The sequence below is a fragment of the Rattus norvegicus genome, chromosome 4, assembly GCF_036323735.1.
Source record: "Rattus norvegicus strain BN/NHsdMcwi chromosome 4, GRCr8, whole genome shotgun sequence".
Classification (NCBI taxonomy): domain Eukaryota; kingdom Metazoa; phylum Chordata; class Mammalia; order Rodentia; family Muridae; genus Rattus; species Rattus norvegicus.
The window spans coordinates 142597224-142719119 of NC_086022.1; the positions used below are offsets into that span (position 1 = coordinate 142597224).

Below are 121896 nucleotides of genomic sequence, written 5' to 3' on the forward strand. Positions count from 1 at the left end.
GAAAGCACGCTAAGGCTCTTTCTGGACAAGAATCCTGAACTGTAAGGGTTCCCCTCGAAGCATCTGTTGAAATCATCTTATGAGCAGTCATAAATATGGGCTTACGCGTTTCATGGGTTTCTATATAGCTAGGACTAAATTAACTTCAATAAACATGCACCTTCATTTTGAAATCTATGTGGAGAAGTGGCTGGCCGTGCACTTTACACTAGACCAGAAGATTCCATTAAATGTTGACAGGCCCTTTCGAAAAACAAGTTCTATTTGTATATCATAACGTCTGAGATATTATGAAAACATTTACTATCTAGAACATGAAGTGAAAATAAAAATATGTAAGCATAACTTCAAGCCACACTTTTCAAGGTCAAGCTGTAAAAAGAGCAACTCCACTCTGAGAGCCTGAATGCTTGAATTCACCAAATACTGAATGTATTCATGTTTATCATGAGTGAAACTAATTGTTTTTTGATGATACTTCAGGTTAAGTAAATTCATAATTTCCTTTACCTCTCCACTCCATGATAGTATGCCATTATTACACACTATCTAGCTTTCGATCCCAAATATTACAGCTAATGTGCTCGCTACAATTAATCTTTATGGGGTTTTGTTGTTTTACCAACAAAAGAATTAATGTATTTCATTAAACCAAATTGAAAGGATAAAGTGAGACAATATATAAGATGTTTTGCTTTTCTGAAAACATTTAATACCTTTGTAACCACAAGCACAAAAAAAAACCTTCATAATTTTGTAAAATTACAATTCTCAAGTTATTTTTAATTACCTGCTGTATTTTTCTTTGTAACCCATATGCCATACATTATAACATAAAATTTTAATTGATAAAAGAGATGGTTATCTGTCTAATCTATATTACTCTTTCTTTTAACCTTTTTGTTGCTATTGTTTTTGTTTGTTTTACAATTGAGTTTTACATTGTAGACCAGATTGGCCTCAAAACTTGGGGCTAACCTCCCCAAGTCTTAAAAGTCATCTCGGGCTGGAGAGATGGCTCAGTGGTTAAGAGCACTGACTGCTCTTCCAGAGATCCTGAGTTCAATTTCCAGCAACCACATGGTGGCTCACAACCATCTGTAATGGGATCCTAAGCCCTCTTCTGGTGTATCAGAAGATAGCTAGAGTGTACTCATATAAATATAATAAATATTTTTTTAAAAAAAGACATCTTGATCTTATTAACAAAAACCCTGTTCTTACATTTGAGCCATCCTCTAAAACAATGAAAAAAAAACCATCACAGACAACTCTGTGACTTACTGAAGGGATAGCTACAAGCCCTGTCCCCATAGGAAAAGGTATAGCTACAAGCCCTGTTTCCATAGGATAAAGCATATGTGGTATCTCTGTTAGTGGCTATGGCCCCTATCCTATACATTACTTTGAGCCCGATGTCAAGTGTGGCCAGTGATTGTACTGTGAGCCTGAATACTTAGATGACTCTAAAAAATCTAAAACCCATGATGGGTATTCCGATGACCATGCTGTGGCTACAATGTAAAACCTAATTATAAAATTCTAGGGTCTCATTTCTTCCCTGGTCTATTAAAGTCGGTTTTTTTTAAAAACTATGATATTCCCTGTACCCCCAATCATTCTTCCTGTCATTGCTACAGTTTGAAGATAGGTTTCTAATCACTTTTATTGCTGCTTAAAACTAGAACTAAGTATGAGGTAATGAAAATGATAGAACCATGACTTGCTCACAACTAACTCCTCATTATGCAGGATTAGGGAATGTGGGGGATGTAAGGACCCTCTTCTGCTTGCTGCTTGGATGCTCTGTTAGATTATCTGTAAAACAAAGCTTACAGAAGAGAAAATCAGTTCCAGTCATTTCAAGCTATAAATCAGAAACTAAAAGCATCCTATATTCATAACTGAAGTAGAGAAGAAACTAAGGGCTGGTGACTGTAATCCCAGTCCTTTATATCTGAAATCATACTGGCAGGGGGAGGTCACACATCTGTCCTGGCTACCCCGAAGACCAAAGCAGGAAGATCCATTAAATTTACACATTGAGGGCTAGCCTTGGCAAAAAATCAAGATCCTATCTCAAAATAATTATAATTTCTGGATCCAGGTTGTCCAGTTAACATTTCTGTTGCTGCAACAAAATTCCCTGACTCAAAGGCGAGTTGGGGAAGAAAGTGTTCATTTGGCTTACACGTCCATGTTGCTGTTCATCATGCAAGTCAGGACAGGAACTGAAATAGGGCAGGAAGCTGGAGGGCAGAGCTGATGTAGAAGCCATGCAGGGGTGCCACTTCTTGCTTCCCATGGCTTGCTCAACCTGCTTTCTTACAGAACCCAGGACTCCAGCCCAAGGACGGCACCACCCACAATTGGCTGGGTTCTCCCCAGTCAATCAGTAATAAGAAAATGTCTTACAGTCAGATTTTATCAAGGCATTTTCTCAATTTTAGTTTCCTCTTTTCAGATAACTCTAGTTTGTGTGTTAAGTTGACACAGGACTAGCCACAAAACCAGGGAAGTTGGGAAAAGGTGAGAGAGAGAGAAAAAAAAAACATACAGAATCCTGAACGGGGGCTGGAGAGATGGCTCTGCGGTTAAGAGCACTGACTGCTCTTTCAAAGGTCCTGAGTTCAATTCCCAGCAACCACACGGTGGCCCATAACCCTCTGTAATGGGAGCCAGTGCCCTCTTCTGGTGTATCTGAAGACAGCTACAGCATATTCATCATATATGTAAAATAAATAAATAAATAAATAAATAAATAAATAAATAAATAAATCTTAAAAAAGGAATCCTGAATGATCCCCACATTTTAGAGATTGGGGCCATAGAATGAAAAGACGTACATTGTTAAATGCACATTATAGGAGGCTAAGTGACTAGGGAGAATGGTCAGTGGATAAAGCACTTGCTGCACAGCGTGAGGACAAATGTTCAAAGCCCAGTAAAAAACCAGCAGGTGTGGTGCTGCCTGCCATCCCAGCATGCCAGGAGCAGAGGAGGGTGTTCCCACCTCCACCGCAGAAGCTGGGTAGCTTGATTTCCCTGGAATCCAGAGCTCCGGATTCAGCAAAGAATCCTGCCTCAGCGAGTAAAGTGGTGATCCAGGAAACACCCAATGTCAACTTTGGTCTTCCACATACAGCCTTCACACATGGCACATGTGTACACATATGCACATGCACATATGCACACATGTATGGCCACAAATGTGTAAATACACACACACACACACACACACACACACACACAGCTTTGTGCTACATTTCTACACTAGACCACAATAGAACAGACAATAAATCAAGAAAGAGCCACTTGTCACCAAGCTGAAGCTAACCTGTTTATCTAACCTTTTGCAGAAATAAAGAATTAAAGAGATAACAGACAAATATCCCAGGATAATAAAATTCCTCTGCTTTAATCTTAGCACACAAACTTTACTCTGGTGCTCAGCAATCATTTATTTTCCTGCTGGTCTGTATTCCTGCCCATGCCTTACAGGGATAGCGTAACTCTGAAAGGACCATTCTTCTTTTGTTTATTCGTTCTGCTTTTCCCTGCTCTTCCTATACAATCTTTGCCATGTTCAGAAAATCAGAATGCTAATTCTATTTTACAGGATGAAATGTTGCCTAATTCTAGAATTGAAAATAAAGCCAATTAAGATATTTAGATGCAATGGCTCATGCAGGTAGTCCTCATATTCAGGAGATGGAGAGTTCAAGACCACACTGGGTTACATACTAATAACCTGTCTCAAAACAAATCTAGCTAGATACACACACACACACACACACACACACACACACACACACACACACGGAGCTAAGCATATATTTCTTTACACACACATATGTATTTGTAATTTTTCTCTAAAACATGAAGATAAAAAAACCTAAGACCATGCATTTCATAAAGCTCCTCTGTTTGCATGGAACTGTGACAATTCCATAAACTACAGCAATTTAGTGACTTTCATTGTTAACTCAGGAATAGCCTACCTGCAAGCACATATTATGAGCTACTCATCCCTTCTTCCTCTGAAACCTATAAGAAGAAATGCCCACTCTGCCATGTAGGCCCTTTGTCTGCCTGTGGCATCAATGTCTCTTCGAATAAATCTCTTATAAGGACAATCCATTTCATTGTTCTCCTTGAGCTTCCAACCTTTCAGTCCACAAGATTGGAGACCATGTGGCACCTGTTATCACAGAAAGCCGTGGGGATAGGACATAGAAGAGGAGGAAGAGATAAAGGTGATAGAAGAGATGGGGGAAGAAGAAGGAAAAAGCAAGGCAAGCAAAATGGGGATATTTGGCAATGTTAACATATTCTACCAGATACAGAAACTCTGGGGTGATCATTGACTCTACTCAGGACAGGTTTTTGTTCTTTTCTGTTGTGTTGTGTTTTGTTTTGTTCTGTTCTGTTCTGTTTTGTTTTGTATGACTGGACAAAAAGGTGAGCTTACAAGGAGAGAACCCTCTCAAAAAATAATTCTGCTACCAGTCATCCAACTTCTCCACGGGTTCTAGATCTTTATATACTCTGGACTGTATTTTCTCCCTCTGCTTAGGCGGTACATTTTCAAACACCTACTAAGCCCTCAAAAAGCTTAACAACCAACCATGCTTCTCAAGGATCCCCAGGAAAACTAAAACTTCAAGTTCTCCAAATCTTGTACCTTTTGTGGTTCTGTAACTATCAGCTATGTATCTAGCTTAAAACAGTGGGATCCAGAGGAAAAGCACCCCAAAGATGCTGAACTGAGGAAGGTATCTCCCCTGTCGCCAGTGAGAAGAGAAAACTACAACTCCCATGAGGAAGTGGGGCCGTGGAAACCACAACTCCCAGCATCCTCCTGGAGGCCCAAGATGGTCAGGCAAGTAGGCGAGGTGAGACCATAAATGTCTGCGGAAGCTGTGAAAAAGCTTTCTTTCGAGATAGCACCATCTGAGGAGGAATCTGAGGCCACGATAGAACAACAAGATGTAGCGTGCGGCCTGGAGAACTTGCCCGTGAGCCTGTGGCCCTTGGGGGCGGGGCCCAGGCCTAAACCTTTCCAGGTAGCGGAGGGATTAAGTGGCTGAAAGGGCTGGGGGTGGTGCCCTTTCCTTTAGGGGCGGTGCTAGAGGGTTGTTCCTATTTCCTCGGAGGCGGAGCCAGTGCCCTTCCTATGGAGGCGGAGCTAGGAGGCGGCTCACAGGTATTAGGGGCGGTACTAAAGGGCTGCTCTAGTTCCCTCCAGGCGGGCCAGCACTGTTCGGACAGGGCTGGAGAGCTGTCCGTAGCCCCACAGGGTTGGCTACAGGGCTCCTCTTAAGCGGAGCCTGCACCCTTCCATGTTGGGGCGGAGATAGAGGCCGCCCACAGCCTCCATGGAAGGAACCAGAGAGCTGCTCATATATTGAATAGCTGAGGCCAACGCCCTTGTAGGAGCGGATCTAAAGGGTTGCTCACAACCACTGGGAGTGAGGGTGGGAGATGGGCGGGGGAGGGGTTTGCACACTTCGCTGTAGAGCAGAACTCCAGACCTGCTCACTGCCCAAGGGGGCGCTAGGGCTCCTTTCCTAGAAGCCGAGAAAGATAGACACATAGCTCCCCCACGTGGTAGGAATTGTCAAATTGGCTGTAACGACAGGCTTTTCCCCTACCTGATATTTTTATATTTTAAATATTAGCACACGGGGTATCTAGTTTTACTATAGCGTTTTTAAAATGTTCACTAGCGAATGTTAATTATACATAATATTGGGTTTCGTGATGACATTTTTTTCCACACATGCACAGAATGTGTTTTGATCATATGTGTTTTGATCATATACACCACCACCACCTTCTCTGGTCCTACCTCTCCCAGTATTCTTTCATCCTCCTGGCTAGTGCCCCTTTTATCTTTCATAGAGAGAGAGAGAGACAGACAGACAGAATGAATGAATGAATGAATATGAATATGAATATGAATATGAATGAATGCCGATGAGTTTCATCAAGGTTGTTTACTGGAACTGCAGTCTTCATGACTTTTTGTTTATTATTTATTCTTTGAGACTCCCATACAATATGTTTGTCATCCTTTTTCCCTCCCCAGTTCCTCACAGATCCTTGCCTACCTCACAGTCCACCCAGTTTCATGTTCTTTCTCTCTCTAGGGAAAAAAAAAGATGTTGGCCTGAAAAGAAAGTTCTTAAATGGACAAAATTTGATATTTTTCTATGAACCTGTAATAAGACCTTAACAAAGATTTTACCTTATACTGTCTGTAAAATGACAGTTCCCTATCCCACCCTCTGGCTTGTACTCAGAACTTAGAGAGGGATCAGAGCAAACCAGTTTCCCAGTCTGTTTCGCAGCTATCTGACATGTAGGAAAGGCCCTGGTTCTGAATCTCAGCCCCTGGAGTCAAACTTAGCTGTGGTCTCCTCCATGCTGAGAGGTTTTGGGCACATATAAATTAATTTCTTCAAATCCTTAGAAGCCATAGAGTTTAAGTCATAGTTCCTCGCTTCACAGCTGCTTTGGGAATTACTGTTTCTAGTTCTCTGTGAGAACTCAATCAATGCCCACAACTGCTGCTACCTCAAATCCCTGCTCCAACTTTCTACCCCTCAGACTGTGGCCCAAGTTGCTATGGAATAGGGAAAGACCAAAGATGCTGGCAGAAGAACATCCCCTTGGATGTCGGACTTAGAGGATGACTTCAGCACAGGGCCTTGAGCTTGTTGTTTACAAGGTGAAAATAATTTAAAATTGTATCACTTTCCCCCACCCAGTATGAGTACAAATTATGGCTGCTCTTCCTTCCTTCTAGGGTTTTGTGAGCAGCCAATAGGTAATAATTCTATAGCAGATTTCAAAAGACAAAGCAGGATTTTAATGGGAGAAATAGTTAGTGCCCTCTCATCTAGGATTCGTGACCAGCAATACACATCTGCATTTGCATTGACAGTTTATTGTTAATAACACAAGTAGATAATGCTCTGTGTACCGATGAGCCATTAAGGCTTGGTCAAGATCAAACATTGCAGGAGATCTGCTAAGACCACCTATGTTTTTTCTTTATTCATCAAACAATTGAGTGGCTATAATATACCAGGCACTGTATTAGGCAGGGCCTAGAAGATGACATCATTTGGTTGAAGAAGACAGCATTTGGTTGCTTTTGTTTTAAGCTGGAAGTATCTAACATGAAAGAAAAATATTGCTACAGTCTTAAGTAACTTCAGTAAATACTCATTAAGAACTAAAAGTATACCAAGTGATGAGTTGGGCTGAAGAGAACAGGAAACATGCTCCCTGCCCTCAATGCACTAACTGTGATGAACCTACACTCGATTTTAGCTCTTTGTGCTACTGAATGAAATGTGCATGCGTGTGTGTTGAACTCTAAATAAATTTTCAGTCTTAAATTATATTTTTTTTCTTTACCATCTTCTCTAAGGACTATCTATAAAAACAGTCAGCCTAATGAAATCTCCTAAGTTAGCCTACTTTATTTTATGTACGAAAATAACTAAGAATAACTTAATTAGCCAGACATTTGCCTGTAATCTCAGCACTCTGGGTGTGAAAACAGGAAAATCATGAATGGAAGGGTTAACCTAGACTATCTAGCAAGACCGTGTCTCCAAAGCTAATGCCAGGAAAGTGGCTCAAGGACAAAGTGCTTTATGCTCGACTTCCTGGATTTACTCTCCTGCACCATCAAGATGTTAAAAGATTCTATATAAGTATCTTCTTTAGAATCTTTACAGTCATTAGTGCCCATAAACTCAAAGGATTTGATATACTAATCATATTTTCCAAATTAAAGTAAGCCCTTGTCTATTTTTAAAAGGAAGGGGGAGGGGAGAAGAGCCATATGATTCTTAGGCCAACCATTGAGGCCATACATGAAAGTCAGGACAGCAACCATTGGAAAATGATATTCCTGGTGTCATAAAACAAGATACTAAACAAAATAGAGGTAACTCAGCCAGGCAGTTTTACTTTTGCAAAAGAGTACATGTTGGCCCATACCAGCAGAGCAAACACACCAGGCTGAGAGTTCAATTAGCAAAGTCTTGCTCCATTGATGGTGGCTAAGCCTTATAGTCTGACATGATTGGCTAATTCATAATGGGTGGGCAGGGGAAGACCGCTATGGAGAGTTGAGTTCCAAGAACCTCTACCATCTGAGGTTTGACAAAATGGACAAATTTACAAGAGTTTCACAACAGGGAGGAGTTTACAGAGTATTGACACTTTGGGAGGCTAGCTATCTCTGATAGAAAAGACTGCTTCTTAGAAAAGATAATCCGCATGCTTAAAGACAGACAAGCCACAAAGTTGCCCGGGCTGTCTAGTGGTACCAGTGCCGTAGGATGTGTGTTATGGATACTAGGGATGCACTGTAGAATTATGCATGTGCTACACAAATGTTCCATCACTGACCTACATTCCCGACTCACCTTCAGCTCATTTTTTCCCCATTGCAGTCCATATACATAAGAGGAATCTTACAAAAAGTCAAACTAGCTTAACTTGCTGCAAACCCTGGCCTCACAGGCTCCCACAACCATGGAGGCATGAAAAACTCATAGTCTGCTTTGCTCTGGGGCGCCATATAAAGAGAAAGGGGCACATTGAAATGCGCAGGTTAGAAGCCAGCGTATCATAACATCCTCCGGGTTGAAAGCCAAGGAGAAAATAAACTAATTGGTTTCCTTGAGCTAAGTCAGGTCTAATCATTTGTTAGGTCCCTCAGATCAACTTCAAACATTATTTTTAAGATCTCAGTTGGACCTTGACCAGAATTATCTGGCTCCCGGTCTCCTAATAGCTGCTAGGAGCAAAAATTTACAACACAAGAGGGCAAGTCCAAAGATTCTTGTGGCTGGGTTTTGAATGCACCCAGAAAAGGAAAGAAGGAAGGGAGGGAGGGAGGGAGGGAAGGAGGGAGGGAGGGAGGGAGGGAGGGAGGGAGGGAGGGAGGGAGGGAGGGAGGGAGGGAGAGAGGGAGGGAGGAAGGAAGGAAGATAGATTGGTTGGTTTTCACAGTACTTCCTTAAATATTCGTAGGGTTCAGCAAACTTCCTTAAGATTCATGTTCGTGTTTAAAGTCCTAGTACTATACAAACTTACACTTGAGTTTCTGGGGCTTTGATACAGGATGTTAATCAGAACAGTCCCGACTTGCAGTTGAAGGTTATCAGGAGCCGTAGGGAAGCAGTCAGAAGCAACTGGATGTCTGCTGTGTGTCTATAACTAAAGATTAGAAGGAGACTTCACGACATACCCCAGAACTCACGCTTTTCCTTCAGACACATTCCTCTGAAAGATGACACCTACCCGTTCAACACAATCCAACATTAAGGCCAGCTCATGCTAACCGAGTTCAGAGAAGGAGGAAATCATCATGACCAAGAGGAGTGAAGATCGTGTTTATTTTTCAACACGCTATGTGCTATTTCTACTTCAGCTTCCGAGAGAGACAACCACTACTTAGAAATTCTTTCTTAAGTTTTCTGTGGTAAAAAAGATTGAACTCTCTACCCAGGCTGTGGTTTATTAGGCATATTTCCCACTGATCAGGTTGCATTCATTTCTAACTCTTGGCACATGGCAAGGCAAGACCGGTAAAAGTCCCATTTTTTTTTTTGTCCTTCATGTTTTCCTGCTGATGCTGAATCCCATTATATGCATACGACTGTTAGTAAGGCAGTGTAAATGAAGGAAGCTGGGCAAGGTCAGCTCTCATTCTCTCCACTCAGATGACTAAGTCGCCCAGGGTAGGAAAGGAATTCATAGAAAGGGTTTTGTTTGGATGTGTTTGCAGTGAGAAAGTTTAGCTCCAGTACCTATTTTTTTTCACCATCTACTATAATCCCTGTTTAATTTTTCTTAAATTTACATGCCAGCCCCATTGTAATTATATAGATTCTTTCTTATATTTCCTTTATGGGTGAAATAGCTTCAGTAGATAGGTAGTAAAGTCAAGGTAATATTTTTAAAGCAAGTGCCACACCCTGAGTAGCATTATCTCTCTAGGAGTTTGTGAAGACCACCCCCATTATGAGTATTTTCCCTGTCACAATTGTTCATCCAAAACTTACCAAATCCTTTGCAAGAGTCACAGTGCTAATGTGAGCCTGGTTTTTTTGTATCTCCAGAACAATCCATGCTCTGCACTCAGAAGCCCACGTGCCTTGGCCCTGTGCTCCTGGCCACAGTGGGGAGTTTTTCTGCCTGAACTGCTGCATAGTTTGTTCCAGTGTCTTAATCTCAGTTGGAAACCTGGTAGCTCCTTGTTCGTTTACATTCTGACTACATTTTCTAGCTGATTCCCACTACCATTCCCAGCTTTCGCCCTACTTTTACTAGCCAGGACTCCCTTGATAACATAAAATATCCCTCAAACTGGCTTAAGCAAAGGAGGAAGGGAAAATACCTCACATAATAGAAATGTCCAGAAGTAGCTGCAACAGGCCTGTCTAGACCAAGATTCTAACAGTATCTAGTAATGTCTCATCACTACACTCCCTGTTTGGAGGATAATAGGTTCGAGCCCACTTTAGGGTTTCAAAACCCACCAATCCCTGAGCTCAAAAACTTACCAGTCTCTGAGCTCAGAAACCCACCAGTCCCCGAGCTTGAAAACCCTCCAATTCCCGAGATTGAACACCCACTAATCCCTGAGCTCAAAATCCCTGCACTTGCCTTCAAATCCCACCAGTCCCCATCCTGGAGAATGCTACCCTGCAAGAAGCACTATATAGAGCCTGACTTCTGCCCAGTTCCCTGCTGCTTCTCACCAAGAAGAGGTAGCCACTCTTTTATGTCTTTCCCAATAAATCTCTTGTATGAAATTTATTGTTTGGTGTGACTTTGGCTCCTGACTGCCAAGATACCTTTCTCCTCAGAACCATAACATATGGATAGGAGACACCTTCCCCCTCAGTGCTGAACATACACTGCTCAAGCATCTACTTCCCTTTCCGGTGCTTTTCTCGGTAGGAGGTCTTGTCTAAGCCATAAACTTGATACTGAGCATCCCATGGAGAGGTCCTTCTACCTTCTGAGGGATCCTTCTACCTTCTGAGAGGTCCTTCTACCTTCTGAGAGGTCCTTCTACCTTCTTTGTATCAGTAACCCTAGATTTGTATTCCTTCACCCTAGCTTAAGTGGTGTGTTGTTCACAAACCAGATACTTCCTGGCCTCTTCAGTTCTTCTTTTCAGTGTTGTTGGTTTTGAGGTGGGGGTCTCTTATAGCCTAGGTTAGTCAGAAATTGTCTGAGGCCAAGGACAACTTTGAATTTCTATTCCTCTTGCTTCCATATGTGGAATTCTGGGGACAACAAACCTGGGTGCCTCCACCATGGTTTATGTGGTACTGGGGCCTCCTGCACGCTTAGCTAGCAATCTGCCAACTGAGCTGCACCCCCAGTCCAAACACAAACACTTGAAAGAGTTAGTGATAGTCTATTTAGTCTGGTCAGCTTCTGTAACCATCTAGAACCCTCATCCAACCCCTGAGTCAAGAGTGAAGAGACTTCTGGGAGGAGCTGGGAGGGGAAGCAAGTATACTATGATCAAAGACCTGGTCTTTCCTTGGCGTCCTGTAGGCACAAGCAGCCTTCAGGCTTAAGAATCCTTGTGGATAAACTTAGTCCACAGGTTTGTATCAGGAAGTAGGGTACAGATAGACTTTGGAAAGTGATACCAACTGCATACATTTCAGTTAAGAGCAGGTGTCTCCTCCTAGTTTGTAACTCACTTCCCAGAATCACTGTTTAACAGTTTCTGAACATGAACATTTGAATAAAATGTCTGATGATCAATGACCTCAAATTATCTCTGAAAAAATGAAGTATGTTTCCATTATAAAGCTAAGTCTCTGAAAAATGGATAATCACATAACAATATATTAAATTAGGTGTGTTTTTTTAAAAGTTTGGGGGTTTGGTTTTTAGTTGTGGTGATAGGAAAGCTTCAACCTAGAGCCTTTTGCATGTACTGAATTACCTCCCTACCTCAAAAGATCATTCTTCATTGTTGTTACTTTTTAAATCAGAAAAATACTTTTCTTAGTATTTTTAATAACCTTTCATGGAAGAGAAATGTGAGAAAATATGAAGATTAAAGGTTAATAATTTATAATCATCACTGGTATTAATGTCAACGATTACATCTACTTAAACATGTATTCATTTATTCTGGACTGGTAAAATTGCTCAATGGGTAGAGACACTTGCTGCCAAACTGAAAAATTACCTAGGAGTCTGTATTGTCTTTTGAAAGATACATGAAGCTCATTTAGAATTTGCTGTCATTTGTAACACAAGTGTAAAGGATTTCAAACTGTCAGCGAATTCTCTCTCTCTCTCTCTCTCTCTCTCTCTCTCTCTCTCTCTCCCTCTCTCTCTCTCTCTCTCAAACACACACACACACACACACACACACACACACACACACACACGCACACACACACACAAGGATCAAACCCAGTACATTCCTTGCACATAGTAGGAAAATATATAAAAGCATATACAGAATGTTTCATGGTAAACTATAAACTGGGGATATGGCTCAGCAGTAGAGCTCTTACCTAGTATGTGTGAGGCCCTAGGTGAAATGTTCAGGAACAGCAAAATGAGTAAAATTAACAAAAGAGTCTTGAAAATACTTTCCTTAAATTTCTAAGTAGAAATGAACAACTAATTTTTAGGAAAAAAAAATAAAGATACTCTTCAGGTTATAAAACTACAGTAGGTCAGACTTGGTTTTAAAAGAAATCATCTGTGTCGGGCGGGGGGGGGGGGCAGGGAGGGAGTCATTTTATGGTTCAGTGACTTGATACTGTACTTTAAAAGGATGTGCTCCTTGAGGAACAAATCAGTTTAAAAATACTCTTCATGAAAGGTTTCACAAGGAGATCATAAAATCTTCATTTTACAGCTACTTCTCAAAATGCCCTGATAACCATTTACATTTCAATGCTGAATTGTTAAAAAGCCAAAAGTGGGTTCTGAGTAAGACAGCACATGGTGCATTTGATGGACAGAAGCATCTCTTTCGTCCCTGTAGGACATCCCTGCTCAGCTAAAGTGGTAAGACACAATGCAGGAGGAATCTCTTTAACTCCCCACTCCCAAATCACTGTCTAAGCAGAAGGCTGGCCTGCCCCCAACCCCAGACTCCCACTCTTCACCTTCTTAATCTTTTACCAGGAATGCCAATCCTCCCCCAGTTCTGTGCTTTTTAAAGTATAGGCTTCTGCACTCAACCGCACAGCTCCACCAAGCCTCCACAGGAAGTGTCACTACATTCTGTTCAATGGTTTTCTAAAGATGGGCCAGGAGACATCCTGTTAACAAGGGACCGAGATGGGCAATTCCAACATTCCTCAGGATCCTGTAAAATCCTTACCCCCAAATGAAAAGCCAAGCAGTTGGTGCCTTGCAGAACTACTCTTATCCAGCTCTGTGGACACATTGGCAGGCCACTTTACTAGGGATCAGAATAAAAACAGTCCCCATGAACTGTCTCTTACAAAAGAATGGTTTGGAAGGACACTGGTGAAATTTCTTTCTTGTATTTGTACTAGAAACGTCAGCGTTGCTTCTGATGGTAAGCCTGTTCCTTACAGTTAAAGACTTGCATCTAATAATGTACCCTCTTTGAACTGACTGCTTCCAGGTGAAGACAAGTATCCAGGCTCTTTCTGCTGCACACTTTCTGAGTCTCAGCTCACTGGACAAGTTGATTTCACCTGGGTTAGTCTGCTTTCAGCTACTGTAACAAAATGCCTGAGATTATCAGCTTAAAATATTGAAAGGTTGTTGGGCACGGCGGCTCACTTCTGTAATCTAAGCACATTAGAGGCTGAGGTGGAAGCATTAGCAGATGTTTCACGGCAGCTGAGCACTGTCTTACCCCACCACCACCGTCCTCACCTGCTCTCCACCTTCTCCTTTTGAGCCAGGGTCTCTTACTGAACTGGAAACTCACTGATAGGCTATGCTGCTTAGCCAGTGAGTCCTGGGGATCCTGCTGCCTCCACTCTCCAGTGTTAGAATGACAGGTGCATGCTGCCATGACAGACTCCTTTTTACATGGCTGCCTGTGGAATCAGAGCCAGGTCCCTGTGCTTGTGTGGCAAGAGTCTACCAACTGAGCCATCTCCCCAGCCCTAAGAGACACTTTAAGCTTCAGGGTTTGAAATTAGGCTTGTTAACCACGATAAGGAAATAATTACAGCAGCAGGCTTTCCAAGAGAATTTAGATTTGGGACTTTAATCTTCATATTTTATAAATGTGATGTTTTGAAAATTCAGGTGCATCCAAAACACCAAGAAATGTTTCCAAACATTTGTCCCTGTCCCTTTGTCATTTAATAAGAACAGAATTTCTTTACATGTATCGGATACATCTATAATTTATATATTGATACCTATTTAATAAATTGCATCTTATAAGTATTACTGTGATCGATTTAACATTTATGACTTTCTAACCCAGAATTGCTCGTAATGAACATATGCGTGTACATACATTATCAAATAAAGCTAAAAAGAGAAATAAGCTAAGGATAAAATACTGAATTTCATACAGACATCAAATTCTGTCATTTTTGGTCATAGTGCTTGAGAATAAACGATTATGAGTGCTCAGCCCTAAATGGAACATCTTTATCAATCCTCCCACCCGTGCCAAGGCTCAGGGAACATCACAGAGAAGAAAACTGGAGGATGCGGAGGAGCTCAGTGAAATGCCATCCTGTGGTCATGGTGTGGCTGCTCCACTCACAAACTCACAGCAGCTCTGGTCACCTAGGAAGACTAAAATCCCAGCATGGGTGGGGAGGTGACTCATGACGCGTCACCTCCCCTAACTTATGGGCTCTGGGCAGACGACAGCTACTGAAAGAAGGAAAATCATCCCCTGGGGTGTGGCCCGTGTGCCAGGGGACAGCCCCACAGCTTGCACACCTGGGCAGCACTCAATGGACTTAGTAAAGATATTTAAGAAGAAAAATAGAGAGCGTGAAGATGGGAGGTGGGTGGAGTAGGGGCTTTATGATGCTATTCCCTCATAAACATATGCAATTCCCAAAGAACAAAAAATACTGATACTTAGAACTATGAGGGAAACAAAACAAGCTTCAAAGATTTCAATTCCTGATTATAGAAAAAAAAACTCCTATTGTTCTTTTTATTCTTGTAAGACCACAAAACTTTGAATTTTGGAAGAGAATTTGTGGGACTGGAGAGAGGTCTCTGTGGTCCAGAGGCCTTGCTATTTCCAGCTCTCTTGTCAGGCAGCTCATAGCCTCCTGTGACTTCAGCTCCAGAGGATCAAATGTCCTCTTCCAATCTCCATGGGTACCTGCACACATGTAACATACACAGACACATTCACATAAGTAAAAATCAAAACAAATCTTTAAAACTTAATTTCTTTAAGTAGGAGAGGATCTTCTAGGGTAATGTTTCGGTGTGTTGTGTTCTTGCAGGCTTGTCTTGTCATATTTCATATATGTTGGAATTCGAAAGTATCCCCACTTAAAGCTGCACATACATTACCTCCATATGAAATACGTGAATACCACCCTAACCAGCGTTTCTAACTTTTGCAGTATACTCCTGATCATGTAGCTGGGCCTGGAGCAGACATGGACCCCACACAAATAACCTTCCCTGGTTGTGCTTGCATCAAAACTCCATGTGTCCCTGGTACTTGCTCCTGTCTTCGTCATGAGAGTAACTACAATGACAATTTATGCCTTAGGGATGTGGGATCAGAAGCAAAGTACGCCAAGCCAGTCTTTGAATGCAATGTTCTGTGCCAGTGTGGCGAGCACTGCAGAAACAGGGTGGTCCAGAGTGGTCTCCAGTTCCTTCTCCAGGTATTCCAGACAGAAAAAAAAGGCTGGGGACTTCGGACCTTGGAATATATACCCAAGGGAAGATTCGTCTGTGAGTATGCTGGGGAGGTATTAGGATTCTCTGAAGTACAAAGAAGAATTCACCTACAAACAGCACATGACCCAAATTACATCATCGCCCTCAGGGAGCACACATACAATGGCCAGGTCATGGAAACATTTGTCGACCCTACCTACATAGGAAATATTGGGAGATTCCTCAATCATTCTTGTGAACCAAATCTGTTGATGATTCCTGTCCGAATTGACTCAATGGTGCCCAAGCTCGCACTTTTTGCAGCCAAAGATATTTTGCCAGGAGAAGAACTCTCTTACGACTATTCAGGAAGATTCCTTAATCAAATAAGCAGTAAAGACAAAGAAAGGATAGACTGTGGACAACCAAGGAAGCCTTGTTACTGCGGTGCCCAATCATGTGCCACTTTCCTGCCCTATGACAGTTCACTATATGGCCCCTTAGAAAATCCAGGCACCAGTTAGGAAAGGAGGTCCTACCTGCCTGCCCCTTTGTGGACAGAAATCAGAGGGAGCCAAGCAAGCAACCTACACTCAAGGGAAGGCTACCTTGTAGTCTGCATCTTGCTCATCCCTGTAAGACAAGGGGTTGTGCAGACCTGTCTCTGCCAGGGTCCCTATGTTCAACTCAGCAATATGGCCCACACTGAAGAATGTCCAACAATACACTTTCTCCCAGAACACTTGTATTTGTAGCTAAATGTGGGTATGTTGAAACTATCAGGATGCATGCGATGGATGACTCCTTGGGTATCGTCCTTGTGTTTCTTCTTCAAAACCAGAAACCATACTTGATGGCTAGACTTGGGGACAGCCATCCTAAAGCCAGGACGACCCTGGCAAAGGATCATTCAGAGCTAATCATCAAAGTATCTGGCACTGGAGAAAATCCTGCTAGTCCTGAGCTGATGCCTCTGCACTTGTAGGTGGGGAGCCTACAATGTTAAGCCACTGTTGCCTCACATTTGAGCAAACCTTATTCAACCGGACCTTAGCCTCGCTTTTCGGCTAGTTTTGCCAGCAATAAAACTGTCTTCTATCTGACTCCTGATCTATTACTCGTTTGTTTCTAAACATGAATTATGGAGGAAGGTTGTTAAATTTACCTGCTAAAACTTAAAAATCACCAAGAATAATGCAACACAACCAATGATTTCCATTTCTGATCAGGTCAAAAGAAGCCTTGTAAAGGCTTTGCTATACTCTTGGCTGTGTCGCAGAGCTTGTGAAGTTAGGTTTCAAAACCTCCAACAGCCCCACTCCTTCATGTATTAGCAACACAAAAATAACCCTGGCAACACCATAGAAGCAAGTGGGTGTTTTGTAACTGTAACTTGTGGAATGACAAAGGCTTCTAACTGCCCTTGTTTTTTTGTTTTGTTTTGTTTTGTTTTTTTCTTTTTTTCAGAGCTGGGGACGAGCCCAGGGCCTTGCGTTTACTAGGCAAGCGCTCTACCGCTGAGCTAAATCCCCAACCCCTAACTGCCCTTGTTAAAAGAAGGATAATAGAAAAACATAGTCAACTGCAGTCTGGAGAGTATAGCTGGATTGTGGAGCACCTGCCTAGTATGCAGAAGCTTCGGGTTCCAGCATGTGTACCACAAGATGAATAAATGATCAGACAGCACTTTGAAATATCAGGTTCATTCTACATAAGTTCTGTGGAAGTGAAATATCTTAAAAGGCAATTATTCAGTCATGTATATTATTAGTAAAAAGAAATTGACTTCTGAAGTACATATAAACCATTCTACAAAGAGACTCTGTGCTTTAAAAAGAGATATTATATATTATAGCACCCTATTCCAGTGTAATAACCTATTAGTTGTCCATCAGAAAAAAAGGGGAGGGGGCGCGCTGGAGAGATGGCTCAGTGGTTAAGAGCACTGACTGCTCTTCCAGAGGTCCTGAGTTCAATTCCCAGCAACCACATGGTGGCTCACAACCATCTGTAATGGGATCTGATGCCCTCTTAGTGTGTCTGAAGACAGTGGCAATGTACACACATAAAATAAATCTCTTAAAAAGAAAAAAAGAAAAGTATGTGAATTGTCTCAGTAAAGGTGCTGTGATTATATCAGAATTTGTGTTCTCACAACTTCAGAAATAATTCCCTGGGAACAAGATAGTAGATTTTACATAAAATGTCCCTAGTTACAAGGGTACAACCTCAAAATTTGCCTCCAAACTAAGTATTTCTCCCTGCCAATCTTTCTGGTACTTTCTCAGGGGGTAGGGGGAGGGTATCCTACTTTTCATAAGTCAGCTTGTATCCCTCACTCCAAAATGACTCTTTTTGTTATACTGTTACTAAAGGACCTAAACTACATAAGAAGCAAGAAGGGAAATCTCTGGGGGAAAGTTTTTGGCTCACTATCTGGTTAAGCAATCCTTTGCTGCTTTTCATCTGCACTCTACTGAACGTCTCCATCTTGACTCAGGAATAGTCACAAAGAACAATCTGCTCAGACACATCAGTACCCAGCCCTGTGGTACTTCAGCCAAGAATACAAGAAATTTGAGGGGTGTGTGTGTGTGTGTGTGTCCTTTGTCTTGTTACTTTCTGTTGCTCTGGTAAAACACCATGACCAAGGCAACTTGGAAAAGAAAGTTGGGCTTATGGTTCCAATGAGAGTCCATGATGGCAAAGGTGTGGCAGCAGGAAGAGCTGAGCAGTCACATCTTGATCCACAAGCACAAGACAGAGAAAACTGAGAATAGCACGAGTCTTCGAAGCCTCAGCACCCATCTTCAGTGACACTCCTCCTCTAACAAAGCCATACCTCCTAGTCCTTCCCTCACTGGTCCATCAACTGGAAACAAAGTATTCAAATGTAGGAGCCCACTGGGGTCATTGTTAACTTAAACTGCCCCATCCTCGTGTACTTTCTTGCTCTTCAATAAAACAAACGCCTGAAAACCATAGCCCTGAGGTTAAGGCTGAAGCCTATCCTAAGTGCCAAGTTAACTGTATTTGCTTTGTTTCCCTAATGCTACCATAGGAACTGCGAAGATTAAAGCACTGGCTGCTCTTGCAAAGGACCTAGGTTCTGTCCCCAGAACACACATGGCAGCTCACAGCCATTTGGAACTCCAGTTGCAGGGGATTTGATGCACCTTCTGGCCTCCCTGGGCACCGGCAACCCAGGTATGTGTGGTAACATCCATACATGCACACAAAAAGTAAAAGTGATATTAAAAAGTTGATACACTTTTCAGAGAAAAAAATATTTTCTAAATATTTAAAAGATTTTTAAAAGATTTAAAAATCCTGCTTGATTTCTAAAAATGTATTTGTATGATTCACTTGATATGATGAAGATGGCACTTCACTTCTGTCATCTTCCCAAATCCCATCACCTTGCTCTGGTCCTGAGTGGGGAAAAGTAAGATAAACACAATGAAGAAGCATTTATACAAAAGTTTTGACCACAACTCCTCAAAAACTGCCAAGGTCATCAAAGACAAGGAAAGTCAGAGGGGAAGACATGGCTCAGGAATTTAAAAAGCTCTGACTGTTCTTCCAAAAGACCTGGGTTCGATCCAGCATGCAGCTGAACTCCAGTTCCAGAGTATCCAGTACCCTCTTTTGGCCTCCTTTGGCACTGTACAAATGTGGTACACTTACACACAGGCCAAACCCCCAAAATAAACTTTTTTCTTTAATTACCAAAACAAAAAACAAAAAACAAAAAAAAAGGGTAAGTAAAAAACAGCCACAGCCAAGAAGAGGCAAAGGAGAGATGACATCTAGACGTGACGAGATTTCTGGGAGCAGATGAAAACAGGTAAAACTTCAGTATCAACGCCAGGCTTCAATTTTTTTTTTTATTGAGTATTTCTTATATACATTTCGAGTGTTATTCCCTTTCCCGGTTTCCGGGCAAACAACCCCCTCCCCCCTCCCTTTCCTTATGGGTGTTCCCCTCCCATCCTCCCCCCATTGCCACCCTCCCCCCATAGACTAGTTCACTGGGGGTTCAGTCTTAGCAGGACCCAGGGCTTCCCCTTCCACTGGTGCTCTTACTAGGATATTCATTGCTACCTATGAGGTCAGAGTCCAGAGTCAGTCCATGTACAGTCTTTAGGTAGTGGCTTAGTCCCTGGAAGCTCTGGTTGCTTGGCATTGTTGTACATATGGGGTCTCGAGCCCCTTCAAGCTCTTCGAGTTCTTTCTCTGAACTCAACGGGGGTCCTTTTCTCAATTCAGTGGTTTGCTGCTGGCATACGCCCCTGTGTTTGCTGTATTCTGGCTGTGTCTCTCGGGAGAGATCTACATCCGGCTGCCAGGCTTCAATTAAGAGTGACATGTCAGTGTTGATTCAGTAGCTGTAACAAATGAAGCCTGTGAAGATGTGATGTAAGGTAAATGTGCTATCCATAAATTTGAAACTGTTCCATAAAAGGCTCTACAAAAGTAAATGCAAACTACTTGAAAAACTATTCTTCTGATACATACATATAAACATACATACATGTATACATACACATATACACAGCAAGTAAGAAAATGAAAAGATGCTTACTTACGGTCATTAGTAATTAGAGATATATAAATCAAAGTCACAGATTTACTATGACAGCTAAAGTCAGAATGGCCATGGGATCAAAGTTGACAAGGATATAGAGATATTGGAACATCATATATGATTAGTGGGGTTAAAAAATTATACAGGTATTTTGCAAGGCAGTTTAGCATTTCCTCACTTGATGTAACTAGGTAGAACCCCAAGAAACTTCGAACAGCTATGACAGATTAGTGGTTGCTAAAGGTTGGACACAGGCAGCATCAGGGGGTGGTGATGAAGATTCTTGACTATCAACTTGACTACATCTATATTTTACTTAAACGCTAATGGTCGGGCACACCTGTAAGGGATTGTTTATTAATCAAACCACTTGATGTAATTTATAGATTTAATTAAAATGTCTAATTCTGAAGAAATAATTCTTCAGGATCCAGCATATACTGAAGACCAGCTAAGACATCCAGTCTTTTGAACTAAACAACTACTGGATTCTCAGACCTGCGGTTGGTAGACAGCTGTTGTTGGACTAGAGGGAGCACAACGTGTAAGCCATTCTAGTAAGTCCCCTTTATATAGATAGATGATAGGTAGATAGTAGATGGATAGATAGATAGACAGACAGACAGACAGACAGATGATAATGGATCGAAACTTTCTCTAAGTTCTGTTCCTCTAGAGAAGCCTGACTAATACAGGGCTGCTGACTGCCAGAGATACATTAGCACATTTGGGAAGGATAATAAAATATTCCAGAGTTATTCAGAACTGTTGTATAATTTGTTATGCTTTTTTAAAGGGAAGAGTTTTCTGAATTATAGCTCCGCTAAGATTCTGTCAGAAAAAGAGGGAGAAGGAGGCAGAGGAACCTGAAACCTGAAACCCTGAATATCCAGGTCTGGGATAATATCCTTAGGCCCTAGGAAGATGCTTGTCCACTTGTTTGGGGTTGGTTTGTCTGTTTGTTTCTGTTTAGATTTGTTTATTTTCTGTATATAAGTGTTTTGTTTACATGTATGTCTGTGCAGCACTATGTATTCATAGTGCCCAAGGAGGTCAGAAGAGAGCACTGGATCTCCTGGTACTGGAGGTTTGTGAGCCACAGTGTTGACAGCGAGACTCGACTCTGGTCCTCTGCAAGATCAGGTGCTTATAGCCCACTTCCAGTCATCGCCCCTCCCCCCAGGTTACTTTTTGTTTGCAGAATAAGGCATGGCTTAGCTTACTGCTGTAAGATGCTTGTGGCTAGAGCCGTTATCACCACTGTAGATGCTGCTGCTGTGGGATGCAGGCCCAGGAATGTGAGCTGCAAAAGTGTTTGGGTTGGAAAGCAAAGAATCAAGCTCATTAACTCACTAAATCCTTCCCTTCAGCACAAACACAACTAATTCTTCAATAGCAGTGTATTGTTTCCCAAGAGTGTGTGTCTCTCTCCTCCTGTTCCCATTCAGAGGTCAAGAGGTGTTCACAAACTACACAGTGTTTACTAGGGTTGCCTGGAAACAGATCTTTCAAACCATTGTATAGCGCATGTTACTTTACATTTGTTTATGTGTGATTCTAAAAGTTTCATATTGATTCTTGTCAATATCATATTTAAGAGATAGTGAAGATGACCCCAAAAAGTAATAGTTTATATGATAAGTATGTTTGTTTTCTACAGTAATGATAATTTATCGTACATGACCCCATTAGATTTGAGCATGATAAATAAATTTCATGGTTTGTTTTCAATGCCAACTCAACAGAATGAAGGTCTGATTTTAAACACTAACACAGAACTACAATGTCTCAAAAGGTTTCTCTTATTTGATGTTAACAGGACAACTTTATGAAAATTGCATTTGCTATAACACAATTTATGGTTTTTACTGAAAGATGAGAAAAATGAATTTATAGAAACTACATAGTAATTTATGAGCCCAAGAAGGTCATTATTTTATTACCCATTCAAATATCATCACCTCAGTGAATGCCAAGGCATGAGCAAAGATGATGGAATTTAGAAACATTCAGTGTTTCTGCCCACTTTCACTCAGATTACAACCAGCCTTGAATGTGGTTTCGCTCATCTGGTTGTGAGGCTACTTTTATCCAGAGTTCTCTCACAAGCTGTCCTTGTCTTGATGCTTATGAAGGAGACAAGGGAATAACTTCTCTGGCCAGGCTAATTCAGTTCTCAAAGTATCAAAGTAATTATTAGAGACCCTAACCTCCTTTCCACCTTACACCATGCTTCTTTCTGGCCTCAGCTCCTTGGCCACCAGCTTTGCATTCCTCCCATCTCTCCCACAAGAATTCCTCTGCCTTTAACGTTCAGTGTCTTACCATTTTCAAGATGGTTGCCAGATTTCTAAACATAGCATTAGAGCAGGTCACTGAGAAGCTCTTTCTCTTGCCTTTAGCCATTATAACAGTATTCTCTAATAGAGGATCTTACAGGACCAGATTGACCTCCAAAGGGCAATACTGTGTGTGTGCCTGCGTGTGTGTGTGTGTGTGTGTACACATATGTAAGTACTTGTTACTTTAGATTACACTTTCCCCTCTTCATTCTGGTGATCTTTTCAGATATTGCTGTAATTTCTTGCTCTCTGTGCCTTGTGCTTATTTTTCACATGACTTCTAGACACCTAAAAATAACAAGACAGCAAGTAGTATATTCTAGTCCACCATTTCTCCCTCCCTTCCTCTGTCCCTCTCTTTCTTTCCATTTCTTTCCACATCTTGTTTGCGTCTGATACTGCCCAGTGTGTACCACTTCCATCAGTCTGCAGTCATCTTGTCAACACCTTTATCAGCCACATGCCCAAGCCTTATGACACACCACCGTGGTTAAATGGGAAAATACAAATGACGTGATCTACCCTGTATCCATCTGTGCTATGCCATACCTGGCTAACCTGATAATCCTCTGGTACAGGTATGTTGAATCTGCATACTAATTGACAAAGACAACCAATTACTGAGCAATGATGTCACTCATTCCAACTCCACACCCAGTGATGTCTTCCCTCTGTGCCTGCTCTCCCCACCTCCCTCCATCATTTGATTGGTCCCATCTCTCCCTAAGCTGCCACTACAAATCATTTAAATATTTAAACAGAGCATGGGGGAGGGTGGTAAGATATAAATCTAGGCTATCTTTAATCAAGTCTGAGCCATTTTCTTGATTGATGATTGATGTATGAAGGTCCCATGCACTCAGGGAAGTGCCAGCCCTGAGCAGGTGGTCCTGAGTTATACAAGAAAGCAAAGAGAGCAAGTCAAGAGGAGCCAAGCAACATTCCTCTGTGGCCTCTACTTCAGATTCTACCTCAGCTGCCCTCAAGAGGTTGTAATCTGAGACACATAAACCAAATAAACTTTTTCCTCCCCCAGTTGCCTTGGTCATGGTGTTTTATCACAGCAACAGAAACCACACGAAGACAAACTACACCTCCTAGATTATATCTGAACATAATTGAATCCTTGCTACTTGAGTTTTGGGGTTTTATAAAAATTGTTTGCTTGCCACTGTATATCCCTTATCTACCCAACTCCTGCAAACAGCATAAGATCCACTTCCTCATCTCCTTCCCAGCTCTAGCCATAGAGACCTTTGATGTTCAAGCGCAGCTCAAAAATGTAGATCCTTAACAAACACCAGCATCCAGTCCATCCGAATGTGCTTTGCTAAAACTATTCTCAAAGTTTTGGCTTTTTCAAAATAAAATGGATATTAGCAGTCATATTGTGGACCCTTTCCTTTAGATCTTCAAGATAAATAAATCAATCATTAAAAGTAATAAAAAGGGCTGGAGAGGTGGCTCAGCGGTTAACAGCACCCGACTACTCTTCCAGAGGTCCTGAGTTCAATTCCCAGCAACCACATGGTGGCTCACAACCATCTGTAAAGAGATCCGATGCCCTCTTCTGGTGTATCTGAAGACAGCTACAGTGTACTTATATATAATAAATGAATAAATCTATAAAAAAATAAAAGTAATAAAAATAAATTTTTAAAAATTGTTACTTATTCAGTCAGTCAATTAATGCACAAATGTTTGTTAATTATTCTCATACATTCAAGATTTATAAAGTTAGGCCCCTGAGCACATAATTTATTCTACAAAGGCTTTTAAGCCCCTAATCTACTACATCCTGGAGAAGTCAAAATCAAAAAGTACTCTTCATTCTCAAAGCACTTAGTTTCCCCTAATAGAAAATCTACGGACATTCTCAATGAGTACTCTATGCATAGTTTTCATATGGTCTTTGGGTGCCTATATAGTACAGGTTCTGTGTATGCAAACTTGGCACCTTGCACAAATGAGTGGCCAGCAGTGCGGAGCTGTCAGAGCAGACTCAAGAAGACTGGGTACAAGACTGCTTATGGCAGGCCATGAGGTCTGTATGTAGCTGCCAGAACTAGTAAAGATGTGAATAGAAACGAGATATCGGACAAGATGGAGGATGAAAGGTTACACAAGCAGAGAAATGGCACTGTCCTGTCCACTAACACAAGATGCATTAACATTAAGAAGCACTGAAATGTCTTTTGCAAGCACTGGAAGAGAAAGAGCTGGGAGAACACGACAGCCTCAGATACAGAGTTTGTCCAACATGTTTGGGTTTTTTTTAGTCACAAAATTCAAGTGTTAACAGTAAAAAGGGGGGTGGGAGGACAAAACCACAACAAAAAATACCCTTTACTGTGATGCTGGGTAGAGGGCTCCATGGGCAAAGGGCATGCCATGAGTTCAGATCCCAGAGCCTAAGAGCCGAGCATGGTTTCCCATAGTGCCAAAGTGGCAGAAACAAAAAGAGGCCTCCTGGTCAATGGCTAGCCAGACTAGTCAATCACTGAGCTCCAGGTTCAGTGAGAATCTGTCTCAAAAACAGGTTGGAGAGCAATGGAAGGAGATGCAGATGTGCTCTCACACATGTGTATATGCCACCCTCCCCAACTTCAACCTGAAGCATGCAGATGTGTCTACACACATGTGCATACACTACCCTCCACACACAGTAAAATAAAATGGTCTGATTTTTCCCCCACAAACACTGATTTTTCACCCCAACCCTGTAGTTCTAGTAAAAAGATGTATGCACCATAGCTTTCATATCCGGAGACTGCCTCTTTGAATATTTGACCATCAAAACTGATTTAAAGTTTCACAAGAGCACATCTTGTTCTGAACTGGCTGTACCCAAAAAAGAAGTGACAAAGAACATCGCACAGGCTGGCATTGTTGCCAGAAAGCACATCTGCCAAATTTGTTCTCGTCAAACACAAGTCCTGGCCATTAGAACAGCATTAAAAAAGAGACAAACAGGAGAGGAGACAAAAAGAAAAACTGTGATCAAACAGGGACTTGGGCAAGCTTTTCTCCCCACAGGAAGCAGAGGGGCCTGGAATGATGAGACCCAGGGAGATCAGGGCGAGTTCTGGTATTTTGAAGGGGAGGTGGAGCCCTAGTTTTTATTTATAAGGTTTAGGCATCTTTTTCCTAAATACAATGTGTTTATTTATATATACATACTCCTTTCCTTTTGTAAAACTTTCTAAACAGATAAAACTGTGTTCTTTTACTCAGAACTGCTAAAGGAAATACAGAGACAAAGGAAAGGGAGAGGCAGAGACTGAAGGAAAGGGCCTCCAGAGACTCCCTCATCTGGGGATCCATCCCATATACAGACACCAAACCCAAACACTATTGCTGATGCCAAGAAGTGCATGCTGACAGGAGCCTGATACAGCTGCCTCCTGAGAGGCTCTCCCAGAGCCTGACAAATACAGAGGCGCATGCTCGCAGCCAACCATTGGACTGAGCATGGGGATCTCAATGGAGGAGTTAGAGAAAGGACTGAAGGAGCTGAAGGGGTTTGCAACCCCATAGGAAGAACAACAATATCAACCAACCAGACCCCCCAGAGCTCCCAGTGACTAAAGCATCAAGAAAAGAGTACACATGGAGGGGCCGTGGCTCCAGCCAAATATGTAACAGAGGAGAGGCCCTTGGTCCTGTGAATGCTTGATGCCCCAGCGTAGGGGAATGCCAGGTTGTGGAGGCAGGAATGGGTAGGTGGGTGCGTAGGGGAACACCCTCATAGAATCGGGAGGAGGGATGGGATAGGAGGTTTGCAGAGGGAAAACCAGGAAAGGGGATAACATTTAAAATGTAAATAAATAAAATTCCAATTAAAAAATAAATAAATAATTGTTTTACATTATTTTGGGGGGGTGCTGGGGACAGGTGAACCTTAGGCATAAATCTTGGGTTTTCTGGGATAAATGTTACTTTTACTTTTTTCTTTTTTATCTACCTAGAAAGTCATTTGAAATACTTTGATCCCAGTTTCAGTTCATAAAGAATGCTGCTCTGGGGACACAGAGTAAGAATTCACTTCTTTGGGGCTGGAGAGATGACTCAGAGGTTAGGAGCACTGACTGCTCTTCCAGAGGTCCTGAGTTCGATTCTCAGCAACCACATGGTGGCTCACAACCATCTGTAATGAGATCTGATGCTCTCTTCTGGTGTGTCTGAAGACAGGGACAGTGTGCTCACATAAATAAAGTAAATTTAAAAAAAAATAATTCACTTCTTCTCACAGTGCCAACCTGACTATAAGAGTCTTGCAGAAATCATGAGACATTGAAATTTGGAAACCATGGTGATGGTGCAAACCCTCCAGTTTCCAACAACAACAATAAAGCAAATGGTTACACAGCATCAGGAGATGCTAGAAGATGTGCTTTGTCCTCAATCACACAAATGTCAAAACCTTTGGTCATTTAGCAATATTTAGTAAGCAGCCACTGTGTAGGCACCACCGTAGAGGAGTTTTGATCTATACTAGGGTATAGATAGTAGGTATGGTAACTACTGGTGCTTAAAGCATTATAAAACCTTGGTTTCAGGGACTGGAGGGAAGACAACACATCCTGCTCAGTTCCTAGCGCCCCTTGAGGTAGCTCACAACCACTTGTAACTTCAGCTGCAGGAAATCTAATTGTAGAGGGCCGCAATAACATTCGCCACCACTAGATGGCGCTGGCTTCCACTGCGCCCCACGTGGAAGGCCAGGATAGCCTCCGCCATTACAAGATAGCGCTAGCCTTCGCCGCGCCAGCCGACTCCCTTTCAGGAAGTTATCTGTGTGCGCATGTGCAAGAGTGCCTTCGTGCCAGGTCTTTGCCCAGTCCGGGGCGTGCCTTATGAGATCATGGGTAAACAACCAATCAGGTGTGGATGCACCGCGCTAGGGTGTATATAAGCGCACCATATTGGCGCGCCAAGGCTTCTCCTTAAGATTAAAATAAAAGTTTGGTCACAGCAAGGATTTCTATGTACCCGCGTGTTTCTTGCCGGCGAGAGGTCGTGTGTGGGACATCTAATACCATTTTCTGGTCTCCACATACCGCCTGCAGTAAAGTATGATGCTAGAACACATACATGTACACACACACACACACACACACACACACACACACACACATAAAATAGCCTACTTACATCAGGTTTTCTTTGGCTGGCATTGCCTCTGCACTAACTCCCAGGGGGTCTACAAAATGTCTGTGCCAAGGGCAATGATCCTTCCCAACTGTTTTTGTTTTGTTACTCAAAAAGAAGGTAAGAAATACAGACTAAAGAAGTCCTCCAAAACAGGGACACCAAGATGACACAGGAAGAACTCAATCTAATGTCTCTAAAAAGAATTTACCAGGAAGCCCTCCCTTCCATTTCTCTGTAAGAGAGAGGGTTCGATATAATTCAAATCCACTTTCCACATATACTACAACCTAATCTCCCAAGAGGCATGAGGTCCCACAGCTAAGAACGTAAGAACAGAGACTTAAGGTTTATAATCCCAGGACTCATTTTGATCCAACACACTAGTCCTCCCAAAGAACATTCAGGAAAATGTATTTTGAACAGTCTCTTGACAAATGCTACAACATGCTGGGCCTGGTCCAGCGACCAATCCTGTGGATCATTAAGACAGAATCAAGAGATGAGGTGTTTGGCTGTGAAGAGACTAGGTAGCCTGCCAGGTCTCGCTGGCTCTTAGACCATGCTTGTCAACTCTCAGAGGCACATGGGGTCAGAGCCAGTCCGAATGAGCCATATGTAAGAAAGGTCAGATTTATTAACTCAGCCAGGGACCCAGCTTACCAAACCGCAGGCCGAGAAGCAGCATCAGAGCTGTGGGCACTTAGGAGGTCACAAGTACAGCAGAGTCCCTGTGTAGGGCATTTGACATGGGTACACCCTTTCCTGTGCTGGAAACTGCTACAGAGGGCTGACAATATCCATCACTATTTAAATAGTTGTGTGTTTTAATACAGCATATGGACTCCAGGGATTTCTCCTACGAACATACTGCCACAAATCGGCAAAGATAAATAAGTAAGAACTGGTCTGCTGAAACACTTTTCTAAAAGTAAAGATTAAAAAATAATAATAATAACCCAGATACTTAGGGTAAAGGAATGTTTAAATCAAATCAATTATTTTAAAATGAACTATCCCTGCCTGGAGAGATGACTCAGAAGTGTTTTTTTTTTCCCCAAAAAAGTTCCAGTTGAAAAGATAAAGAATCGTTTTGAGCCTCTCTTCCTGTCCTTTACAAAGCTGGAGCAGGGGAGATGATGACTCAGCAGGTAAGAGTACTGGTTGCTCCTAAAGTGGACCAGGGTCCAGTTCCCAGCACCCTCAAAATGTTCACAACTGTCTTGGAGCTCCAGTCCAACGGGATCTGATACCCTCTTCTGACCTTGGTGGGCACCAGACACACTTGTGATGCACAGACATACGTGTAGGCAAATCACTCACACACATAAACTGAAAACAAATAAAAACGAACACCTGAACATTGACTCAAGAGAAGAAATGATGTACCTCATCTTGTTTACCTCCTTCCTCTTAGCAACCCTAAGTCCACAGCACCCCAAAATGAAAAGGTTCTCCAAATTTACAGAAGATTTGCTCAAAAACAGTAAGAAAACAATAAAATAAATAACTACAAAGCCCGTCTAGCCACTAGAGGGAGAACATTACACAGAAAAGCACCTTCAGCGGCTGCCTTTCAGTGAATGTGGCCACAGGAGGAGGTGCAATTGTTGGCAGCCACAAACACTGCTCAAACCTCAGAGGCTACAAACAGTAACCACTGTGTTCCAGTCTTTGCCTGCCCTAATATGTCGTGAAGCAAAGCCCTCCGCTAATCCGATTATACACATGATAGCGATTGCTGTGATGGTGGGTTTAAACCACTCCACTACCACCGAACTATTTACAACTGTTCTGGAACAGAAGCAAAGGGAGCTGGAAGCTGCCCCCAAACTATTTCTTAAGGAACAATGCTCCATTTTGAGCACAGCAGTGGAGGTAAGAGAGCAGGAAATGCTTTAGCTTTGTTTCACAAAGACCAGGGGACTTAATCATACACTTCTGCAGACTTTGACTGAGTAAGCACGGTGAACACATTGTTCTTCCCCTTGTTCTGAATGGATCTCAGGTTCCTCTCTTCACTTCATTCATTTTATACACTTGAGCCTGGCACAGATGAGCTGACAATGTATTCGGTGGTCGCCTTACTTCCAGCAAGATGACCCTTTCCCGTATAGCCACCCTTCTTCTACTTCACCTCTAAGACAAATTCACGTCTTTCTTGAGAGTCATCTAATCATTTGTAAAATAAATAAATAAATAAATAAATAAATAAATAAATAAATAAATAAATAAATAAAACCTAAGTGGTAAATTCGGCAGGAAGGGGAAAGATGGGCGCAAAACTGTGTCTTTCCAAAAATGCCGTGGTCTTAAACTTGGATGTCTCATTAACCCATTGGAGGAACTGAGATGAGGCAAAGCAGAGATATTCTGAGTTGGGACTGGACTTAAGGCAAGTCAAGGGTCTTTGCATAAATCACCCTGCACTACTTTAACAGCCCTGCCTGGCTTCTATGTCGGCTACAAATACATTCACTTAATTTTCAAACCTTAAATGGGCTGGTGAGCTCAGTCAAAAGTCAGATCTAACAAGTGGTGGGACCAGATTAAAATTATTGAATTGGACAGCCAGAAGCTCATGTTCTCAACCACAAATCCATTCACCCACCTCCCACCTGGCTGTTTCTCCCTTTAGGGCTTATGCTTGACCTCAAAAATCTCTCAGACTCCATCCATAATTCCTGTCACCAAATGCACAATAAAATCACAGATCCAATACTACAGTAGCGACAAAAAACAATAAAGCCCTGATCCTACCTCATCCCACAGCCGCCCCAGGGTGCCTTGCAGACACTTACAGTTTCTTTTATGCCTCTTGGGAATAATGACCCAAAACAACTAGTTCCTCCCACCACTGTGCTCCAGATCAAACTAGATCATGGGCATTAAGCACTCAGTACAATGCTGAGCACCTAGGAAGCGCCTGAAATTGCTGGCTGGGAAGCAAACTTGAGGAGGTGGAGTAATCACAAGCCAGAGCACCGAGAAGTCAAACCTCAGCAGGGACGAACAAAGTGGGTGCTTCAGACAGCAATGGCCTGGCCCCTCTCACTGGCTTTGTAATACAGCCATCTCCTAAAGAGAAGACATAAAGGACACACAAGGTCCCAGACCACTGTCCCCTCGAATGAAGGCTTCCATATTGAGGATTCTCGTTTGACATGCACGAATACATGGGGAACACTATCGAAGTCTGACATTAGACTGATTCCCAGCCATTAGACTTGTCCACACACCAAAGTATTTTTCAAAGGCTATGTGGAAAACATGACATCCCATGGCAATTTAAACCATTCTTAGAGTAATCTGAGCTCAGTTCTTGCAGGTTGTCCTCAGAGGGGCTGGAGAAGGGAGGGCCATGCTCTTCAAAGACAAAGACAGTTAGTTACTCTGGGACCTTGCTTTTCTCCTAGATAATTCACTCTCAAAGTTCTCACTCCTAGACATGACAGAGTACTCAAAAGAAGTTATATAACACGAAGTCTCTCGAAAATTCTACAGTACATTCATGTGATACTAGGAATTAATAATAATAATAATAATAATAATAATAATTTAATAATGCTGGAAACAGTGCTGACTCACTGACCCCCGATGATGCTGGAGATCCTCAGAGCCCCACAGTACATGCTGAGCTAGAAAGAACTGTACCCTGTGAGTCCTTTCTGCCAACCCCTAATTGTTCCCTTGGAAATCATCTTAATCTTTAAATGTGGGAGTTGATGAAGTTAGAACGGAGATCCTGGACCTGTAATCACAGAGAAAAGGATGAGTTTAAATCATGATCCTGAACTAAACCAAAATCAAATCAGCTCACAGAAAGTTTCACCGGCTGACCAAGATCTCGCCAACCAGCGCGCTGCCTTCCCTTTTCTGCTCTTTGCTAAATTGCTATGCTCATGAGTAACTTCTCTTTTAATTGAGATGCTGAGGAGCAAACTAAGGGCCTTGGACATGCCAGGTTAGCACTCTGCCGGTGAATTACAAGGCCAGCCTCCCAAGAGGCACTTTGATCGTGAGGTAGGTTAAATAGGATGAGCTTCGGAATTACAGACAACAGCAAAGACCAGATGCAACTTTCCTTTCGTATATACACTTTGTGGAGCAGACAGACCATGTAGTACAGAAGGGATATTTGCAAAGTCAGAGGTCTGGAATACAAGTTGTTAATTAATGGGGATCTGAGTCGCATTTTCATGTAGCCTTAGTTCATTTTTCTCTTCGTCTATAAATATAACTATAGCTGACCAGTCCTACCTGATGGTATCTATCTCTTCCTCTGCTTTATTTTTTAATGTGTGTGTATGTGGAGGGAGTGTGTGTTTGTGTGTGTGTGTAGTATACATGTATGAGCACACATAGGCCACAGCATACCTGTGGAAGTCAGAAAACACTTTGCAGGAGTCAGTTCCCTTCTTCCACAATATGGATCCCCAGTCAAACTTCGGTCATCATGCTTGGCAGCAAGTGACCTTACTTACTGAGCCCCTCCTCTGCTTTTAATAACACATTCATAACAGAACTGAGGACCTAGGAAACCATGATGAGCTTGACACTCCCTCTCCATAATTCCCATAGGTAGGCATTATCACCAAATATATTTTACCTTAAGGAATGTTACCTGCCTAAAGGTGGCTCAGGGAAGTAGATAGGAACAGAGGGACATGACCCCCAATGAACTCCTTCAACATGATGCTGAAGACAATTACTGAAGGATAGAGACTCAAGACAAATTTTCCTGTGTCACTTAAAGATAGATAAGATTTTATTTGGCAAGTGTTTAAAGGAAACAGACTTGTAGACTGAGAAAACAAACATCAGGCATGAACAAAATGCAGGCAAACCTTATCAGCTCCTGAGGACGGCCTCATCTCTCTTCCTCTGGCAGCCGTTTAACTGGTTTCACTTTTCTCCTAGGTTGATTCTGAGCTTCGAATAGCACTTTGCCGAGATGCCAAACTGACATGCTAGAAGTCACACTGATAGCTTCCATTCCCCTCAGCAGATAAAGCACAGTTTGTCAAGCAGGGTCTAGATTCAGGCCAGGAGAGCAATTCTATCTGACCTTCAATTATTCTGAAATTCCAAAGACCCAATGAACCAGCCTTCTCGTGATGAAGGCTTTGGGGTCAATGACCATTTGGGGACAGGTTAGAATCTGAAGGTGGCCATTTCTATCCCTTGCTGTTAATCCCTTGGACTTTCTGAACTCAAGTAGGGCAAGTTTCAAAATCCAGCATTTCTTACTTCATAGCCTACCTAAATATCATCTGTAATGATTTTGCTTAATCAAAAAAATTAATTAAACTCTGGCTCTGATGCTCTAAACAGTGGGGGAAAGGAGCTCTGGCTAGCTGCCAAGGTTTCATCCCAGGCTCTCAGAGTTAATAATTTCCATGGTGTTTTAAGCATGAGAACACCAAAGGCCAGATTCTGACAAACCTGTGGAACTAACGTCTGTTCTGAGGACTTTGTATTGCAAGAAGCAAGTTTCAACCAATAAAAATGAAGCCATCAGTCAGGAACCTGACATTTGTGGCCCTACCTGGTATTAGCCGGAAAACTTAGTGATGAGGGCTGAAGGGAATGAAAATGTGTTGTCAGTGTGCCTAGCAATCACACAATTCTGGGAAATCACCCTAGGCGTGATGGGGTGGGGATGGAGTTATGGAACTTTCCAAGGGACTTCTGGGTAAAATGAGGTCCCTAGGAAGCTGCAGCTCCTTTCTCTCATACACACTCCTTGTGTACTTCTGCAGGATCATTCTTCCTCCCATGTATACTGCACTCCATCAAGTAAATTTTTCACTGTGTGCATTTTAACCATTTTTTAGATTTACTTGGTTTTGTAATGTGTAGAGTTTTACCTTCCTGTGTGTCTGCATCACAAGAATGCCTAGCCTCCACAGGTACCAGAAGATGTCAGATCCTCTGGAACTGGAGTTACAGGTGACTGTGAGCGGCCATGCCAGTGCCAGGAACCAAACACAGATCCTCTGCAAGAGCATGGCACAGACCTATAACCTTAGGACTCAGGGCCAGAGGATATAGAATTGTAGGTCATCTTAGGCCACGCATCAGGCGGGAAGCGAAGGTATCAGCAGGTACAGGTGCTTGCTGCCAACCATTACTACCTGAGTTTGAGCACCAGGACACACAGCAGAAGATTCCCACACATGACCTCCATGTGTGTTGTGGCACATAAACACACACAAGCATAAAACGTAATAAGAAATGTTATTTTAAATGCAAATATCGACTTCTTCCCTAGCACTGTACAATTTAGCAGTTCCAGAATGATCTTTCACCCTCTTTAGAATGGACCTCACTTACACAAAGTCTGCTCCACCTGTGACATTTTGGGTTTGCTATTGTTTTGGGTGCCTCCCCCACTCCTACTCCCACTATACTTCCTTTTCCGGATAGCTAGCCTATAGGTGAGTCCTTCTGTGTTAAGATAAAGGCCCACGGAAAGGAGGAAGAAGGAAACATCTACATATAACATAATTTCAAAATAAAAAAAATTAAATAAGAATCCCTCTACAGTGCCTCATAAAATTCCTGCCATTTTGGAACAGAAAGCAAACGATGATTGTTTCCAAAATATCCCCTGTCCTACATCAGCTATAGATTTAACTGCATGGAAAAATTTCTAAGTGCAACTGGAGAACTGAAGATAAAGATGATTTCTTTAGTAAAGCTGATCACCAGAGAGTGAGAACACTGGGATTCCCATGATTGGAGAAAATATTTTACGTCAGCATTCAGTTATCAGGGAGGCCACGGAAACAGAAGCGGCCACTCTGACGCTATTTTGAACCCACCATTTCACCACACCCATGCCCTAATCAACACCTCTTGAAAGAAATAGTACCTTTTATTTCACATTTTTTTTTCCTGAAGAGCAATGGACAACTGAAATGTTTTATCCAAGAGAAGTGGGAGCCTGGAGGGGAAAAAAGAAATCTGCATTGCTACTGAGTTGTGCTCCATTTTAAATTATAGGCTTCGCCTGTGAGTTTGCAACCAATTTGCAATTCAATATGCTACAAGAAGGAAGTGTCACTCTTGGTTGCCACCCTCATCTCCCAACACCTCTGGTTCCCTTCTAATCATGTTTTCTAAGGCCTTGGGAAAGATGAAATGCCCCCTTCCCACTCAACAAGTATATACAACACACCCTTAAAATAAAGCATCATTATCAGGAATTCGTGGCCAAAACTGACTGAAAAACACACCCCAAAATCCTTCTACGCATCAGTGGAGACAAGGGACAAAAACTGTTAGAAAGCAACCCAAAATAAGGGCGACTGAAGGGGAAAATAGATAAACAAACTAGTTTTCCATGCTGGAACTGCTCCCCCAGACAATCTGTCTGCCCCAGTATTTATTTAATGCAAACATGACCAAGTGATCAAAAAGCAGAAGTATAGGGTGGGAAGTTGAATTGGGCTCTGTAGGAGTTGCAATAAAATCTGAAATAAGCAGGCATGAACTTCCTTTCAATACAAGAGAAAAACCTTATCAATCAATTTAGGAAGGCCTTCAGAAAATAAAAATAAAACAACTAAAAGTCCTTTGGAAGTGCCCTTCCTTAATGCAATGAGTGGTTTAGTTAGAAGCTTAGGAAACTGTTATGTTCCCTACTATGTTAAGCTCTCCTGGGAGCAGAAAATGCAGCTAAGAAACTATAAGGACACTGCTTCATAAACAACTGAGGAGGAGTCCAGTCTCCGGATCCAAGTTTGACTTTTGATGGAAATGGTCTCCACTAGAAGCACAAGTCTTTAAGGTCTCACATCCTAAAGGGAGAGAGATGTCAGGGGGTAAAGGGACAAGAGACTGAAGAGTCCTGGTTTCCTGAAGACGCCTATTTTTACAAGTGCTGCTGTGAGAGTTTCCTAAGTAATCTGCCTCTATGTGCGATGTGTGTGTGTGTATGTGTGTGTGTGTATGTGTGTGTCTATGTGCCTGTGTATGTCTGTGTGCATGCTTATATGTATGTGTTTGTGTGTGTATACATGTGGTTTTGTCAGAGATAAAGCCCTTCAGTCTGAATCCCAGGCACAAGTGTTGAACTACTAACCTCACAGCTGGTAGCTCTATTTGTGAAAAATTGCAGAAATTTTTGAAGGTAGGACTTAGCTGAGGAATTAGGTCAGAAGGGGTGTTTCTGCAAAGGTTATACCTGGGGTCTCATCTCTTTCTGCTTCCTGTCCTCCATAATGTAAGCAGCCTCCTCTTCCACATGCTTCTGCCGCCATGATGTACCTCAACCCAAGCCCCAGCCTCAGCAGGAAGGTCCAAGGACAAGACAAGCAAGTCACATACGCGGAGGACATTTACGGTACGGGAATACAAAGCTGTTACTGTTACAGCCTGCCTTCTCACATGTCAGTCTGTAATATTAGGAGAGTATGTTGTAGTAACCTACATATGTGGTTCTTAAATCCTTGAACATGCCTAAAAATGAAGTTCGAAGGACTGCCCAAAACCACTCAAGAATGTTTATGATTCATAACATTAATTAACAGGGAAAGAGACCAAAATATATGCGCTATAATGTAATGCTGTAAAACACATACAGGTGGTATGCGCACTCTCACACAGGTGTGCGCTAATAAGTAAAAACAAAAACTGCATAGGAGTGATGGTGACGTTAAAAATAAAAACCTTATTTCCGACAGAAGCCTTGTTTGTTTGTTATTTTTGAGTGGGATTAATCATCACATAGAAGTTTTTAGAGAAATGGTTTATATTCACAAAGTGATCATAAATGTGTCTATATGTACAAGCAACATGACTATAAAGAGATTGGACACAGCCACAGCTACTGTCAGACATGGTGGGACATGACCATAACCCCAGTACTTAGAGGACTGAGGTTGGACAAAAAGTTCAAGGTCAACCTAGTGAATTTCAGACCAAGCTAGGCAATAAGACCCCTCAAAAACAAAATGAGGGTTGGTAAGATGAATCTGAGACTAAAGGTGCTTGCCACCAAACCTGAGGACTTGAATTTAATTCCTAGGACCCACGGAGGTAGAAGATGACAGACTCCCATGAATTGTCTGTCTTTCAACCTTTGTGCATTCACAAGTACACATGTGCTCACACACAAATAGTTTTAAGTAAAATGGTAACAGTAGCAACCCAGTGTTGACTTGTCACTTCCGGATGTTACTTGACTGACATTGTGAGCTAAAAAATGGCTCAGGGACTCAGGACTCTGGAAACCTGAGTGGATGCTATCAATCACCATCTTGGGTTGAAAAGCCTTCACTCTGAACAAAGTGCTTTCCTGGCATAGGAAGCATCTGTTCACCAAGGCAATGCCCTTGACTTTGTATCATGTATTGTGGCAAGAAGTAGCAAGGCAATAACAGGGTTCCTAGCAGAATGGCCTTGCTTTAGAGAATAAAAACTGCTACACACTACCCATATATCAAAGTTACCAACTAGCTTCTTTCTGGAGAACAAAACACAGGAGCATCACAAAATGATGTTTTTGAAGAAAAACACAAAGAGCGAATTAGAAAGAGCGTCCCAGTAAGGAATGAAGAAATGAAGTCTGACTTGAGAGGTATTAGTTTATTTGACATAGTGCATGATTCAAAGCATCTGATATCACAAAATGAACACAATTTCTCATCTCTCTGGTATAATATACTAGATACCCTGAACGTAGTCTATTCAAGGCTTACAAATAAATGAGACTCAGACTATGGTTATTTTGCGTGGCTTTGACCATTACTGGGGGTTAATCCCTAATCTACTTTTCTAACTGCTGGCCTGGCTACCTCTGCAGTACTGTGCCCAGATACTGATGTTTCTCCTGGCCACATGTCCATTTCCCTCATGGCAGCTCCTCCAGCGCTTTCCTTCTTCCTCTTGCTCTCCTCTCTCTCCTCTCTCTCTCTACCCCCAGGTAACTCAAACCTACCTACTAATCCCTCCAATAATTGGCTGTAGACAATTTTCTTTTTTTTAACCAATAGTTCTAAATTAAGGAACAAGGTTTGCACAACAAAAGCTTGTAAATGTAAGAATTCACTCACAGGCCTAAACCTTCATATACAGATTTAGCATTACAATACACAACATCAAACCCTTGTACCTAGAATTTAAGGGTTTCCCTAATTAGTACACATTTCACATTCTTTGAAGGCTTGTGGGGCAAATGGGAAACAAGGCTTCAAACTGTCCCTCTGAGCCAAAGGCACTTAATGTCAAAAGAAAAAGGACAGTAGAGTCACTCCACAGGCATTCCTGTGTGCTCAGAACTCGGAATTTGAGTGTCCCCTCACTGTCCCAATGAGATTTGTCACAACAATGTAAAAGACACTGATTTCCTTGAAAGAACAAAGTGCAGTATGAATATAAAAGACTCAAACCCCACCCTCTTCTGAAAATAACACGTAAGAGAACTCTCACCTTATATGATTAGCATTACTCAAGATTCACACATGGCAAAAAAATAGCTAAAAATAATCTGTCATAAATTCTTACTATGCAATCACAATACACTCCACTAGTGCGAATAGAATCTGTAAGGTGGAGAGCGCCTCATGTCGTCCAGTCCATCCCTCATTCCATGAGGGGATAGAGGCCCAGGCAGACAAGGTGCTGAACCCCAGGGTTTGACCCTGTGGCAGAGTCTGGCTAGGACTTCATGGTTCTCAGCTCTCTCCTCTTCAAAAGGCTCTCAAAGTAAAACACGGTGATGATCCCCAACGATGCACCACACGATAAAGCACAAGCACTGACAGACGTCAGCAATTTGGTCACACGACACAGTTCCTTTGGCCACGGGGTGGACATGTAACTCTCCTCAGGTGTGGGAATACTTTACATAAGATCTGTTCAGATGTCCAGCGGGAGGCCAGCTGCAAGTGAGCAACTTCTTGGATTTGGAAAAGCTCCTCTGTCAGTTTGCAGTGGGCAGGTGATCTGCTGCACAACGGAATCCCAGGTTGGATGCAGAGCTATCTGGTGTGTTCTGGCTTCGAGCTGCACAGCGATACCTGTAGCAATAGGACTATAAGAGATAACACGCCGTAAGAGATCCTGGAACCCTTGGGTTAAGGCTTCAATTAGATACAGCTTCACAACATACCTGGAACAGAGAACTCACTCGGAGCTCCTTGAAGGCAGAGCTGCCCCTGAACTGCCTTCTTAAGATATTCAGCATGGCAAAAGGCAAAACATTCAAGAGTCAGCCAGCCAGAGTCTTACCTTACAAATACCAGCTGCATATGGGAGAAAGGCCATCACCACTTTTAACACCCCCAAAAGCAAACAGTAACTTCCCATGGTTATCCATGTGACTGTGTAGTCGGCAGGCTACTACCAATTAAGAATCGTGTGTTCGTGTGTTCGTGTGTGTGTGTGTGTGTGTGTGTGTGTGTGTGTGTGTGCAGTATGATATAACCTACATAATCATATGATAAAAAAAACTAAAGACCCATGAGATTATAACATGTATGCACTCACAATCATCTGTAAAAGCAAAGCTTCTAATTTTGGCTATATTATATCAAGTTTTGACATTATAACAATAGATATAAATGACAACAAAAAGATTAACAACAGTATCAAATATCATGGAATATATTAAACACACTGACGAAAATTTAAGAATCAACATAGGAACTTAAACTTTCTTCCCAATACCTCAGGATTCTATATCATAGTAATAATAAAACTATATCTGTTGTGGTTTGGTTTATTTTATTCTATCTAATTGTGAAAGAGCATAGAATAAATGCTCACGCAAACATGGGCATTGGTTTCCCAGGACATATTCAGCATGGTAGCAGGCATTTTTGTCTGTTATTTCTTTGATTGTAAACCCCAGGCAAATCAAACAAGTTACAGAAGATGACACAGTTGTTAAAGGAAGCAGGATTCTACTCTGGACAAACTGTAGTGTGCTTCCTTTCTTAGCAAGAGTCTAGACTCCTGGTGCGAAGGGTACCATCCATCTCATATCTTCTTTCCTACCCCCAATACACAGCCTACTCATACACACACACACACACACACACACACACACACACACACACACACACACACACACAAATTCGGGACATGTATCTGTGGCCCTGGACTATTTGACACAGCATTTTGAAAGCTGCCAGATTCCAAAATAAGCATGCATGGAGCTCTTGTGAGGTTCATTCTCCAATCCAAAATAGCATGAAATACAAACAAACTAGTCATTCTGGGAACCATGAGCATAAGTCAGGAGTTGGCCATTGAGCCCATTGCTACCAGCTGGTAAAAGACACTTCAAAAAGAATTATGTAGAAGAAGTTAGGAACTCACACAGAAGAGATAATTTGTGGGAAGGGAAAAAAATAGGTCAGCATACAAGACACTTTTTTATTCCTATTATTTCTTTTCTCTCACAAAAAGCCAGATGCTTCTAATCTCCTTAAAAATTATCTGTGAGGCTGACATGGAAATTCTCTGGTGCATTTTCCCCATTTTAAAAAAGAGGAAGACATAATGTGCTATCTTCTATAGATAACAAAACAATAGCAACCAATTTTCCTCGTGGGGAGTGAGGAACAGAATGTATCACCAACACTCAGGAAGACAGACAGAAGATGAATTCTGAGTGTGCTTGAAACACAGAGGTGATGCCTCTGCATCTGTGTGATTGGCATGAACAGAAGCTTTCAAATGTCTGGCAAGAAGTGTGTGAGGAGACACAGCAGAATCATCAAACAGGCACTAGACTGCTGAGAAATGACAGAACGCTGATATTTCTAGATCAAACTCTGATAACTCAGAGCCTCTATGAAAGCTACACACATTCAGTGACTTCCACCTCAGCAAAGGTCAAGCTCAGGGCCAGGCACACTGAAGACTCGGCAGTCTGATCCCATGAAGGAGCTATACAGGATGAAAACGGCCAAGCATTTCCTTCCCTAACTGCAGACGCCAGGAGAACATGGCCCAGGTCTAGGCGTGGTCCTGGCCTGGCTTGTTGCAGGCCACAGGCAGATGTGAATACAATGAATACGCAACAAAAACGTACGAAGGGCCTTGAGCTGAGCTACTCATTTGGGTCTCTTGCAGAATGTCACTGTCTCTAGGAAGGCCTAAGTGACACATCCGTGCTTATGGTAATGGTTCTCAGAATGCACTTGTGATGATTAATGCCATCAATTTAATAGAACCTAGAATCACCAGAGAATAATATTTGCCCAGGCCTGTGAGGGATTATTTTGATGAGGTTAATTAATGTGGGAAGACCCAACCTAAATATAGGCAACATCATTCCCTCTGTTACAGTTCTAGACTATGGAAAAAGATGAAAGCTACTGAACACCAGGAATCGTCCCTCTGTTTCTTGACTGTGGACACAATGTGACCAGCTACCTCAAGCTATAAGCACTATGACTTCCATGTCATGATAGACTACCGTGACACTGTTAGCCAAAATAAACCTTTTCTTCCATAAGTTGCTTTTAAATTGTTTATTCTGTTTGTGTGCTGCATACTCCAGTGATCCAGTAACAGTCACCAGTCCTGCAATGTACTTCCTCCCACCCACCGAGTCTTCTCACTGGCACTTAGATTGCCTTAGTCAAGATATTTAATCACAGCAACAAGAGTAGTAACTAATGCACAGTGGATGGACAGACAGTCAGACAGACAGAAGTGGCTGTTCAGATACACATCCTAGGCTATCCACGCAGACATCCAAACATGCTGCTTTCATGGTTTTCACGTGGTCCTCAAGGTACATGTCTAACAAGCTTTCAGTCGCTGCTTAAGCCCTGGGGTGCGCTTTGAATAGCAGCAGCTTATGAAGCAGGCAGATGAGGTGGCTAAAGAGTGGTTTCAGAAGCACAAAAAAAAAAGCAAAAAGTGGGCAGAACAGCAGCCAGACTACACAGAGCCTGACACAGCAAGGTTAGACTAAATACATGAGAGCGCAGCGCACCAGCGCAATCTCAGACATGAGGGGTGCAGTCAGAGCAGACAGACAAGGAACCTGTTATCAGAGAGCTGGCATTCAAAGAGGGCAGTCAGACAGCAAACAGACTGAAGCATTCAACGCTGCTCCCAGCAGTGGTCAGCTCTGAAGACAGGAAAAGTGGGGAGACATGACCGGAAGCAATAGAGGCTGCTTTTTAGAGGGGATTTTGGAAAAGACTCTCTGAGAGAGAGCTGAGATGCCCAAAGAACTGGAAAACCGGAATTCCAGAGAAAATTAGCCAATGATGATTAATGTAAAAAGCATGCTATGTGCGCAGATAAATAAACAGAATCACTATGTCCACATTCTGAAGACTCAATACAAGTGAAAACTGTGATAAGCATTTTGCTAATTTTTTGACCAGCAAAGAAAAAAATCCCAATCTCAGTGGCTACTTAACCTTAGGCAGAGCCTTCCAGAATCTGTCCTCACTGATAAAATAAAGCCATTCGAACGTACACTCATCGTGGCTTGGAGACCGAGTGCCTCGTTAGACACGTGCCTAGTGTGAGAAAGCAATCCCCAGCACCAAAAAAATGAAAACTGACCAGAACAGAGCCCTGCGTAAGAGACAAACAAAGCAAGCCCTGGAGAGAGCACTGCTAATGCTTTGCTTTGGGGACACACACCCTGTCACTGACCCTCGGCTTGGCTGACCTTGTCCTCATGGAAACAAGAGCAGCACTGCCCAGCTTAGATCAGGCCTCTGAGATTCTGGGTTGTTCGGGTTGGGGAGTGGGGATGACACCTCTTCCAGCCTCCAGCTGTGGGTGCACTTGTGCCACCGGGATGGGAAGGAACGGGTTACGTGCCACATAAACCAGCAAGCTGAAGGGCAGATCTGGGGATAAGGCACAGGACTGCAGCTCTCCTTGGATGGATTAGTCTATATGCTACAAAAACCAGGCTGCAACAGCTCTGATGAACTTTTAATGCCTGCTCAGAGCAGTGTTGAAAAGGATTCCAAATCAATGACATAAAAGACTAGAAAAAGATTGGTGGTAGACAAAATTGTTATCATGACTATAATTGAAAACCTTGAGAATAATACAAAATAATTCAATTTTGAAAATATAGATATTAAATAAAACTCACAGCAGAATACCATCTAATAGTTTTCTCTAAGACATAAGATATCTGATTTTCATTGCCACCTTTCTCATTTTATTTCTTTTCTAAATTTTATGCAATGAAATTGTTTTGTTTGTATACGAAACACTTTCAAAACAGTCAGCAACCACATTTACTACTGGGTCACAGCAGTTCTCGAGGCTTCCATGAACCAAACAACTATGAACATCTGAATCCAAAAGAGAAAGCCTCCTCGTGCATGTGGTGAGGGGAGGGGGACATCACTTGGCTGTAGAGCACTTCCCCAGTGTGTGCAGTCCATGGTTCTGATCCTTAAACACATGCACACACGCACACGAGTATGGAGAGCTCAGGCCCAGCACTTGCAAAGAGTCAATTCATACTACTATCATTCTACTTACACACATCCATTCACTCAGAAAATACGTATTAATAAGTAGTTCTCCTAAACTTCAGTAACGGCTCACTAATGAGACACAGTTAAAGAGCAAATGTCCTGGTTATGAATGTTCCGGTTCTTTATATTTTCCTACCTCTATTTTCAGCATCAAGAGTGGTTCTTAAAGGAAGTTAGGTCTTTGGGTGGCTGGAAAATGGGTCATTCTATTAATTAAGAACAGAGGTAGTAGGAGGGACCTGTTTCAGCCTGATTTCATCAAAATGGCTAATTACTTTGTAAAAGTTCTCAGTTTCTGTGCTAAGGATGTGCTCTTGGCTCAGGAAACAATCCATTTCAGATAATGGCCTACAACCCTGGAGGCCTTCAACTCAAGTGGGACAGAAATATGGTTTTTGAGAGTAAAAGTTTTCTCAGACAAAGGCTATTTTTAAGGCAACTGTATCTCCCACTGAATCATTCTAGGGAAAGCTGTGCCAGAACCCAGGACTTACCATTGCTCTTTCAAACGGCACTAGACCAATGCCTTTGTCATCCTGGTAGAATGGTAGCACTGATGTGGGTATGGAATGAAGACCCCACATTGGAATGTTAGGTATCAATCTAACAACACCGAGAACCAAAGTCTGTATTTGAGTACTTATTATGTGAACTGCTCCATCAACTTAACATATACTGACTCTGTGCATTCTTCCAATAACCCTACAAGAAAGATATAAATAGCATGGACATTACACACGTGAGAAAAAACTGAGGCTGAGAGATGTTAATAGTGTGCCTTAGGCCATTCTGTGTAAGCAGCAGATCAGGGAATGATAGACTATATTCTTAACCGGTTGCTGTGCTACCTCAGAGCCTCTCTTTCTGTGTCCTTATCTTCTTCCTGAAGCTGTAACTTAGACTGTTAAAAATTGTGAATGAGGGGCCTAGAGAGATGGCTCAGCAGTTAAGAGCACTTACTCCCAGAGGACACAGGTTTGATTCCAAGAACCCACATAGTGGCTCACAACTACTAGTAACTCTAGTCTAAGGGAGTTCCGTGATCTCTTCTAGCCTCCACCAGCACTGAGAATACAAGTGGTATGCAGACATACATTCAGGCACAACACCCATACCACACACACACACACACACACACACACACACACACACACACACACACATGATTTTCTTAATTAATCTTGTTTTAAAAACTAGACATGATTATAGGAGTTTACTTAAACAACGCAAAGTGACCTTGGTTTATGTGGCTCAGTGGTTAAGGACACTAGGTGCTTTTCTAAGAGACCTGAATTCAATTCCCAGAACCCACATGGTAGCTCATAACTCTCTATAACTCTGAGGGTGTTCGACACACAAGTTGTGCAAAGACATAAATGCTGATAAATTACTCATACATACAAAATAAAAATGAATATTTTAAAAATTAACATTTTTTATATTTTAAAAATTAATTATAACATTCTTTCTTTTTATTTATTTCTGGAATTGCCATTTTTCTCTGGAAAATTCTAATTCCATACGGTTTTGTCATCCTGTTGTTCACAGATGTATTCTACAGGTTGACTCGGAAAAGTTAATCATTAACTTGACTCTACATCAGCCATTCATTTTAAAACAGTCATAGATTACAAGTCTAAGGAGAGAAAAATGAAGTCAGATAAACACCTTAATCCAACAAAGACAAAGATTAAAAAAGAACAAAGAACAGATAAGGCAAAGGAAAAAACCAAAATCTTAAGATACCCAATTCAAACCCAATAATATTAATAGTTTCATTAAATATAATTGGTTTCAATAATGAATGAAAACAAAGAGATTGAAATAATAAATTTAAAAATTCATATAAAAGATTTGATTCCTTAAAGACAGAATTCTCAGCGTGTACTCAGTAGAGACGGATAATGTACAATGCCAAATGTCTATTAAAGAAGAAAGTTGTGTTTCGATTTGGTTTCAGTGTATTCCTTTAGGTCATGAGAGGGGGAAGGCCTACCTGATGCTGACTAGAGCTAAGGACTCTGGGGGAGAAGAGTAGGATTCCATAAAGTCATTTGGGTCAAGTCACTATGTTTGACTCTTATTGACTTTATAGGAAGAGGAAGAATCATAATGAATGTGCACACACGAAATAAAACACACACACACACACACACACACACACACACACACACACACACACACACCATCACTTCCCATGTGATGCCTTAGAAACTTTCTGGGCCCAGCATGAATATAAGCACCATATGATGCTCCTTAACTTTGGATCCCTAAAAACATAAGCCAAAGTAAGCCTCTTTTCTTGAAAAATTTAATCGTTTTTGGGTTTTCATTATAGTAATGAAAAAAGGGCTAAATGCACAAGTCTAGGTCCAAATGCCTTTAAGAGGGAATTCTACCAAGCATTTCAGAAAGAAATGGTATTAATTTTACATGAACTCTTCTTAAAAATTGATTAAAAAAAAAAACCTTGAGAGGCTGGAGAGATGGCTCAGCGGTTAAGAGCACTGACTGCTCTTCCAGAGGTCCTGAGTTCAATTCCCAGCAACCACATGGTGGCTCACAACCAGGTGCATCTGAAAACAGCTACAGTGTACTCATATAAATAAAATAAATAAATCTTTAAGAAAAAAACCTTGATTCAAGACTACTTTACCATTAAATTTATGAATACAAAAATTACTAGGAACAACGAAAAAGGTTCTACTCAGCATTAATTATATGCAGATGTTCTCAACATTTTAGAAAACTGATTTCAAAATATATCAAACAGACACCACATCAAGAGTAAATGCAATGCTCATGGATTGGCAGGATTAATATAGAAAAAATGGCCATTTTACCAAAAGCGATCTACAGATTCAATGCAATCCCCATCAAAATACCAATCCAATTCTTCAAAGAGTTAGACAGAACAATTTGCAAATTCATCTGGAATAACAAAAAACCCAGGATAGCTAAAACTATTCTCAACAATAAAAGGACTTCAGGGGGAATCACTATCCCTGAACTCAAGCAATATTACAGAGCAATAGTGATAAAAACTGCATGGTGTTGGTACAGAGACAGACAGATAGACCAATGGAACAGAATTGAAGACCCAGAAATGAACCCACACACCTATGGGCACTTGATTTTTGACAAAGGAACCAAAACCATTCAATGGAAAAAAGATAGCATTTTCAGCAAATGGTGCTGGTTCAACTGGAGGTCAACATGTAGAAGAATGCAGATCGATCCATGCTTATCACCCTGTACAAAGCTTAAGTCCAAGTGGACCAAGGACCTCCACATCAAACCAGATACACTCAAACTAATAGAAGAAAAACTAGGGAAGCATCTCGAACACATGGGCACTGGAAAAAATTTCCTGAACAAAACACCAATGGCTTATGCTCTAAGATCAAGAATCGACAAATGGGATCTCATAAAACTGCAAAGCTTCTGTAAGGCAAAGGACACTGTGGTTAGGACAAAACGGCAACCAACAGATTGGGAAAAATCTTTACCAATCCTACAACAGATAGAGGCCTTATATCCAAAATATACAAAGAACTCAAGAAGTTAGACCGCAGGGAGACAAATAACCCTATTAAAAAATGGGGGTCAGAGCTAAACAAACAATTCACAACTGAGAAATGCCGAATGGCTGAGAAACACCTAAAGAAATGTTCAACATCTTTAGTCATAAGGGAAATGCAAATCAAAACAACCCTGAGATTTCACCTCACACCAGTGAGAATGGCTAAGATCAAAAACTCAGGTGACAGCAGATGCTGGCGAGGATGTGGAGAAAGAGGAACACTCCTCCATTGTTGGTGGGATTGCAGACTGGTACAACCATTCTGGAAATCAGTCTGGAGGTTCCTCAGAAAATTGGACATTGAACTGCCTGAGGATCCAACTATACCTCTCTTGGGCATATACCCACAAGATGCCCCAACATATAAAAGAGACATGTGCTCCACTATGTTCATAGCAGCCTTATTTATAATAGCCAGAAGCTGGAAAGAACCCAGATGCCCTTCAACAGAGGAATGGATACAGAAAATGTGGTACATCTACACAATGGAATATTACTCAGCTATCAAAAACAATGCCTTTATGAAATTCATAGACAAATGGTTGGAACTGGAAAATATCATCCTGAGAGAGGTAACCCAATCACAGAAAAACACACATGGTATTGATAAGTGGTTATTAGCCCAAATGCTTGAATTACCCTAGATGCATAGAACACATGAAACTCAAGACAGAGGATCAAAATGTGAATGCCTCACTCCTTCTTTAAAAGGGGAACAAGAATACCCTTGGCAGGGAATAGAGGGGCAAAGATTAAAACAGAGGCAGAAGGAACACCCATTCAGGGCCTGCCCCACATGTGGCCCATACATATACAGCCACCCAATTAGACAAGATGGATGAAGGAAAGAAGTGCAGGCAGACAGGAGCCGGATGTAGATCGCTCCTGAGAGACACAGCCAGAATACAGCAAATACAGAGGCGAATGCCAGCAGCAAACCACTGAACTGAGAATAGGACCCCCGTTGAAGGAATCAGAGAAAGAACTGGAAAGCTTGAAGGGGCTCGAGACTCCATATGAACAACAATGCCAAGCAACCAGAGCTTCCAGGGACTAAGCCACTACCTAAAGACTATACATGGACTGACCCTGGACTCTGACCTCATAGGTAGCAATGAATATCCTAGTAAGAGCACCAGTGGAAGGGGAAGCCCTTGGTCCTGCTAAGAGTGAACCCCCAGTGAACGTGATTGTTGGGAGTAGGGCAGCCTTCGGGGGAGGATGGGGAGGGGAACACACATAGAGAAGGGGAGGGGGAGGGGTTAGGGGGATGTTGGCCCGTAAACCGGGAAAGGGAATAACATTAGACATGTAAATAAGAAATACTCAAGTTAATTAAAAAAAAAAAAAAAAGAAAAGAGCAGCCCCCTTACTTAGCAGTAGATGGTCAACACAAAAATAATACAAAGGTGTTTTTGTAGGGTTTTTTTTCTTTGCTTCATATTGCTCCTTTTTTGCTCTTTTTAGGCAGAAAACAAACCAAGAAAAACAATTAAAACCTTACTGGTATTTTGCTGGTTAAAAAAAAAAAAAGAGTAAATGCAAGAGGCAGCAACAGCACAGTGACGGCTACGACGGGAGACTGTGCTGGACACGGTCAGGTGCAATGTGAGAGTCTGGGTGCCATAGGGACACTAGCTTAGTCTTGGCTACATAGGGAGACGCTGACTCAAAAATAAGTAAACAAAGAAACAAAAAACCCAAGAAAATGAAAATCTATCACTGCATGTCATCATATTATACTGAATTAACTGACTAAAAAGGAAAAGTAAGTCGTTTCAATGGATATACAAAAACCATCTAGCAAAATCTACTTCATTGATGATTCAAAACTTTGAATATCCTCAGTCTGGTATGAAATATAACAACTCCAGGAGCATAACACTTAATTTCAAAAAATCTTAGCACTTGGAAAGAGGGCAGAGGCATGTGGATCTTTGTGGATTCAAGGACAGCCTGATCTATGTTGGATGTTCCAGGCCAGTGAGAGATACATAGTAGGACTCTGTCTCAAACAGAACGAAAGGGAGGGAGGGAGGGAGGGAGAGAGAGAGAGAGAGAGAGAGAGAGAGAGAGAGAGAGAGAGAGAGAGAGGAGAAGGAGGAGAAGGAGAGAGGGAGGGAAGGAGGAAGGGGGGAGGGAGGGAGGGAGGGAGAGAGAGAGAGAGAGAGAGGAGAGAGAGGAGAAGGAGAAGGAGAGAAGGAGGGAAGGAGGAAGGGGGAGGGAGGGAGGGAGGGAGAGAGAGAGAGAGGAGAGAGAGGAGAAGGAGAAGGAGAGAGGGAGGGAAGGAGGAAGGGGGGAGGGAGGGAGGGAGGGAGGGAGGGAGAGAGAGAGGAGAGAGAGGAGAAGGAGAAGGAGAGAGGGAGGGAAGGAGGAAGGGGGGAGGGAGGGAGGGAGGGAGGGAGAGAGAGAGGAGAGAGAGGAGAAGGAGAAGGAGAGAAGGAGGGAAGGAGGAAGGGGGGAGGGAGGGAGGGAGAGAGAGAGAGGAGAGAGAGGAGAAGGAGAAGGAGAGAGGGAGGGAAGGAGGAAGGGGGAGGGAGGGAGGGAGAGAGAGAGGAAAGAGAGGAGAAGGAGAAGGAGAGAGGGAGGGAAGGAGGAAGGGGGGAGGGAGGGAGGGAGGGAAGGAGAGAGAGAGAGAGGAGAGAGAGGAGAAGGAGAAGGAGAGAGGGAGGGAAGGAGGAAGGGGGGAGGGAGGGAGGGAGGGAGGGAAGGAGGAAGGGGGGAGGGAGGGAAGGAGAGAGGGAGGGAAGGAGGAAGGGGGAGGGAGGGAGGGAGGCAGGCAGACAGACAGACGGACAGAATGAGAAATGAGCCCCGCAAGGTAGAACATGTCCATGCTCGCATTTATTGGGGCTTTGAGGCAGAAAGAATGCTTTATTTTGGGAGATAGAGACTAGCTTGGCTAGCGTACTGAGCCCCTGACTCAAAATTTTAATTAATTAACTAGTTAATTAATTGTGACTCCATAAAGTTAAATTTATCTACATCTTATTATTAATGTGGATATGTTGTCCTTTTTTAAGACAGGGTCTCACAGCTGGCTAGCCCTGGCCGACCTCAAACTCATGGAACGCCATATGCCTTTGCCTCCTGAATGATGAAATTAAAGTGGTGTGCCACCATGCCCAGTTTAATGTAGGTCTGAAACAAGAATTGAGTTGAAGTGAATGAACTTCCTTCCTGAGTCACATGGCCAAGGTAGGAAATACGCCTACAAACTCACCCGTGTATGTGCACTAGAGCTGCCTGAGGCTATTACCCAACTTTGCTGTGTGTTCTCAACGCTTGCAGAGCTTCAAACCATCCTGAGGTCCAGGCTACACAGCAGGAAAGCCTAACCAGATGGTGGCAGAAGCGAAAAGCCAGGCTTTATCTGATATGTATGATGATTCTGAAGTAAGTTTGAGGGCTACTGGTTTAGGACCAAGTTAAAGTTTGACAATGTCTCTATTATAAATCAGTAACTTAATTATAGTAACCACTATAGATGACTTTAAATCTCTAGGACTGAGTCAGTTACCACGCAGATTCTTGGTAATAATAAACTGCAAAATGCCTCAGTACAGAGCCTAAAGACAGACCCTGAGTGCTCAAGGCACGAAAAATTCATGACTCAAAGAGAAAAAAAAAGTCAGGTTCTATTTCCAAATTCCTTATGAAGGTTCCTTGAGAGGCGCTGATCATTTAGCCTAACCAAGAATTGCCAGTTTGGACACTGAAATCACAACACACGAAGCAAAAGTGCACGTTTACACCCGACACACTTGAATGCTTCCATTTTGGTAAACCACAAGCCACCCTGCATTTATAACTGTAGCTTGAAGCTCAACAGAGAACTCAGAAACTAAGAGTGCAGTCCTAGACCTGCATGGGAAGAGGCAGAGGGCCCAACCTATTTCCCAGGCCAACAGAAAGAAGCCCCTCAGTGGTGCAAGAGATAGCAGCTGATCCAGTTGTCAGGATGCGGCCCACAAGCTGCTTCTCCTGCTCCTATCGCCTGTCCTCTTAGTAAGGTGAAGACTCTCCTGTCTTTTCTCATTTGGATGTGAAGAAGTTTGCATCAGCACAAACAGGTGGGGCAATGAACATGTGGCCCACAGGAACAGCTCAGCAGCAGAGTTATAACTGACCTTATGGCACATGTAGGATCCACCCTTCTTCACTCGGTCTTTCCCAGAAGTGGGGCCTTTCTAGGGATGAAGAGAAAAGTCATTTGTTAGTCTGGACAACATACATGCTCCTCACAGAATGGAGGACTTCTGTCCATTTTGGCAGAAGAAGTCATTCCGTGGCTACCCAGACTCTCCATGTGTTTCTGTCCTGACACTGTATATGTTCTCACTCTTCGGAATACCCATGACCCCAAATGTCCACCTACCAATTTTCTACAATCCACCTCAAGTCCCTGCCTCTGCATGAAGACAGTGATGACAGAAAGCTATCTAACCCTAATCTCCCAATTTCATTTTTTGCCTCAGTGCCTATAAACTGCTTGGCAGCCTCTCCTGCTCATCACTCTGATATTCCAATTTACCCTTATTACTCATTCAGATAGCAAGGGTGAGTTATGTTGTTGCTGGCTAATAACTGCTTTGTGCTTTACCCAGGATTCTCTTACAACTTCAGAAACATGTAACTGTCAATGTAATTCAGAAATAGAACACTGTTTTCTTTAAAAATAAAACAAAATGCTTTAGAGACAGTGCCGTTCTGAACAAGGCACTGTGTAAGTATTTTGTATTGATTCTTATACCATCAATAACCCCTTTGGAGGAAGGAAAATGAAGAAAGAAGATTTACACCCAGGCTTTGCTCCAGGTTCAGTGCTCTGAAGCACTCTGCCTTAGTTCTCCTTAGAAACCAGAAAGGCAGGAAGTTGGAGAGAGCTTAATGCTGGCAAGAAGGAACTGCAAAGAGAACAAAGACCCAGACAGAGCAGCCAAAAGGTATGTCTGCTTCTTCCAGAAAGAAGTTCTGATAAAAGGGCAACAGACATGAAATCCTGGCGCTTCAGCTGCCAAGATAAAAGCCTCTCCATCAAGAATGTCCTCCAGAGGTACATAGGAAGTGCCAAGAAACTCCCAGAAGCCAGAGCCGGAGTGCGGGTGGGAACGGTTTGTTTTTCCTTTGTTGTTCAAAAAGACAACTAATCACACAGCCATCTGCTCTGTTTACTGAAAATAAGAGAAGCCCTGCACAATCCTCCTCCTGGCTTTGTTTTCCCATTTCTAGCTAAAACATATTTGTTAAATACTATTGATTAAAAGACAAAAGGTAAAAGGACTATGCTCAACCCACCCTCAAAGAAGGCAGCACACTATCATGCCAGTGTTGTCCAGGTGGAGAGAAGGGCAGGTTTCTTCCAAAGTATTTTATACACTGTCACTCAATCCCATACTCTATATAATTCCTTTGCAAGTTCGGGGTATATCTACTGCCTTAAAACACTTAGATACATTAATACTATTACGATTATAATTGGCAAGCTGAAAATGTAAAAGCTACCAGTGAAAATAAAGGCTCGAACCACAGCTTTCTCTTACATCAGAATTTCTGGGTGAGTTTATCAATGTAGAAAAGGAAGGCACTTGGGGCTGGAGAGACAGCCCAGCTGTTGAAAGCACTGGTTACTCTTCCAGAGGACCCAGGTTCAATTCACAGCACCCACAAGGCAACTCACAGCTATCTGTAACCTCAGTCTCCGGGGACTAGAGGCCTTCTTCTGGCCTCTGTGGGCACTGCATGCACATGGTACACTAACATATGCAAGCAAAAACATCCACACATAAAAGAAGATGGGAAGGGTAAGGCATCAATCAAGAATTCGCTTGAAGCATGTATAATTGCATAGCTGCCCACTATGATGACCACATAGCTTAAGACTGGTTTTTGCTTGAAAAATCCCTGCATTTGCTGCTTTGGGAGGTTCTCCACATTGTGTCAGACCAGAGGTTAATGCCAATTTGGTTCTCAAACAGCTATCATAGTATGTGCTAGAATATAAGATTAATTTTGTTCTGTTAAAATACATGTAAGACGTAGGTCATTCACCAACGGGAAGATGTGAAAACTAAAGTCCCTTCTCTGCTACTCCAATGACCTAAAGTTGCAGCTGAAAAATATGTCACTCTTTCTGGTGGTGCAGCACTAACAAGAACCACTGCAGGCTAAGCCAACTGCACCAGCCAACACATTCCTGAACCTAGACACTGCTCGGCTACTTGCTCTATATGAGACTATTTTTGCTATGCGGCAAGATATAGGATTAGGCGCAACTGTTTGAAATGCTTACCGCTTTGCCAATAAGGCTGGGAAATCACTAAGAGGATGCCACATCTAAAATAGTGACCCTAAACACTCAAGCTCAACAGAGCCTTAAAGGCACTATTGATTTGAGTGGATGAGATGACTCAGGAGTTCTGGGGTTTGTCACAAAATTTTTATGATCTAATTTCAATCCATAAGACTTATATGAAGGAAGGAGAGAACTGACTCATGCAAGTTGACGTCTGACTTCCTGATACATACTGGGACACAGATGTGTCCACACATATACACACAAACAAAAGAAATAAGTGGGTTAGTGATGGAGACACCACTCATTTTGGGTGCAGTACATAGAGAAATCAACCTCAGACTGACCAATAAACTCTCTCCTGGAGAGTTTACTGCACAGTAACAGGTGCTTATCAAGTCTGCATTTAGTGCAGAACCCTAAATGCTACAATACTGACAAGTTGGTAAGATGCACACAACAGTGGAATGATGGTTATAGGAGTAACCAACTGCTTCCCGGTTGGATATGACCACAACTCCACAGGAAGAATTTTATACCTGGTCAAAAGTCCATTGCTGTGAAGACCATAGGCTTAAGGGAAGCCTAAGGATTTTGTTTTGCTAAGTGGCCACACTGTCACACTGCTTTTCTAAATATTTATGTTTACACATATGGATTTATATTGCTCTCATCTTTGGTCAGAGAAGATTCTTATAAGACTCATAACTGGACAGTAAGCAACCCTAATGAAACTCACTGGGACAGATAGATGTGGACACACACACACACACACACACACACACACACACACACACGGGGTGGCAGACGACTAGTTATGGAGAGGATGTGGATCAGAATGATTCGAATCAGGATAAAATGGCAATGAGGTAAAAATTATAACTCTGTATGTGTATGAAAATATTATAATGAAAACTACTATTGTGTATAATTGATACATCCTAATAAAAACAATTTAAAACAAAGTACAAATACTTTTAAAAAATAAATGAGATAGCTGCTCCTCCCCGCCAGCCAGCTTCTGTAGCGCAACGGCTTTCGCTTTACTTCATGAGACCATGGGGGGCTCTCCAGAGTGGTGGCCAGGATGGCCCCGAGCCCGCGAAAACCCAGCCTCCAGCACCTCAGGGTCCGCAGCAGACTCAGCCAGAATCTGGCCCGTGGGGGCCACTGGACGATGTGCGCTTTCTAATCGCCTGCACGTCCTGGTACTGACCCGGCTACCCCTGGCCCTCGTGCCCTCCTGGGCCTGACCTAGCTTTTATCTCCTCACCCTGTGATTTCCTGTCTCACTCCCTCTGGGCAGAGAGAGATTCAAGATAGATCATGGAGACTAAAAGGCCCACAGGGCCACTTCAGGGGATTGCACCACAACTTCAGACTTGTTCCCTTCCTCGACGGCCCCCAACCAGCTCAAGCCCCCTTTATCTCTGACCATGGGCAGCCTTCCTGAAGCAGAAGAGCTAGGACCAGATGAGGCCTCCTAGAAGGATCATGACGCTGTTGAATTCTGGTTTCTCCCTCACTAGAACTGAGCTGTTGCAGGTGTCCCAGGCCATGGCCGCATGTGCTGGTCTCCAGAGAACCTTACCACTGTGACCCTCCCACACTCCTGAGGTTCCTGGGGGCGGGGGTAGGGACATTGATTGCTAGTTAGAAGATGAATGAGGCAACCCCAGAACTACATTCCCAAGCCTCCCTTTTTCTCCTGAAGCTTCTTTAGGGCACACATATGTCCTGGTCTTTGTTCCTACACCCCAGGGAAAAGACACTGTATTTCTGTTTTATTTAGAAATGATTTAAAAAAAACATTGTACACAGGCTGATCAGTGTAAAATGTAACCAACACTGAAATGCTGTGATGTCACCCAGGCTGAGGGGAAACTGAGCTCTGGGGGGCGGGGCACGGGAGGGGCTCCAGTACTTTGCCTCTCTGACTGCTCTTACCTGGGCTGATGGACAGACAGATGACCACACGCAGAAGAATCCAAGATTGGAAGCTTCTAGTTGAGTCCTCTCTGGGCCCGGCCCTGCGCCCCTCACATCTGCAGCCTGGGCTGCCTGCCTCCACCTCCTGCTCTTTCTCAGCTGGCCTTGGAAAGCCAGTAGCCAACAGGGAGCCTACAGGGCCTAGAGCTTTGAAGAAGTGAGAGCACCAAGCTGAGGAGAGGGACCAGGAAACTAGGGGAGGGAGGCCCAGAAGAGAGGACTAGAAGAGACATTTATCTCAGGCCCTGGAAGGGCCCACGCATGGGGACACAGACCCAGCCAGGGCCCCTGGATGGCAGGTGCAGATAAGACCTCCTTGTGCTTCATCTGAGGGTAAGATGAGAATTACCCTCAGCCTCTCAGAGCCTACAGGAGTTCCATGTGAGTGGACAGGTGTGAGCTAATAAAGTGCTTTGCAAAGTATAAAACACACACACAAAAAAATAAATATATGAATGAGCCTCTCAGAAAAAGATCTGCCATGGCACTGAAGATGTCACGTGCATGTGTGAGCACTTCAGTGGTACTCAGATGCTGGCCAACAGCCCCAAAGCAATTGGCAGAGTGTGGGCAGGACAGGAAAGATCAGGCAGTTTACAACCGCTACAGACTTATCTTTCCAACTATAATGGAAATCAGAGCCTGAGAGAAGTTAGCTGCAAGTTGTTTGAAATCAGAAAATGCCTTTGATATCAGCCACACCATATCATGAGCTTTTTTGCCTCTAAGAAACTCAAAGGAGGGATCATGAAACTATTCACAATTTCAAAGGCTCTTTTAAACGGGCTCACAGATCTCTCTGTGAAATATCTGCTCAGCAACCCAGACAGATGCCTGGAAGCCCCGTGTTCTTCCTACTCACCAATACCACACCTCATCAGCTTCCTAAGAAGATCTCTCTGCCTAACATATTTGCTCCCAGCCGTTCATTAAACTCAAGGTTCACCTCATATGTTATCTCAGGGTGAAAAACATGGGCTCAATCAACTTGGGTCCAAATCCTGCTCCTGACATTGAATAAGCCTTTGGGATAGTTATGCAACCCCTCTATGCTCCCAGGTTCCTCCTTTAAAATGCAGAAATAATAACCATCCCAGCTTCTCTGGACAGATGTACAGACTGAAGGAGATAATGTGTAGGATGCACTAAACAAATGACAGGAGATCTGTGTCATGCTGATGTTACTACTTCATATTAATTTATAACTAACTCAGATTTCCCAAAGGTGCTCATGAACTTAATAGCCCTGGTAGTGAATAACTTCACATTCAAACCCACAGAGACCACTTGATCTAGTTTGTCTAATGCTCAATTCCCAAGTGGAGTTGTCCAAGTCCCAAAAAAATTCATGGTATATTAATAACCCTTGGAGACTAAAGACAGACTGTTTTATACTATAATAAAATTGCATAGCTAAAGTACCATCACACAGTACAGTCAGTCTGATCCAATCATGGCATCAGACTTGGTTGAACTGATCTTTTCATCACTAAAACCAACACAGAAACCTGTGGGTCAAAGATAGCAGAGTTAATGGCACTTTGATATACAGTGAAAAAAAATTCAAAAATATTCGCCTTTATTCTAAGGTCTATCTACTAGCCTAATTCAAATCATATCTCAAATACCAAAGACAAAAACTGAAATTCATAATCTTCTATTGGAAAAGGGAAGCTATTCTTTACTTTTAAAAATATTTAAAGAGCAATTTTTTGACTATCTCAAAATATCTCCCAATGCAGGGAGATAATCTGAGTTCTTCCCTCTCTTTCATCCCTACATCCAAGTAGTCCAATTAATTAGCTTTACCTCCAAAGGAGAGTTCTAATGGATGTCAGCTCATCATCTCCATGGCAACATCTCTGATTCAAACCACCATCATTTGTCAGCAGAACCAACTACAATAGCCTCCTAACAGGTCTTTCTAGCTTTTAAAATTGTACCCGGTGGGAGCCCAATAACATTTATAGAATAGATAAAAGGTTGGCATTATGAAAAAAAGCAAGATAAAATGGAATGTGTAATATACAATTCCATTTACCTAAAACTGAAAATCATCCAGATAATCTGTGCTTTCTAGAAAGAGGATCACAAATGAGAGACAGAGTAGGTTACAAGGTGGCACAAGGTGACTCGTACAGTCACTATTCTGACTGGTATTATTTCATGGACAATTACCAAACTGGATTAAAATGAACACTTCAAATGTATGCAGTTTATTGCATATCAATATCAATTATACCAAGATAATGCTGGGGAGTACTTGCTTATTTGCTTGTTTTGAGTCTGGGTCTTACCAGAGTAGACCTGGCTGGCCTGGAACTCCCTATCTAACCAGGAGGCCTCAAATTCATAGAGATCCACCTGCCTCTGCATTCCAAGTACTGGGAGGTCTGCATACCCAGCCACAGTTGGGGTTTTTGAGCAAAAAACAAAAACATATAATGATAAAGTCAGAGTAAGCTGTAAGTCAGTAAGAATACTAAGTCATTTTCAGTAAAATACAAAATCTGAAGCATTACTGCAGGGGTCTCTTTGAACACATGGCCAGCAGATCTCTGTGCCTCCTACACATCCCTGGGGACAAGAAGGAACAAACATGGAGCCAACAAGATCTGCTGGGAGCTGGTGGTAGAGCTGACTGTTGAGGGCACAGGGCTCAGTAACCTATCTGTTTCTACTTTTGCATGTCTGGAATTTTCAATAAATAAAATCATTTTTAAAGTCAAAGAACACAAAAGTTTAAACTAAAATAAATGAAAAGAAAGACTGTGTCTTCTAGGACCCCAAATGCTAGTTAGCAAAGACGTTCTTAGAAGTTTAAATGCAGAGGATTTCAGAGATTAAAGGGAAAGATTTTATTCTGTACAACCTTGAGAAGTGCACTCGGCTGAGTGCTAAGAATTGAGAAAAGATGCCTTTGCCCTGGTTAACTGCGTGCTGGATTCCCTGGCACACATGCCTTCTAGCCAAGCCTTCCAGCTGGCAGATGACGTGGACTCCTACAGGCAAGGTGCCAGCAGCCCAAGATTCAGGGCAACAAAAAAATCATCCATTGCCTGCATACTAACATAGCAATAGGGGCAGCACAGGTGTGACTAAAACACACGCTCTGCTCACCGCTCCTAAAAGAAGTTTCTTCAGTCACTTCTGCCATCTTCTTTTTTAAGGCAAAGTACCACTGTGGTAAGCCAGGGAGAACTGGAGTGATGGGTACAGATCATCACATCAGCCGCTCCCCCACCTTCTTTAAAGAAAGGCATTCTGCTTTCAAACATCCCATAACGTAGAACAATAAATGAGCGCTGACTGTTGTATGTCACAATTACTGTAAGTACAGTAACCTTTTTTATCCCATTTGATCCCCAGTGATGACTCTGAAAGCAGGAAGTATTACTTTAAGGATAAGGAACTTGGAAGCCTGAGAGCAATGAAATGTGTGGTGTTCTGGGCTCACAGCTATTGAGCCGTGCAGGAGTAGAGCCCACACTATCAGAACACCTACCTCACCTCTAAGCAACCAACATCTTATTATAGGTGTCACAGAATCTCTTCCCCATGTACGAAATAAAATGTACCAATAATTCTTTTATGTTCAGTATTGGCATGAAAAAGGATTTTAAGGGTAAGTACATAAGAGCATTACTGAAAATAAAACTCATTGAATTATGTGAAATGTTATTCATCCCTGAGGAAAGAATCAGTGAAAAAGGGTACTCAAGCGGGGCTTGTTGTAAATGCCTTTAATCTCGGCACTTGGAAGGCAGAGGCAGGAGGATCTCTGTGAGGTAGAAGCCAGAATGGTCTATACAGTGAGACTCTCTCTCTCTCAAAACAACAAAAAAGAAAAAGAAAGGGGTGGGGAGAGGGAGAGAGAAAGGGAAAGAAGGAGGGAGAGAGAGAAAAAGGTACACAATTAGGTTTAATTGTTACATTAAAAGGGGAAAGAGGAAGGTGATGCCACAGGAAGGTCAAAGGTAGAGGGAAGTTCACGTTAGAACTACAGCCTATGAGACACACAACCCAAACAAACAGCTTCCCGGTTCTCAAAGCAAGAACACTGCAGTGGTGAATTACCCTGCTTGGGGAGGGAAGGAGAACAGCCATCTGTTCTACTCTTCGTGCTGTTTGTCCCACTCATGCTAGGTCAAAGAGCAAGGGAATTCTTAAAACCATTCAAGGTGCTCACACCAGGATCAATGGCTCTCCATTGTCTCAAAATGTACAATTTTTGCTTCTGGAATCATGTATAGAGTATGGTATTTAACATACTAATTCTATTCACAGAATCAGCAGCATGTAAGGAAACCTAGAGGCTGATACTTATCGCATACACACTATGTCTAAGTACTGCTTCTATGTCTTACATCTGTGAAATGGCCATTCACTGTAATAAATTCAATTATATCATTATTATAAGGTAACCGCATACTGTATCATTTAAATAAAGAATGTTTAAAAGACAAAGGAAGAACTATTAACAATCATGCCAGCACAGGCCATGTATGAGCACTCAGTCATTTGCCCCATTTTTTTAAATGAAGAATTAAGAGACAGGGTGAGAAGCCTCAAGGTCACAGTCAGGCAGGGAGCCAGGGTTCAAGCCTAGGCTGTCAGGCTCCACTCGGTCACGTGCTCTGTGTGGGCTACCTCATATAGTGTCATATTTCCACCATAAATGATTCAGCTGTTCAGCTGAGGCACATACGCCTTCCTTTACAGATCCTTCTCAGGAAAAGACCTACAACTCATGGAGAATCATGAGTAAACGGTTCTTTTTTTAAAATGACATTGGTTAGCTTTGCCTGTTCCATATTCACATAGGGTTTATTTGGGGGGCGGGAAAGGGGGAGAAGGCTCACTATATCCCAGGCTAGCCTCAAACTTTAATATATGAAAAACTAAAGTAAGTGCAGTTATGGGAATGAATGAATGCACAGGGGCCAGCAGAAGTCACCTGGCTGCCCTATTTCAGGGCAGTGTCTAGAATGGGGACTTAGTCTTAAAAAACTAAGATCTTGATCTGTGGGGTCTCGGCTAATGCCAGGAGCAGCAGTTGATGTAAGAACTCCTGACCTGATGATCACCCACTAGTGTTGGAGAACTAGGGTAGTAAAATAGCAAACGCTTCATGTAAGGAGAAAACACACATACACACTGTGGTTGATGTCTGAAGAGGTATCAGAACCAGGTGTGATGGCACATGTCTGTAATAACAGCATGAAGACTGAAACAGGAGGATTTCAAGTTTGGTGCCAGCCTGAAACGCATAGCAAGTTTGTGGTCACATGAGGATATATAAGACCCCCTCCCTACCAGCAAACAAAAAACGAGGAAAAGGAAAGGAAGAAGTGAAAGAGAGGAGAGAAAGAAGAGGAAAATGGAGAAGAGGCAGTGATGGCAGCTACAAGAGACAGAAGAAAGCGAGACATACTAGCACCTGCCACCTCATTCCACCTGTAGCATAAGGCAGGCCCCGGCCTTCACGGGCTTTGTTCTGTTCAGCACTTCACCAGGAGCACCCACCAGCGTCTGAGACTGAATGTCAACAGCCATTTACTGACTCCATGGCAACCACTCTATATACTTAAATGTCTGTGGAGTAACTATAGGCCAGTGATTTGGGATTTGGCAAACAAGGGGAGTGAAGATCAGAAACAAACAAATAAAAGATGGAAAGGACGACTTTAAAATCTTACTTCTACAAAAGCACAAAGTCACTTTGGTCACAACACACTGCAAAGTAACCAGAGGCATCTGCAGGATGAGCTAGACAGAAGCCAGGGCAGCACAAGGACCCGGACCTGGAATCACAGAGCCCCGACCCTCACTCTTGGACTTCAGGTCCCTCACTTGTTAAGCTCAAGTGCTAAAGAGAGACCCTCGGAGGTCCCTTCTACACGCCCATTCCATGGGAGTGTGTAGTTACAACCTTAGACAGTGCCTTTACCGCCCTGCCTTGTGTCACTGCCTCCAGAGAAACCTTGGATCCATTCTTCCAAAGATGCAAGAAAAGCAACTACATCTTCCTTCAGACTCCTCATTCAAGGCTTCAACTTTGATAGCCTCTCTGCACTCCCACCAAGGAGGAGGGAAGAAAGAGTGCAGCTAGCCTCCAGGAAAATGGTTTAATGTTCCAAACGACCCAGCAGCATATGCATACACACTCTGAAAAATGAGAGGTAATTTTAAAAATTCAGGATACGAAGAATCTAAGTGCTAAAAACCAGTCACCCTTTTTTCAGCCATTGCTGAAGGAAAACAAGTCACATGGATTTCTATACCAAGGAAACTGCTTTTCCATCGTTCTGTAGACAGTGTGTCCTCAAGTGTTAGGTGCTTCCTCAAGCTCAGAAAGCTGGGATGATGCTGTACAACATATCCTGTCTATCTAATCCTAATATACCAAAGTATTTAGAAACGAGTGTCTTTCACTGCAAACAATGCATACATCTATTTTAAAAGATTTATTTTATCTATACGTACACTATAGCTGTCTTCAGACACACCAGAAGAGGGCATCGGATCCCATTACAGATGGTTGTAAGCTACCGTGTGGTTTCTGGGAATTGAACTCAGGACCTTTGGAAGAGTAGTCAATACTCCTAACAACTGGGCCATCTCCAGCCCATAATGCATACATCTTTTTTTTTTTTTTTTTCTTTTTTCAGAGCTGGGTCAAGTGCTCTACCACTGAGCTAAATCCCCAACCCAATGCATACATCTTAAAGAAAGGTGACGTCCACTTGAACCCAAACTGGAACATGAAAATCACAGGGCACCAGCTATACTGGCTTAACAATCACTTCTACTTCTCAGAAGAACACCGTGAAGGCCCTGGCCTGCGAGCCAGGTCAAATAGGGTCCTAAGCGTCCCTTGAAACAGAAAAGATAAACAATTCCATTTTCCTAGGGACTCAACTCATCCTCACACAACTTCAGTGTTCGTCATGATACTTCATCAACAACTTAAGGGAAAATATAAAAATTAGCTTACACCGAATGGTGTTTTAACTTCAATATTATTTTCAAAGAACACTTAAAGACTTCCATGATTTTATCTGGACAGTCTGAAGGTGGGTAAGAGCTAAGCACCTAGTGCTGTGAACTGTCGCCCTGGATGAGATGCAGTGTTTACTTCCTGTACTGGGTATGAAGTGGAGGCTGCCCACGGGAAGAAGTGTTATTTATAACTGCATGCTACCAGATGGCACAGCTCTTCTCCACATCTCTAAAATGGTCTAGAAAAAATATTCTTCCATGTATTAGATTTCAGAGTAAGGTGTATGCTTGTAGCTTACAAATATTTCTCTTAAACTTTGATTACATTTAAAACACTAGTTATAATTAGCATTTATGCAGTGCGTACTACACACCAGTTTTGCACTAAACATTTTCTTCATAGTACCATGGAAACCTCTCAACAGGCTAGAAAAAAGACTACTATTCCTGCACCTTTTTCCAATTCCTCTTACTTACTTATTGTTCGTGTGTGCATGTACAGGTGAGCAAGGCAGTGACACAGTGTAGGGTGTTAAAGGCACCGTCTAAGGGCGCAACTACACACTCCCATGGAATGCAAGTGGAGGCAGGAGGGCCACTGAGGACCCTTCTGAGCTTAAATGAGAGACTTCAAGCTCAAGACCGAGAGTGAGGGTCGGGGCTTTGTGTTTCTGGGTCTGGGTCCTCATGGTGCTGCCCTGGCTTCTGCCTAGCTCATCCTGCAGAAATCTCTGGTTACTTTGCTGTGTGTTTAAGACCAAACTGGCTTTGTGCTTTTGCAGAAGTAAGATTTTTAAGAGATTCATTTCCATGACACACATGGACATCAGAGGAAAAACATCAAGCGTCTGTTCTTTCCTTCCACAATATAGAGATCGAACTCAGGCTGTAAGGCTTGATGGCAGCAGCCTGACCTTCTGAGCCATCTCATGAGCCCACACTACTATTCCTTCTCTGGTGGACAAAGAAACTGAATAAGTGCATTAGAAACTCAGTCTATCCAACTAGTGGGTGGCTATGCTAGGACTTACAACAAGATCCAACTTTAAAACTGAATTCTTCCAGCCATCTCGCGAGTAAACAGACGCCCATTCCTAAGTGCTTAGGTGAGCTCACTTGGTTTTCAATCACCTGCACCTTCATGAACTAAAGAGGCTACGTCTACAAATGCCCAAAACTTTACACACAAATGTGACGTGGGGCGATTTCTGATAAACATTGCTAAATACATGAAAATCCTAACATTCCTCAGTATCTGGAGCAGACTGGATCAGGACCTCCTGAGGAACTCAAATCCACATCCATTATGCAAAACGGAACAGTATTGGCATATAACACACACATCCTGCTATGTAGTTGGCCTCATCTCAGGATTACGTATAATTTCTGATCTATCACAGACTTTACCCAAATATCCATCATGCTACATTGTCTGAGAAACAACAGCAGCAAAGAGCTAGGCAGTTTTGGGTACAATTTCTCAGGTTAGTTCATGGAACCCTTGGATGCAGAACTTTTGATACCAGGGGCTGTCTCCATGGACTCACACCAAGTGACGTGTGACGTATGTATACCTGCATTAAAAACGGGTCCACAGAACCACGTCAAAAAAAAAAAAAAAAAAAAAAAAAAAACCACAGTATAACCTGATTAAGGAGAAAAGACAATTTGACTGTTCTATTTTCTCATCAGGCTTTATTTCCAGAGCCTTGAGGGAAAGAACAAATGAGTCACAGTGTGACGGAGGGAAGGCACTCAGAGTAAGCTATGGAAATGCAATGACATACTGCTACCTTATCCTTCATTAACAAGTTAGGTGCCAGAGTCAAAACAACAAACCCAACGGTCTGCCACATCAGTAAGAAGGCCAGGAATCCAATCCGAGAATTCAGAATCTCAGAAGCTGTAGGCATATTTCCCACCTCCCCTTCGCGTTTGCAAGGAGCTGCTGCAGCATACAGCAACCCATGCCTCTTAAATCAGCTTGCATATCCTTAACACTGCCGGCCTAACACACGTAGTGTGTGATACAACATTACTACAAAGGGTTAAGTAGCCCTTTGCATTTTGTATTTGAAATAACACTTAGAAGTCCCCTCAACAAGTCTGGGGACTGAAAAAGTTGGAACTGAGTCCTGACTACAAATGCAGTTCAAAAACCTGGAGAAGTCAGGACGTCGTTCCACTCCATGAATTACCATGAAAAATGGTTCTGGGAACACAGACCTACTTTCACATTGTTAGAAAGATTTTAAGGATATGGTGTATGTGTGTGCGTGTGTATGTGGTCTACGTGTATGTGTGTGTGGAAAGAGAGAGATGGGGAGGGAATGAAGGAGAGATAGATTTATAGACAGACGCACAGGCAGATGACAGACGTATGGATGGATGGGTGGGTGGATGGACAGAGGGATGGAGACAGATAGTGATAGGGCACTTACACACACATGCTTGAGAGAGCACTGTAATTCATGAGAATGAAACCTATATCAAAACAATGCACAGCCACTTTGACTTTGACTCTCAATAAAAGTACTATACGAGCTTACGTGATTTCATTTAACCCAAAATAGTGGTAAACTGCTTATATTAAGACATATATTAAGACATATATTAAGATCTTGGGTTACATCTTCAGCAACACACACACCAAGCAAAACTGAGTTTACCACCTACAGCCACATAGAGGGATAGAAGCTGTAAGGTCCAAATGAAGTTCTAATTCCCCAAACTCCGAAAGGTGGTCCAAATATCCAGAAATGGGCTCAACACGGATGTTAGGAGAATTTCCGGTGGTTATATAAAAGCCAGCATTCCTCAGGAACTTGTAAAGTTGGTTCCCCTCTATCTACTGGACTCATTTCCCTTATCACTGGCAGAGGGGCCAAATGGCTCTCTATGGTGCCTATTAACATATTAAAGCAGATGCTGGCTTCCAGGCTCCCTCAGTATCATAAGTGCCTATAGCACATTTCAACATCCAGGCTAGCATCTAGGCTTTCTCACCTCCTCTCCTACTTTAAACTCCCTCCCCATGGCTACTCATACTTATAACCCTGCTATTCATTCTGTCTGTCTATCTTTCTATCTCTCTCTATCTCCCCCTCCTTCCTTCCCTCTCTCCTCTCTCTTCTTCCTTCCTCTCTTTCTCCCTCTTCCCCTCGCTGCTCCCCATCTCTTCTCCTGCTCCTCCCATTATGTTTTCTCTCTTCCACTGTTCTCCCCACTCTCAGAGCCAAGGTCAGGTCTCATGGCCATGATTAGTCTTTTTCTTTCTCCTTCTTTTCTGGACTCTTCCAGAAGCCTCTAGCTGTTCTCTCTCTATCACAATAAAGCCTCCCCTTTAACCATTCCATGGAGCAATCATGTCATCAGTTTTATATAGAGGCCAGCCTGGGGTGCATAAGACCCTATCTCAAACTAACAAACAAAACCCCAAAAAGAATGAACAGCAATCGACAGACTCACATGGAGGCCTGCTTCTAGCTAAAAGAGATGGCTGCTTTCTGCAATAATTCACTTTCTGGTTGATCAGTACTCAAGGGATAATGTCCACAAGTATGAGCTGATCATACATAAGAAATTATAAAGAAAAAAATTGTAGGTCAGAACCTAACATATGCTAACCTCTGTTGACTACTGAGAATAAAAAACCGAGTTCCACCCACAAATGTAGAACAAAAAGCAAGGCTTGATAAAGTGTTGAGAATACCTGACTGTTTAGGGCTCTATCGTAAATGAGACATCTATCCCAACAGCCTCTGCCTCCTACACCAGAGGCTCAAGAAGCATGAGCAAACAGAGGACAGGAAGAGTGTAAGAGTCAGAGAATGGAAGACAGCTGAGAAAGGCTGCCTTTGGATGTGACACACTCATGGACTCACTGCAGATAGAAAATGCCTACACAGGACCAAGTCAACAAGATCATTCAACATCCCAACAGGAAACACTAACTGAACTCACTGGGTTACTGGTGGGAGTGCTCACATGCTGGGATGAGGATTAGGGGTGCCCAAAGGGAATGGGAGAGAGGAGTTTGAAATGAACATGGTCAAGATACACTATTTACATGCGTGAAAATGACCAAGAATAAAGAAGGGGCATTCTATTAAAAAAAATCCATGTATTAGATTTCAGAGTACGGTGTATGCTACAGAGTAATGTGGAATGTTGGGTGACTGACTGAAATACTGAGGAAGAACCAACCACCCACTTAAGTCCCAGATATGAAGAGATAGGAGGCTCACAGAGATGATAAGTCTGGTCCTCTGTACAGTGTTAAGCTGTCACCCCACTCTCCATCCATACCAAGATAAAACAAAGCAGCCTCAAGCAAATGACCCAAGATCTGAGCCCAAATTCCACCCAGAATTCAAAGTACCCTCCTGACAGAGTTGTAGACACAACTAAAGAGGCCAAAAGTCAGACGCTTTGGTCATCTCTGCTGGTCCCTGCGAGCCTATGTACGTTCAGAAAGGGACAAGGAAGGCATAAAACACCTTCAAAAGGAAACTGTACCAGGGTTTGGGGTCTAGCTTCTAGGCTAGGTCTAGGTTTAGGCACCAGTCGGGAAAAATCACTCAAGGCTGTGTGAATGATACAGGTCCATAGTCAGGATTCAGTATCTGTGGGCCAAGGCCTGCAATGCTGATGTTTACCACTAGCTCAGACCAAGTGCTCAACAAACACAGTCAATAACATGATCTGGCCTATTAAACAAAAGGTGTTTCTGAGGAGAAGAACTAGCAAGAAGAAAACGTTCTCACTCAGAAATACTAATTAGCTGTCATTTGCTGAGTGCATTTGCTGAAGGCTGACTGCTGCAGGCTCGGAGCTCAGTGCGCTAGTCTTTCTTTTTAATACGAGAATACGATGCTAACATTTTTGTTCGTTTTCTTTCACAGAGCAGGAAGCAGAATCAAGGATTTCATCCTCTTGACCAAAACTACTCTATCACCCAGTGATACCTGTATGCTGACCTCCATTTAAATCATGTACAAGCTATCTTCCCAACTGCTAGACCGTCAGCTGTACCATCTTCATGGCTGTCCACTCTCCCAGTCAACAGCAACAGTGGCCTACCTTGCCTGTTCCCTGAGACTTGCTACATCCTTAAGGCAATTTACAGGCATCTTAGTCAGGGTTCCCACTGCTGTGATAAAACACTGACCAAGAACAACCTGAGGAACAAAGGGCTGGTTTCACTTAGAACTCTCATAGACCACGGAAGGAAGTCAGGGCACAAACTCAGGAAGAACTGAAGCAGAGGAGCGCTGCTCACTGGCTTGTCCCCATGGCTCACTCAGCCAGCTTTCTTACACACCCAGGATCCCGTGCTCAGGACGGTACCAGCCCTACTGAGCTGGGCCCTACCATATTAATCACCAATTAAAAAGATATCCATCCCATTGATTGGCCTACAGGCCAATCTGGTGCAAGTCCTTTTTTTTTTTCCCCTTTTTTCTTTTTTCAGAGCTGGGGACCGAACCCAGGACCTTGCGCTTGCCTAGCAAGTGCTCTACCACTGAGCTAAATCACCAACCCCCCTATAGGCCAATCTGATGGAGACATTTTCTCAATTGGAGTTTCTCTTTCCAAGAAATTCTAGCTTTTTGTCAAGCTGACAAAACCAACCAGGACAACAAATGAAGGACTAGTAAGCCCAACAAGGGTGAAATGACTCTGGCCACATAGCATTTTAAACACTACAAATGGAGTCACAGCTTCTGACCTCTCTATTCCATTATTTAACCACAGTCGTTACTGTGTACAACAGAATGTGCACATTACTGAGTACAACAAGCACCCACTGGCGGACTCGCTCTTTTCACTCAGCATTGCTAGTCCTATCAACTGTCATACACTATGAAAGACAAGGCTCATGAAAGCCCTTTTACTAAGTAGATGAAAGTAAGGAACATCATTTGTAAGTCACCCTCTAAAGCCCCTAACTAGTTAACTAAAAGAAATCTATGTTCATTTCTAGGTCTCCTATAAGGGGGTAGGGATACAGAGGCAAGTGAGGAGAGAAAGGAAACAAGTGCGCTCACACGCCAGGGACAGTTAAGGTACTGTGTTCAGGGGTGAGGGTAAACGGAAGATGAGGGCTCCAGGCACCAAAGAAACTGTAAACAGTATGTGTGGTGTAGTAGGGGGACCTGTGCTTCTCTTAAATTCTTTAAAAGGCCCTGCCCCACCATTCTTATCTTTGGATCCCACTAATCTGGCAGAGTGATGTGCTGCCATCATCTAAAAGGCCTCTTCTAGAGATGTCATCATAGCTCCCATAGCCAAGAACAAACAGTTCATCCAGGCTCCAACATATACACGGAAATCTGGTCACTGTGGACCTTGATTTGCTTAGCATTCAATGCTTTCCTCCAAAGAACCTTTTGACAGCAAGGCCTATCCCCTGTATCCCTGTGTCAACCCCTCAGCAGGGAAAGCTCCATTACCCAGTGAGAACTGTGGCAACATGGGCTGACTCTCATGCTCCAAAGCTCTCACTTCCGCTCTCTCTGTTCAATGTCCTCTCCACTTATCGTATACCGAAAGCCTGATGGTTCCATTGCATGAGCTGTTTCATATACAAATTTGTTTAAAATATTATTTTAAATCACCTTCAGGCTACTGTGTAAGCTATGTATGGTATGGAAACATTTCATATGCACACTTGGATTCCACCCTTGAGATAGTGCAAAATGTATATGTAAATTTCCCCAGGTCCAAAATTTAAATACTCCGAGTTCCAGGCAACTCAGTGTGCTTCTCTATGTGCTCTGGACTTTCTCCCCTCTGACGCGGTTCAAGAGAAGGTAACTGAGTTTCCCTGAATTGTAAGTTACACCAGATAGAATCAAAGAAAGGGGGATACTGACCCAGAAAAGGGAAGACCATGGGGGCCTTCAGGAACTTGAAAAGCTTTCAGGTGAGGAGAGAGCAGAACAAGAACCAGAGAGTTAATACTCTCAGAAAGGCTTTGGCTGGACAGAGCACCTTCTGTCAGAGGCTTCATAAGGCAGCTTCCTACCCGAGGTGGAGAGCTCCTGCTGGCCGGGAGTTTCCTCAGCTTTCAGGGTTACCAGTGAGTCCTGCATGACGAATTCCCTAACAAGGCAGGCAGGGAGGACACGGTAGCACTAGAACTGGCAGTCAGCCTTTCACTTGTGAATCCACACGCCCCGTAACACGTTTGCAAATGTAGCAAAGGGGCCAGATGCTGGAACTGTGGACATCCGCACTGACCTCTGTGTCTCACAGTTCTCTGTGCTGTGAGAAAAGCTCCACCCAGCAGAAACACAACAGCAGTGGATACCCACAAGCACTTCCTCCAGAAAGAGTTCCAGCTTCTACCAGAACAAAGTTAAAAATCATACTTTTATTTCATTTTTGAGATAATTTAATTACAATATTTCTCTCTTCCTTTTCATCCCTCCAAACCCTCCCATGTGTCCTTCCACACTCAGAAAATTACTTTTTAAAAGTCTTGAGAAGCCAATAACAGTACTGTCACCTTGCTTTGCCCTTGGCCCTCATTAGGCATTTGCTAACTACTAAGAACTCCACACTTTTTCCACTTTGAACTCTCATATCCCAGACTATACTCACGGAAGACACATGAACAATGGTTTTCTAGCAGGTACACATCCCAAAGCAACTTCCTGTTTCTAGTATAGACAGGCGCTAAGTATGTGCTTGATGAATGAACATGCCTATGAAGGCACCATGCAGAGGGACAGACAGACACTCAGCGCATGTGGTTTTGGTCTATGTGCAGTGAGTGGTAGGAGGCCACAGAAGGGTTGATGGAGGAGAGACGATCAAGCATAGCATTTAGGACTTACAGAGTAAAGCCAGTCTGAGCCCTAAGAACCACCAAGCAATAGTGAAGAATTATCTGGGAAGACTCAACAAATCAGCAAAGATACTATCCATGCTGCTCTCAGACCAGAAGACTGGTGTGTGCTCCAATTTACTTAGTGTGCCGTGCACAGATAGATAAGGGTTCAGAGAGAAACCCTTAGAAAAGAGGAGCTTACAGCCTCCCTGATCAATTCCCTCCCCCATCAAAACAGACCAGAGAAAAGGCACACACTTCCTGACTGTCAGGGGTATATAGTCAAAACCCATGCTCAAAGAAACCAAAGCGATGTCTACCTAAGCCTTGGCAGACAGGAAGGGAAGAATGTGTCTGGACTGTCCCAAGCACGGAAGCATGAGCCAGGTCTGTATGTACAGATGACTAAGGACTGCACCAACCAAAGCTAAGAGAGCCTGTTTCAATATAAGTATGTTCCTCCTAGAATCAGAAACACAGCATAAATCACACGATCCCATCAGAGGCCTGTCAGCATGGTACCTAGTAGCCATAGTGACTCAGCAAGCAGAGGAAATCTGAATGTTAAACAATCCCTTACCTAGTTTTAGCTCTACATTTTTTTTTTGAACACACTATATATTGTCACAGATGTAAGCAAACGAGAAAAAATATATAATTAAGTTTTTTAACTTGGATATTTTAATGTGGTTAAGATATATCACAGCAAATGGCCACACTTTGGGTTGTCTATAAGAGTGCTCTGCCAGTACCTGCAGAGGACTGACAGATGGACAGATGCAAAAAAAAAAAAAAAAAACAAAAAAAACAAAAAAAAAACAGTGAACTGAACTGATCCTCATGGCGCTTGGCCAAATATGTCATTTTCTCTTAGAACTCTGTGTATAAAGTATGCCAGGCTGTTTCTACAGACTGCTGCTATACATGACAGCTCAATAAAACAAAAACTAATGATTAACTTTTCCTACCTAGAAGCTACTGAATAAGAAAGATATTTCCTGAATAACCTGGGCATAGCAAAAGCTGACGTTTCCCGAGCCTCCAGAGCAGTTTTAAAGGCTATCTGCTATGAGCTAGTCCTGAAGCCAGCACGAGCACGGGCACTGACACGGTCAGGTTCTGGGTTAAAATGTCTACTCTCCATGAAGATGTCTATTTCTAACTTTGCTTCTGACCACCTGGAATTTGGACAGCGACTGGAGTCTCCCAGGTCTGCCTGCTCTGGCACGGACATTACTGTGGGATTAATGGTTATGCTCCAGGCTCTGTGCCAAGCACTAATGATACACAAGCCATTAGGGAAGAAAGGCAAACAAGTTAGGCCCTCACAGAAAAATAGGAATTGGTCAAGCCAGGTGAGCCTCTACAGCTGCAAGAATTGCAGCGCCAAATCCCAGAAAGAAGACTTCCCAAGGGATCTGCCGATCCAAACGGCAGCGGACGCTGAGCAATTACCAACCTAAGAAACTACCAACACTCCGGCCTAAGAAAAGAAAATTTAGAGTTCAGAGCCCTCCACAGCAAAGCCCTTGTCTCTCAGTTGGTACCTTGAAGAGCCAAGGTGAACTGACAGTGGGCTTGAGAGGGACTAAAGCTCAGCTTCAGTTCCTAACTTGTTAGGCTAATGTGACACAAAGACAAAGGTCTAGGGAAAGTCTAGAGAAAGACTGCACCAGCTAGAATTCAAAAAACCACCTCCATTTTCCACAAGAGATGTCTGGTAGTCAGTCAGAAATAACTATGTTCATATGACAGCAAGCTGTGACCAAACAACAAGCACAAAAGAAAGGCAGATGGTTCTTAGGAGGTGGACACTGCCAAGTGTGGGGCTGAGAGTCAGGTCATGGTTACACTCTTCCCTCTTCAGAGGGCAGGGGCTCGAGTCCCAGCCCTCACACAGTGACTTTCAACAGTCTGCAACTCCACTTGCAAGGTATCTTCCTACCTCCGTGTGCACAACACACACATACTTGGTGCATACGCATACACGCAGGCAAAGTACTCGTACACATAAATAAGAGTAAAAAATATGTTGAATGACTAAAAAATACAGAAAAATAGCACTAAACACTAACCAGAGCAGCTGAAGTATCAAATACTAACACCAAGTGCTGATGAAAACAGCCTTTGTTCTTTTATCCTCTTTCTCAGGTTTAAAAGAGAGAAAAGCAACTACCCAGGTTCCAATTATTGTATTTCTTTCCGTATTTCTCTGGACTTATATAAAATTTCACAGTTAAAAATTTTAAAAGGAACTGAAAATTGTGTCTGAAGAAGAGATCAGCAAAGGCTAAACCATTTTTGGCTTGCAAAGTCATATTTATTTCTTTATCTTGCAGACAGTAAGAAGCCATTCAGAACCAGGTATACTGGGTCAGCCTGGGTTATATCGTGAGCTCTAAGCCAGATTGTGCAATGCAGTAAGACTACATCTCAAAAAGAGAGAAAGGGTGAGGGGGAGGGAGAAGGATGGAGAGAGAGGGAAAAAGAGAGGAGAGAGGGAGAAAGGAAGAGAGAGGAAGAGAGAGAAAGAAAGAGAAAGAGAAGCATGCATGAAACTGAGTGGAAAAGTAGCAGTATTAGATTTAGTCTGCATGAAGACCATTGGAGATGCAAGGCAGCAGATAGAGCGAAGGCAAGGAGTTCATCTGGGAGACTGATGACAGATACTGATGACAGCATGTCTGCTGCATAAAGAGAGATATAAAGATCCCCATGATGGCATCAATGATTGGGGGTTTAGTGCTCAAACTGGATGAACTACAACCCCATCAAATCAGAAAACAAATGAGGCCAGTCACGTGACAAAGACTAGAATAAATGGGACAATTTCACAGAACAAGAGTGACATCAGGAAATAGCCTGTAACAGCTGAAAGGAAAAATGTGAATTCTTTTACAAATCCTTAGGAGAAAGTCAGGCCATTACATGAGTGAAAGCTAATGAGCCCTGAGCTCCACACCAGATGCTCAGATAGAGACAGTCACAACTTGCCAAGATTCTAGAGCCTTGTGCAGTCCCTTCCAAGCATGCAGATGCTTTAATCTGACAGGGAAAATCTATTTCTGCCTCTGACAGCAAATGCCAAGTCACGTCTTGCCAGTGGGGAGAAGGCGTTGCTCCAAGCACAGACCCCCCAAGTCTGCACAATCGTATTCTCCCTTGGACACAGGTTACTTGACCACTACATCCACCAGTCCTGCCAGAAGGGTAAAGAAAGGGCGGGTAGAGTTTCTAAAGAATTCATCTTTTTCATCTGCACTCCCCAAAAGGTAGATATACATCTTTGGATTATTCATCAATAGCCCACATATTTTTCTGTGAAAACAAATTAAGCATATCAAACAGAAACTTATCTGAACAGTATGAAAATGGCCTGAGGCATGGAGTCCAACAGGTTTTTCAATAACTCTAAACTGGCTAACCTTTGCATGAGAAGCAACAAAAGAATTAATGTTCTTCATCATTGTCTTCTGTGCACTGTAAAAGGTTAGCATACAGCATTACCAGTAGGGCTGGTTTCAATAGTGTTCTTCGGTCAGCTTGATGAATACCCATCCCCAGAGTGCTTAGAGACAAGTATTCAAAGATGTTCTTTGTAAAGGAGTCACTGTGCAAACACATGCTTGTCCAAAATTTTTATGACGGTACTGGAGAGCATGGATTTAGAGGCAAGGAACTTGTCAATGAAGGGGATGGGAACCCTACAGGAGGACCAACAAAGTCAACTAACCTGGACTTCTGGGAGCTCTCAGACAGTGAGCCACCAACCAAAGAACACATACTGGCTGGAACAAGGCCCTGAGCACATATGTAGTTCAGTCTCCATGTGGGACCCCAACACCTGGAGCAGAGGCTTTCTCTGAAGCTGTAGCCTCACTGTGGTATGTGTTCCCCACAGGGCTGCCTTGTCTGGTTTTAGTGGGAGAGGATGCACCTACTCTGACAGAGACTTGACAAACCAAGGTGGGGGGTACCCAGAGGGAGGCCTACCCTCTCAAGGGTGAAGGGGAGGGAGGAAAGGGAAGGGTCTCTGTGAGGGAGGACTAAGATGGGGCAGCATTTGGGATGTAAATAAATAAACAAATATAAAAAGAGACAGAGTAAATAAAACTTAGAGGGACAAGGCAGTCTTCTTTTCTGAGAAATGGGTCCATTCTCCTGTCATATGACAGGCTCCTGAAACAACCACGAAGTGGCTCGAGTTCCCACTCAACAGGTACCTACCCATTCTCATTTTCTCCAAATAACACTGCTGAATCAAAATATGAACCTATCACAACGCAGGCAGGAGTTTCATGAAAAAGACCATCTTGTGTATCTTAACTGTTAATATTAAAACATTAATGAATTTTTGCAGTCAATTTATATACCACACTTTGTTCAAATCTATGAGATGAAGAGGTAAACACCCCAAAATAGTTACCATTACCACAACCCAGTGGCACATAAAATAAGACATTTTTATAAAGGGCTCTAAAGCTGAAACAAGAGACATGCACACGGTATTCTTTCAGGGAAATGGAAGGTTAATGTCAAGACAAATGCACAAAATCCTTGCTGTTGTCTGCTTAGAGGATGAGCATCAACCCCATCAAGATACAAGCCTTTTGTACAAGATACTCACTGGGTTGAGCGTTTCCTCAGCAGAATGGTGAACGGTCCACCAGTCTGAGGTCCACTCCCATGCGTTCCCCACTATGTTGTATAAGCCATAGCCATTGGGAGGAAAGGCATCAACCTAAAAATAAAGGGAACAATACTGATCAATTTTTCACCTTGCTATAAAAATCTCTCTGGTACATGAATGAACCAAGACCTATTTATTTCAGAATCTGAATACCAATTTTTCTGCCCACCTACCAAAAACCAGTCTGGGAAACTAAATATAAAAATTTCGGTCCCCTCTGCATTTTGTTTTTGTTTTTTTGTTTTTTTTTTTGTTTGTTTTGTTTTGTTTTTTTTTTTGAGCATTCAAAGGGAGTTTATAAACCTAAGAGAAGTTTATTAAATGGCATGGAACTGGTGATGCTATTTTTAATAGAAATAAGATACTAACTATCAAGTATCAAGGCTTTACTAGTATCGGAGAGAGGGTGCATGTGTGTATGAGTATGTGGGGGTATACAAACAGTATTCAGGTCTTCAAAATCATTAACAGAAATGTCCTATTAGTGTCAATTAAAGTCTTGTCACTAAAAAGCAGCTTTTCCAGCCAAATAGTGTCTTTCAGCACCAGAGATTCCACATTAACTCTGCCCTCTCCACAAGCTCCATCTAGTTAACCACTTTCTCTTTGATCTTCCGTCCCTGTCATTAAAGAAGGAAAATGGTAGCTCATTAACCCATTTGTTTCAAACAGCAGGGCTCTGGAATGCAGTAATCTGCAGTAAATTATACATCCATCAAAAAATAATGCACAATTCAAAGGCAGGTCAGACAGTACTGGGTAACACCCACAGTATGGAGCAAGGTGCAGTTTCTGTAAGACAGAAGCAAGAGGAGAAACCAGACTGAACAACAGTGAATTCAGGTCGCTGGCCAGTTTCATGATTTAAAAATTTTCCAAACCAGGATTGAGGGTTTAGTGGAGGAGTTTGTGAGGTGAGTCCAAGGTTTGGTCCCAACAATAGGCAGGGAAGAGGGGGATATCATAAAAAGACAAAGTCGCAAATGCAAAAACAAAACCAAAATCCTTGGGGAAAAATCCTTTTAGCCTTCTTTTCAATAGACACTTAAAAAAATGTTTGTGATAATAAAGGCTGTTATCTTCGGAGATTTTTTTCTCTTTTCATAATTCATACTTTTCCATAATGAAGAAGTAAGACTGTAAGAATGAATACACTAACATTCATGTCTAAGTGGCTTCAGATGGTTACATCTACCCATGAATACGGAAGCATCTGCTGGTTGGGCAATTCAGTGCATTTTAATCCAAGTTAGGAAGGCACACTGCAAGCAGTTCATGGAGATGAGCTGGAAAGTCAAAACCCCCACCATGCTGCTTCCGTAATGAGCATTCACTATGGAAACAGCCTTGGCTCATTCAGAAATGCCATGTGCGGCCAGTACAGGCAGGGAGGGTCTCGGAGGCAAATGAGCTCTTAAAGAGTTTAATGAAGGAAGAAGAAGGAGACTGCCTCAAACTACAACTCAGCTCTAAAGAGCTGGGCATGACGGGCATGCAGGCGACCCCGCCATTTGGGAAGCGGAGGCAGAAGAATCAAGATTCTCCTGGTACATGGTGAGTCTGAGGCCAGCTGGGGCCACATCAGACACTCACACTCACTCTTGTTCTCTCTTAATACAGCTCTACAAAACAGAATGGGACAAAGAAAGTATGAGGAGAGAAAAGGCCACACAAATTCCAAGGGACAAACTCCAGGGGGACGATCTAAGTAAGCATGCCCTGGAACAGAGCTCTGCGATCCAAATGCAAGAGACAAGAAAGAGGGGAGGCCACAGCATAAGCTATAAAGCATGGGGGCCCAGAGAGAGCCCTGGGCTAAGCTGGAAGGGATGAGAGAGAAGAGATGGGTAGGCTGTGGGGAGAAGTGGAAGACACTATGAGGCGGGGGGAATACGAAACTGAAATACATTCTAGAGGAAGGAATCCATCTCCAGGCTTCTAGAAGCCAGAGGTGCTCTCAAGAATCCATGCTAACCTTCGTAGGTGCTGTTGTTCCTCAACAGGGAAGTAACAGGGCCTGATCAAAGGTTTGCCCTCCCCCTTTAAATAAGAGAATATCTGAAATAAATCTGGATGTTTGTGTCCTCTTAATTACTAGCTCATTATATGTGAGTACGTCAGTATGGGAAATGAAATTTTCACCGGTCAAGGTCGTATGAATCACACTAACTAACCAAAGCTTCCTCCCAGGAACCTCAGATGAAAAAACAAGTGGAAAAGACAAAACCTTCTTGAAATGCTGATTTTCAGGCACATGAGCTACTAAGCATTAAAACCAAAAATGAATTAGAGATGGTGTAACAATGGAATAGCAAAATCTCCACTCAGCTCCTTAGGCTCAAAATGCTCAATGCTCAGTGGCTCAAGGTGTCTGAGGCTAGCCTGACCCTGTCTTAAAAATGAGAACAAAGCACTAAGTTAAATTCCTGTCCTCGAGAGCACGATGACAATTGTGGTGGTTGGTGTAGGTTTGGCCTCCATAGATTCATGTGTTTAAATGCTTGGCCATAGGTAATGGCATTATTAAGAAGTATGGCCTTATTTGAGGAGGTGTGAGGATGTTGGAGGAAGTGTATCACTGTGTAGATGGACACTGAGGTCTCCTATAGACAGGCTTCACTCAGTGTGGAAGTCCTGGCAGCCTTTGGATCAAGATGTAGAATTCTTCGCTCTGCAGTACCATGTGTGCCTGGATGTTGCCACACTTCCCACCATGACAATAGTGCACTGTAAGAAACTGTAATGAAACTGTAGGCCGGCTACAATTAAATCTTGTCCTTTATCAGAGCTGCCTTGGTCAGTGTCTCATCACAGCAATGGAAACCCTAGCTAAGACAATATAAAGGACAGTTTGGGTCAATCCAAGGTCATTTTTGTATATGCATCAACTCCACTTAAAGACAACTAACATAGTTGTGACCCATCAGAAGCCTCCCTCATGGTTGTTCAAGTCTAATCAGAATAGGTTCCTTAGAGCTGCTGGTAACTGTAACAATTTTATCTAGGCAACTGGGGGGACAATGTCTTTAGATAAGTTCTACAGACACCTGCTGACCTCTCTGCCAAATACTAACACCAAACAATGGAAGGGGTTTGTGTAGCTTAGTGCTAGGGTGGTCCTAGATTCAATCCCCAGAACCACAATAAAGGTAATAAAATAAACATCTGCAGAGAGTGCTTATCTCATATTGCTCTGTCTCTGTCTCTGTCTCGTGTGTGTATGTGTATGTGTGTATGTGTGTGTGTGTACCAGGCCCTCTGAACTTTATGTTGTTTACAAAGGTACCCAGAAATGACTCATTATTTCTTCTCCTCCTCCTCCTTCTCTCCCTCCTCTCTTCCCCCTCCCCCCTCTTCCTCCTCCTCCTTCTTCTTTCAGCTCCCTTAACTAAATATACATACAATACTATGGTGGTAATCAGAGGAAATATCTGTAAGTGTCCAAAGCAGTTTTATTGTAGCCTCTTACTAAAATTGACTAGGGCTTACATTATTGATCTGGTTCATTATAGCTACCATAGACGTCTTCAAACAACAGAGACAATGGTAGCTGTCACCTGCGCCTCTGGAATGGAGCCTGCCCATCTCTAAGGACAAAGCGATCCTGTTCAACAGCTGAGCACGTGGACACTTCTGTACTTTGGCCTTCACAGCTCTAATGTGAATGCTGTTACTATAACAACTAAGGTCTACCCCATCTGAGCAGTGATCCCAATTCAGGGCTCACTGCAGCTGCTGTAGGTGGCACCACATGCTTTGAGGGAGACCCCTCCCACCAAGGTCTCACTCCTGCCAGGCTCCTTCATGTATTCTCCTCCAGAGAAGGTCGGAAATGAGTTTGACAGTCTATCCATCTTAGTGCTACCTGCACCTACAGGTGAAGCTTCTGCCCTGTGCTCTGTAACAACTAACACCGTTTTAATTACATCTTTTGAAAGAGAGAAAAAAAGAGAGAGTGTGCGTGCCCACTCATGTACCACACTGTTTGTACAAGTCAGAGGACAGCTAATGAAAGTCAATCTTCTTCTAACATACTTAGATCCCAGGGATCTAACTTAACGTAGATCATGATGCTAAGTGGCAGATATCTTTACACACGGAACGTTCAACTGGCCCAGACAACCAAGGCCTTTCCCGGAGTTTAACACACACTCACATCAGGCACCACGAACTCAGGGCCTTGCGCTTGCTAGGCAAGCGCTCAGCCCTGACACTTTGTTCCAGCACCACTTCTGCTGGCCAAGAGGACCCCTCGCTCCATGGCTGCTCCTACTAAAAGGCTTGGGTTGTTATCCATTTGAAGCATGAAGAAAAGTAGAAATCATTGCCTCCCAAGACTTCAAATGCTTTACAAATAAAACTATGTTCTGGGAGAGGAGCAGCTCTCCTGAAGGAAACTTAGGAGGAACCAGCTACCAGATGGCTTGATTTGCCTTTTCTGCCTTGCTGAATAATGCATCGTCTCCCATCAGTTTGTGTTGGCTTAACATATATGTAACTCACATACATGGAATTGGATACAAACACGAATGCATCATGTGCTTACAGAAGACTAAGTATTCTCAAGCAACTTGTTTTTAACTAAATTCTGCTCCAAACACTGCAGTGCCAACAACAGCTCAGCAGAGTTTCAGTTTCTCTTGGATCAGGTGCCTCTTCACTCTCTTTTCCCAGAATTTCTTGGTCTTTTACTCTCATTTATTTAGTTTTCAAGCTGAAATTTCCTAACCATTTGGTCATATTCCAAGTAGCATATCTGTGTCAAATGTATAAATACATTCTGCAAGATTTTCTTGAGGAAAAAATGCAAATTTTAAGAAGACAAAGGAGGAAGAGGGAGGGAAGGGAGATAAGGAGGTATAGAGGAAGGGAGGGAAGGAGGGAAGCAGCGGGAGGGAGGGAGGGAGAGAGAGAGAGAGAGAGAGAGAGAGAGAGAGAGAGAGAATGAGAGAGAATATCTCTTTCTAACAAATCCAGGCAGTTATGGGCTATTTCTACATCACAAAACGTCTTTCCTCGTTGTGTTAAGAGAAATAGAAATGTCTTCTTCTGGTCTGAAGAATGGTATCCCTTCAGAACTCATGCTGACACTTAGTCCTCAATTCCACACAGCTAAGAGGAAGTGACTAAGAAATGAGTGATAGCATGAGTTCCTTTATGGACAGGCTCAAGGTTGAAGGGAGTATGCTATTACTATTCTGGCTCTGGCCATAGGAGAATATGGCACTTCTAGTTCCTCCAAAGTGCAACACAAATGCCAATGTTACTAAGGCTGCCAGTTTCAGATCTGTGAGACACGTTCCCGTCTTTCAATGACCAGGTCTAAGGCATTTTGTTACAGCAACACAAATAAACTGAGGTGAGTTTTAAACATAGTTTCATTACTGCACTGTTGGTAAAAGCTCCAAGAGAGAAGAACTCGTCTGCATCAATGAAAGGAGACATACCTTGGGCACTACTGAACACAACTTAGCCAAGAAAGTTTTCTAGGTTGGGAGTGTATCTCAGTGGAGAACAAATGCTCAGTCATAGACAGGGCACTGGGTTGATTCCTGGTGGAAGAGGAAGTAAAGCAGGAGAATGGAGAGATATCTTTCAACCTTTAGCCATTGATTGCTGCTGGGAATCTGTTTGTTTGTTTGTTTATTTGTTTGTTTTAAATCAGAGATGCTCAATATGAATATACAAGATGTCCACTGCAGTAATAGTAAAGTAAAAAATAACCCAAATTTACAACAGAGGCAAATTAGGATGTATTTATATGACAGGTTATCCAGCCAGTGAAAGGCAATTTGATCATGCTCTATGAGTGACAGATAAAATGTTCCTTATGGTAACGGGGAAGCAGTGGGATTTCCAAGCTTCCATCAGAGGCCAGGGAGATGGATGGCTTAGTGGTGAGCACATGCACTGCTCTTCCAGAGGACCCAAGTTCACTTTCCAGCACCTAAGTTGAGCGGCTTAAAACTGATTACATATAACAACTCAAATTCTAGGGGACCCGACTTTCTCTTCTGGCCTCTGTGGACACCTGCCCATACCCTTACACAGATAAATAATTCAAATAACTAAAAATAAAATCTTTAAAATATTGTATCTAATATTATTTAAAAGCAATGTATAAAATATATATGCTGCATATATACCAGAGATAGACATGCTGGCAGAAAGGGTAGTTAAGATCATAGGATTTAGGAACAAGCCAAGCTGGGATTTGTATCAGCTGTGGTCACTTTCCCGGCTGGGTAATCTGGAGCAAGAGTTTACATCGCTGTGCCTCAGAATGTCACAGGGACACCAACAGCCATCTTCAAGAGTTAAATGGACACTCTTTATGAGAAAATCCATGCATGATGACGGAGCACTATGCTTGGAACCTCTACATGACATCACCATCACCATTAACCTAAAAATGAGTGGAAGGTGAGGGACCAAAACGCTGATGGAGATGAACCTGACAAGTAGAATTCCAGGTCAGTCTAGCTTTCTCCTCTATCCTGATAGTCTGTTTCTAGATCTTTTATAGTGTGCATTATATAGTCATAAAAAATGCACCCTAAAGGAGACATTTCATGACTTCCAGCATTTGCCATTCTGGAGGGTGGGTAATGTATGGAGAACAGTGTCTGCCAGAGAGCAAACGATGCCTTTCTTGAAGCTTTTTTTTTTTTTTTGGTGGGGGTGGGGGAAGTTGGTTTGTGGTTTTGCTTTGTTTTTTAAGATTGTGTTCTTAAGAGGGGGTTTCCTGTAACTCAAGCTAGCCTAGAACTCACTGTGTAGCCAAGCCGAAGTTCTGATCCTCCTGCCTCAACCTCTAGATTGTTGGTGTCACAGGCAAGTATGGCGGACGTGGATCTTTCACCCCAGTACCAATGCCTCACTCAGCTCCCAGGGACACAGCCCTGCTCTAGAAGCCTGCTTACTCACGGGGGCAGTTCCTTGGAAGCCATCCTCGCCAGTGTTGGTCACAGGAAACTCGCCCTGCCAAATGTTGGCATAATGCTGTCCTTTGGGCTGCAGTTTGTTGCCCCAGGGGAAAAGCCTGTGAGGAGAGACATGGGCATCAGCATGGCACACAGGCTCCTGGACTGCAGTCAAGAGAAAGGATGCAGTGGGAGAGATCAACAATGCACATTTGTCCTGGGTGAGCTGTTTTTTTTAAAAAATGCACTCACTCCTAAACATAACTTGTAATTGGGAGTTTTAAAATTTTTCTTATAACAACTCATGTCAAGTGTACAACAACTTCAGTCTCTCCTCACCACTGAGAAGGCCTGGAATAAATGATATGACTGGAAGAAGCCTTCTAGAAATCTGAGGAACGAGGCATCATTCTGGACTTATATGGTAGCATGATTAGGCTCAGTACACCACACTTTTTTTTAAGCCCTGTCTATTTTAAGGAGCTTTTCCTAGAAGATGTGACCCAAACATGAGTTTTCTGTCTTGTGGCTGTAGAAGCAGAGAATGCCATGGCTTCAGAGGACAGCTAAAATAAGAAAATGCTAAAAGCAGGGCAACCTGCCAAGCAGCCCTGAGGAGGGATACACAGGGGAGGGTGCACGGCCAGGGCTCACTCTGGGGCTATGGAGTCCATTTGGCCCCATACCTGGCTTTAGGAACTGTAAAGAGTTCACGATTCACCCACTAGGTGCACCAAATCACCTCACAAGGAAGAAGAAAAGCCAGATGTTATTAATCAACGTCATGACCACAGCAAGTTCCAGAGAGGTAAAGAGAAGAGGGAAGGGGGAGCAAAGGAAGAAAGGGTGGAAGAGAATGTCAACACATTGCTGGATAAGGCAAGGCCTTCTGGTGTGAGTACCTGTTCTGCAGGCCTCCTCTGCAGCTGTACTCCCACTCTGCCTCCGTGGGCAGCCTCTTCCCCGCCCATGCGCAGTAGGCAACGGCGTCATTCCAGGAGACATGGAGGACTGGATGATTTGACCTAGAGAGGAGCAAGTGCAGTTAACAAAAGCAAGAATTGGATTCTAATAAAACAAAGAAAAAAGTTAAAAAAAAAAAAAAAAAAAAGACACTGGCCTCAACGGAAAGCAGGAGGTAGATTCAGAAAGTGACCACAATCACCTGCCATCTGGTCATGATTTGGAAGCCTAGCTGTGACACACCTGTCATCTCCAGTGGGGAGTCCTGAAGTCTTAGATGCCCAAATGGGTCACAGCGTTTCTGCACTCATGTGTCTCTTCAATTTGCAGCCTTGGATGCCCACAGTCAGATTCCACAGGGTTGACAGACACAGTGAAGCTCTGACCGCAATCGGCTCGGCTGCTGAGGGTCAGCAGACGCTTCTGGCTCCCTCTGAATTTTGCAGAATGGTTAGGGGCACCGTAGAGTCTCCAGTGACTATCACGGCAGGGACATAATGCCCACAGAGTCTCAGCTTATAGTCTGTACATTCCTCAGAGCTCCATGCGAAGTGGGCCAGAATTTTGTTGGGCTTACATTGTAGTTTTGGTATCCACTCCCTTACACATCTGCGGGTCCCTAAAAGACATTCTACATGCCCAACTCTTAGACTGTTTCCAGACACCTAGCTTTTAACTTTGCATGTTTCTGCTATCCTACTGAGGGTCAGCCAGCACCATCTGCCTCACACCAGCAGATCCCACATCAGCCCTTCCTGAGAAGATGGAGGGAGTGCCTGGAGCTGAAATCACCACTCGTTTTTAGGTAAACTAGACTGGCCCACCTAACTCTTCATGAATCTCCAAATTCCTACAGGACTTTCATTAATTCACTCAACAAATGTTCCTGAGTAGCTCCGAGTCTAGTGCATAAGTTTAAAAGTACATTCCAGTTTGGGGTTGCAGCCCAGTAGCAGAACAGATGGCTGTGGGTTCAAGTCTTAGCACCTCAAACTGAACGTACAGTCTCATTTGGGTTTTCCTTCTACTAGCTTGACAATCAACTTTGAATCTGGGAAAGAAGGTATGAATTGGAAGCTAGAGACCCAGTTCACCCCAGGTCCTCAAGAATCCTACAACTTTTGACCTCACTGTCTACTTCTAGCACAAAAGAAGCCAGCTTAGACCGTGAAAAGTTTTGAACCTACCAAGGGTAGAGCTGAAGTCCACGCCCTGATTTTCAGGGCAATAACCTTGAATGTGGTGAAAAACAAGGGCCTGAAACACCGTCTGAAGAATGGGGTTAGAAGAGCAGCTCCCCAGCTGTTGGAAGCCAGGTCATAATTGAAATTCCCCTTCATCCCCAGGGTTTAGCATGCATCTCTATTTTTGCTTAAGATAATTACCTCTTTACCACCCTAGAGACCTGCTGACCAACTTGCTGCTCTGGTTTTTGTTTTGTTTTTTGTTTTAGTCAGATTGTGACTTCTAAGTATGTCCTGTCTAAAAAAAACACAAGAATACTATACCCAAGGCCACCTGACAGGACACAACTACTTATCCATAAGGGAGACAGTCTTCTTCCACATAAAGACTCATTCATGGATAGACTGTTATGAGTAAACGTGTCATGACATTTGTGATAGTCTGTACAAAGGACGGAAGTCTGTGAGGAGGAACGTTGACAAGCCGAATGAAGCAGGAAAGAGTCTGTTTATTCAAAGTCTTCTGTGAGTAGACACTGTGACTAGAACTTCATATACATTTTTCCCATCATCCCTTGCCTTCCAAGACTGGTTGGTTACACTTGCCATTCATTTTACATATGAAGATAGCTGCAGAGTTCTGCATGAGCACAGACACTTTCTTTTTTTATTATTGGTTATTTTATGTATTTATATTTCAAACTCACCTGTGCAGAATAGTGGAGTCTGGGCCCTCTGGGTGTCTCCAATCAGCGCCCTTGACAGGTAACCACCATGGAGCAGCTGCAACCTCAAAGCAACCAAAAATAGGCTCCTGTCAGCTACTGTGACTCCAGAGATACACTGGACGCATACACACGGCCAAAACAATAAATAAAAATCTCACACAGGGCCATGAGGTCTATTTGAGTTCCAAAACATATGCCTTTACAGAATGTCAGGATCACAGACTTACATGCAACCACATATTCAAACAAAAAACTCTTAACTCATACAAGTGACTAAACAGATGCAAGTCTATTTAAGTGCTACATAGCTACAGGGATTTCCTAAGGCTGTCTTGCCCATTACTCCTCTATAATCCATGACAAGTGGAGAGAGGAAGTGAGGTATGTATCCATCTTAAAAGATAGGAAAATAGTTCATCTTCACATTTAACATGAAGCTGAAGGTTATCCAAAGGAGCCAGAGATCAAGCGGAATGCAGAAGAGAAACAAGAAACCAGGTTTAAAAGATCATGGTTCAATCTGCACCCGACATTAGCTGCATAAATTCATAATGTCTGACAGACCTTCCTCTGTGAAATAGGATCTCAATCCAGCCTCAACTTCAGAAAGTAGGGGGCCAAATCAGGTGTGATAATTTGCATATGCTTGGTCCAGGGAGTGGCACTATTAGGAGGTGTGGCCTTGTTGGAGTAGGTGTGTCACTATGAGAGTGGGCTTAGGACCCTCATCCCGGCTGCCTGGAACCCAGTATTCTGCTAGCAGCCTTCAGATGAAGATGTAGAACTCTCAGCTCTCCCTGCACCATGCCTGCCTGGACACTGCCATGTCCCCGTCTTGATGATAAGGCACTGAACCTATGAACCTGTAAGCCAGCCCCAATTAAATGTCCTTATAAGACTTGCCTTGGTCATGGTGTCTGTTCATAGCAGTAAAACCCTAAGGCATCAGGTAAGACTGTGAAAGACTCAGGAAACTGTTAGGAAAACCTTGGCCAATTTCCGGGAGTTCTGTTGATCATGCTCACCAGAGTAATGAGTGTGAGGAGGGAACCCTGCACAGTGACTGGTTAGCACCTAAAGCTTTGATGCCAGTCAAAAGTAGTTCTGCACTGCAGCTCTGCTGCTCACAGTATAACCCGCTCCAGGCCTGCTCGCTCGCTTGCAGATAGTCAGCAGCATCCATTACAGTGAAGAATTAAAACATAAAGGACTTAATGGAGGCTCTGCCCTTAGCAACTCAGGGTAACGACTGAGCAGGCAGTGGAGAAAGGGAACCAAACTCCTCACTGGGCACCAGACTCCTCACTGGGAACCAGTTTCCTCACTGGCCATGGCCCTATGACAAGCAGTCACAAGGTGAGCCACAAAAATCAATCATTGTGGCTAATTCTGAAAAAACAGAAACTTGGGAATGATTCTTCTAACACAGACTAGAGCGGACTCAAGTTTGGACTCATGCCAACTGTATTCTCAACACACTGCATCCTTGAGAGCTGGTGGGGAGGAAGTGACAGGGACTATGTCCCTGCTAACAGTGACAGCTGTCACTGCGAACACCAAGACCACCCTCATCCATTTTTTTTCCCACATTAACACAATCAAAACATTTAAGATATCTCCCCAACAACCTGATGGAAAAAGACATTTGGTTTAAACACTTCGACAGAAAAGGCAGCTTGCGCTTCAGCACGCAGGAGCTGAACATGCCCTTCATCTACGGCTTGTCTAGGTTTGTTCTATTAGGTGGCAATGACAGGTAACTTGCTCAGTGTCAGGGGAAGATGTGCACAGAAAGCTCAGGTTCAGAAAGTTCTGGATTTCAGGCAAATAATCACATGACTCAACCTGCCCAACTCCACTCTCAGAACAAAATACTACTGATGGAAGGTTCTAACTCTTAAATTAAAAAAGGAAAATATATTAAATCTGGATGGTAGATACTAGAATGCCTTTGTTCTTTTTTCTCATGACATTTCGTATTTTGAATATTTCTTCCACCTTTAGCAATGAAAACAAACACACAATCTGTTTGTGTCCATTCTGCCCACTAATGCACATTAGGACATTTCTAGTCTGGAGCTGTAATAAACAGCAGTTTGAATCTTCTTCAAAGAGCTTGTAGCTTTGGGCGTTGCCCATCTCTCCTCACCACTCTACATTGTGAAAGGCTGTAGTTATCCACACGCCCGCCTTTAGAAGAGACAACAAATGCCAGGTTAGGAGGACGCTCCTCTAACTCCACAACCCTGCTTCCGTGGAGAATATCCGTAGAGTTGATCTCTCCAGAGAAGACTCGAGGGCTACAGCAGCAGTGGCCTGTCGGGCCTTTCACTATCCCTAATGTTTCCTTGAATTCAACTGCCAAGTCCCATTGAGGCAAGATAGAACACCAGGAAGAAATAAAAAGATATGACAGAGAAAAGAAGCATCCCTTGCCTTGAAATTTACTTTGCCTTTCTTGCTGAGTCAAAAACAGAAAACAAACAAAAAGCCCACAACTGGTATTGCCCAGACTGCCTCTAGGGGCAATGGAGGTGCTAAAGACACGGCAAACAAAGACGCTAACGTTACAAATGACCTCTGCCTGCCTGGGCCAGAGCACTGCAAGCTTTAGTCTTACCACATTCTCAGCCCTTTCTCATCTCTACGTCGAACCTGGTAAAACTACCTTATGGCTTTAAAGAAAAGTCTTTAAGAAAAATAAGTAAACCAATTCATACATTTTTGCTCCAATTTTGAGTTTTGCTCATTCTTTAAACTTTGTTACAACTCTGCTGTGGAATGTAACTTAGAAAGTCACAGGACCATACACACCCAGAGTAGAGCCAAGCGTAACTGTCCAACACCCATGTCTTGGTGTTGTCTACTGCCCTTTCCCAGATGACTTACTGTCTAAGTACGTAATGAGCTCACTAACTCCACTCTGGCTCATCCTAAAGTTCTTTTCTGCAGTTTAACCAAGGGTCCGGCTTTACCAGGTGGAGGTCTCTAATGTGGAAGAAAATACCTACTACTGGACCAGAAATTACCAGGGTGTGTTTAAGATGGTATATCGATGGTTTTTAAATTTATTTTACATAATAATAATTCTTTCATTCAAAAATAAAGTACAAGGTGTAAACCTAGTCACCTCATTTTCTTTCTAAAATGTCTCCAAAATGTACCCAGTACCTCCTCACACACATCAGGCCAAGGCTCCTGACTTCCCTTCCCATTCTTTCTCTGCTTTTCACATTTTTCCTCTCTGCAATGTAACATTAACTCTAGCATGCCACCCAGAACAAACCACTGGTTGACAAGTTTTAAGGTCATGGAGCTACACTAGGATCAGTTTCTCTCTCATCTCCTGAGAAACAAAAGAACTCATCATACAGGGTGAGGGCACTGGGACCAAGACCACAGACTCCTGTTTAGTTCAAAATATCAAGATCTGAATGCAAAGACATATGTACACTACAGAACACAAGCAAGAAATGCAAGGATATGTGTAGACTACAAGAATGCAGCTGCTAAATAAGAATTACAAAATTACCCAGCTGTCCTACAGGTGGTTATCAAAACTTACTTTAACATGGAAATATATCATGTACTGTTATAAATGTAACCTATAGAGTGTAGATCTAACTTTGTTTCTAATAAAATATTTGTACAGTAATATATGTTAGTATAGCTAGAAGTAATAAAAAGAGCCCTGAGACTATAACACACTTAACAAGGGTGAAGAACTGAGAGAGTCAAACGAGCTCCACGAACCAGGTTTTATCAGCCTTAGCACTCTGCACATTCCTAGGCCATGTAATTGTGTCTTGGTTAGGGCCCCCAGTGTGTCATAAGGTAAATGTGTAGCAGCATTTCTGACCTCTACCTACTAGGCCCCAGTTATATCTCAGCTGTGGCATACGACAAATGAATGTAAACATTGGTGTTCCGGCAAAGAGCCAATCTTCTGCTATAGTGACAATCAGGAAAAACATTAGTCATTTTAAATGTTAACACAAACTTCACATTGGCACAGCAATAGAAGCATCTGACCTGCTACAAGACATACGATCTTAGGTTCTCTAAACTCTCCAGGCCCCAGTTTGTGAAGCGGACATAAAAACTCCCTGTGTTCACCCCATACCAGCTGTCTAGCCACTCACCTAGGCAGCCCAAGAGCACTGGCCCCAGTGGCTTGGGCACTGGAGAACTGGCAGGCTGACCACATAGGCCCAAATCCAGAGCTTTGAGTTGTCCACCCCAACCTATCCTATCTGAGAGCTGCTAGAGTGTGTGAAGGGGCCAGTCCTACAGAACCAAAGGTACAGGATCTCCATGATGCAGGGCAACAGGAAATCCAAGATGAGTCTAGGTGAGGATCCACCATTGATGGTGTAGCAGAGGCCAGAGACCTTGAACCAGACCAATGACTCATTGCAGTGAACATTTGCAAGTAAAGCTGTTTGGGCAAAACTGTATAATGTGTGACACAGCATAACATACCACAGCTTCCACGGTGAGATTTTTTTGGGGGGTTGGGAGTATTTTTGGTTTTTTGGCTTTTAACTTTTAATTTTTAATTTTTGTTTTCTTTTGACGGGGAGGTTGCAAGGGCTGTGGAGGACAGATATATAGGGACTGGGAGATGAGAGAGATAGGGGTGCATGATGTGAAACTCACAAAATAATCAATTAAAAAGTTCTTTTCAAAATTTCTGTGCTTCCTAGGGTGGTCACAAGGATTATATAACAAAATACATCAAAGCATTTGGATAAGGAGTCAGAATAATCCGTTTACATTACCAGTCTTCCTATCAGTTATTCATATTACTGCATGTTACAAAATCGTTATAAAGCCTCATAGAACACATATTCCAATCAGTGAAAACCTACCAACAACAGCTCTTCAGTCAGTCTGTGCCTCATCCACCCATCAGATCACCCTTCCAGAATATGGGCAGGCTGTAGGAGGTGCCCAAGGGGGATAAGTCAAGGAACAGCATGTGTCATATCAAGGTATTCCCAAGAAGAGCACGTAATGGCAGTCTTTCTTCACAGTCTTGCTTCATCACCACCTACACACAAGGCAGCCGATTTCTCCACAGCAAGACGCACTGTGGAGGAGGCGAGCAGGAAGATGCCCTTCCAACTAGACAACGTCACAGCGCACATAAGGACAGGAATTACATGCAGTGCAGTGTGTGAGACTGACTGTGGTCATCACTGTGATGCTCAGATGCACAAAGTCCCCAAATGACCCAAGAAGTTAAAGTCACCCCATAATAACGGTGATGAGATCAGACACGGCCTTGTTTATCCTGGCCGACTCGATCTGGACAAGTAAGAATGTTTTCTGACTAAATTCATGGCGTACGCCATCCAATGTCACCAGATACCGTCTTCTTGCAAAGGTCAGTTGTATTCTTTTTTTAAGATTTTTTTAAAATGTGTATATAGTCTGTGCACCACATGTGTGTCTGTGGAGGCCAGAAGAGGACATCGGATCCCTGACACTGGTGTTACAGACAGTTGTAAGCTTACATGTGGGTGCTGGGATTCCGTGTCCTCTGGAAGACAAACCAATGCTCTTAACCAGCAGACCCAGTCTCCAGTCCCAAAAGTCAGGGTTATTAATTTAATGTTTTTAAAAACTCTTCCTTGAACTTCTGGCTCTGTCTTGAAAATAAAGCTATTCTACCATCTGTAGGAACCTTTATGAAGTAAAACAACTTTTATGAACAAAAACACTTAGAGAGTTATCCAGAATCACAGTACAAATGTGCCCCTAACATTGGTCTTTACTGGGTGTTTTGTTACTGAGTACAAGCTGCAATGTTGAACAGGCTGGCATAAAAACATAGAAACCACATTGCCCTAAAACGAGAAAGTCTGTTGGCTGTAGTTGACCACCTACACGTTTGCTGCTCAACCAAGATAACCTGAAGTTATAGCACTGCTTTATATTTGAGGGAAAGGACTTTAAACATGACCCATTTCTACTCAACCATTTCCATAGCAACTGCCTTGGGTTTAAGTCCAAACAGCTGTGCCAGCCTGCCAGCGACCAATGGCAATGTAAACAGAGCCCAGGTGAGTCTCATGCCCCCTTGAGAGAGCAAAGGCATGGGCTCCACCTTTCTCATACAGCATTGCCAGAATTGTAGTAAGAATGTGAAAAAAATGGGAAAGGGAGAGACAGCAAAAGTACCCTTATTCTTGCCAAGGGTGGTAAGCGACACTTCTTATGCACACACAGCCCAGAATAAAATCCACAGGGAAGGCACAATACTGTGTAATTATGCATATTCAAGTCTAAAGATGTCAAGTTCACAATTTTACAACTGCTTTCTCAAAAACTAAATGCAATTAGAGGAGCAGATTAAAAAGACAGAGGTTTCTTGAAATGCAGTATAAACATGACAGCTATCCTTACAAAACAGACAAGGAGAATATTTCAACTGGCACCAGGGAACAATGAGCAATTGAAGACCTATTCAAATTCACAAAGTATAAATAAAACTGAAGGCAAATCTAACAACTGGAAGAAGCGAATGGCACGGAGATCATAGTGACTGAAACGCCTCTGGCTTCAGCTATTTGTACACATGCTGAACATCAGAACGAGGCTCTTACAATGGTGGAAACAAAGCCATCATCACAAGAGGAGGGTAGGTAGGTCAGACGAATGACTTCTGATTGGATCCTAAGTCAGGTACCTCAATGACTTCATAGACTGCATGCAAGAGAACAATACTTGCCCTTTCAAACAGGACACAAATATTTATGAAATACAGGGTGAAACTAAAACCTGTTTGCTTCAGTTCTTACTGAAATTCCCCACATTGGAACATTATACTGACAATGGCACACATCGCATTTCAGGTCTTCGCAGGAAGAACTGAAACCCTGGCATGGTGGGGCATTATAGGCAATCTGCAAGAATGGCTCGAGGAATACATGCATCTGACGGTAGCTTACACTCGGCTGATTTTACTCATTTTCAGTTGAGATGTAGACAGACACAGGGAGTGGTACTGATTTGGGTGATTGCTTAAAAGAAATAAGAAAAAAAAGTACTTAAAAAAAAACTTGAACTTTGACAGAGGGTGCAAATTGGTGAGAAGATGACCCATCTTTAAACAACGTGACAGTACTCAGCGAAAGTCTGTGTCACATGCACATCCAGCAAATAGACTAAACCACTTATATTTGATATACTTGAAGGTTTGGTCCCTGGTTTGTGGAACTATTTAGAAAAAAAGAGGAGGTGTGGCCTGGTGGGAAGACCTTGGAGAAGGAAGCAGGCTTTGAGGTTTCAAAAGCCAACTCCATTCACAGTACATATGGGCTTCTTAAAGTCAGGTATCCCTAGGCATGGATTTTTATTCTGTCATCTACCTTGTTTCTCTAAGTTGATGATATAAAGACTAACATTTGATTGGGGGACTGAGGTCATTATACTCATTGTTTTCCTTGATCCAAGTTGTGCCTTAAAGGACCTATGCCTTGAAAATAAATGCAAGTGCACTTTAAACGGGTACCACTCCTCTCCACCCCCGCCACCTACATCCCCCACCCCCCCAACACACACACACTGACTTCACGCACCCTTATCCTATCAGGTCCCTTAACCAGGTTGGAGGAGAGCAACTGTGCCCTGTTATCCTATTACATGAGTTCTCCCGTTCCAGGGTTATCACAGTTTGCTTCCTGAGCTCATGCCACACACTGAGTCCTGAGTCAAGCAGACAAGTACTCTTTTCAGTACAGGTGAAAGAAGCACTTTATCGTCTCCAATCATCTAGCCCTCAACTGCTCGTTCCAAATAATTCTGGACCCACCTCAGCCCTGATCACCAAACCAGCAACTCAAACCAAAGGAGAGCTGACTTTGCAGCCTGAGAGATAAACAGGTCATACCAGGTCTGAGCCTGCCCTTCCAAGAACTAAATGCTCTAACACAACACCTGAATAATAAGCTTTCATTCTGCCAGATACATATTAACTGTGTATTAAGTGGCAGTCACTGTACTGGGACACAGTAGTAAACAACACAATGCAAAGTCAGGCATGATGGTGCACACCTTTAATCCCAGCACGTGGAAGGCAGAGCCAGGTGCATCCGAGATTGCAGCCTGGTCTACAGAGTGACTGCCAGGACAGCTCGGGCAACACAGAAAAATCCTGTCTCAAATGAGACAAAACAACAAATAACCAATAACACTCCAACGCATTCGCCCCACCCTCTGAAATGAACCCTAGTAAGGCAAACATTCGTGAAATACCACAGGAGCCCTTACAACAGCAAGTGAGCGGCACAGAAGGCACCAGAAGCCACAGAACACCTGATACACAGGAAGCACATCACCCTGGAATGAGGGAGAAGGATGGTGTTCATGAAGCTCCCAGAGGAAGCTCTGCTGATATCAGACCTCAGAGACGACGGTGGGCAGTCAGAGCAGGTGGCCACGGCAGCCCCTCTGCCAAGTGCTCTACCTGAACTGCTCCTAAGACCAGCTTCTCCTCACCAGCAAGGGTCCGCTGATATAGTCTTTCCCACACAGACTTTCCAGAATCAAAAACTGTGGAAAATTCCTCAAAACAACTGACAAGCATTTCTGGTAAGCATAGAGAAACAATTTGAGAAAATCAAGTAAAACTGGAAAGAACTGTAGGCGCCTGAGAGTGCAAGGAGCCCACCATAGAGTGTGAAAGTGCTGGGACTCATCCCACAAATGCCTGACACTGACCCACCATGGTTCCCTTCCAGCCCAGAATCTCCAGCCAAGCAGAAACCACCTCACCAACGCAGAGTAACACAAGGCAGAAAGGGCGAGAAGGATCAGAGTGAGCAAAGTTATGAAGCTCCTCTAGATATACCTCCTTCTAAAACTTGAAAAATGTTGATAATGAGCAACAGAAATGATTCGTGTTCAAGTCCAACACAGTTACTATGAGGAAAAACAGATGAAGAAACAGGACATAGATCAATGCAAGATGTATGCATGCTTTCCCCAGTGTTACAACAAAATACAGGATGCTGGGTAACGTTTAAAGAAAACTAGTTTGGATTGGGAGAACAGCTCAGTGTCTACCATATAGAAAGGGCATGCCCTATCATCACAAATAAAAAAGGAAAAAAAAAAAAGGATGCTTACACAGCTAATCATTCATTCATGAATGTAGATGTAGAGGCCAGAGGTCAAGTGTCTTCCCCATTCTAACTGCCCTGGGGCTTACCAACAGCTAGACAGGCTGGCCAGCAAGCACCAAGAATCCTTCTGCCCAGTTCCCCAGCTTTTTCATATGGGGTCTGGGGATGAAATTCATGACTTCACGTTCTCAGACAAGCAAGTGGGCCATCTCTCCAGCCCAGGCCTACCCCATAACAACGCTTATAAGATCAGCAATGCCTTTGGTAGACTGTGTCTCCAGTGACCTAACTCCCTCCTAATATTAAAAGTTAAAGTGTATCTTAATAGTCTACTTAAAGTCTACCACTTCTCCACATTACCATGTTGAAACTAACCTTCTAGTACAACCACATCTAAACATGGGATAATACAGAATAATAGTGTGCCCCACACCTATACACATGCACACACACCACAACACACTGTTGCAAAATGAGGTAAATAGTCATAAAATTATAGGCAAAAGTCTAAATTATAATACATAAACACACATATGTGCCAAAGTCAATAAAGTAGTAGAAATTAAAGAAAAAATTCATTTTACCAATATTACTTCTGAAACCCAAAAGACAAAATGAATGCAACTTTTAACTTAAGGGAAAAGAAAGACAGAGGTAATTCAAGGAATAAGTAATGCACAGTCAGGATGGAGACCTCTGCAGTACAGTGGGCTCAGTGCTTGTTTATCCATGTATAAGACTCTAGGTTTGACCTCTACCCACAAAAGCTTACGAATTAGGCTCCAAGAGGGCAGCAAAGGCATAAAAAACACCACAGCAAAAAAACCAAAAAATTTTTGATGGAGGGGTTTGTGGGTGAGTTGGTGTCCTTATCCCTTCCTTGGGAGCCCTGCCTGGCTATGGAAGGTGGCCACTTAAGGCTCCATGTCCCCCAGGGCTAGAATCCTCACTTAAAGGCACCCTCATATACTCTCTGGAGTTACCCCATCCCAAGTGTCTGGCACTTCCTATAGATGCCGCTCCCCCAAGCCAATTTCTATTCAAAGTCCCCAACCCTCCAACCCATTCCTGCTCTCCCTATATCTCATTCCCACACAGGCCGGTTCCCCTCCCCTTCCCCTCTCCCATCCAGTTCCTCTCCTCCATCCAACTCCAATGACAATTTTATTTCCCCTTCTCAGTGAGACTCAAGCATGCTCCCTTGGGCCCTCCTTGTTATTTAGCTTCTCTGGGTCTGTGGATTGTATCCTGAGTATTCTGTATTTTATGGCTAATATCCCCTTACGGTGAGTACATACCATGCATTCATGTCTTTTGGGTCTAGATTACCTCACTCAGGATGATATTTTCTAGTTCCATCAAACTTCATCTAGTTCCTTCTAGTTCCTGCAAACTTCATGATATCTTTTTTTTTTTTAACAGCTGAATAGTATTCTGTTGTATAAACGAACCACATTTTCTTCTCAACCCCTTCAGCTGAGGGACATCTGGGTTATTTTCAGTACCTGGCTATTATGAATAAAGCTGCTATGAACATAGTAGCACCAGTGTCCTTGGGATATTGTGGAGCATCTTTTGGGTATATACCTATGAGTAGTATAGTTGGGTCTTGAGGTAGAACTATTCCCAATTTTCTGAGAAACCACAAAATTGATTTTCAGAGTGGTTGTACAAATTTGCCCTAAAGCCTTTGAACCAAAATTTGTCCTGCCTTCAAGAAGTGCAGAGACAAAGATGTAGAGACTGAGGGAATGGCCCAACTTGAAACCCATCCCATGGGCAAGCACCAATCCCTGACACTACTAGTGGTACTATGTTATGCTTGCAGACAGGAGCCTAGCATAAGTGTTCCCTGAGAAGCTCCACCCAGCAGCTGACTGAAACAGATGCAGAGACCCAAGCCCAACATCAGACAGAGCTCAGAAAGTCTTGTAGAAAAGTTGGGGAAAGGATAGAGGGACCTAGACTGAATAGGAACTCCACAAGAAGATCAACAGAGTCAACTAATCTGAACCATTGGGTGTTCCCAAAGACTGAACCACCATCCAAACAACATACAAAGGCTACACCTAGGCTCTCCCCATTTACATAGCAGCCATGCAGGTTGGTCTCCATGTGAGTCCCCCAAAAACTTGAGCAGGGGCTGCCCTGATTCCGTGGCCTGCCTGTGGATCCTGTTCCCCTAACTAGGCTGTCTTGCCTGACCTCAGTGGGAGAGGCTATATCTAGTCCGGCAGTGACTTGAGGTAACAGTGTGGGTTGGTACCACAGAGAAAACCTCATCCTTTTCAGAGATGCAGGGGAGGAAGGGATGGGGGAGGGAGAAGAGTTGTATGAGGAGGGACTGAAAAGAGAGAGGGTCAGTGATCAGGATATAAAGTAAATAAAAGAATAAAGTGATGGAAACAACAAAAATGTTCTTATATTTGAACCACAATCCTGAAAATACAGATTGAAAAAGTGAACCTGTGTCTGAGAATACTGCCCCTCCCCCCCATGACCAAGACATACTTAAAGTGCAAACACCACACTTGAGTGCTCAGGCAAAAACAATAGGCAGCTTCAAAGGAAGTAAAAGGTTATGACTGCAACAGGACCACTTTATTCCAAAAGAAAAACAAGTAAAGTATATGAGACGCTCAAGAAAAACAAATGAGAACCAAATATTTCCTCTCCAGCAAAACTGACCTGAGAGTTAAAAAGTGTGTTCTGCTAGAGACAAGCAGGAATGAAGCAGTCATGTGTTCATGGCCACTTCCTGGAGCACCTAGCAGAGGCTAAGCGTCATCTATAGGAAGACACCGAACACAAACTTTACTTTTAGGAGTTAAAAAACAGAACTCACTCTATGCAGTGGACCCTGGGCTTCGATGATAATAATAAAAAAAGTATTTTAGAGCTAGGGGAGAAGAAACCACAAGTGAGGGTGTGAGTTTTCTTTAAACTGTTCTCTCTCAGGAATCATCAGACTGATGTTGGCACTGACGTGTGTGATCTTGGGTGATGTTCTGAGTAGCTGCAGGCTGTTCACCTCTGCCTGTCCTAGGAAATGGCATTCTTGGAGCAAAAATAAAAGCGGGGGGGGGGGGAGGCATGGGATACAGAATGGGCTAAATTAAAAGTCCAGAAATGGAAGCATCAACCTGAAACTGTGGCAGATCTTCTCTAAGCTCTGCCCACAGAAGAGGCCCTGCGGAGAGACCCAGAAACACTCCTGCACTAAGAAGAGCTGTGATTTGAACAGAGAGCATTCTTCTGGCCTCATGTGTTTGAACCCGTGGTCCCCAGCGGCTTGGGAGGCTACTGAACCTTCGAAAGGTGAGGCTTGCTGGAAGAAGTGCAAACAGTGCCCTGGTCACAGGGAAGACTTTGAGGTTTTTAGCCTGGTCCCACTTATTTTCCTGAGTGCAGATGCAGTGCAATAAGCCAGTGTCCTGCTCCTGTCGCCATGCCATAATGGATTCTTCCCTCTAAAACTTTAGACCAAAATAAAGCCCCCCCACCCCCTGCTTTTTGTTTAGACACTCTATCACAGCCACAAAAAAGAAACTAATGCAGAAGCCACAGCTTCTTACAGCAAAAGGGAACACTTGTCTGCAGTCGGAGCAGATGTTACCACCAGAAAGAGTGAAGAAGCCACAAAGGATGCCTAGGCTCAGTTTAAAAAGACCCAGAACAAGAGTGAGGAATGACTTACAAATAAGAACCAAGTTCCTTTATGGACCCATGAAAACAACTGAAAATTGTCCTGTGGAGTGGTTACACAACTCTAAAAATCTACCAAACCAACACCGAATCATATACGTGAAAAGTATATGAATTGTACAATACATAAACTACATCTCAATGCAACTGTTTAAAGCAGGAGGAGGGAACATAACAGGACCTACAGGAACTTGAAAAGGAATCATCCTGGGCTAGAGAGATGGCTCAGCGGTTAACAGACTGACTGTTCTTCCAGAGGTCCTGAGTTCAATTCCCAGCAACCATATGGTGACTCACAACCATCTGAAATGAGATCTGATTCCCTCTTCTGGTGTGTCTGAAGACAGCTACAGTGTACTCATATAGTAAAATAAGTCTTAAAAAAAAAAAAAAGAAAGAAAAAGAAAAGGCATCATCCTGTGCTCAAAAATAGCAATGTGTGTGGCTTTCAGAAAAGATCATGATTCCAAGAGAATGAAATCCATAACATGTTTAAATCCATGAAAATATGAGTTTCATATATCTATGGTTCCATCAAAGTTATATAGAACTAAATGCATATATGCACAAATGAATACACATAAAACTGTGAAATCCAATAAAGCAACAGAGATTGTATCACTTGCTGTTTCTAGCTGTGAACTGAGCAAATTACACAAGACAATATTACCACAGGACACTCAGTGAGGACACACTCTTCCTTACAACTCCCTAGAAAATATCACTATCCTTAAAGGAGACTTTGTTTTGAGTTGTATTCTGTTTGTCTGTTTGTTTGTTTAAGGTGGGGTTTTATGCAACCAAGGATAGTCTTGAATTTACATGTAGCCAAAATTACCACTGATCTAATACTCCTTCCTCAACTTCCTAATTGCAGAGATCACAAGTATGTATTAATACATCCAAATAAAAAATAAAATTTCTAAGTAAAAGAAACGTACATTCTTTTTCTTATATTCCTTCACCAGGGCATCAGGAGGTAGAAAATTACAACCTGACTATGGTAGGCTTGAACACCATGTGTGGTTTCTTATAAAAAGAAAGGTAAAGACACTGAAAAATTAATTTGCATAGGATAGGCATGAAAATACACATCCTAAAAGAAAAAGGAAAAAGTTAAAAATAAATATATAAAATAGATTGTTTTGTAATGAAATGTAAGAAAGAACCCACTTGGGTGGGATGAGTGTGGTTCACACTGAGGGCTACGGGGGCAGGCTGAGTTCCTGATCTAGGTTATGGGGACAAGTGTGTTCTACCTTAGGATAATGTCCTAAGTTACACATTAAATTAGGTGACTTTCTGTACTTGTGTTTTATTAAATATCCCCCCCAAAAAAACAAGATAATTCATACCACTAGTGTAAACCAGTATAAACTGAACATAACACTAAAAATAACCACATAAAAATAAACACAATTACTACATTCATTTTTATCAGCTACTACAGCTTCAGCAAGGTTCCTACACCTCTTTTTTATGTTCAAAGCAAACTAGAAATTTGTTAGGGACACGGCTGAACTTAAATGAGCCTGAAGATCCATGAAAGGGGAGGGTTCTATGACTCCTGGTGATCAACCACTGTCTCATCCACTTCTTAAAGGTGACCTAACTTCATCTCATGGGTGTGGTCACATCCAACCTTATAGAAGTGTGGAGTTGCAAAAGTTCTAGTGAGTCGACGTAAGTCAGGCCAGCAGGGAAATGCTATAAAGCTCTCCCAGATCAACAGACTTCTTTACTTACTCAACCTTCTCAAAACAACGTTAAAAGGTTTGCTTTTCCAGTATAAGCATTTAAGCATGAGACCAACCCTGCGGCCAGGTGAGAGGCGTTTTCTTCATCCTAGCTACAGCGCACACACACACACACACACACACACACACACACACACACACACACGACATCTCTGGAGCCTAGCTATGCTCCACGCCTGCCTTCATGCCTGACATGTTAGTGGTTCCTCAGAAACGTGGTACCTTCCATCTGAAAGCCAGAAACAGGCGCAGCTGGGCTCCCTCACCGGAACCCCATGTCTTAAAACAGGAGCCACCCCCTCGATGCCCGCTGGGCCATCACCACTAAGGAGCAGTGGAGGTGGGGGCATCAGATTATAGAAGAGACAATATTAACTGGCAATGAAAAAACTAGAATCCAAAAGGAATTCAGTCATATCTTTTAAACACTTACTAAAACAAGCAGGGAAATCAGCCTGACTCAGCAGAATACCACCTGAGACCAACTCGTAAGTACTCCGGCCCCTACTCCAAGCTGGGCTACAATAGTTGGAACACAAAGAGAAAGCAGGAGCCAAAGGGGGTTCATTTCCTGATGCTGCTACTCCCTGGAAAGGCCATAGTGAAACCTACACTTTAGGATGAAGCTCAGGCAGGACTTTTTGTTATTTTATTATTTTATGTGTGGGAGTGTTTGCCTGTCTGTATCTCTGTGCATCACAAGCATGCAGTGCCTGTGGGGACCAGAAGAGGGCATGAGAACCCCCAGAGCTGAAGTTGTAGATGGTGTATGACTAGAACTCAAGTACTCAGCACCAGCAACCAGTGTTCTTAACCACTGATCTATCTCTCTAGTCCCCAGGCATGACGTCTTTAAAGGTAATGTGTATAAAAGATTAAGGTGAGAATTCTTTACCTTCACCCTCCCTGTCTCCTTTGAACTGGCAGGCCCCCAGGCCCACTCTCAATCTCTCAGTCTCTCACTCTCCTGCTCTTCAGTCTCTGCTCACTATGCTGTGAGAACTCTCAATGTCACAGCTAACTTCACTTTCTCTTGTTTTTACATATCCATGAGACATATATACAAGCAAATATCATTTACAGACCCACTAAACTGCCTGACCCACGAATCCCAAGTTCTTTCTGACACACAGTCTTACAGAGCCTAGTCAATGGTTTCCATGTCTGAAAGAAACAGACTTCGTTCACACCCTTGTGCTCTCTCTATACAAGACGGCACACCCTTCCTCTAAGGACCAGTTATGAACACTCACAGCAAAAGTACTCCTTCCACGGACCTGAGTTTGCACAGAGATTCCTGAATACTTTTGAAACTAGCTCCGCACCAGCCCCTGCCAAGACCAAGACTTTGAAAGCAGAAGTCTGTAGCATCCATTATCCTCCATTCTAAAAATGGCTTCAAGTAAAACACAAAGTACAGGGCTGAGTTCTACTCTGAAGAACAGTGCCACTCAAGGGCATGAGCACAAACTCGACATCTTCCTGGGCCTGCACGGTGTCAGCCAGAGAAGGTACCCTGGCCCACCGACCTGTGATCCTCAGTGGGAGAGTGGCTAGGCACCAGCAGGGAGAGGGAGGTAGTACTTCTGTGTCTGAGAGCCACAGAGAAATGAGAGCCCGTGCAAACATGACTTACTGCCTGGTGAATTTGCGCCTTGACTGGCTCACTCAGCATGCCTTCAAAGACAAAAGAGTCTCCAAACTTCTCAGCCTACAGGAGAGTAAGAAAGAGAAAGTCAGAAAAGGTCAGAGTCACGGGCTTTCAGGGTGCCATTTTCCTCACAATGCTACTATGGTGATTCTTCCTATCCAAGTGAATGCAGGTTTTCCCTATGCATTCCCAAAATGACTTTAAAGTATCTAAGTTCCTCTTAAAGCAGGTTCAAGACTCTCATGAGACGGTGTCCATGTGAGACCTGATTAGATGTTAAGACTGCCGGCTACAGGAGATAAGAGTCTAAGAAGATGAACACCCTGTGGAAGGAATCCTATTTCTCCCAAAGTTATAAATAACTGAGAAATGACATTATTTAGTATATGTGATATTATACATGCAAGCTGTTTGTCCCCTGCCCTGCTCCTGAAATCTACCTAAAAGAAATAAAGGGTAGTGCTTGCTGACTCTCTAATACGCTTTGTGTGTTTACAGGTGACAAGGGACCAATCTAAGCATCAGGTGGAAATCTCTATTTTAATCATTTTTGGACAGAGGTATTGCAAATATTCATTGATATCTGATCTGAAAGTTGTATCCTTGTCCTTTAGTTCCTGTGACTCTACTCTTCTAGTTCTCCTTCTACATAGTCCACTGTTCTTCCGAATCCATGCAACATAAGGGCTGCCTTCCCGGGCTCCCCAGAACTCTGCATGGGCCTGTGTGGACTTCTTACACTAGGCCAGCCACTCCCCATGTTGTCCAGTTGAGCTCACACAGCAGCTTGATAAGACTCAGATTGCTGCTCACCAACCCCAGAGATTCTAATTATGGAGCTGGAAGGAGGCCAGAACAAACTGCCTCTGTTAAATGTAGTAGTTCTAACAAAACGAGCTCATGAGAAATACATGGAGCTCCTCCGCCCTTCACTTCAACCAAGACCAGTACTTGAATTGTCCCCAGTGTCCCCTTCTAAACCTATCCTCACCAGGTAAAGTTAAGATTCTTGATCCCTGTGCATCAGGCCTCACAAGAGCCTCCAGACTGTTTTTACTGATGACAGATGAGTTTTCTTCACCCCGATAGTATTCCTGTGCTCCTAGTGATACCATGATGCCTAGCAACCCAAGCCACTTAGTCACTCAAGGAACACGTATACAACACCTACCACATGCCTGGTGTAGGGATAAAGCAGAGACTACTGTTGTGTTTCATGGGTATGGTGTGTCCTTTTTCATGGATACAGTGTTTCCCATCCTCACTCACTCTCAGATACCTTCCATTCTCACCTGCTAGCTAATCTCCCAGAAGAGATCTGCTCTGTAAAGCCTTCCCTCCTTAGGGTTCTGAGGGCTGGAGACATGGCTCAGTGGTTAAAGCACAAAGTATCCTGATGTTTACTGACCAAGTAAAAGCCAAGTGTGGCTACACACATCTGTGATCCAGTGCTAGAGGCTTGGGAGGCAGAGCTAGGTGGATTCCGGCTCACTGGTCTGTCAGTCTAGCCACAAGTGCATTCTTCAGGTTCAAACAGAGACCCTTTCACAAAATAAAGTGGGATACCAGCAGTTCACAACCACCAGGACCTCTATTTTTTTTTTCTTTTTTTCGGAGCTGGGGACCGAAACCAGGGCCTTCAAGCGCTCTACCACTGAGCTAAATCCCCAACCCCCCACCAGGACCTCTAAATCCAGGACATGCAATACCTCGCCCAGCCTCTATGGTCACTTATTTTCTTCCCTTCCTCCCTCCCTCCCTCCCTCCTCCCTCCCCCTCTCCCTCTCGCTCTTACTTAGATTATGAATTGAGCTAAGAATATGAAATAAAAAGAATAGAGACTTTGGCTTACTGCAAATATCCACAAACAAGATTTACAACCACTTGGTGTATTTTAGGAAATTCCAAAGAACTGAGGCGGTGCAGAACTGAACCCAAATGTTGGGTTGGCCTTTGGCATTCATTCCCAAATGAATTTTTTTAAATACAAGGGGGGGAGGGGGAGTTAGCCATTTTTTTTAAGTTGGGTCTCCACAAACTGAATAAAAGGGTAACGGTTTTAAAGATAAAAAGGGACAGGATTTAGAAACCAAGTACATTTGATATTCTCAGAGAAACAGTCATAAACTAGAAAATCAACATCCTTGCACGGATTCAGTGACCCCTGGAAAAGGCGGCTGAGTGACCAGCACACTGGAAAAAAGTCACGACAACGAGGAGCTGCCCTGAGGCACTTGACCATTTATGAAATGTGTAATGCTTATGGGACACACAGTCTGAAGTGTGCTGAGAAGAATTACCCGCCATCTGTGTTCTCAGAAAGCTTAGTGAGCAGAAGCCCTCTCAGGTGGATTAAAACACTAACACAGTACTGAGTAGGGTTAGGAACTGGGCTGTGTCCACACTGCTTACAATCACTGACCGGTACTATGGTTAGGTCAGGTAGCATCAGTGTTGACTCCCAGCCTGTTACATCATGGAGCTGCTGGGAGAAATTAGATGAAAGAAAGAAAGGAAGGGTTCATCACAGTGCTGGGCACAAAGTAAGTGTTCAGTGTTTGTTGCTGTTAAACCCTTCCTGGGTGTTCTGGAAAATAGCCAGTTCTCCCTCCCATCCCCTATCCCATTACCTCTGTTAAATAGCCAGTTGAGTTCACGAACTTCTCAAAATCAGCGTTGCTGACTTCATAGGCATCCATGTAAAAGGCATCGACAGTGACTCTCCTGGCAGGGGCTTCTCCATCCTGCTTGATCTGAGGATCATCAGTGCCCATTGTAAATACTCCAGCAGGGATGGGGACCATCTGCAGCGAAAGGGGAAACACAGGGCATCATGCATCAAAGCAGTGTATCTGTGGAGGCCAAGAAGCTCTCAGCACATAGCACACGTCCACTGCTTAAAACCCCACCAAAGAAATCTGTGCAAAACTACTAAGATCAAGGTCGTGAGAGATGATTCAATGGGAAAGCGCTTGCTGCACAAACTCGGGGACCCGGGTGTGGATCCTTATCCGACACATAAAAGGGAGGTATGGTGGCTCACATCTGTAACCCCAATAGTGGTGGGAATGCAGGGTCGGAGACAGGAGGATTTCAAGGGCTCAACAGCCAGCAAATCTGACTGAATCAATGATCTCAAGGTTCAGTGAAAGATGCTCCTCAAAAAATAAAATAATAAAATAAAATAAAATGAAAAGGAATTGAGGCAGACAGCTAATGTAAACCTCTGGCCTCCACATAACCTAACTGCACCCATACAAACAAACACCATCTTAAACACACACACACACACACACACACACACACACACACACACACACACACACACTTGCAAAATCACTCCTCACATTAATGATAGTGAATCACAAGTCAGAGAAAAAAGAGAACATTCTTTGGGAAGTGATCTTTCTAGTTGACCCTCACAACAGATTTGGACATACAAAGGACACAGTTCAGGGAAAACTGCAAGAGTGGACTATGGCGGTAAGAGAAAACTGTACTCGTTCCTTTTTAAAGATTTGTATCTTTTTTTTTATGTATGTGGGGGTGTCTATGTCATGGTTCCTGTGCATGTATGCTCACGTGTGGGACTCCTGTGAGGACCAAGGGTGCTGGGTCCTCTGGAGCTGGAGTTCCAGGCGGTGGTGAGCAGCCCACCTGCTATTCCAGGCTCAGGAGGTGGAGAGAGGAGGCCATCCTCAGAGAATGCCTGCTACTAAGACTAGACATAGCAGAGACCCCGGCCTTGACTTCGGTCCTCTACACCAAGGAACAAGGCAGAAGAGCAACTGAGGAGGATGCTCAACACTGACCTCTGGCCTACATACAATGTGAACATGCACTCACACTCATGCAAACATGAATACATAGGCATGCACAACATACATATATTTGAAATTTTTAAAATCATAGAACACTCAAAACAAGACAGTGCAAGGAATCAGAAAGGAGGCCAGCAACAGGGTCAACTAACCTGGACTTTGGGGGCTCCCAGAGACTAAATTATCAACTGAAGAGTGGCTGGACCTAGGCCCTCACACAGATGTAGCACATGTGCAGCTTGGTCTTCATGCAGGTCCCCTAACCACTGCAACAGGGGCTGTCCCTGACTGCTGCCTGTCTGTGGATCCTATCCCCTAACTGGGATGTCTTGTCTGCCCTCTGTGGGAGAAGATGTGCCAGGGTGGGTATCCAGAGGGGCCTCCCCCTTCTCAGAGGAAAAGGGGAGAGGGATTAGCGGAAGAAGGTGTGTGAGGAGAGGACTTGGAAGAGAGGGGGCTTCAATAAGGAAATAAAGTGAATAACTAGAAAAATTAATGACAAAAAAGTAGGTCTGTAGTAGCCAGGGGCTATGAGGTATCAGGAATGGGAAATTGCTGCTTACTGGATACAGTGCATCTTCCAGAGACACTGAAATGTTCTGGAATAAGATAGCAATAGTGGTATTGATTTCACTGAAAAATAAAATCACTGAGTTACACATTTCAAAAGAGTGGATTTTATGATAAATGGATTATATCTTTATTAAAATAGGATTTCAACTATACTATCTGTTGGAACACTGTAGACACAAGGTAGAGCTTTAAAATCACGAGAGAAAAAAGGTCGATTTACAGGCCTGTCAGATTTTGTGAACTGTCAAGTCTCTGACCTAGAAACCAGAGTTCCAACCAAAGAAAGAGAAAATAAAGTCAGAGGTGATTAGCTGGGGTGGGCGAGTTGCAAGAACCACAGAAAAGTTAGAACAGACAGCAACAGAGTTGGGAATTGAAGGACTACTTGCCCTATCTTCCATTTCTACAGCCGCTTTGCAGAGGTTACTTCAATCATGTGCATGCATTTTCCAGTCACGACAGTGCTGTTTTCTAAAATAGTGTCTTGCCTGCATGCATGTCTGTGCAGCACAGCACAAGCATGGAGTGCCAAGGCCAGAAGAGGATATTGGATCTTCTGGAACTGGGTTGTTAGCGGCCATGTGGCTGCTTGCAGCTGAACCTGGGTCCTCTACCACAGCAGCAAGTGGTCTTAACCACGGGCCTTCTCAGCGATGTGATTTTCAGCTGATTTGTACCAAATATATTGTCTAATGTATCAGTCAGTCCTGCTCCAAGAACAGACCCTGACTCCGTCTACCCCCAAATCCCAGCATCCATAGGTCTCCTAGCCTCACTGGCTCTCCTACGTCCATCTCTTCCTTGGATCTCCCTCTTCTTCAGTCTCAGGTGACCTTACTCGTGGTCTCCCTGGCTCCAGCTTCACCCATTCACCTCTACTCATTCCTGACACCCATTTAATCCTCCAGCCATTCACTTCTCAAGTATTTAGGACCCAGAATACTGAAATTATCCATATTCTGTATCCGACACAGCACCACAGATGTGTCGTGGAGAAAAATAGAAAACAAGCTAAAGCATCCATAGTGTTGTGGAAGCAAATAGGAGGTCATGCAGAAAGAGAAAGCAAAGCAGACATGAGAAGGAAAAGAGGAAATTCTTAATAGGATGGCATGGGGCCGTCTCGCCAAGACAGAGTGATGGAAGGAAGGCAGGGTGCGCACAGAGGATGTGAGGTTACCCGTGTGTGAGAGGAGAGGAGGTTAAGTAAGGCGACTGCGGGACCACAGATTGTAAGATTCCCTTGCCTTTGCTTGGGGGTGAATGGTGTTAGTGAGTAATCATTTTTCTCACTCCACACCCATTTTTTAAAATTTTAGAACCATGTAAATCTAACATCTACTTCAAAAAAAAATGCAAAATAGCCAAGCATGATGGCCCATGCTTTTAATTCCAGCACTAGGGAGGCAGGGAGTGGGAAGCAGATCTCTATAAATTTAAGACCAGCAAGTTTCAGGATGGCCAGAGCTACCCAGTGAGACCTTGTCTCAAAATAAATACCTGGATAAACTTACTAATCAACAAATCCAAGTGTGAACCTGATCAAATCTACTTTCCTATTTAAATTATACAGGAATGTCTGTCGTATTTTGTCATGCAGTATCAAAACATCAGAATCTATCAGCACCTCATACTTGAACTTGGCTGGTAAGTTCCCTAAGCTATTTTGTCTCTTTGGAAATTATGTCCTTGTTCAGGGATCATCCCCTCTGGGGCTGCTCCTGCCATGCATCCTTCCTTAGCTGTGTAGGGATTTCGCTTCCTCTGATGAATATCTCCTCTCTCCTCCCCCCCATTCATATTCTCTCTCTCTCTCTCTCTCTCTCTCTCTCTCTCTCTCTCTCTCACACACACACACACACACACACACACACACAAAGTATCATAATTACAGTTTCTTCTTAAGGCTTTATTTATGTATTCACATGTTTGTGTATACAAGTGTACATGTGAGCACACATATGTATATGTGCTCATGGCCAATCACAGACAGACAGACAGACAGACAGACAGACAGACACACACACACACACACACACACACACACACCCCTTCAGGATTACAATCCAGTTCCATTAAGATAAGATCTCTCTTTAGTCTGGTGCTCACCTTGCCTCAGGTATCTTCCTGTCGCTTTCCTCCTAGTACTGGAATTAAAACACATGTCACCACAGCCACCTTTATATGTGGGCAATGCCTTTGCTCATGTATGCAGGGCAAGCACTTTACCATCTGAACTATCTTCACAGCCTCTTTAGTTACATATTTTCTCCTTACCAATATCTTAGGTACCTTATAAAGCCAAAACAAACTTTTCATTTTAAAACCTCCAGCATACCTGGCACAAGTATCCAAAGTCAAAGTGCAAATGATCTTCACTGACTGACTGTGTAAGATGATGAATATGAGGACTAAGTTACCATTAGAATTATTCATAAGTAAAATGATCAGAAGTTCACTTCATTTGTAAGACATGAGCTACATGCCTGTGTCATAGTGAACCCTGCAATAGCCTTGGCTCAGGAGCAGAACTGGATGAACTCATTATCCTCAATACTCTAGAACACCTCAGACACAGATTCCACTGTCCTTAGGAAAAGAGTAGAATTTTTTTTTAAACAGCTATGAAAAGAAGTAGAAAAACATAAGATTTCAAACAGAAGTTTCAATAGTAGCTTTAAAATAGGAGCTAGAAAGGGGGCTCTGTGGTTAGGAGCACATGCTTTTAGAGGACCTGACTTCAGTTCCCCGCACCCACATCAAGTGGGACAACCCTTAACACCAACTTCAGGGGTTCAATAGCCGCTCCCGGCCTCCTGTTGAATGGCACTATTTGGCTAGATTAAAACCTTCCACCTTGGGGTTGGGGATTTAGCTCAGTGGTAGAGCGTTTGCCTAGCAAGCGCAAGGCCCTGGGTTCGGTCCCCAGATCTGAAAAAAAAAGGAAAAAAAAACCTTCCACCTTGGAAGGAAGCTCCTTAAAATACAGGATGCTTACAGAGAGGTGAAAACACAGGATGCTGTAAGGGATGAAGCACTCTTCCTTCAGGGATGCTCACTAAGCACAGAAAGACATAGAAACATTGATGGAAGTCTCTGAAACTGACCGGATTCACAAGGGCCCTCTCTCCTTAGCATATTTAAGCAGTGAGAACTGCTCAGAGACACTGTCAAACTAGTTGGACTACCCTAGAAGAACCAGGCGCCAGCCAACACTCTCCAGCCTGTTGAAACTGCATGCCGGGTACGCAGTGTGCTCCAGGTTCCCTGTTTTATGTGAGCTGACTCCCATGCTGTGTTTTGGCAATGCAGTTAGCTTTGAGCCATTTCTGCTCCTGTAGTTGGATTTTGGTGGTATCTTTACTTTGGTCTGTCATCAATTCTCTGTCGGGCGTGAATAGATATTTATGTCTCCCCAGGAATAATGTTACACAACACTGGTTTGGGCACTTGCACACATGTGCGAATACTCACACATAAACATAATTTGAAATCATAAATATTAAAATAGTCTTAAAGGGATGGAGAGATGGCTCAGTGGTTAAGAGCACTGACTGCTCTTCCAAAGGTCCTGAGTTCAATTCCCAACAACCACATGGTGGCTCACAACCATCTATAATGGGATCTGATGCCCCTTTCTGATGTGTCTGAAAACAGCTACAGTGTACTCATAAAATAAAAGAATACTTTAAAAAATTAGTCTTAAAATGAGTCATAAGATCCCATCAAAGATTTTTTTTTTTTTTTGGTTCTTTTTTTCGGAGCTGGGGACCGAACCCAGGGCCTTGCGCTTCCTAGGCAAGCGCTCTACCACTGAGCTAAATCCCCAACCCCAAAGATTTTTTTAAAAGCTGTATTTGTTGCTGATATCACAGCACTTGGAAAGGCATGAGTATCATGGATTTAAGCTAGCCTGGGCTACATTGTAAGTAGCCCCCCCTCCAAAATGTCATAAAAGAGTTAAAGAAAATGGGATAAAGAAAAAAAAATCAAGTCTACAGATGGCAAGGTCTTGCTGTCAGAATAAGGTTCATGTCCTTCAGCTCAAACCCACAGCCCAAAGGAACCTGTGTACTCACTTATGCTGGAGCCATCGGACTTCCTATGGTTACTAATTATTGTTTAAACCCTTCTCCCTCAAGGTGAACACCAGCAATACTAACACCATCGCAGCTTGCTTGCCCTGTGGACTCCTGGACCAGTTTCTTTTCCCTCTTTGATTAACCAACAAAGACAGAGAACACTGAACAGGCCAAATTTCCATTCTGGAGAATATAGATTAAAAAACAGCTCTAGGGGGGTTGGGGATTTGGCTCAGTGGTAGAGCGCTCGCCTAGGAAGCGCAAGGCCCTGGGTTCGGTCCCCAGCTCCGAAAAAAAAAAAAAAAGAAATTAAAAAAAAAAAAAAAAAAAAAAAAACAGCTCTAGGATGCTCTAAGTAGATCACAATTTTTAACTTATCCAATCAAGTTATCTGTGCTACTAATGTAAAATGTCCATTCTAGTGATATCTGATTTATCCAGTTGTTTCACTCTCTGGACCTCATGATAAATTAAAACACCATTTGTGTCTTCATGGGAAGAACAGTATCCAATACTCCACTCTCCCCTGTGTCTAAAGGGGAATTCAAACCCTCTGCTGCTTGTGCTGCCACCACTCACGATAGACTTAAGGGGCTGCTGAGATGGCTCAGAGGGTTAGGCCACTAACTGCACAAGCCTAGCAAACTGAACATGATCCCCCAGAGCACGTGTAAAGGTAGATAAAAAGATCTGACTCCATGTATGTCTTTCTGTGATTGGGTACATGGTATGCACTCATTGATAAGTGGCTATTAGCCCAAATGCTTGAATTACCCTAGATGCCTAGAACAAATGAAACTCAAGACGGATGATCAAAATGTGAATGCTTCACTCCTTCTCTAAAAGGGGAACAAGAATACCCTTGGCAGGGAAGAGAGAGGCAAAGATTAAAACAGAGACTGAAGGAACACCCATTCAGAGCCTGCCCCACATGTGGCCCATACATATACAGCCACCCAATTAGACAAGATGGATGAAGCAAAGAAGTGCAGACCGACAGGAGCCGGATGTAGATCGCTCCTGAGAGACACAGCCAGAATACAGCAAATACAGAGGCGAATGCCAGCAGCAAACCACTGAACTGAGAATAAGACCCCCGTTGAAGGAATCAGAGAAAGAACTGGAAGAGCTTGAAGGGGCTCGAGACCCCATATGTACAACAATGCAGCTTTAAAAAATTGAAACATAAAGTAGCCAAGAATCATTCCGTTACCACAGAACCACACTGTGAGCAACTGTTAGTTTTGCATACTCAACAGAAGCATCCAAAGTCTCATTTGAAGAAAAAAATCACTTCTCAAAAGCTCACTAGAGAGATAGGGGCACTGGAGCTGCAGGTCCTCTGCGCTCCAGACACCGCCAGGACCTGAAGGGACCGGATCAACAGTTCTCTGCACCCAAATCCCGTGGGAGGGAGAGCTAAACCTTCAGAGAGGCAGACACGCCTGGGAAGCCAGAAGAGACTACACTCTGCCCACATTTCTGACTCCAGAGGAAAACACCTAGTGCCATCTGGGACCCCGGTTCACCGGGGCTCCCGGAAAAGGCAGTGCAGGCCCTCCTGGTTGCCGCCCTCACGGAGAGTTCAAAAGCAACACCCCACGTGCAAACTTGAGCCGAGGGACAACAGGTAAGACCAACTTTTCTGCTCCAAGCAACCTGCCTGGTAAACTCAGAACAGCTGAAGACAAGTAGACAGGAAAAACTACACGCCCGAAAGCAGAACACTCTGTCCCCATAACTGGCTGAAAGAAAACAGGAAAACAGGTCTACAGCACTCCTGACACACAGGCCTATAGTACAGTCTAGCCACTGTCAGAAATAGCAGAACAAAGTAACACCAAAGATAATCTGATGGCAAAAGGCAAGCACAGGAACCCAAGCAACAGAAATCAAGACTACATGGCATCATCGGAGCCCAATTCTCCCACCAAAGCAAACATTGAATATCCAAACATACCAGAAAAGCAAGATCTAGATTTAAAATCATATTTGATCATGATGCTGGAGGACTTCAAGAAAGACATGAAGAACTCCCTTAGAGAAAAGCAGGAAATCATAAATAAACAAGTAGAAGCCTATAGAGAGGAATCACAAAAATCCCTGAAAGAATTCCAGGAAAACACAATCAAACAGTTGAAGGAACTAAAAATGGAAATAGAAGCAATCAAGAAAGCAAAAAGGGAAACAACCCTGGATATAGAAAACCAAAGGAAGAGACAAGGAGCTGTAGATACGAGCTTCACCAACAGAATACAAGAGAGAGAAGAGAGAATCTCAGGAGCAGAAGATTCCATAGAAATCATTGACTCAACTGTCAAAGATAATGTAAAACGGAAAAAGCTAATGGTCCAAAACATACAGGAAATCCAGGACGCAATGAGAAGATCAAACCTAAGGATAACAGGTACAGAAAAGAGTGAAGACTCCCAGCTCAAAGGACCAGTAAATATCTTCAACAAAATCATAGAAGAAAACTTCCCTAACCTAAAGAAAGAGATACCCATAAACGTACAAGAAGCCTATAGAACTCCAAATAGATTGGACCAGAAAAGAAACTCCTCCTGTCACATAATAGTCAAAACACCAAATGCACAAAATAAAGAAAGAATATTAAAAGCAGTAAGGGAAAAAGGTCAAGTAACATATAAAGGCAGACCTATCAGAATCACAGCAGACTTCTCGCCAGAGACAATGAAAGCCAAAAGATCCTGGACAGATGTCATACAGACCCTAAGAGAAGAAAAATGCTAGCCCAGGTTACTGTATCCTGCAAAATCTCAATTAACATAGATGGAAAAACAAAGATATTCCATGACAAAACCAAATTTACACAATATCTTTCTACAAATCCAGCACTACAAAGGATAATAAATGGTAAAGCCCAACATAAGGAGGGAAGCAACACCCTAGGAAAAGCAAGAAACTAATCGTCTTGGCAACAAAACAAAGAGAAGAAAAGCACACAAACATAACCTCACATCCAAATATGAATATAACAGGAAGCAATAATCACTATCCCTTAATATCTCTCAACATCAATGGACTCAATTCCCCAATAAAAAGACAGAGATTAACAAACTGGAGGACCCAACATTTTGCTGCCTATAGGAAACACACCTCAGAGTCAAAGACATGGACACTACCTCAGAGTAAAAGGCTGGAAAACAACTTTCCAAGCAAATAGTCTGACGATGCAAGCTGGAGTAGCCATTCTAGTATCGAATAAAATCGATTTTCAACCAAAAGTCATCAATCAAAAAACATAAGGAAGGACACTTCATATTCATCAAAGGAAAAATCTACCAAGATGAACTCTTAATCCCAAACATCTATGCTCCAAATACAAGGGCACCTACATACATAAAAGAAACCTTACTAAAGCTCAAAACACATATTGCACCTCACACAATAATAGTGGGAGATTTCAACATCCCACTCTCATCAATGGACAGGTCATGAAAACAGAAATTAAAAAGAGACATAGACAGACTAATAGAAGTCATGAACCAAATGGACTTAATAGATATTTATAGAACATTCTATCCTAAAGCAAAAGGACATACATTCTTCTCACCACCTCATGGTACTTTCTCCAAAATTGATCATATAATTGGTCATAAAATGGGCCTCAACAGATACAGAAAGATAGAAATAATCCCATGCGTCCTATCAGACCACCACGGGCTAAAGCTGGTCTTTAATAACAATAAGGGAAGAATGCCCACATATACGTGGAAGTTGAACAATGCTCTTCTGAATGATAACCTGGTCAAGGAAGAAATAAAGAAAGAAATTAAAGACTTCTTAGAATTTAATGAAAATGAAGGTACAACATAACCAAACTTATGGGACACAATGAAAGCTGTGCTAAGAGGAAAACTCATAGCTCTGAGTGCCTGCAGAAAGAAACAGGAAAGAGCATATGTCACCAGCTTGACAGCACACCTAAAAGCTCTAGAACAAAAAGAAGCAAATACACCCAGGAGGAGTAGAAGGCAGGAAATAATCAAACTCAGAGCTGAAATCAACCAAGTAGAAACAAAAAGGACCATAGAAAGAATCAACAGAACAAAAAGTTGGTTCTTTGAGAAAATCAACAAGATAGATAAACCCTTAGCCAGACTAATGAAAGGACACAGAGAGTGTGTCCAAATTAACTAAGTTAGAAATGAAAAGGGAGACATAACTACAGAAACAGAGGAAATTCAAAAAATCATCAGATCCTACTACAAAAGCCTATATTCAACAAAACTTGAAAATCTGCAGGAAATGGACAATTTCCTAGACAGATACCAGGTACCGAAGTTAAATCAGGAACAGATAAACCAGTTAAACAACCCCATAACTCCTAACGAAATAGAAGCAGTCATTAAAGGTCTCCCAACCAAAAAGAACCCAGGTCTAGACGGGTTTAGTGCAGAATTCTATCAGACCTTCATAGAAGACCTCATACCAATACTATCCAAACTATTCCACAAAATTGAAACAGATGGAGCACTCCCGAATTCCTTCTATGAAGCCACAATTACTCTTATACCTAAACCACACAAAGACACAACAAAGAAAGAGAACTTCAGACCAATTTCCCTTATGAATATCGACGCAAAAATACTCAATAAAATTCTGGCAAACCGAATCCAAGCGCACATCAAAACAATCATCCACCATGATCAAGTAGGCTTCATCCCAGGCATGCAGGTATGGTTTAATACACAAAAAACCATCAACGTGATCCATTATAAAAACAAACTGAAAGAACAAAACCACATGATCATTTCATTAGATGCTGAGAAAGCATTTGACAAAATTCAACACCCCTTCATGATAAAAGTCCTGGAAAGAATAGGAATTCAAGGCCCATACCTAAACATAGTAAAAGCCATATACAGCAAACCAGTTGCTAACATTAAACTAAATGGAGAGAAACTTGAAGCAATCCCACTAAAATCAGGGACTAGACAAGGCTGCCCACTCTCTCCCTACTTATTCAATATAGTTCTTGAAGTTCTAGCCAGAGCAATCAGACAACAAAAGGAGGTCAAGGGGATACAGACTGGAAAAGAAGAAGTCAAAATATCACTATTTGCAGATGATATGATAGTATATTTAAGTGATCCCAAAAGTTCCACCAGAGAACTACTAAACCTGATAAACACCTTCAACAAAGTGGCTGGGTATAAAATTAATTCAAATAAATCAGTAGCCTTTCCCTACACAAAAGAGAAACAAGCCGAGAAAGAAATTAGGGAAACAACACCCTTCTTAATAGTCCCAAGTAATATAAAATACCTCACTGTGACTGTAACAAAGCAAGTGAAAAATCTGTATGATCAGAACCTCAAGCCTCTATGGAAAGAAATTGAAGATCTCAGAAGATGGAAAGATCTCCCATGCTCATGGATTGGCAGGATTAATATAGTAAAAATGACCATTTTACCAAAAATGATCTACAGATTCAATGCAATCCCCATCAAAATACCAATCCAATTCTTCAAAGAGTTAGACAGAACAATTTGCAAATTCATCTGGAATAACAAAAAACCCAGGATAGCTAAAACTATCCTCAACAATAAAAGGACTTCAGGGGGAATCACTATCCCTGAACTCAAGCAGTATTACAGAGCAATAGTGATAAAAACTGCATGGTATTAGTACAGAGACAGACAGATAGACCAATGGAATAGAATTGAAGACCCAGAAATGAACCCACACACCTATGGTCACTTGATTTTTGACAAAGAAGCCAAAACCATCCAATGGAAAAAAGATAGCATTTTCAGCAAATGGTGCTGGTTCAACTGGAGGGCAACATGTAGAAGAATGCAGATCGATCCATGCTTATCACCCTGTACAAAGCTTAAGTCCAAGTGGATCAAGGACCTCCACATCAAACCAGATCCACTCAAACTAATAGAAGAAAAAGTGGGGAAGCATCTCGAATACATGGGCACTGGAGAAAATTGCCTGAACAAAACAGCAATGGCTTATGCTCTAGAATCAAGACTCGACAAATGGGATCTCATAAAATTCCAAAGCTTCTGTAAGGCAAAAGACACTGTGGTTAGGACAAAACAGCAACCAACAGATTGCGAAAAGATCTTTACCAATCCTACAACAGATAGAGGGCTTATATCCAAAATATACAAAGAACTCAAGAAGTTAGACTGCAGGGAGACAGATAACCCTATTAAAAATGGGGTTCACAGCTAAACAAAGAATTCACAGCTGAGGAATGCCGAATGGCTGAGAAACACCTAAAGAAATGTTCAACATCTTTAGTCATAAGGGAAATGCAAATCAAAACAACCCTGAGATTTCACCTCACACCAGTGAGAATGGCTAAGATCAAAAACTCAGGTGACAGCAAATGCTAGGGAGGATGTGGAGAAAGAGGAACACTCCTCCATTGTTGGTGGGATTGCAGACTGGTACAACCATTCTGGAAATCAGTCTGGAGGTTCCTCAGAAAATTGGACATTGAACTACCTGAGGGCCCACCTATACCTCTCTTGGGCATAAACCCAAAAGATGCCCCAACATATAAAAAAGACACGTGCTCCACTATGTTCATAGCAGCCTTATTTATAATAGCCAGAAGCTGGAAAGAACCCAGATGCCCTTCAACAGAGGAATGGATACAGAAAATGTGGTACATCTACACAATGGAATATTACTCAGCTATCAAAAACAATGCCTTTATGAAATTCATAGACAAATGGATGGAACTGGAAAATATCATCCTGAGTGAGCTAACCCAATCACAGAAAAACACACATGGTATGCACTCTTTGATAAGTGGTTATTAGCCCAAATGCTTGAATTGCCCTAGATGCATAGAACACATGAAACTCAAGACGGATGATCAAAATGCAAATGCTTCACTCCTTCTTTAAAAGGGGAACAAGAATACCCTGGGCAGGGGATGGGAGGCAAAGATTAAAACAGAGACTGAAGGAACACCCATTCAGAGCCTGCCCCACATGTGGCCCATACATATACAGCCACCCAATTAGACAAGATGGATGAAGCAAAGAAGTGCAGACCGACAGGAGCCGGATGTAGATCGCTCCTGAGAGACACAGCCAGAATACAGCAAATACATAGGCGAATGCCAGCAGCAAACCACTGAACTGAGAATAGGACCCCCGTTGAAGGAATCAGAGAAAGTACCGGAAGAGCTTGAAAGGGCTGGAGACCCCATATGAACAACAATGCCAACCAACCAGAGCTTCCAGGGATTAACCCACTATCCAAAAACTATACATGGGCTGACCCTGGGCTCCAACCTCATAGGTAGCAATGAATATCCTAGTAAGATCACCAGTGGAAGGGGAAGCCCTGGGTCCTGCTAAGACTGAACCCCCAGTGAACGTGATTGTTGGGGGGAGGGTGGCAATTCGGGGAGGATGGGGAGGGGAACACCCATAAAGAAGGGGAGGGGGAGGGGTTAGGAGGATGTTGGCCTGGAAACCGGGAAAGGGAATAACAATCGAAATGTAAATAAGAAATATTCAAGTTAATAAAGAAAAAAAAAAGCTCACTAGACATGTGTGACCCAAGATGGTTGACACTGCTACATGTCCTGTCACAAAGGCCTGAGTTCAGCATGCACAGTGACCCAGAACAACTATGTTTCCAGGTTTCCAGGCTCCAGTGAGTGAGTTTATTAGGTAAACAGCAGGCTTGTAGAACATGATATCAGATACAGTAGTCAGCAAAAACTGTCTAGGAAAGCTCAAAGCATCAAAGAGTCAGATGGAGCCTTTGTTCAACAAAAAAGTATCCAAGGCAGAAAGTCTTCTCCTAGGTCAGACTTCCCACTAGCCATTCCCAGCACCCGATTTGTTTATCCCTTTTGTATCAAGAAATAAGGAGTAGCTGAGTTCCCTTCCTGGGAAAGTATCTCTTACCAGTATTCAAGGATACACTGTTTCATCCATTCTGTGGTCAGGGATCTTGAAGAACACTCTGAAGACAAACATGCTTGGGTCTAACACGGGGAAGCCAACATCACTTCTCAGTGAGTTTAAACAGCATGGGACAATTTATTAGTTCAATGTATATATTCCAACCCAGCCAATCCTGGCATTCTTCTGACCACAAAGATTCAACTTGGAACAGGATGATGATGGCTCAAAGTTTATCTGGTAACTTTTCCTGGAACCACCAAGAAGAAACTCTTCCTCTTCCAACTGGTTTAGCAGATGGGATGTTCTCTATAAAAACAGAGCTACAGTAAAGTAAGATGGCTAAGGGACAGCCAACAATGGGCCTGGGGATGCTGCCTGATGCACTGGATCCAGCTGTGTCCACCGTCCTGTGCCATCTCAACTTCCCAATTATAGAGAATCCATAAATCTCTCCCTCCCTCACTTTAACCTATCCTGATTCCATTTGCTACTGTGTGATTTTTTTTGTTTTGTGCATAATAATAAAATCAACTCATATAAAATTATTTTGTAAGGCTTTTTTTCCATTTCCTACTTTCTACTCCTTGAACATAGCATAAAAGGCCCAGCCCCCCCCCGCAAAAAATATCTTTATGCCAACAGCAACATTGCTACACGAGGCTTTACCCAGCCACACTACACAGACACTTCTCATAGGTGGAGTAACATTCAAATTACCATCACTAAGATTTGACTCATGAAGCTTCAGTTGCCTCACTTATGACCCGGAAGATGATGCACTGTACAGGATTCTTTGGGTGGATGCAGTAGAAGTATAAATTTACAAAGGATCCCTTTGAAAAGTATCTGACAGCCTTTACCCCTGAAATAGCCTCGAAATACTGTAAATACCAAAAACAACAACAACAACAAAAAACAGACAAAACATCGCTCAAGAGATATTACAGAATGCCTAAAATAGGTTAGGCACTGGGTTGGAAGGACGGGGGCAAATCCATAGAGAATAAAACAAATCTAAAACTCTTTCCATCATCAAGTAGATAACAGGAAAATAACACGACAGTAAGCAAAATAGAAGACAAGCTGCCATTGGGCACCTGCCCCCAAAGATATGCTGTGGGGATTTATAGACAGGCATCTTTAGTTGTTGCAGTGTTAACTACCACTGGGTCAATCTCTGGAAATATCGAAAGGGAGGAAAGGAAGCATCAGGTTAAGACCCAGAGGAGATGTTACCCCCTCACCAAATCCTGAACCTTCGTGCGAATTAACATAGAGGAAAGAAAAGTGATCCGGGAAACAAGAACAGACTGGATAGGATACAAAAAGAGTGTTAGTTTTATTCAGAGCGCCCGAGGTGAACTTCCTAAAGCTAGCAAGTAGAATGAAGAACCATTTCTTTGTTCACTGTTTTCATCCACACATACTGACATCTAACACGCCTAGGCACTACGCATAGACATAAATAAAAGTAATACAATACACTTGGCTTTATACTTCTTTGCACTCGAAGTGCTAAGCACAACAGAATAAATACAAGTCTGCCAAACAGAGTGAGTTTAAGGCAGTGTTGGAGACCGTTTCCACAGGTACTAAAACAAGAACTGAGAATTTAAACTTGAATCCATCAGACTTTAAATTCGTATTTCTTCAGCAAGAGGGCAGAGTGGAGAAAGGGGGAAGTGGGCAAGAAGGAGTAAGAGTGGACAACAGTCGTCAAGGTAAGCTAAGTCTCAGTGGCAAACACAGCCACAAACCCCTGCCCACCTCCTAGTGGGGAGGAATAGGGAAGAGGACTCCTGTCAAATGAGATCTGTAGGTAAGAGACTTGGGGTGTGATTAGACCCTCCCCAGGAGTTCCTAATCACCCCTATTCTGGCAGAGCCAGGCCTCATACGGCAGCCCGCCAGCACCCACACGCCCCAAGAACGGAAGGTGCACCTTAGTGAGAGCGAGCGATCGTGGGCCCGAGGTCAGGCCCTGGGCATTCGCCTCCCGGGAGTAGCGCTGCGCGGCCGCCGAGCTGCCATGGGCCCCAGCCCTCTGGGGCGTTCCGCAGCCGCAGGAACCAGCGAGGGACACCGCACCTTCCCCGGCCTCGGCCTCATCGCTCCCCGCTGCCCCGCACGCCAGCACCAGCAGCAAGAAGACCTGAGCCAGCCCTGTACAGCAGCGGGGAGCAGGCTCTCCCGCGGGCGCAGCCATGTTGTTCTCCAGTCATGTGATCCACGGCGTCACGTGACCTGAGGTGTTTAAAGCAGTGGCTTTGGCTGACTTAATAAATAGGCTGAGACTGCTTCCAGGTAGTTTCTGGAGTTCGCCTGCTAATGCTAAAAGCATGGAAAACACAACAAAACTCTACTATATTCAAGGCCTTCCGCAAACAATGTCCCCCTCTCTAGTTTCGTGGTTGAAAACTAGTATTTATTCAGCATTTGTTAAGCACCAGTACCAAAGTACATAAACACTTCATTTTTAAAAGTACTTAATCCTGGGGTTGGGGATTTAGCTCAGTGGTACAGCACTTGCCTAGCAAGCACAAGGCCCTGGGTTCGGTCCCCAGCTCCGAAAAAAAGAAAAAAAGAAAAAAAGTACTTAATCCTCACAGTGATCCTACTATATTGGGTTAACAGGACAATTAAGTGACCTGCTCAAAGCACGTATCAAACATGTGAAAACCAAAATCTAAATCCAAGGAATCTAATTTTAAGCCCAATAAGCAATTCAGGAAATGGACTCAAACAGGAAAATGAGCATAATGAATGACAATACGCTAATGAGTGGAGTTAGGGAAATCTAGACTATAGGGATGTGTAAAATAACACTTGGACTGGTATGTTTTTTTTCTCCACTGGTGAACTAGACCAGTAAATACCAGATTAGAGTGTATTTAAAACGGGTTTATTGGGAATTGCCCTTGGGTGAGTTCACTGACCCCAAGGACCAAGGCCAAGGATAGCACCAAGCTGAGGATATGGAAAAAAAGAGAAAGGGCACACAGGCACACGAGGGTGGGGGGTGGGGGTGGGGGGAGACACAAGGGAGGGAAAGAGAGGGAGAGAGGGAGAGAGAAGAAGAAAGAGGAGGAAGAGGAGGAAGAGGAAGGAGAAGAGGAAGAGGAAGAGGAAGAGGAAGAGGAAGGAGAAGGAGAAGGAGAAGGAGAAGGAGAAGGAGAAGGAGAAGGAGAAGGAGAAGGAGAAGGAGAAGGAGAAGGAGAAGAAGAAGAAGAAGAAGAAGAAGAAGAAGAAGAAGAAGAAGAAGAAGAAGAAGAAGAAGAAGAAGGGCAGTAAGAGCATCACCTGGTAACTTACTAAAAAGACAACACTTGGCAAAGAGATGGTTCAGCAACAGAAGAGGACTAACTGCTCTTCCAGAGGACCTGTGTTCAATGCCTAGCACACACAAGGCAGCTCGCAACTGTAACTCCAAGACCTGACACCTTCACACTGATACACATGCAGACAAAACACCAATGCACATAAAATAAAAAAAAAATAAGTAGTTTTTAAAATGCAATAGTTTGGAGTTGGGGATTTAGCTCAGTGGTAGAGCGCTTGCCTAGCAAACGCAAGGCCCTGGGTTCGGTCCCCAGCTCTGAAAAAAAAAAAGAAAGAAAGAAAGAAAGAAAAGAAAAATGGAATAGTTTATCAGAATCTATGGAAAGAGGCCAGAGCATAGAAGGGGGTGAGTGCAGGTGAGTGTCAAGGCCAGAAGACATCGGGTATCCTGATCTGTGACTCTGTTTTTGAGACATTGTGTGAACTTGGAACTAAGCTGGAAGGCAGGAAACCCAAGTTCTCCTAATATTCTGGTCCATTTTGAAGATTCAATGGGATTTGATGCTTGTTTGTATTTTTGTGTTTGTTTTTGTTTCGATAGAGTTGTAAACATAGTTCAGGCTGGCTTTGAACTCCTGAACCTGCTGCCTCAGCCCACAGAGAGCTGGTGTTACAAGCCTATGCAACCATACCATACTTCATATTGAAGTTTAGTAGGGATTGTTCTACAGATCCACCAGCAACCAGATTGTAACACACACACACACACACACAAAAGTAAGATGAAAGGGGGGGTCTACAGATTAGAACACACACAACAATGGTCTTGTGTAGCAGTGTCTTGGTTAGGGTTTCTATTGTTGTGAGAAAGCGCCATGACCAAAAGCAAGTTGTGGAGGACAGGGTTTGTCAGGCTTACACTTCCACATTGCTGCTCATCTCTAAGGAAGTCAGAACAAGAACTCAAACAGGACAGGATCCTAGAGGGAGGTGCTGATGTAGAAGCCATGCTATAGAGGGGTGCTGCTTTCTGGCATGTTCCTAGGGGTTTGCTCAGTCTACTTTCTTACATAACCCTGGATGACTGGCCCAAGCATGGCACCACCCACAATGGATTGGGCCCTCCATCGATCACTGATTGAGAAAATACCTTAAGGTAGGATCTGTGTAAGGCAAGTCCTTAACTGAGACTCCTTCCTCTCTTATGACTCTATCTTGTGCAAAGTTGGCACAAAACCAGCCAGAATAGGTGGCAGCTCCTCTTAATATCAAATATTTTGCAGGTTGATGCCAGAGAGTCCATGAAACTCAGGAGTCTGAAACCAATCTCAGTGCTATGTCAA

General features: G+C 42.9%; 2 protein-coding genes and 1 long non-coding RNA gene across 7 annotated transcripts; 2 read left to right on the plus strand and 1 right to left on the minus strand.

Moving 5' to 3' along the window:
- Positions 1-4842: 4842 nt before the first annotated feature.
- On the plus strand, positions 4843-16985 carry Setmar (SET domain and mariner transposase fusion gene). 4 transcript variants are annotated; one of them, XM_039108197.2, is made up of 3 exons: positions 5031-5066; positions 13679-13755; positions 15618-16985. In XM_039108197.2, the coding sequence occupies exon 3, from the start codon at positions 15654-15656 to the stop codon at positions 16404-16406; it is 753 nt and encodes a 250-aa protein (XP_038964125.2). In that variant the 5' UTR covers positions 5031-5066; positions 13679-13755; positions 15618-15653; the 3' UTR covers positions 16407-16985.
- Positions 16986-37542: 20557 nt separating this feature from the next.
- On the minus strand, positions 37543-119503 carry Sumf1 (sulfatase modifying factor 1). Of its 2 annotated transcripts, NM_001108639.1 has the most exons (9): positions 119217-119489; positions 103517-103690; positions 100872-100946; positions 84622-84704; positions 82670-82792; positions 81772-81886; positions 74782-74895; positions 51162-51221; positions 37544-39004 (listed from the first exon to the last, which is right to left on the minus strand). In NM_001108639.1, the coding sequence occupies exons 1-9, from the start codon at positions 119478-119480 to the stop codon at positions 38894-38896; spliced, it is 1119 nt and encodes a 372-aa protein (NP_001102109.1). In that variant the 5' UTR covers positions 119481-119489; the 3' UTR covers positions 37544-38893. The 2 variants fall into 2 exon arrangements, with proteins under 2 accessions (XP_038963755.1, NP_001102109.1); XM_039107827.2 differs by lacking the exon at positions 51162-51221 and having other exon boundaries at positions 37543-39004; positions 119217-119503.
- LOC134486831 (uncharacterized) lies at positions 75540-78773 on the plus strand. Its single transcript, XR_010066253.1, has 2 exons — positions 75540-76398; positions 78357-78773. It is a non-coding gene; the product is annotated as an uncharacterized LOC134486831 (long non-coding RNA).
- Positions 119504-121896: the final 2393 nt, after the last annotated feature.

What these genes read in the sequence shown, in the direction of transcription:
- Setmar (XM_006236997.5), top strand. Translation starts at nt 13,024, where the DNA reads ATGGTGCATTTGATGGACAGAAGCATCTCTTTCGTCCCTGTAGGACAT. An exon ending in ATCCCTGCTCAGCTAAAGTG is followed by an intron (nt 13,090 to 15,617) that starts GTAAGACACAAT and finishes TAACTTTTGCAG; the next exon opens with TATACTCCTGATCATGTAGC.
- Sumf1 (NM_001108639.1), bottom strand. Translation starts at nt 119,480, where the DNA reads ATGGCTGCGCCCGCGGGAGAGCCTGCTCCCCGCTGCTGTACAGGGCTG. An exon ending in GATCGCTCGCTCTCACTAAG is followed by an intron (nt 103,691 to 119,216) that starts GTGCACCTTCCG and finishes CTTTCGCTGCAG; the next exon opens with ATGGTCCCCATCCCTGCTGG. An exon ending in AGGCGCAAATTCACCAGGCA is followed by an intron (nt 84,705 to 100,871) that starts GTAAGTCATGTT and finishes GGTTGCTTTGAG; the next exon opens with GTTGCAGCTGCTCCATGGTG.